General features: G+C 42.2%; 3 protein-coding genes, 1 non-coding gene and 1 pseudogene across 7 annotated transcripts; 3 read left to right on the top strand and 2 right to left on the bottom strand.

Annotated features, from left to right (window-relative positions):
• Positions 1–9,167: 9,167 nt before the first annotated feature.
• Positions 9,168–28,910, top strand: DIO1 (iodothyronine deiodinase 1). 3 transcript variants are annotated; one of them, XM_068963703.1, is made up of 4 exons: positions 9,174–9,362; positions 21,281–21,424; positions 25,460–25,659; positions 27,880–28,910. In XM_068963703.1, the coding sequence occupies exons 1-4, from the start codon at positions 9,218–9,220 to the stop codon at positions 27,946–27,948; spliced, it is 558 nt and encodes a 185-aa protein (XP_068819804.1). In that variant the 5' UTR covers positions 9,174–9,217; the 3' UTR covers positions 27,949–28,910. The 3 variants fall into 3 exon arrangements, with proteins under 3 accessions (XP_068819803.1, XP_068819804.1, XP_068819802.1); XM_068963701.1 differs by having other exon boundaries at positions 9,177–9,554; XM_068963702.1 differs by lacking the exon at positions 21,281–21,424 and having other exon boundaries at positions 9,168–9,554.
• Positions 28,911–44,106: 15,196 nt separating this feature from the next.
• Positions 44,107–80,605, bottom strand: IFT25 (intraflagellar transport 25). 2 transcript variants are annotated; one of them, XM_068966071.1, is made up of 7 exons: positions 80,530–80,605; positions 66,710–66,780; positions 65,899–66,011; positions 51,750–51,856; positions 50,106–50,174; positions 46,625–46,668; positions 44,107–44,233 (listed from the first exon to the last, which is right to left on the bottom strand). In XM_068966071.1, the coding sequence occupies exons 3-7, from the start codon at positions 65,994–65,996 to the stop codon at positions 44,120–44,122; spliced, it is 432 nt and encodes a 143-aa protein (XP_068822172.1). In that variant the 5' UTR covers positions 65,997–66,011; positions 66,710–66,780; positions 80,530–80,605; the 3' UTR covers positions 44,107–44,119. The 2 variants fall into 2 exon arrangements, with proteins under 2 accessions (XP_068822172.1, XP_068822173.1); XM_068966072.1 differs by lacking the exon at positions 80,530–80,605 and adding an exon at positions 80,376–80,433.
• On the bottom strand, positions 73,303–73,881 carry LOC138074539 (large ribosomal subunit protein uL6 pseudogene; annotated as a pseudogene).
• Positions 80,606–81,247: 642 nt separating the features above from the next.
• LRRC42 (leucine rich repeat containing 42) lies at positions 81,248–101,251 on the top strand. Its single transcript, XM_068965900.1, has 8 exons — positions 81,248–81,419; positions 87,066–87,552; positions 93,743–93,874; positions 95,019–95,137; positions 96,672–96,760; positions 96,968–97,081; positions 99,316–99,400; positions 100,851–101,251. The coding sequence occupies exons 2-8, from the start codon at positions 87,080–87,082 to the stop codon at positions 101,120–101,122; spliced, it is 1,284 nt and encodes a 427-aa protein (XP_068822001.1). The 5' UTR covers positions 81,248–81,419; positions 87,066–87,079; the 3' UTR covers positions 101,123–101,251.
• TRNAG-UCC (transfer RNA glycine (anticodon UCC)) lies at positions 84,084–84,155 on the top strand. Its single transcript has one exon. It is a non-coding gene; the product is annotated as a tRNA-Gly (tRNA).
• Positions 101,252–118,256: the final 17,005 nt, after the last annotated feature.

The raw sequence follows: 118,256 nt of genomic DNA, 5'->3' as shown, positions 1-118,256 counted from the left end.
ATTTAAATAGTTTTTATTGATAATTCTAATGTCTGAAATTACTGAAGATCTAAATATTGCTGTTTCTGTTGATTCTCACTCATGGTGGTTTGTTTGTGTGTTGATAATTTTTGTGAGCTCATATTAGTTTCATCCTCGTCTGTGTAAATTCTCAGCATCTAAATATGTTGTCTTTTCTAAAAAGTTCTACTTGACTCTCTTTTAAAATACCTTTTTGGCTGTGCTGCAGGGCATGTGGGATTTTAGCTCACCAACCAGGAATGGAACTATGCCCCCCGCACTGGAAGCATGGAGTCTTAACCACTGGACTGCCGGTGAAGTTCTGGCTCTTTTATCAAAAGTACATGGCCATGTTTGACACCAAGATACAGGGGATACTTCAGAGATGCATTGCTCTTGCACCTTCCAGAAGCAAGAAAATCTTCCAGAGTCACTGCTGATAAGGAATCACTTTGATATCCTTTTAGGAGTCTCCATCTTAATACAGGAATCTCAGAATCAGCTGCCCTATTCTACAGCTGGTTCAGAGCGTAGATTCACCAACACAGAGCTTGCAATGGCGCTTCCCCTCAGGGCTTCTCTAACTTTTGTTAAACTATTTGTCCAGGACTGTTTCACCCAGTTCCCTGTTTTTCTTTTACCCAATGATATTAATTATGTGTATGTATATACATATGTGTAAATGCTTGGGGATTTTCCTTTAACTCTTATGAAAGTGAAGTGAAGTCACTCAGTCGTGTCCAGCTGTTCGTGACCCCATGGACTGTAGCCTATCAGTCTCCTCCGTCCATGGGATTTTCCAGGCAAGAGTGCTGGAGTGGATTGCTATTTCCTTCTCCAGAGGATCTTCCCGACCCAGGAATCGAACCCCGGTCTCCCACATTGCAGGCAGATGCTTTACTGTCTAAGCCACCAGGGAAGCCCCAACTGTTATGAAAGCAGTACATTAAAATAGTTATTTCATGGAATAGCTAACTGTTTAGTGAGCAAAAGTCTGACATGCTGCCAGAAATTAGATTCTCAACTAACTTTTCTATTATTCAAAATTCCAAGTATGCCCACACAAAATAAGAACAATATGATGAAATCCCACACACCATCACCCATATTTACTTACTGCAATTTTTCCATTGATCCCCCTTTTTCTTCTTTCTTTTTGTGATTTTGTGAGGTCACTTTTAAAACTTAAACACATTTGTTTTGAAGAGAAACTTGCGTTGACTCTATGGAATGGAAAACCATGATCTCTTGCCAGTAATAGAATGTAACTATGATAATAAAATGAAAATCAAAGTTATTAAAAATTAAGAAATAATAAGATATAAAATTAATAATGAATTGATTTATGCAAATACATACCTGGAAGTTTTCCAGTGAGGGTAAAGGAACAGCTTGTGATCAATCAGTAATGAAGATATATCAGACTCATTGCTATTCATTAAAAAAAAGGAATAGTTTGTAGAATAATCAAATGATTCTATCTTCTGGTGTTGATGCTATAGCACCAAGAATCCCAATTCCTAACACATATCTGCAATTGGAAAGGAAAGGCAAAACATACTTAACCACTTTGTAGATTTCAATTATACATATTTATGCCTTTAGAAGAAAAGTTATGACCAACCTAGATAGCATATTGAAAAGCAGAGACATTACTTTGCCAACAAAGGTCCATCTAGTCAAGGCTATGGTTTTTCCAGTGGTCATGTATGGATGTGAGAGTTGGATTGTGAAGAAAGCTGAGCGTGGAAGAATTGATGCTTTTGAACTGTGGTGTTGGAGGAGACTCTTGAGAGTCCCTTGGCCTGCAAGGAGATCCAACCAGTCCATCCTAAAGATCAGTCCTGAGTATTCATTGGAAGGGCTGATGTTGAAACTGAAACTCCAATATTTGGGCCACCTGATTGGACTGTGAAGAAAGCTGAGCGTTGAAGAATTGATGCTTTTGAACTGTGGTGTTGGAGAAGACTCTTGGGAGTCCCTTGGACTGCAAGGAGATCCAACCAGTCCATTTTAAAGGAAATCAGTCCTGGGTGTTCTTTGGAAGGAATAATGCTAAAGCTCGGAGAAGGCAATGGCACCTCACTCCAGTACTCTTGCCTGGAAAATCCCATGGATGGGGGAGCCTGGTAGGCTACAGTCCGTGGGGTCACGAAGAGTCGGATACGACCGAGCGCTTCACTTTCACTTTTCACTTTCCTGCATTGGAGAAGGAAATGGCAACCCACTCCAGTGTTCTTGCCTGGAGAATCCCAGGGACGGGGGAGCCTGGTGGGCTGCCGTCTATGGGGTTGCACGACTGAAGCGACTTGGCAGCAGCAGCAGCAGCACCCTTTAGCATAGGATAATCTGCCTCCAGGTGAACTGCTGGCTCTTGTACATCCCTTGTGCTTTCCCTTCTCTGTCTTTGCTGACGCCCTTCCCCTCCATCGCCACCCTTCCTCATCAGCAGGGTCTGCTCTCAGGCCTCCCCTGGGACACCAGCTCAGATCCCTACAGCTCTCCCGCTCTCCCTCCCTTCTCAACTCCTGGATCTCTGCCTGGACCTCTCCTGGGCACTGATCCTTCCTACCCAGCACTTGGCTGCCCAAGCACAAGTGTTATCCTCCTGCCCAGGCAGGGGCACCTTGGGACACGGCTGTGGAAATCCCAGGGCATGAACACAGCAAACAGAGGAGAGAAGGTCCCTGAGGTTACTGACTAATCTAGTGTTTTTCAAAGTGTGTTCTTTGGGAACCAAATCCCATAGATATGCTTTACTAGATAATGTCCCCTGGTCAAAATAGTTTGAGAAATCCTGCATAGTATACTCTCCTCTGGGCTTCCCTGGTAGCTCAGCTGGTAAAGAATCCACCTGCAGTGCGGGAGACCTGGGTTTGATCCTTGAGTTGGGAAGATCCCCTGGAAGAGGGCATGGCATAGAGAACCCCATGGACAGAGCAGCCTGTCAGGCTACATACCATGGGGTCACAAAGAGTTGGACACGACTGAGTAACTAAGCACATACCTACTTTGTAGGTATAAACGATTGTCAGCTTCCAAAGTGTTGGTTGATATACCACTGAAAATAACAGAATTACTAAAGGTTTGAAACTTTTATAGGCCGCTTGTGTAACATGGTGTATTGGCAATCCACCCCAAGGTTCAGCAATTTGTAGGACGTCTCAGAGAACTTATATAGCCATATTCATATAGCTGTGCTATAACAGTGAAAGTATACAAGACAAAATCAGTAAAGGGAAAAGGTATATGAGGTCAAAGTCCAGAGAAAAACAGGAGAAACTTCCCAGAGTCCTCTCCCAGAGGAGTCACACAGACACACTTAACTCTTCCAGCAACAAGTTGTAACAACACATGTGAAATATCGTCTATCAGAGATCAATGCCCAAGGTTTCTAATGGAGGTTGGTCATACCCTGTCTAGCATGTACCTAAATTTCAGATTCCCAGAAGGAAAGCAGGTTTTTCAAAATACCTAAAATGTGGAAGGAAACCAAGTGTCCATTAACAGATGAAGGGATAAACAAAATGTGTTATATACATACAATGGAATATTATTCATCCAAAAACAGAAGGAAATCCCATAGCACACTACAACATGGAAGACACTTGAGGACTATGCTAAGTGAAATAAGACAGTCATAAACAGAAAAGTGCTATGATGGTTACACTTACATGAAGCACTTAGAGAAGTCCAAATCATAAAGACAGAAAATGTAATGGTGGTTGCTGGGAGCTAGCAAGAGAGGGGAATTGAGAGATACTGTTTAATGAGTATTGTTTCAGTTTCACAAGATGAAAAGACTTAAGACAATGACTGGTAGGATAACAACATGAAGGTAAATTAATGCCACTGGATTATACACTTAAAGTGGTTACAATGGTAAATTTTATGTTTTGTGTAATTTACTACAATAAAAAAAGAAAAAAGTAGTAGGGCCAGTGATTGTAGATATAGATCATATAATTCTATTAACTGTTTACATAACAACTCTTTCCAAAAAAAAAGGAATAGGAAAAGGACAGATTATGCTAATATTAATCAAAAGAAAGCTGGAATGGCTCTATTAATTTCAGACAGAGCAAACCTCAGAGTAAGGAAAATTATCAGGAATAAAGGCATTTCATAATGATAAAAGGGTCAATTTCCAAGAAGGCTTTACGTGTATGTGCCTAACAATAGAACATCAACATACATGAGGCAAAAACTGATAGAACTGAAAGGAGAAACAGACAAATCCACTCTAATAGTTGGAGACTATGAGAAATGGATCTAGCAGGCGGAAAACCAGAAGGATGTTGGAGAACTCACTAGCACCATTGGCCAACTGGATGGAATTGACATCTGTAGACCACTTTACCTAATAACAGTGGAATATACATTCTTGTCAAGCTTACATGGAATATTCACCAAGATAGACAACATCTGGGGTCATATAACATACATTAAAAAATATTTTAAAAAGTCATATATGCTTTGAGACCACAGAGGAATCAAACAGAAAAATACTTGGAAAACTCCAGGATACCTGTAGATTAAACAAAACACTTCTAAATAATGCAAGGCTAAATAAGAAACCTCAAGAGAAGGATGGGACGAATTGAGAGAGTAGCACTGAAACATGAACCCTACCATATATAAAACAGATAGTGAGTGGGAATCTGCTACATGACGTAGGGGCCATCTGGATGGTCTCAACACCATAGTACTATCTCAGGCTGCATACTAGGGTAGATTCTAGCATGGGGGAGGCAAGCAGAGCACAGACTTCCAAGGACGGGGAAAAGGTGAGGAGCATCTGATTGCCCAAGTCCAGCTTACAGGTTAACCAGTAGTCATGCCCTCTCAGTGATCTTCTGCAATGTCCCCTCTCACCACTCTTTCAACATCATACCAAAAGTTCTAGCTAATGCAATAAAAGAAAAGGAAATACATGTGCACATATGGGGAAAATAAATAAAGCTGTCTCTGTAGATTACACAGTTGTTTATGTAGAAGATCTGAATGAACTGACCAAAAAACTACTGGAACTAATAAAGGATTATAGCAAGTTTGTAAGATACAAGGTTACTACACAAAAGTCAATTGCTCTCCTATATACCAGCAATTGCCAACATCCGCTGGATCATCGAAAAAGCAAGAGAGTTCCAGAAAAACATCTATTTCTGCTTTATTGACTATGCCAAAGCCTTTGACTGTGTGGATCACAACAAACTGGAAAATTCTGAAAGAGATGGGCATACCAGACCACCTGACCTGCCTCTTGAGACATTTGTATGCAGGTCAGGAAGCAACAGTTAGAACTGGACACGGAACTACAGACTGGTTCCAAATAGAAAAAGGAGTACGTCAAGGCTGTATATTGTCCCCCTGCTTATTTAACTTCTATGCAGAGTACATCATCAGAAACGCTGGGCTGGAAGAAGCACAAGCTGGGATCAAGATTGCCGGGAGAAATATCAATAACCTCAGATATGCAGATGACACCACCCTTATGGCAGAAAGTGAAGAAGAACTAAAGAGCCTCTTGATAAAAGTCTTTCACTTTTATGGAAGAGAGTAAAAAAGTTAGCTTAAAGCTCAACATTCAGAAAACTAAGATCATGGCATCTGGTCCCATTACTTCATGGCAGATAGATGGGGAGACAGTGGAAACAGTGGTTGACTTTATTTGGGGGGAGCTCCAAAATCACTGCAGATGGTGACTGCAGCCATGAAATTAAAAGACACTTACTCATTGGAAGGAAAGTTATCACCAACCTAGATAGCATATTAAAAAGTAGAGATATTACTTTGCTGACAAAGGTCTGTCTAGTCAAGGCTATGGTTTTTCCAGTGGTCATGTATGGATGTGAGAGTTGGACTATAGAGAAAGCTGAGCACTGAAGAATTGATGCTTTTGAACTGTGGTGTTGGAGAAGACTCTTGAGAGTCCCTTGGGCTGCAAGGAGATCCAACCAGTCCATCCTAAAGGAAATCAGTCCTGAATATTCATTGGAAGAATTGATGTTGAAGCTGAAACTCCAATACTTTGGCCACCTGATGTGAAGAGCTGACTCCTTTGAAAAGATCCTGATGCTGGGAAAGATTGAGGGCAGGAGGAGAAGGGGACGACAGAGGATGAGATGGTTGGATGGCATCACTGCTCAATGGGCATGAGTTTAAGTAAACTCTGGGAGTTGGTGATGGACAGGGAGGCCTGGCATGCTGCAGTCCATGGAGTCACAAAGAGTCAGACATGACTGAGCGACTGAACTGAACTGAACTGATACCAGCAATGAACAATTGGAATCTGAAATTAAAATCATAATACTGTTTACATTAGCACATGTGTGGATTCATGTCAATGTATGGCAAAACCAATACAGTATTGTAAAGTAAAATAAAGTAAAAATAAAAATTAAAAAAACCAACATAGGTATAAAAATAATAAAATATGTGGAAGACTTATACAAGGAAACCTATAAAACTCTGATGGAAAGAAAGCAAGGAAGAGCTAAATAGAGAGATATTCCATGTTCATGAATAGGAAAATTCAATGTTGTCAAGATCCCGATACTTCCTAACTTAATCTGTAGATTCAACACAATCTCACCCAAAATCCCAGCCAGTTATTTTGTGGATATTGAAAAACTGATTTCAAAGTTTATACAAAGAGGCAAAAGGCCCAGAATAGCCAGCCCAATATTGAAGGAGAAAAACAAAGTTGAAGGACTGACGCTACTGGACTTCAAGCCTTTATAGAGACATAGCAGTCAAAAGAATATGATATTGACAAAAGAATAGAGAAATAGATCAATATAAAGAAGAGAAAGTCCAGAAACAGATCCACACAAATATAGTCATCTGATTTTTCAAAGGGCCCTGCTATAATTACCTAATCACCTCACAACACCACCACCTCCAAATACCATCATTAGGGATTAGGTTTCATCATATGAACTTTGTGGGGATACAAACATTCAGTTATTTATTCATAACTGCCAAAATTTGGAAGCAACCAAGATGTCCTTCACTAGGTGAACAGATAAATAAACTGTGGTATATATCCAGATGATGGAATATTATCTAATGCTAAAAAGAAATGTGCTATCAAGTCTTGAAAAGACATGAAGGTTTCTTACATGCATATTCCTCAGTGAAAGAAACCAATCTGAAAAGACTACATACTGTATGATTCTAGAACTATATGATGCTCTAGAGAAGGCAAAATTATGGAAATACTCAAAAGATGAATGGTTGCCCATGGAGAGAGAGAAATGAACAGGTGGAGCACAGAAGATTTTAGGGCAACAAAACTATTCTTTATGATACCGTAATGGTGAATACATACATCACATATTTGTCAAAACCCATAGAGTGTACGGCACCAAGAGTGAACTCTAATGTAAGCTATGGACCTTGGGTGATAAGGATTTGTTAATATAGGTTCATCCATGTAACAGATGTACCACTCTGGTGGGATATGGCTATTGCAGAAGGCTGTGAATGTGTGGGAACAGGAGGTATATGGGAACTCACTGTACTTTCTGTTTATTTACTGTGAATCTAATACTGCTCCCAAAATAGCCCATTTAAAACAAACAATGATAAGAAAAAACAACTGACACCAGGGATAAAGATTGCTTTGTACCTGGCAAAATGCTATATACACAGGAGAGTTATCATGGCTTGAAGAGGCAAGTGTTTGCACTTTGTGGGCACAGCATGTGGTATTTGCACTGAGATGCTCAGAAAGAGAACATCTTTTGGAGCCAGTTTTTCTTTCTCTAAATAAAGTTAGTGGGCTGCTGGCCAAGGCTGACACCTTTTTGAAGGCGACAACCACTTTCATGTCGTTCTCCCTGCTGTCCTAACACACAGGTACATAAATGCCTCAGGAGGCGTAAACTTACGCTTTGTGAATCAACTGCTTAGAGATTACTAACAGCAGAATGGACCTGAGGCCACTTCCCTTCTCTGGGTCTCAGTTTCCCTGCTTAAAAAATAAAGTGGTTTCAGAGGTTTTCTAAAGCACTCCACAGTTCTGAGGTCTGTGATTCTTCTCTTCTCTCTCTCTCTCTCATGAGCCATGCACTCTCTGGCTTGAAGTTCTCTGGATACGTGGTTCTTTCCACCAGGACCACTGACCCCACTGGGCTGTTTACTGCTTGCTCTTCTGTATTTTGCAGAAGGCAGTGGCACCCCACTCTGGTACTCTTGCCTGGAAAATCCCATGGACGGAGAAGCCTGGTGGGCTGCAGTCCATGGGATCGCTATGAGTCGGGCAGGACTAAGTGACTTCACTTTCACTTTTCACTTTCCTGCATTGGAGAAGGAAATGGCAATCCACTCCAGTGTTCTTGCCTGGAGAATCCCAGGGATGGGGGAGCCCGGTGGGCTTCCATCTATGGGGTTGCACAGAGTCGGACACGACTGAAGCGAGTTAGCAGCAGCAGCAGCTTCTGTATTTCTGGTTTCAGCATAGACATCGCTTGCTTGGGGAATTCCTCTTGACCTCTCTAAACAGAATTAGCTGCCCCCTCTCCATGCTCCCAGTGCCCCATTTAACCTTCCTCTCTGTCCTTAATACACGGAGGACACTCTTCTGTCCACTTGACCCTTCCCTGCTCTGCACTGCACCCAGCTAAGAGCAACATTGTATTTATTACTCTACCCTCAGTGCTGAGGGAAGGAGCAGGCCCAGGTTTCCTGGGGATGTCAGCTCAGTCTCTACCTGGAGAGCTTCCAGACCCAAATCCTCTGGGCAGAGCTAGGCCTCCAGAAATTCACAACCACTAGCTAGAAGCTGTGAGTGAGAAAACATCCTTCAGCAGTAAAAGCACAATTTACATTATTAAACAAATAATTAACAGTAGAACTTACTGCAACAGAGCCTTTCTAAAGAACCACAGAATCCCTTTAAGTGTGCCGGTTTAAAGCTTTTGTTTTTTGATTTTATCAGAGGGAGAATTTAGGACCTGAAATCTTCCCATCCAGGTATCTCTCAAAGGTTAAGTAAGGCAAAAAGTCTGAAATGGTCATTAGAACAGACCTTTAGCCCTTGGCTTGAAATTTTCCGTTCTATTGACCGGAAGGCAAGCCCCTTCTGTCCTGGCACCTTCCTCCTGTCTGGGTTGGCTGCCGCCGTCCGTCACCTTTGTCCAGCTCCTCCCTGTGTGGCCGGGAGGTTTCCTCTCTGTCCACCGGCCTCAGAGCCAGCTCTGGCTGTGTTGTGATGGGGCTGCCCCCGCCAGGGCTATGGCTGAAGAGGCTCTGGGTCCTCTTTCAGGTGGCCCTGCATGTGGCCATAGGCAAAGTGCTCCTGACGCTGTTTCCCAGGAGGGTCAAGCAGAACATCCTGGCCATGGGCGAGAAGACTGGCATGACCAGGAACCCACACTTCTCCCATGAAAACTGGATCCCTACCTTCTTCAGTGCCCAGTATTTCTGGTTTATCCTGAAGGTCCGTTGGCAGCGACTGGAGGACATGACTGAACAAGGGGGTCTGGCCCCAAACTGCCCTGTAGTCCGCCTGTCAGGAGAGAGGTGCAGCATCTGGGACTTCATGCAAGGTCAGACGGCTGGTCCAAGCTTGAGACGTGCTTGGATGGGGGTGTTTGAGGGGGTGGGCAGGTGGGGTGGAAAGCCTGAATGCCACTGCTCCAGCTGCTCCTTTTCTGGCTTCTTGTCCTCTTCCCACTTCCTGAAAACAAGGACTTCTCCTGGGTTCTGTTCTTCTAAGTGACTACACCACCTTCCCAGGCAATCAGATGGCAAGCCAGTCCCACTAGCCATCAGCTCCTTGAGCGCTGCTCTTACTGCACAGTTGCTCTGCCTGGGATGTCTTCACCATCCCCTCCCTGCCCCTATCTGGTCCACTCTGGTTCATCCTTCAGACTCTTGCTCAGTGACACCCCCTGATCCCGGTCCCCTGATCTCAGTTAATCCCCTCTTCTATGCTTCATATCCTAAACTTCTCTTTACACACCTGTCATGGTTTATAATTATTAATATGTGTGGGTATTTGATTATTGTCTGTCCTCTTCACTGGCCTGCAAGCTCTATGCAAGTGGAGGCTGTGCTCTAACCCGCTGTTGGGGCCCCCTGGCTGCTGCTGGCTCATGGCAGTTGCCCAGTTTGTTGCAGATCTCTCTTTCTCCCTCTCCCAGACAAACCAGCTCTATCTGTTTGGGTTCTTAAAGGTCTCTCTGCTCAGGCTTCTCTTTTGTCCTCACAGCTGCTCTTCCTGCTCTTCCTCCTCCCCATCTTGCCCTCTTCCCACCTAACTTGAGGATGGTCACCAGATGACCCTTCCACAAACATATCCCTGGCTGACTGGTACCCCAGCTCACCAACCTTCAGCAGCCCCATCTGCATCCGGGATGAAGCCCAGGCTCAGCCTTGTTCTCTACGTCCTCTCTGGACTGACTCCAGTTTTCCTTCCCAACTTCACCTGCAGGCTTCCCCTCAGCACACTGCCTCCAGGTGAACTGCTGGCTCTTGTACATCCCTTGTGCTTTCCCTTCTCTGTCTTTGCTGACGCCCTTCCCCGCCATCGCCACCCTTCCTCATCAGCAGGGTCTGCTCTCAGGCCTCCCCTGGGACACCAGCTCAGATCCCTACAGCTCTCCCGCTCTCCCTCCCTTCTCAACTCCTGGATCTCTGCCTGAACCTCTCCTGGGCACTGATCCTTCCTACCCAGCACTTGGCTGCCCAAGCACAAGTGTTATCCTCCTGCCCAGGCAGGGGCACCTTGGGACATGGCTGTGGAAATCCCAGGGCATGAACACAGCAAACAGAGGAGAGAAGGTCCCTGAGGTTACTGACTAATCTAGTGTTTTTCAAAGTGTGTTCTTTGGGAACCAAATCCCATAGATATGCTTTACTAGATAGTGTTCCCTGGTCAAAATAGTTTGGGAAATCCTGCATAGTATACTCTCCTCTGGGCTTCCCTGGTAGCTCAGCTGGTAAAGAATCCGCCTGCACTGCAGGAGACCCCAGTTCAATTCCTGGGTCCAGAAGATCCCCTGGAGAAGGGATAGGCTACCCACTCCAGTATTCTTGGGTTTCCCTGGTGGCTCAGATGGTAAAGAATTCACCTGCAATACGGGAGGCCTGGGTTTGATCCCTGGGTTGGGAAAATCTCCTGGAGAAGGAAATGGCAACCTACTCCAGTATTCTTGCCTGAAGAACCCCCATGGACAGAGGACCCTGGTGGGCTACAGTCCATGTGGTAGCAAAAAGTCAGACATGACTGAGCGACTAAGCACAGTACATCCTCTCCTCCTGGAAATTCATCATGTGCATGAGCATAAGAGTCTCTGAGAGGCCCTGAAGCTTAAAAAAAAAAAAAAAAAAACTTGAAAAACTTTCACACAGCACTGACTAATTTTCCTAACACACACATACAACTTCCCACTCTCCGCTGGAGGGATATCCTATCATCGTCATATTAGTTCCAAAGAACACACTCTGGGAGATGTTGGCCTGATCCAGTGCTCTCATTTTAAAAGGGAAATGGAGGAAACTGAGGGCAAAGGTGGCAGAGCCAGTGCGTGACCAAGTCAGACCCAGGATCCGGGCTTCTTCATCCTGTTTTTCCAGTGTACCTCAGCAGACATTCACGAGCACCTCCCTCGAGCTAGATCCTCAGCTAGACGCCAGGCTGTACTCAGAGCTGGGTCAGAGCTTGCTCTTTTGTTTGAGGAATTTATGGTTTCACGGTACAGACAGAAGTAATAACAAATCCATACAGTTCCATGAGGCTGAGGGGAGACTATAAAGGTATGAACTTCACCTGCAGGGCTTGGAAGGTTTCCTGGAGGAGGTGGTGTTGGAATTGAGCCTTGAAAAATAAGTAAGATTTTGGTAGCTTGAAAAGGGAAGAGTGTTTCAATTAGAGGGAAGGGTAAGAATTTTTTTGCTCATGATCTTAAACTGCAGTGCAGAAATGACCTTGGTTTATTCAGCAAACATTCACTAAGTGACCACTGATGATAAGAACAATGAGAATCAGCTCGTTTCCTGTGAGTCTACTTCGTGCCAACTCCTGTGATAGAACCACGCCAATTTGCTGACTTTTGATGGTCTAGTGATCAGCCTCATGAACGCCAACGTGCCTCATGGCCAATTCACAGCATTTACTTGCTTATTTTAACTGCTTACTTTCCAGTGGGCCAGTGTACATTTTATTTTTTTTAATATTTATTTTTTTGGCTTCACCAGTCTTTGTTGCAGCATGTGAATGCTTAGTTGAGGCACATGCAATCTAGTTTCCTGACTAGGGATCAAACCCAGGTCCCCTGCATTGAGAGTGCAGTCTTAGCCACTGAATCACCGGGGAAGTCCTCAGTGTACTTTTTTAATACTGTTCTATTTGCCTCTGCTCCCTGCTGCTGCACCTGAAATTGATGATGGAGAGAGAAGGAGTCTGAGCAATGAAAAAAAAACTTTTATAAAATAGAATTTCAGCACATTGGTCCAGAGTCCCCTGAAGTAATAGGTACTGATGATACAGAAATCAACACAACTGGAAGATCTCATTGCTCAAGGAAGGAGATGATGGAGGGGTAGAGGGGACCAAGGAGTTCAGGAAGGAGTAGGGTCAGGTGGGAAGACGGTCAGGGGAGGGCTTCCTGGAGAAGAGAATGGTGAGCTGATGGTGTAAGCACTGAAGCCTCGGGATGGGTGAGGAAGAGGAGAGTGGTGAACAGAGCAGGGTGGAGGGGAGGGCCAGAAGAGGTCTGATACACGGAGGGGCATCAGTCAGTCTGGTAGAAGCAGGGTGTGAGAAGCATGAAGGAGTGAAGAAGGAGGCTGGAGATGTCATCAGGGATCAGAGCTTCTGGGGCCTCTGTGTCTTAGCAAAGAGCCTTTACTCTGAATGTATTGGTGAGTTCTTAGAAGGATCTTCGAGTAGAGTTAACATGATCAGTTCTGCTTATTAGAAAGACATTCTGTGTTGATGTTTGGCAGAAACCACACAATTCATAAAGCAATTATCCTTCAATTAAAAAATAAATAAAAATTTTCAAAAGGAAAAAAATAAAAAAGAAAGACAGTCTGTAAGAGGTTTGGAAACCCATCAGTCCACTAAAGAGCTCTGCTGTATGCTTTAGGTATAAATCCAGACTCATTTTGGAGCCTCAGGCTGGAAGGTCTGGAAGACTCTTTCAGTTCGGTTCAGTCGCTCAGTCGTGTCCGACTCTTTGCGACCCCGTGAATTGCAGCACGCCAGGCCTCCCTGTCCATCACCAACTCCCAGAGTTTACCCAAACTCATGTCCATCGAGTTGGTGATACCATCCAGCCATCTCATCCTCTGTCGTCCCCTTCTCCTCCTGCCCCCAATCCCTCCCAGCATCAGAGTCTTTTCCAACAAGTCAACTCTTCACATGAGGTGGCCAAAGTATTGGAGTTTCAGCTTCAGCATCAGTCCTTCCAATGAATACCCAGGACTGATCTCCTTCAGAATGGACTGGTTGGATCTCCTTGCAGTCCAAGGGACTCTCAAGAGGCTTCTCCAACACCACAGTTCAAAAGTATCAATTCTTCACTGCTCAGCTTTCTTCACAGTCCAACGCTAACATCCATACATGACCACTGGAAAAACCATAGCCTTGACTAGACAGACCTTTGTTGGCAAAGTAATATCTCTGCTTTTTAATATGCTATCTAGGTTGATCATAACTTTCCTTCCAAGGAGTAAGCGTCTTTTAATTTCATGGCTGCAATCACCATCTGCAGTGATTTTGGAGCCCAGAAAAATAAAGTCTGACACTGTTTCCACTGTTTCCCCATCCATTTGCCATGAAGTGATGGGACCAGATGCCATGATCTTCGTTTTTTGAATGTTGAACTCTAAGCCAACATTTTCACTCTCCTCTTTCACTTTCATCAAGAGGCTTTTTAGTTCCTCTTCACTTTCTGCCATAAGGATGGTGTCATCTGCATATCTGAGGTTATTGATATTTCTCCCTGCACACTTGATCCCAGCTTGTGCTTCTTCCAGCCCAGCGTTTCTGATGATGTACTCTGCATAGAAGTTAAATAAGCAGGGGGACAATATACAGCCTTGACGTACTCCTTTTCCTATTTGGAACCAGTCTGTTGTTCCATGTCCAGTTCTAACTGTTACTTCCTGACCTGCATATAGGTTTCTCAAGAGGCAGGTCAGGTGGTTTGGTATTCCCATCTCTTTCAGAATTTTCCACAGTTTATTGTGATCCACACAGTCAAAGGCTTTGGCATACTCAATAAAGCAGAAGTAGATGTTTTTCTGGAACTCTCTTGCTTTTTTGATGATCCAGCAATGTTGGCAATTTGATCTCTGCTTCCTCTGCCTTTGCTAAAACCAGCTTGAACATCTGGACGTTCACAGTTCACATATTGCTGAAGCCTGGCTTGGAGAATTTTGAGCATTAATTTACTAGTGTGTGAGATGAGTGCAATTGTGTGGTAGTTTGAGCATCTTTGGCCTTGCCTTTCTTTGGGATTTGGGAAGACTCTTTACAGATCATATAAAGCAACCCTTTCATTTTTTCAGATGCAAAGGCCCAGAGAGGTAAAGGACTTGCTCAGAGTCACACAGAGAGTTCTTGTAGAGTCCGAACAAGAACTTGAGACTCCTGACTCTCAGGTGGTGTGCTTTCTAATGTTGGATAAAAAAACAGAATATCAGAGAAACTGTCAGCCACCTCTTATCCTCTGCAGGTACATGCACCTGCACACACCAGACATACACCCCACACAACACTGATAACTGCCACGTTGGGGTAGAAGGCAAATCTGGATGATCGCTTTTCTTAGAACCTGGCCATTAATCTGAAACTAGATTTATTTCACCCCCCGTTTAAAATCTTCTAAAATCTCTCCAAGTATACTTATAAGGGGTCATCTAGTAACTATAAACAGGCTGGTTTTCCCTGCTAAGAGAGCTTGGTGTGGGGATTAATTTACTGGTTTGGAGGTTGACCAGTAAGTTAACCAATGATGGGTTTGAGTCTAGTGCTACCACAGAGCTGTTTCCCCACTTATACAAACAAGCTGGACTTGACAGTCAGTCCTTGCTTGATGTTCTTGAACTGGTGTCCTCCGCAGTGTGGCCTGTGGACATGGGCAGGGGGCCAGTCCCCAGTCTGGCCACCCCCTCGCCTCTATCCATTTTCCGTCTGCTACCAGAAAAGCAGGGAACTCAGTTGAAACTTTGCCCTCAATACTGATCACTGCACCCAGCCACACTATAAATAATTAAACAAATGACTGTGTTTCTTCACGTCCCAATCAGTGGATGTTGAAATTTTTATCCCATTAAAAACAGATTTACAGACAGCTCATATTTGGCTCTGGTCCTGACCTTAAATCTCCTCAGTTCTTATCTGAAGTGTGACTCCCTGGGGTCATTGGAGGCCAATAGCTAGCCACTTGGCTATGACTGGCCTCTGAGCCTCCCCTGCTGTGACCTGAGCAAACTTGTCATATGGGGTGAGGAGGCAACCCGCTGAGGCCCTCCCAGTGCCTCCTAGGGCCTCCTGTGAGGTCATCTGCGCGGCAAGGATGACAAGAACTTTGTATCTCCAGTGGAACAGGCCTGCTTTCTCCTCAGGTACTGAAAAATGAGGAATATGTAAGCGATCATGTTTCTCCTTTTCCTTGGCCATCTGGAAACTCAGAGTCAATATAGCTCAGTTACAATGAATGCATGGGCTTCCCAGGTGGCCCAGGGGTAAAGAATTCATCTGCCAATGCAGGAGATTCTAGTTCGATCCCTGGGTCAGGAAGATTCCCTGGAGAAGGAAATAGCAACCCACTGCAGTATTCTTGCCTGGGAAATCACATGGACAGAGGAGCCTGGCGGACTACAGTCCATGGGGTCGCAAAGAGTCAGCCACGACTTAGCACAGCAGCAGCAGTACAACAACTGCTTGAGATCTGAGCCTCCTGGAGGGCCATGGCTTTCAAAATTTTTTATTTCATATTTTATTATATGTGTAAGCTCCTTTAAATCCTTCGTGGATCAAGTTAAAGAAATAACTAACCAAAGAAACCACAAGCAAGTCAAAATGTCCTCCACTCCCCATCATTCAACAAGTCCCACCAGTTCTACCTTTGCCCCTTCCTCCTGTACACACACACTAGCCTAGACTCCCATTAGCTCCCTTGTGGATTTCCCCAGCTACCCCTAACTGCTTCTGCCCCTCCTCTGTTCTCACTCTCAATCCTTTCTCCACTGAGCAGCCAGGCCCATTCTACAGGGTCAGCCTATCACCTTTCATTTCATAGCCTACAGTAGCAAGCAGAGTTTTGGCTTGTAAGCAGCAGAAACTCACTCGGGGTTTCTTAGTCACACGCATTTCCACGTGTATAAATGCCTAGTGTGTTAGAAAAATGTTACAGGCTCCCCAGAATCAGTCACAGCAGGAGCGCTGGCCCTGAACAATCTTTTAGTTTCAGCAGTTGGGCCTGGAAGCTGCTGACTCTGTGGTTGCCATGGGAAATCCCTCTCCACTGTAGGGACTTCACCATCCCCTTGGGGCTCTACCACTGGGGCGTGGATGGGTTCTACCATCTCAGTCACTCCAGAATCAAAGAACTACGTGGGAGGGTCCACCCAGCCAGCCTGTGGCCTGGCTGCTGGGAGGGAGAATGGACCTGGCCCGTCTCTCTTCCATAGAGCAAGGCTGGGCACAATCCCCTATTGATAGTACACAAAATAGGGAATTCCAAGCAGGAAGGAAGGCTACAGGCTGGGCAGCCAAAATTGCAACAAATGTCCACCATCCTTGCTTTATCTCCATGATGTCCCCTTGGACCTGGAAGAAAATCCACATTCTATGCCATGGCATAGGAGAGCCTGCCTGCTTTGGCCCTACCTACCTCTCCAGTTACATCTGTCACTGCCCTTGGCCTGGTTCCAGCCACAGTGGCCTTGCAGATCTTTCAATACACCAAGCTCTGTCCCTCCTGGGCCTCTGGACGTGGCGCCCCTTTGCCTGGAATGATCCTCTTCTCCCTTTGCCCATGGTTGGCTCTTTCCTATTTCTCAGGGTAAATGGCATCTCCTCAGAGGCCTCCCCTGACCCACCAATGTCAAGTCACTCCTTTATAGTCTCTTTTCTGACACTTATCACAACTTGAAATGACTTCTTTTATGTATTTTCTTGTTTCCTGCCTGTCTCCCCATTAAACAGATCTTCAGTTGCATAGGGGCTTCCCTGGCGGCTCAGATGGTAAAGGATCTGCCTGCAATGCGGGAGACCCAGGTTCGATCCCTGGGTCGAGAAGATCCCCTGGAGAACGAAATGGCAGCCCACTCCAGTATTCTTGCCTGGAGATTCCATGGTCAGAGCAGCCTTGTGGGCTACAGTCCATAGGGTCGCAAAGCATCTGACACTTCTGAGCAACTAACACTTTCACATTCTAATTGCACACAGGCAGAGACCTGCTGCTTCTGCTCTGTGCTGAACCCCTAGTGTGTGGCGGAGGACTATGCACCTTATTTGCACTGAATGAATGCTTGTATTGCGATGAGGGTATACTCAGTGCTGCGGATGTGAGGAAGAATGAGGAACAGACCCTGCCCTCAGGGGCAGTGAGTAGACTGTGGGATGCAGACACTTAAACTGGCCATGCCACGGTGCAGGACCTGCTGGAGGAGTTACAGAAGGCTCTCACCCAGGGCTGTCTTCCTGGGTATGGGACCAGTGAATCATGAAGGGTGCTTATTCAGAAGGGGCTAAGCGCTCTTTGGAAGGACTGATGCTGAAGCTGAAACTCCAGTACTTTGGCCACCCGATGCAAAGAGCTGACTCATTTGAAAAGACCCTGATGCTGGGAAAGATTGAGGGCAGGAGAAGAAGGGGACAACAGAGGATGAGATGGTTGGATGGCATCACTGACTCGATGGACATGGGTTTCAGTGGACTCCGACAGTTGGTGATGGACAGGGAAGCCTGGCGTTCTGCAGTTCATGGGGTCGCAAAGAGTCAGACACGACTGAGCGACTGAACTGAGCGCTCTGCCAGAACTGTCTTGAAATTCTTGATAGTTTTATCTTTAATTTGTGTTTTGCAAGAGAAGACTTTTTGGACAATTGGACATGCCTCAGGGACTTGGATCCTTGGCTCACACAGGTTCCTGTTTCCTACAGCCTCCCTCCTCCCTCTCCCCGACCCCTAATAGTTCTCCCAGGACCACTCCTGGACTCCCAGGGCCCCAGCCTATCCAACCTCCTCGCTCCCACCCGGTGGCTGCTGCCACCTTCAGGCCCAGAGAGGATCTGGACCCAGGAATAGGAAAGGTTAGGGTCAGGTGTAGCCATCCTGCAGTATCTCACAGGAGAGCATGGAGGTGGCCATCCCCAGCCTGAGCTGACAGTGCCACGAATCCAGTTGTCAAGTGACTGGGGTGACTTAATGGGAGAAGGCTTTTGCCCCCACTCCTTTCCTCAAGGTACCGAACATGTCCCTGCATGAAAGTTGCAATACCCTGTGGGTTTGGGAGATGGCGGGTGGGAGGATGACATGTCTGGCTCAGTTTCTGTGCTCCTGGCCGGGGCATGGTACATTGGTCTGGTAGCTGGAGGGAAAGGAAAGCTGGTAGCCAGCAGCCACAAATACACATACATGAATGCAGAGTTTGGGGCCTCCTGGGTGACTATGAGAGTCTACATTCACCCTATGAATATCTCTGTGCCCAGGGGAACCCAACATTAAATAGCAACTAAAAAGCAGCATGCCAGGGCAAGAGAGATACTGTACCAGAAAACTATATTTTAATATATTTATTGGCACTTTCCCCCACTTTTTCAATGAAAGGCCTTGAATTTTCATTTTGCCCTGGCCCAGCCAATTATGTGACCAATACCCACATTTCACTCTTTCTGGAGCCTTCTCCACTGCTCCCACTTCACAGCTCAGAGAGGAGATGAGAGCTTACACTTATTCAGTTCGGTTCAGTCACTCAGTCGTGTCTGATTCTTTGCGACCCCATGAACCGCAGCACGCCAGGCCTCCCTGTCCATCACCAACTCCCAGAGTTCACCCAAACCCATGTCCATCGAGTCAGTGACGCCATCCAGCCATCTCATCCTCTGTCATCCCTTTCTCCTCCTGCCCTCAATCTTTCCCAGCATCTGGGTCTTTTCAAATGAGTCAGCTCTTCACATCAGGTGGCTAAAGTTTTGGAGTTTCAGCTTCAACATCAGTCCTTCCAGTGAATATTCAGGGCTGATCTCCTTCAGAATGGACTGGTTGGATCTCCTTGCAGTCCGAGGGACTCTCAGGAGTCTTCTCCAACACCACAGTTCAAAGCATCGATTCTTCGGCGCTCAGCTTTCTTCACAGTTCAATTCTCACATCCATATATGACCAGTGGAAAAACCATAGCCTGGACTAGACGGACCTTTGTGGACAAAGTAATGTCTCTGCTTTTGAATATGTGTTTAGGTTGGTGGTAACTTTCCTTCCCTGGTGGCTCAGAGGTTAAAACGTCTGCCTCCAATGCGGGAGACCTGGGTTCAATCCCTGGATCAGGAAGATCCCCTGGAGAAGGAAATGGCAATCCACTCCAGTATTCTTGCCTGGAGAATCCCATGGATGGAAAAGCCTAGTAGGTTACAGTCCACAGGGTCACAAAGAGTCGGACCCGACTGAGCGACTTCACCTTACCCTTACCCTAACTTTCCTTCCAAGGAGTAAGCGTCTTTTAATTTCATGGCTGTAATCACCATCTGCAGTGATTTTGGAGCCCCCCAAAATAAAGTCTGTTTCCCCATCTATTTGCCATGAAGTGATGGGACCAGATGCCATGAGCTTTAAGCCAGCTTTTTCACTCTCCTCTTTCACTTTCATCAAGAGGCTCTTTAGTTCTTCACTTTCTGCCATAAGGCTGGTGTCATCTGCATATCTGAGGTGATTGAGATTTCCCTCGGCAATCTTGATCCCAGCTTGTGCTTTCTCCAGCCCAGTGTTCCTCATGATGTATTCTGCATATAAGTTAAATAAGCAGGGTGACAATATACAGCCTTGACATATACCTTTTCCTATTTGGAACCAGTCTGTTGTTCCATGTCCAGTTCTAACTGTTGCTTCCTGACCTGCATACAGGTTTCTCAAGAGGCAGGTCAGGTGGTCTGGTATTCCCATCTCTTTCAGAATTTTCCACAATTTATTGTGATCCACACAGGCAAAAGCTTTGGCATAGCAGAAATAAATGTTTTTATTTATTTCTTTATTTCAATAAAGCAGAAATACATGTTTTTCTGGAACTCTCTTGCTTTTTTGATGATCCAGCGGATGCTGGCAATTTGATCTCTGGTTCCTCTGCCTTTTCTAAAACCAGTTTGAACATCTGGAAGTTCACAGTTCACATTGCTGAAGCCTGGCTTGGAGAATTTTGCATTACTTTACTAGCGTGTGATATGAGTACAAGTGTGTGGTAGTTTGAGCAATATTACACTTATTGGGTACCTACTATGGGTAGGCAACATTCTAAGCCCTTATCTGCTTTAATTTACCTAATCCTTAGAACAATCCTATCAGGTAAGTATTGTTATTATGTCCATTTGTGGGTGAGGAAACTGAGGTGTTTTGAATAGAAAGAGCACCATATCGAGAATCCGGAAGCCAGAATGTTGGGTTTAATGCCAGCATTGACCTGCTGTGTGACATGGAACAAGCCTATAAGCCAGAGGGTAAAAAATCACCCACCTTGCAGTACACTAATCACATCGATGACAGAACAGATGGGTGCCTGCCTTATCAATGCATGAAAGGGACTCTTTTTGTCATTATTTACTTCCCAGTGAGTGCAGGTGATCCACTGAAACTGCCTGATAGAATCCCTTCATTCTGGAGAGGAGTCAGCTGGCTCTGCTGCTGCTGCTGCTAAGTCGCTTCAGTCGTGTCTGACTCTGTGCGACCCCATAGATGGCAGCCCACCAGGCTCCCCCGTCCCTGGGAATCTCCAGGCGAGAACACTGGAGTGGGTTGCCATTTCCTCCCCCAGTGCGTGAAAGTGAAAAGTGAAAGGGAAGTCGCTCAGTTGTATCCGACTCTTAGCGACCCCGTGGACTGCAGTGCACCAGGCTCCGCCGCCCATGGGATTCTCCAGGCAAGAGGACTGGCTCTAGCCTCTGCTAAATCATGTGTTCTAAGCTTCTGCCCCCCACCGCCGCACTGTGCCCTGTCTCCATCTTAGAGAGGAAATAAAGGTAACAATGAAAGCAGGAGTGAAGACGGTGCTTGCAAAAGAAATGCTATGTGTCAGTTATTGGTTGATGATGGTACCATTTGTTTTAGGCAACAGACCCTTGGTGCTGAATTTTGGAAGTTGCACCTGACCTTCATTTATTTTCAAATTTGACCAATTCAAGAGACTTATTGAAGATTTTGGTTCCGTAGCAGATTTTCTCATCATTTACATCGAAGAAGCACATGCATCAGGTAAAAAAGATGCCCTTCCCTCTCCCCTTCACTCATGGTTGGGGGTGGGAAGAAGAGGAAGAGAGAAGGAAAGAGTCACTATTTGTTGAGGACCTAACTCAGTCGCTGCTACTCGCTAACTCCACAGTCTGCTCTCTGCTAGTCACACAGAGCAGGAACCTGGAGTGCTTCTAGCATTGAGTGGGCAAGTTGGGGAATCAAGGGGAGGAGCTCATCTGAGCACAATCAATCACAAGGAATTTAGACCTTGTGAAATGTCACGAGTGAAACGGCAGCTCTCTCACAATGTGTGAGATCCATCCTAAGGCTCTCCAAGCTCCAAGGGAGCTTCTCCCTGGTTCATCTCCATCCATGGTTCCCAAGCATTGCGAGTGCCAGAAGCACCAGGGCTTGTGAAAGCACACTGCCGGACCCCACCCTGAGTTGGAGTTAAACCTGGGGTGGGGCCTAAAAATTTACATTTCTAGCCATCTCTGAGTGATGCTGAAGCTATGGATTGGGGGACCACACTTTGAGAACCCCTGCTCTGGGCCAGCTTTTAGCTGAGGCTGCAATCCTTGTTTCAGCTCCTAATAGGTGATGGCTTATTTTCATTATTTAATAGGAAATCTTGTTCCTTTGCTGAACAGCTCTGTGAGAAAGTCCTGCCTTACCACGGGCAGACATGTCCTTCCCCGAAACTTCTACAGCTTGGTCGAAGCCTCTTGAACTTTACAGGATAATCAGACACATCCCTGTCTTTCTGATTTTTATGGGAACTGAACCCAAGTGTTTAGCCCAAGCCTCAAAATCTGAGGTTGGAGAAGGCAAGAAGGCTCATGTGGCTGAGTGAAATGAGAATTATTTACTCACCCCATCACCCCACAAGACAAGAAGCTGTTTCAGTCATCTGTCACTCAGCACCTGGTAGAGTCCATGTTATAGAGTCAGAGCTCAGTGAAAGTTGGGTGAATAAGTGAGCATTTAGACCAGTATTAGCCTGCTGGCTTATCCATGTGTTTAGAGATTGTTATTAATTATCAGCAAAGCTGCTCCATCAGCCCTTTCCCCAGAGTGGTCCTAGATCCCTCGTGTCTGAGCCATGTGGGTTGCCTGTTGAAAATGCATCTTCCAGGGCCCACCCTAGGCCCATTGCATCTTAATTTATATGCACCCAGAGGTTGGAGAACTGCTTTCAGCCTAACACTATGCTCATTTAACTGGCAGCTTCTATTTTCATTGAAGACTTTGGGGCAATTAAAAATATTAGCATAGGGTAACAGTTACATGGAGGTTCATTAAACTGTTCTCTCTACTTTTGTGTATATTTGAACATTTCCAAAATAAAATTCAAAATAAACAGCATAGGCAACAGTAGAGCAAAGTCAAGAACCATGTGTTTCTTTGTTAAATACCCTTTGGGAGAGCAGCAGCCATCAGTGAAAGGAAAGAGAACTCAGGCACCTACAGGTGTCAGGGTCTCCATGGCTGAGAGGAGGCGATGCCTTGATGTTTGCACAGTTGATGGTGGAAGCTCTGCCAAAGCTGATTTAACTCTGGGGGCAGTGCTGCTCAGTCTTTAAAGTGCACACGAGTCACCTGGTAAGCTTGTTAAGATGCAGGTTCTGGGTCACAGGGCAGCAGAGGGGGGCCTGAGACTTGGCGCTTTAAGTCATGCCCCCAGGTAGTGTTGAACCTGCTGGTCCAGGGACCCACGCTTGGATAAATAAGGTTGTAGAGAATCCAGCTTTAATCTCTAAAAGAACAAGTTGCAGAGTGCAACAAGAACGGTTGGATCATCACAGAAATTTCCTGATACCTGTCTCCTCCTCTGGAATCCGACTGAGCAGGTTGAACCCTTTCCTGGACCCAGGGCTGTCCATCTCAAGCCACTGAGGGGAAGGCTTCCTATTCCAGCCCTGACCTATACTGGTTTCTGTGCTATGTATCTTCTGTGCTGTGCCACTCCTAGTTCAAGCATTTCTTCTTCCTCCCCAACTCCTTCCCCAGGGTACTCACTCCATCAGTCAGAAGTAGGTAAGGCCTGAATCCCAGAACTAAAATGCACAGAGCCAGTGTCCTCCAATCCTAGGAGGTCTGAGCCAATCAGTTGACTTCCTTTCCCCCCACATACCACGTGTCTGTCCAGGTAAATTACAGGGAGGCATGAGTTGTGGTAGGAAGATTGCGCTAGCTGCATCACGGGCTGGCCACGTGACCTGGACAGCTTACCTTCCATGCCCACTTCTGTGGCACTAAAATAGAATAATAGCACCTATCTCCCAGAACAAGTCTTCCCATGTGGCACTAGTGGTTAAGAACCCGCCTGCCAATGCAGGAGACATAAGAGACACAGGTTCAATCCCTGCGTTGGGAAGATCCCCTGGAGGAGGGCATGGCAACCTACTCCATTATTCTTCCCTGGAGAATCCCAAGGACAGAGGAGCCTGGCAGCCTACGGTCCATACGTTCGCAAAGAGTCAGACACGACTGAGCATGCACACACATGTCTCCCAGAATAACCCACTTAACAGAATTTACTGAGTACCTACTATGTGTCCAGCCCTGTGCTGGGCCAAGGGACACATAGAGATGAGAGGTGCATGTAGCGCCTGTCTCTAAAGAACTCACAGTTAAAGGTGGGGTGGCGGGTCACTGCTGCTCTCTGGGCCTCCGCACTCCCAGCCGCAGGGTGGGGATGAGAAGGACATCCCGGAAGTGCCAGGGAGCTAATGGATGGAACAGACTGCTCGCCTAGACATGACACACGCATAAGTTGGTGTTACTGTCATCAGCAAAGTTTAGCTGTCTTGGGGCAGTTAATAAATACTTTAAACTGAGTCCAGGCTGTTGTAACTGGATGTGAATTTCTTCTGATCCTGGGTTTTCCTAAGGGAAGAGTACTTTGAGAGGACTTTGAAGCACAAGAAGGAGGAGCCAGTTCTGCTGGTCGACTTCAGCAGCTTACATTACCCTGGGAGGCAACTATTATAAATGCAGGCCCCATGGCTTCTGAAAGAACCCATACCACATTATCTGGGTTCCAATCTCCCCAGATATGGGGAGAGTAGAAGGGCAAGGCCAGTACCAGTTTATGGATATTTTTTCAACCTGTGGGCCCATTCACTAATGAGGACCAGCTCCTTTAAGTTGGCAGATGGGCATCTCGGCCAGTGAAGCCAACTGAAAATCCCCTTCCCTTTAAAGCAGGGGTCCCCAACCTCTAGGATCTAATGCCTGATGATCTGAGTTGCAGCTGATATAATAATAATAGAAATAAAGTGCACAATTAATGTTACACACTTGAATCATCCCCAAATCATCCCCCCACCCACCACCCAGTCCATGGAAAAACTGTCTTCCAAAAACCGGATCCTAGTGCCAAAAATGTTGGGGGCCGCTGATTTAAAGTGAAGCAATCTTAAATAGATTTGGTTCGGGGTGAGGATGGGGCATCCAGAGAAAAATAGTAGAACACCTGTATTAGAGAATGAAAACTGAAAAAAAAAAAAAGAATGAAAACTGGCTTCTCTACTTGTCTGCTATTTTGGAGCAGTCAAGCAAGGTAAGTCAATAGCAGCTACAATGAACCAGGTAGAATACTGGGAATTCTACAGAATTATCTCAGGTAAGCCTTACAGCCAACTGAAATGTGGGTTCTTTTAATTCATTTAGCAGATGGGAAAACTGAGAATTTAAAAAGATCTAAAGAGCCTGCCCAATATCACACACCTGAGTAAATCAAGGAAGGCTTCCTGGAGAAGATGGTGTGACAGCAGTGGTTCTCAACCAAGGGTAATTTTTGTCCTGCAGAGGGTATTTGGCAATGTCTGAGACATTTTCGGTTGTCACAAGCTGAAGGCAAGGTGACACCACGGACATCTAGTGTGTAGTGGCCAAAGATGCTGCTTAACACCTTACAACACACCAAACAGCCCCTACAACAAAGAATTATCTAGCCCAAATTGTCAGTAGTGCGAAAGTTGAGAAGTCCTCCATCTGGGACCCTCAGTTAAAAGTGGGGCAGTATCTGACCTGCAGGTCTTTCTGTTACAGATGGCTGGGCTTTTAAGAACAACGTGGACATCAAGAATCACCGGAATCTCCAGGACCGCTTGCGAGCAGCCCACCTGCTGCTGGACAGGAGCCCCCAGTGCCCCGTGGTGGTAGACACAATGAAGAACCGGAGCAGCTCGTGCTACGCAGCACTGCCAGAGCGGCTCTATGTGCTCCAGGAGGGCAGGATCCTGTACAAGGTGGGGACTTGTGGCAGGGGACCCAGGGAGGGGAGGGTAAGGGCAGAGAGAGGACTGTTTCAAATCGCTGCCTGGTCATTTACCAGCCACGTGACCACAGGCACGTCCTTTCCCCTCTTGGAGCTTCAGTTTCTTCTCTAAAATGGAGACATGCACCTCCACCTCACAGGGGATGAAATAATGCACAAGAAAGGCCCTAGCATTTGGACTGGTGTTGTAGCTTCCCGGGTGCCTTCTGAATGCAGAAGACTGGCCCAGCCCTGGTTTGCTTTGAGAGACAATGTTTCCATATCGAGAACAGTGCTCAGAGGAGGAAATGGACTTGCCTAAGGCCAAGTTGCACAAGGCTCCTATTTCAATTCTAAATCCTCTGGGATGGGATGGGAGTGGGAGGTTCTGAAGCTGCTAATCCCTGAAACAGGCCTGAACCTGGAATGGGTGTAGAGGCTGGAAGACCACCTCCTCCGTAGCTTGGAGCGGCAAATGCTGAGGCAGGACCTGAGCCCAGTCTGCTTTCCTGGTGATCATGTACCCCTCCAATGCTTCCAGCTTGGTGAGGGTGGAGGAAGGGAGCACAGCTTCTGATCCTGGGGGCGCTGTGAGCCTCCCCTGTTGTGTGTTGTGCGGTGCACAGTCACTCAGTCTTGTCTGACTCTCTGCAGCCCCACGGACTGTAGCCCGCCAGGCTCCTCAGTCCATGGGATTTTCCAGGCAAGAATACTGGAGTGGGTTGCCATTTTCTTCTCCAGCAGATCTTCCCAACCTAGGGATCGAAACTGTGTCTCCTGTGGTTTCTGCATTGGCAGGCAGATTCTTTACCACTAGTGCCACCTGGGAATCACTAGCCTCCCCTGAGAGGATAGAAATTAGGTTTTACATCTGCTGAAGGGATTCAAACCTGGGGGAGCATATGAAGCCCAGTTCTGGGGTGCCTCTCTGCCCATGGGTCCGGCAGGCCTTACTCATGCCGGTGAAACAAGCAACAACCTGCACACACATTCTCAAAATGCTAAGGGTCACAGCATGAGGGTTTGAGTCCTTCTTCCCTTCCCGTCCCCTGTGACACAGTACTGAGGTGGCCTGATTGAGGCGAGCTGGGTACTGAGTCCCTACCTGGGGTTAGGCCCTGAGCAAGTACTGGAAACACAAGCGCAAGTTTAAAAGGAGCCTCAACTTACTTCAAAGTACTCACAACTGGAGGAGCAGGGAATAAGAAGGCATAAATAGTGTTACAGCTTCCCGGGTGCTGTAAGGCTCCAGGGCAGGGGCTGCAAAGAGCCAGATAGGAAATATGACTGCATGGGGGCCAAATAATCCCCACTGAAATGCTTCAGGTTTGCTATTATAGCACAAAACCAGCATAGACAGTATGTAAAGGAAAGGGGGTGAGACATCAGGATAGATTTGGCTCTCAGACGATAAATTTCCTGAACCCTGAGGAAGGGCAGGCTTTTCAGAGGAGGTGACACCTGCTTAGGATAAGGAGGCTGCCACGTGAACGTGGTGAGTAAAAACCATTGCAAATACAGGAAGGAGAGACAAGCCCTGAGGTGTGTTAGGGCAGGGTGTGGAGGGTTGGGCCATTTCCATTATAAAAGGCTCCTTCTGGACCGAGGAGTTCAGCCTACATCTGAGAGCGAAGAGCCACTGAAGAGTTGTGAGCCACGGAGAAGCACAAATCAGATCTCTACTTTAGAAAGATCGTGGACTACTAGGTGAAGAATGGGCTGGAGGAAACAAACACAACACTCTAAAGCAAATATACTCCAATTAAAAAAAAAAGAATGGACTGAAGGAGCTGGGGTGGTAGTTGCCCAAACAGGAGGTGAAGAGGGCTGAACTGAAGCCATGGGATTAGACAGGCAGAGGTGGTTTGATGCAGAGTGAGCAGAACTTGATGTGAGAGGTGGCTGGTCTGAAGGTCCTGCTGTGGAAGAGAAGCTTATTTGTCTACATCCCTTTCTCCTTTTGAAACTATCCTCTTTACCTGCTCTGGTTTTCCTCCTGCTTCTTTGTCCAGTCTTCCCATTACATGTTGGTGCCATTCCACATGCTTTCCCTGGGCGCTCTCATCTATCTCATGGACATCTGCCCTTGACTGCACCATCCTGATGACTTCCACAAAGATGTCACCAGCTCACATCTCAGCTCAGCTCAGCCCCAGACCTACATATTCCCGCAAGTTGGAAATCTGGAAATGCTGACTCATTTCTCTTGCAGGGTAAACCTGGTCCTTGGAACTACCATCCAGAGGAAGTTCGTGCTGTTCTGGAAAAGCTCCACAGTTAATCTGGACGGATTGCCCAGTTCTAGGTGCCCAACATGAGGGCCCCTTAAGGCTTGGTTTGACCCCCCATCCCAGCTGTCATTTACCTCTTGACCTGTGTTCCCAGTTGAATCACTAGCCTGGATTTTTCTGATCCAAGCAAACAATGGTTGCAATGAGAAAATGAAGCCACAAGTAAGCCGAGTATTAAAGAAGGTAAAATTCCATACCGCTTCCACCATGGAGGCCGTGTTCCTTGCACAGCATTCTAAGAATGAGAGCAGGTATATGCTGCGTTTCCTTCTGAGTATCCAGCCACTCTAATATGGCATTCCTTGAATGAAGTAAATTCATTGTACCAAATTTGCCATCTAAAGAATTGATAATTTAAGACACTAAATTGGCTTTTAGAACTAAGCATGGGGAGAACTCCAGGTTTTCAAAGGAATTCAAAGAGAATGGGAACAGAGAGTACAGATGGTAATCTCTTTCTTGCCAAAACATTTAAAACAAAGGATGGTGACAGTGATGGGTGAGTTTTCACAGTAATATATTTTCAGTTCTACAGTAGAAGAGGAGGGTGCTCGCTTTACCACCTTTGAATATATCTCTCTTGCTCTCCTTACCTGGGAATCTTCTTTTATTTTCAATTATAACAAGCTGCTTGGTGGGAGGACTGGCTTCCTAAAACCACTATGACCTTGACCAAACTAGACAACAAACACCACAGAGCTGTCATTCAGTTATACGGAAACTCATATCTGGAATCCTGTTTCTCCGATTTCTTCACAAGTCTCCTAGAAGGTCATTTGCATTAGATTACCTCAGACTAATGGATAACCATTGGTATTGAGCTGTTTTAACTCTGCCTCTTTTCATATTTGTTCATGACGGCCACAGCCTAAAGTACACACGGCTGTGACTTGATTTGAAAGAAAATGTTTTAAGATGCAGCAAGCCAACATAGAACGATTAAAAACTATCAGGCTCTTCTGGATGGCTTCAGTGTGATCTTTACATTGTCTTTTCTAATTCGTGTCTGCCTGTTCTATTTTTTATTCTAGACCAATCTAATCTGATGAGCAAAAAAATACCATATGCTAGAAGGCCCTCCTTTGGTGGGAAGAACACTCAGCCTCTATGTGTTACCTGTCTAACCTGGTTCTGTCTCATAAACTCCTTGCCAGAGAATGTCCACACTGAAATCAAATTACCTTCACAACATGACATGATAGAAAAGACTTGGGAGGCATTTTTCTAACATGAAAACACGTTTTTCTTGTCTCTGTCTTACCTGCCAAGGAACTTTTAAAAATAGTTGTTAATCATTTATCAGGCACAGGCACTTTCAGATTTGCAGTCTTATTTAATCTCTATATAGGTCAAAGAGGAGATTATTAGACCCATTTTACAGATGAGGAAACCAAGGCTCAGAATTAAGTAATTAATGGAAGGCCTCAGACTCAGTAAGCAATAAGCTGAGATTCAAACCTCATATTTAACTTCAAACCAGAACCCCAGCTCTGCTCCCTGCTGGCTGTGTGATTTTGGTTAAAGCTGCTTTGGTATCTTGAACTACAAAACAGGGTATCAACAGTGGCTACCCTACAGGGACTCATGAGTAAAGCATTCAGAACTGTGCCTGGCTTGGAGAAACTGCCAGGCTACTCGAAATGTTGGCTACTATTGTTACCATCATTACTGCTCTACAATGCCTCCCTGGGCTCCCTTTTTAGGTGCTGGGAGATGGAGAAAAACACAGGATAGTAGAGACACTGAATGAAACTCTTCATCCTGCCAAAGCCACTGACCGATACTGGCGTGAGTTTGTAAGAGGATACAGGGGACAAGTAGCTGTGAAGCAGCGGGTATAAAGCACAGCTGAGCACTGTCCTTGGTAAGCAGGGCTGCTTAGTCTCTCCGCAGTATTTGATTCTGTGTGACCCCAAGGACTGTAGCCCGCCAGCCTCCTCTGTCCATGGGATTTTTTTCCAGGCAAGAATACTGGAGTGGGTTGCCATTCCTCCTCCAGGGAATCTTCCTGACCCAGGGATCAGAGGCTCCTGCATCGCAAGCAGATTCGTTACCGCTGAACCATCAGGGAAGCCCTTCCTAAGCACTAAATTCCACAAAAAGAGGCAGAGTATAAAGCTGTCCTCCTCTGAATCACTTTTCAGGTGGTCCTTCAACTCACACCTATAAACGCCTAGAAATCTCCCAGTTCTAAACAAATAATAGTAGCTGGGACAGAGGAATTTTCAGAAAGCTAAACTAGATCCCAAACAATCCAATTAAATTTTCCTCGATATAATGCTTCAGACACTAATTGAGCCCTGATTTCTTCTCTGGGTGCTGAGAGATGATGCAAAGATGACAAAGGGGGCGGGGGGACAGGGGTGGACATACACTGCAATAACCATAATTCAAGGTCAGATATGACGGGTTAGAGTTGTACTGTGTTGTGCTTAGTCGCTTAGTCGTGTCCGACTCTTTGCAACCCCATGGACTGTAGCCCACCAGGCTCCTCTGCCCATGGGGTTTCTTCAGGCAAGAATACTGGAGCGGGTTTCCATGCTCTCCTCCAGGGGATTTCCCAACCCAGGGGTCAAACCCAGGCCTCCCAAACTGCAGGCAGATTCTTTGCCATCTGAGCTGCCAGGGACCCGAGAATACTAGAGTAGGTTGCCTATCCCTTCTCCAGCAGATCTTCCCGATCCAGGAATTGAACCGGCATCTCCTGCATTGCAGGCAGGTTCTTTATCAGCTACCAGGAAAGCTCAGGTTAGAGCTGAGGGGAAGGCTAAAGCTCAGAGAGCACAGAGGAAAAAGCAGTCTGTCTGAGCTGGGTGCCTCTAGGAAAGCTTTGTGGAGGTGGCAGCCTTTGAGCTTGGTCTTCAAAGATGCCCAGGAAGTCTATAATCTGGGATGTGAGCCCAAAGAACACGAAAAGGGAGGATAGCATTAAAGTGGACGAAACAATGTGGGCAAAGGTGGGGAAAAAACCTGCCCAGTTCAGTTCAGTTCAGTCGCTCAGTCGTGTCCGACTCTTTGCGACCCCATGAATCGCAGCACACCAGGCCTCCCTGTCCATCACCATCTCCCGGAGTTCATTCAGACTCACGTCCATCGAGTCCGTGATGCCATCCAGCCATCTCATCCTCTGTTGTCCCCTTCTCCTCCTGCCCCCAATCCCTCCCAGCATCAGTGTCTTTCCCAATGAGTCAACTCTTCACGTTGAGGTGACCAAAGTACTGGAGCTTCAGCTTTAGCATCATTCCTTCCAAAGAAATCCCAGGGTTAATCTCCTTCAGAATGGACTGGTTGGATCTCCGTGCAGTCCAAGGGTCTCTCAAGAGTCTTCTCCAACACCACAGTTCAAAAGCATCAATTCTTCTGCGCTCAGCCTTCTTCACAGTCCAACTCTCACATCCATACATGACCACAGGAAAAACCATAGCCTTGACTAGACGGACCTTAGTCAGCAAAGTAATGTCTCTGCTTTTGAATACAGACTGCAAAATGTTTGAGCTCAGTTTTAATTTATGATGAAGAAAGGTCTTTTCTCTTAGAAGGTGACCTCTCTGGGTCTGGATACCAAGAATGAACTGACTCTGCTTGACTAGCATTGGAAAGTAACAGTAAAGGAAAAGAAGCTTGTTAGTGTATCTTGTTTCATTCCAAGTACAGGTTGCATTCAGAATATCAACTGATTTGAAGAAGATTTTTCAAAACCACCTATTTGTCTGCTTTCAGGGGAAGATTTACCTTTAGTTCACCTGTTCTCTAAGCCCCCTAGTGGTCCCCAGCCTTTTTGGCACTAGAGACCAGTTTCATGGAAGACAGTTTTTCCACGGACTGGGAGTTGGGGGGATGGTTTCAGGATGATTCAAGAACATTACATTTATTGTGCACTTTGTTTCTATTACATCAGCTTCACCTTAGATCATCAGACATTAGATCCCAGAGGCTGGGGACCCCTGCTCTAAGGGTGATGCCCTCTGTGGTACCTGGCTGTATGTAGGACTCTGAGCCTACCGCCCATTCTGGCTTGCGTTCTAGCTGCTGCAAGGCTGGCCTTATGGGCCTGGCAGGAGGCCCAGGAAACCCAGGCTCTGACTCAGAAATTGGCAGATGCCCTCGGAGAGGCCCAGTGACTTTAATGTTTATTCACCTGTCCAGAGTCAGGCTCTCAATTGCTCCTGGCCACAGACAACTTTATTTCTGGTAAACTCAGCCATTAGTTTCCAAAGGTGTATTGAAATATTTTATCCAGCATGTTTGATTGAGGAAGGAGTCCAGGATACCCAATGCGCCATATAGATTGCCTCATTCAGCCTCAAGTATGCAGCTTTCTGAAGAAGGGCATGTGGGTCCTGCATCCCCTGAAGTCCTACATGCCTCGAATGACCCACTGCTGCTGCTGCTGCTGCTGCTAAGTCACTTCAGTCGTGTCCGACTCTGTGCGACCCCACCAGGCTCCCCCATCCCTGGGATTCTCCAGGCAAGAACACTGGAGTGGGTTGCCATTTCCTTCTCCAGTGCATGAAAGTGAAAAGTGAAAGTGAATCACTGAGTCGTGTCCAACTCTCAGCGATCCCATGGACTGCAGCCCACCAGGCTCCTCCATCCATGGGATTTTCCAGGCAAGAGTACTGGAGTGGGGTGCCATTGCCTTCACCGCTAATGACCCATTGCTGTCCTTTAAACCTGGAGGATACCGGCTGGGCTTCAGAATCTTAGGTTTTAGTTCTTTTACCTCAGAGATTTGTGGACATTGTTTTACAGTTGTCTAGCAGTCATGAGAGGAAAAGTCTGAGATCAGCCTAATTTATTTCCCTTGGCACTTAATTGTCTTCATTCTACCTGGAAATTTGTCAGATTCTTTCTTCCTGTATGAAGTTCAGGAACTTCACCAAGACCATTCCAGTGGTGACTGCTCTATGTCAAACTTTCCTTGGAATACTGCTGTGGTCTGAATGTGTCCCCTCAGAATCTGTATGCCGAACCTTACAGCCCAGTGTGATAGTGTCAGGAGGTGGGGCCTCTGGGAGGTGATTAGGTCGTGAGAGGGGAGTCTTCATGAATGGGATTAGTGCCCTTATAAAAGAGGCTCTTGTGAGCTGGTTTGCCCTCTTCCACCATCTGAGGATACAAGAAGTCTGAAACCCTGGAAAAGGCCCTTATGCAACCTTGCTGACACCCTAATTTCAGAGTTCCAGCCTCCAGAACTGTAGGAAACAAATTTCTGTCCACTATGTGTGTGCTCAGTTGCTCGGTTGCGTTGGACTCTTTGCAGCCCCATAAACTGCAGCCCGCCAGGCTGCTCCGTCCATGCAATTCTCCAGGCAAGGATACCGGAGTGGTTGCCATTCCTACTCCAGGGGGTCTTCCCGAACCAGGGGTTGGATCCACGCCTCCTGCACTGGCAGGCAGATTCTTTACCACCGAGCCAGCAGGCAAGCCTGTCTCTGTTGTCTCTGGGCCACCCCAGGCTATGGTATTTTCGTTACAGTAGCTTGAACAGACTAAGGTAAATACAAAAACTTCTTTTGATCTTAAGATTTCTTCTTTTTAAATTTCAGGGACATCTTTTATTGCTTTGAACATCTTTCCTGTTACATTTTGTCCTATTATCTTAGGGAGTACAATGATGGGTATGTTGGGTCCTTTCTTTCTTCCATAACTATTATCTTTTCCATAACTTTGAAAATCTTTGTTCTTTTCAATTCCATGCTGTGATTTTTCTCAAGCTCTTTCCTCTGATCCCAATTCTCCTTAAGTTGGGTTTATTATTGTTCCAAATATGGCTTGGTTCTGACTCTCTCCACTGTCCTCTGGATTTCAGGAGCTGGAGGCCTGAACTTTGCATTCTGGTCAGGTTCTGCAGATGGGAAGCCCTGATGGAGATTAACGGTGAACAGAAGGGAGAAGTCATTTTCTCCACTTCTTGCTGTAGGAATTGCAGGACGCTGTGCACGGCAGTTGCTTTGGGATCCCCAGCCATGGTGGCAGAGTGGCTTCTACTTTGAGGCAGTAATGCTGCTCCCACTGGTCAACAGTGAGTGTGGCCCACAGGCTCCTATGCTTGGCGACACTTCTATCTTCTGTTTTCCCAGCCATTTCAATACCTTTGTAACAGGTTCCGTGCATTATTTCCCTATTTTCACTCTGCATCTAGACTGACTTCAGTTTTCCCAATTGAACACTGACGGCCACAACTACGTAACATCATCGTCCCTTTGCTTCTTACATGGCTTTCACCTCTGAATCAATTTTCTTTTTCTCTTCCATGTCTTTTCTTAGCTCTGCCAGATCACTTTCCATCTTCTGTGACTTCTTTTTTTCTTGAAATCTTTGTATCTCTTTTGAGTTCTTTTTTTCTTATTTGAGAGGTAACTATGGGTCTCCATTCTTGATGTATTCTTTGCGTAAGTTCTCTTGCAACCAGTGTTCTGTAACTGCCTTATTTTTCTGGCCCCCTCCCCTCTTTTTGTTTCACGGTTTGTAGTCATAGGTCCCTATAGCACAATGGTTCTCAAACTTAGGCGTGCATCAAAATCACCTGGAGGGCTCGTCAAAATACGGATTCACACCATCAGAGTTTCTGATTCCATAGATCTGGAGCTGGGCTAGGGAATCTGCATTTCTAACAAGTTTCAGAAAAGGAGGAGGTTGCTGTTCCAGGGACCACACTTTGAGAACTACTGCTGTAATAAATGTTATTGGTGTTCTGCTGAGATTTCTTTTCCAAATATATATGTCTATATGCCAGCTACTGTGATATTGGCAGCTAATGGCTCAGGTGTTGCTTCTCCTGAGAATTGCCCTAAGTGACAGAAGCTTCTTTACTCAGCAATGCCTGAGAGGTTATGTTCCCCTGCAGGTGGCCCATGACCATTGGCTGAAGGGTTTGAGAGCACAAAGGCCTGGTCCCTTGCCTCAAGGGTGGGAAGCATACCTCTCTGGTGTCCACGCTCTGGAGCTCCTTGTGTGCCGGGAGCCAGCACGGGAGATCCCACTCATGACAAGGTCATGCGGAGAGACCTGACAGGGCAAGGTGAGTCAGGTCTCAAGGGGTCCTCTGCCTGAGCATCTACCCCGAAACCAAAATCTGTCTGTTTACTGTCTGCTATACTATACTCTTCTGACATTACAGGGGGCTATCCCTGATCACCTTTCTCTGGAAAAAGTTAACTTAGAGCTCCAACTGGTCTCCTGCATATAAAAGGAGTGTCTCAGCTCAAACCCCTCTGATGGCTCTCTAACTTGCCTGACAGTTAGAGACTTTTACAACTTGTGATTGTTTACAGCCCCCCAACCGTAAGAGGCACAAAGCTTAAAACATCTTAAAGATATAGAGCCTTTTAGAGCTAAGAATTAGTTTGGTGAAGGGTTTAATTGTTGAGTTAGTGTTTGCCACCAGGCCTCCATATCCTTTATCTTTTAGGCACCTGGGAGGATATTAATCAATGTAATCGGGATGCAGAAATAGGAATATAGTAGTTTTGATGTTAGCAATACTAGACTTTTGAGTTAATGAATTTTCTCTTTGTTATAAATCACTGTGCTCTTCTTTCCTTGTTATAAATTGTTGTGTCCTTGCTATGTAAGAATGTAACCTTAATTAGTGCTTTCTGAGAGTGGCACCAGACTTTAGTAAGAACAACACTTTTAAGGCAAATAAGTTTTCTGGTTGACGGACCCTTATCAGAAAAAGGCCATAAAATGCTAATAGGCCTCCTGGCCGAAAGATGATGTAAATCACCTAAGACTTGTGTATACAGCTAGGTATGCAGAGAGAAAGCCTGGTCTCTCAGGGCTCCTGACGCTACATAACTTTGTATTATCCATTGATCTCTTTGTACAACCAAAAATGTAAAAAGTTTTCTGGACAATAAAGCATGGGCCAGTTCCTGGAAAGACTGGTTCCCCGTGTCTTCTTTTCTTTCTTACTCTATTTTTTGGCTGATTCCCGTCTGGGACATAGAGGCTAGCCGTGTCTACTTATTTGCCCAGGCTTCTAAGACCCACGCGAGAGGGAGCCCAAGGTGGGGCACCCTCCGCTATTCAAGCGGGAGCCTGTGGCCCTACGTAGACGGTTCAAGTCCCTTGTCTCGGGGCTTTATTGGCTTTCTATGTAAACAAAGGAATACAGCCTCTTTCCTCCTCTAAATTTCCTACTACACTATTCTTTCCTAATCTCTTTGTATTTCTAATTAAATAGTCCTTTCCCAGATGCCGACTCCGTGCCTGCTTTGAATTCCCTGGATCCACCGGGGCTGGACCTCGGCACTTGTGGGCTCAGGCTGAGGCCAGACTTCAACTGAAACCGTCTTTGCTTAACTTTCTCCCATGATCTATCCCACTTCCTGAGAGTGCTCTCTCAGGAAACCACTCTCACGGGAATTCCTCTCTAAAGCTCTGTTTCTAGAGACCCAGACCTAAAGCAATCCGCTTCTGGGACTTTTCAGATTACTCTTCTTTAATAGGGCTAGTTGTTGGTTGAAACATAGATTCAGAAGGAGCAGGAGTAGGCTAGGGCAGCCTGCAACTTTGATTCACATTAGTTGTCTTGAATGCTCTCATTAAGTTTATCGTTTCCTTTGCAATGGGACGCCTAGAAATCCCCTTCAGTCACACCCTGCTTTGGCTGCCTTCTCACCGCCTGAACTTAATTGTGCAACCCCCTTCAGGTGTTGAAGCCATAAGTCCCAATGTGACTGTATCTGGAGATAGAAACCATAAGGAACTTCTTGTTCGATCACTAAGTCTTGTCAGACTCTTTGTGACCCCAGGGACTGCAGTACGCAGTACCAGGCTTCCTTGTGCTTCACTATCTCCCTGAGTTTGCTCAAACTCTTGTCATAGGCAGTCTGTGTTCTCATCCTTTATCGCCCCCTTCTCCTCCTGCCCTCAATCTTCCTAGCATCAGGGTCTTCACATCAGGTGGCCAAAGTTTGGGGCTTCAGCATCAGTCCTTCATGAATGTTCAGGATTGATTTCCTTTAGGATTGACTAGTTTGATCTCCTTGCTATCCAACGGACTCTCAAGTCTTCTCCAGCACCACAATTCCAAAGCATCAGTTCTTCGGTGCTCAACCTTCTTTATGGTCCAGCTCTCACATCCATTTTTGACTACTAGAAAAATAATAGCTTTGACTATTTGGATCTTTGTCAGCAAAGTGATGTCTCAGCTCTTTAATAATATGCTGTCTAGCTTCGTCATAGCTTTCCTTCCAAGGAGCAAGTGTCTTTTAATTTCATGGCTGCAGTCACCATCTGCAGTGATTTTGGAGCCCAAGAAAATAAAATCTGCTGCTTTTCCCACTTTTTCACCATCTATTGATCATGAAGTGATGGGACCTGATGCCATGATCTTAGTTTTTTAAGTTGAGTTTTAAGCCAGCATTTTCACTCTCCTCTTTCACCTTCATCAAGAGGCTCTTTAGTTCCTCTTTGCTTTCTGCCAGTACAGTGGCTGTTGTTGCTGTTCAGTTCAGTCATGTCCAGCTCTTTGCAGCCCCATGGACTGCAATCAGGCTTCCGTGTCCTTCATCATCTCCCAGAGATTGCTCAAAGTCATGTCCATTGAGTCGGTGATTCCATCCAACCATCTCGTCCTCTGTCATCCCCTTCTCCTCCTGCCTCCTCTCTTTCCCAGCCTCAGGGTCTTTTCCAATGAGTTGGCTGGTATCATCTGCATATCGGAGGTTGTTGATATTCCTTCCTTACTACCATTAAGACACTTTCTTAAACTGCAAACATTCTTTCTTCACAGCAGCAAAGCAGACATGCTTTATCCCCTTGTGCTAACACACCACAACGTGACTCAATAGCTTTTCAGGTGGTGCTTTTATGGGTCATGATACACATGCACAGTGTTATAAATGGCCTCAGCCGTTACATAACTATGTAAAGTCATACAAAACATGGGGCGAGAGGACATGGGGTGAGAGAGCCTGACCAGCACCATCTTGGCCAATTGCCCCTTCCCTACATTCCACTCCTTCAGGGTCTCTCGCCTTACAATCTACGTGCAGATCACCGTTGGAGATACTCCTATGGTGAGTAACACTGACCAGTGGAACTACATCCCACAACAGCAGTAAAGGCTACAACAAACAGTTACATACCCACATTCTGCAATAGCAGTAGATGCTACAACAGTTACATTCCCCAATACATAGAAAAACCCAACACCAGGTACTGGACAGGTGACTTGCACACAAAGGGGCCAGGCACTCATCACCCAGGGTACAACCTGGAACTCATGTTGCAATCCTTGCCCCCATGGGGCTAGAAAAGCCATCCAATGCATGTGAAGTGCCTTTATCTTCCATGGCTGAGTCAAGTCCACCATCTGTCCTTATGAAATCCCAATTGGAGCTGGCAGCAGGATATTACCTTTGGTTCTGTATCCAGGTTTTAACAAAATGTCTGTTGTTACTTGCAGCTGTTTAGGTGCAGTGACAAGAAGCAGGACAGCTTCCACAGGGGCAACTCCATCCCTGAGGGCTTTCTCACTAAAGACCCGCAAAACCTCCCACAGGCGTTGGGCCTACTCCTTCAAAGAGATTTTTGCAGCGTTCACAGCCCACCCACATGATTCCAAATGCTTTATAAGCTCTGGTGCATACTGTTCTAAATCTGCAAGAGAATCAGAGATTAGTAGCACATCATATGGCACAGACTTTACTGTATACCTCCATACAGGGAGCCATCCAGTTTCCAAAAGTAGGGTCACAGCCTTTACAGTTCTGAAGGAACATCCTTGGGTGGCATGTAATCTTCTAACTGAACTGCTTGTATCTCTTGCTGTGGGTGCTTTCCAAACTTGGCAAACTGCTGTTCTGGTCTCAGTTGCCTCCCATAGCTCTAGGAGCAGAGCATTGGGCTGTTCATCAATTTTTTTTCTGTCATCTCCCGCTGCCAACAAATCAGCCCACATTTTCATCCACGTAACCCGGATGGGGCCTTTACCAGCCAGCCCTCCAAGCAGGGTCTTCACACTTCTAATTCCCTTTGCCTGCCACCGTCCCTCTACTTCTCCCAAGCTTGCCACCATTGAGGTAGCAGTTCGGGGACCAAAAGAGGTGGATGAGACAGTGTTCAAAATGGTGTCTCGCACGCCACCTGTAAAACACTTGTCATCTGGAGGCTCCTCCACCTGCCAGGCCAGTGTAGGAGCTGAGAGGGCAGATGTCCACTAACTCCAAGCACTGGGACCATTTCCCCATCATCATCCACCACTGTGAAGTCCAGGTCCTTGTATTTTCTGCACTTCACTTGCTGTCCTGAGTGGCATTTCTGGCTGTCTGCAGACTTTGTGGACTACTCGGGGCTCTGCAGGGGTGGGTTCAGCAGGCCCTGATCCAGCTCTGAACTCTCCACTGTGGTTTCATTTTCCCTCTTTCCTTTCTTCATTTTCTCCACCAGGGTTGGTCCTTGCTCCTAGCTGGTCTTCCTGGACTTTGTCCTGGCTGCAGAGTCAGTGCCGCTCCTCTTCTCTTTGGCCTCCTTGATGTCCGAGGCCTCCTGGGGCTTCCGTGCCTTGTTGGCCCCATCCTTCTGCTGTACGACAGGCCTTGCTAAAAAGCGGGAACCCACGGGTCTCATAACGTTTCTTAGTCTCATAACTTCATCATTACTATCCCTTATCACCTCACTGTCAGAAACACAGGGTTCTTCAAGGCCACTCACTTCTTGCTTTATGTCAATATACATTGCTCTAGCTCTTCCAAGTGTCTCTGTACATCACGGACCTGCATGGCATCATGGAGGGCACTATTCATATTCACCTTCAGGGCAGTCAGGAATACCCACACTATGGTGCCAGCAGCAGTCCATGCCGCCTTGTGCAGCAAATGGGAATTCACCGCTTGTAATGCCTTTTCAGTGCTATCCAGTGACCTGTCCACCACCTCCCAGTTTTCCACCGGGGCCCATGCCGAGAGGACCCCGGCCCCCAGGTACCATGTGCTATGTGGTGGCCACTGGCTTCCTCCTTCCACTGGAGCCTCAGGCTGCCCTACATGCTGGGAACCCTGCTGACTCTGCCAATTGTCCCAATGATCACTGAACCCAGGCTAGGCAAGGTGCGAGCTAGGAAGCAGATAAGAAGAACCTGGAAGAAGATGCGAGGAGCTATAGGAACTGCAGACATGCTTCATTTGCAGCAAGGCAGACATGCTTTATTCTCTTGTGGCTAACGCACTGCAATGCAACTCAACAGCTTTACAGGTGGTGCTTATATGCATGTGTGCAGTGATATAAATGATCTCAGCTGTTACATAACCATGTAAAGTCATTATTTACAAAAGGTGGGGAGAGAGCAAGAGGACATGGGGTGAGAGAGCCTGAACACTGCCATCTTGGCCAATTGCCCCTTTCCTACAATGGGGTTCAGCAGTGAAAAACAAAAAAGATAAAGCCACATATTGGTCTATCTACTGCTTGAGACTTAAGAGAGTGGTTTTCTCAGTGAAAATGAGTTTTTGAAGCCTAGGAAAATAAAGGTTAAAGGAGGCAGTTTTCAAATACCATGAAGTGTATTACAAGCACTACACTGAGAATTCATTCTCTGCATTCACAGGAGAGAAACAGAAAAAAAGACTGAAAGATCATTTAGTAGGCCTTTGCCAAAGAGATTATTCAGATAACTTCTAGAAATCCCTTCCAGTGATCTGTAAACTTTAACACTGTTCTTTAAATGAAGACTTATTGAGAGTCCAGTTTAGGAAGTTTGGGAAAAAGAAGATCCTCAGTGTTTCATTTTATTGAACAGGAACACAATTGCTCTAGGTCACCTCCCTTTTCAAAACCCTTAAATGGTTCCAGGACTATCGGGAAAATATCTGAAAGCATTAAGGGCTCTCTGTGATCTGGCTGTAATGTACCATTTCAGGTTTCTTTGCCCCAGTCAGATATATATATTCATCACTCCCTAAATACACCTTCATGTCTCTGATGGCACCAACGACACGATTGAAGTACTTTTTCTACCTTCCTCCATTTATCTAAAAGTAACCTTTCCAAGAGTAAATTTATGCAACAAATCTTGGTAAGCAAATGATCAGAAAATATCAAAAGCCTTAAAACTTTTCTTTAAAAGAAGATTTATTCATTCATTTTTTTGCTGTAGTGGTTTTTTTGCTACGCATGAGCTTCCTCTAGTTGTGACAGGCAGGGGCTACTCGTCGTTGCAGTGGGTGGTCTTCTCATTGCAGTGGCTTCTCTTGTTATGGGGCACAGGCTCTAGGCGAAAGGGGCTTCAGTAGTTGTGGGGAGTGGGCTTAGTTGCTCTTCAGCAGGTGGGATCTTCCTGGACCAGGGACTGAACTGGTATCCCTTGCATTGCAAGGTGGCTTCTTCACCACTGAAACACCAGTGCATGCACGCATTCTTAGTTGTTCAGTTCATGTCCGACTCTTTGCAACATTATGGACTGTAGCCCGCAGGCTCTTCTGTCCATGGGATTCTCCAGGCAAGAATACTGGAGTGAGTTACCACTCCCTTCTCCAGGGGATCTTCCTGACCCAGGGATCGAACCCAGGTCTCCTGCATTGCAGGTGGATACTTTACCACTGAGCCACCAGGTAAGCCCCTTAGAACTATTCTTAACTTTGACTAGTTCCCTTCTGGGAATCTCTTCTTAAAAAAAAATCATCTGAAGGGTAGACAAAGATTTTTGCACAAAGATATCCTCCATGGCATTATTTATTTTTGTCTATTATGAAGAATTCCAAGCAAACATTAGAGAGACTAGTACAATGAAGCCCTGTATATCCATAACCCAGATCCACCAATTTACTGCCCTATTTGCTTCAACTCAATTTTCTCCTATAAAAAAAAATGCTCAATTATTTTAAAGCAAAGCCCAGATACCATGTAATAAACCTACATACTTGTATCTGAATCTACTAAATATATCTCTGAAAAATATGGGCCTTCTCTTACATAATCTTAAAGCCAGGATCACACCTAATCCATGCAAAAGCAAATGAATATTACCCAATCCATAAGCATATTTTCCAAATTATCTTTAAAATATCTTTTTCTTTTTTCAATTAGTTTGCGCATGCTGCTGCTGCTACTGCTGCTAAGTTGCTTCAGTCGTGTCCGACTCTGTGCGACCCCATAGACGGCAGCCCACTAGGCTCCTTTGTCTCTGGGATTCTCCAGGCAAGAGTACTGGAGTGGGTTGCCATTTCCTTCTCCAATGCATGACAGTGAAAAGTGAAATTAGCGTCCAAATAAGATTTACACAAGGCATGTATTTTGGGGGCCTCTTATATCTCTTTGAATCTAGAGTGGACCCTCTTCCTTAATTAACATTTTTTGCATCACTGACTTGTTGAAGAAACCAAGCCACTTGTCCTCTAGGATGAACTATATTCTACATTTGTCTGTATGTCAGTCAGGATAGGCCAGGTTATGCTGGGGTAAAAAGTAACTCCAAAATATCACTGATTTGTGAACTCCCTACAGTCCAGTAGGTTAGGATTCTGGCCTTCCAGTGAAGGGTGCCCAGGTTTGGTCCCTGGTCAGGGAACTAAAATTCTGCAAGTGGTGTGACACAGCAACCCCCACCCTACTCCCAAACTAAATGAAGCTTTATCTCTCCTTCTATATGTCTACCTCGGATTGACTGAGAGCTCTATTACCTGTTATCATCAGTCTCACTCCCAGACCCAGAATGAAGTAGTTACTGTGTAGAAAAACATCACTGCTGGTCACTGTGGGACAGAGAAAAGAGCTCTGAAAGGTCTATACCCCCCTGGTACCTGTGAATGCAATCTGACTTGGAAACAGTCACAGCAGATGTAATTAGTTAAGATAATACTGGAGTAAGGGTCTTTAGTTCAACATGATGTTGTCCTTCCAAGAAGAGAAGACACAGAAAAATGCACGCATTGTGGGAAGATGATACAAAGAAACACAGAAAGAATGCCATATGATGATAGAGGCAGAAGCTGGAGCTGTGGTGCCCCAAGTCAAGGAAGGCCAAGGACTGCCAGCAACACCAGAAATTAAGAGAAAGGCAAAGAGTAGAATCTCCCTCAAAAACTCCAATAGAAACAAACCCTGCCAATACCCTTATTTCTGACTTCTAGTCTCCAGAACAGTGAGAAAATAAATTTTTATTGTTTTAAACCACCAAGTTTGTGGTACTTTATTACAGAAGCCATAGGAAACTAATATAGACTGCACAGATAAAATACTATATTCCAATGCCATTTTTTTTCTGTGAGTCAATCAACTGCAATAAATGTAGGTTCGTGCCTTTCTGTTTATTTTCAACATTTTAGAATTGCTTTGTCATTTTAACTTTTGGCTATATTATTTACATTTTTAATTTCAAGTTGTATAAAAAGATATATTCAGAGATGTCTTATATCTTCACAAAATGTCCTATCTTGTTTCTTACCTCCTCAAAATGTAAAAAAAAAAACAAATCAAATAATATCAATAATGGTTGCCTCAGGGAAATAAGATTATGTTTCCTAACTCTACTCTGAAGTCTTCAAATCAAGAGAAAATAAAATTAAAAGAAAAAAATAAAATGATTTGTCCTACAGGGCCCAACTCAAATTCTATGACCTCAAGGAAATGTTCCCATAAATATTTTCTCTTTTTTGAACTTGTATGTTATTTAGTGTCCATATTTTTCATTTGGTGGGCTGCAGTCCATGGGGTCACTGAGAGTTGGACACGACTCAGTGACTTCACTTTCACTTTTCACTTTCATGCATTGGAGAAGGAAATGGCAACCCACTCCAGTGTTCTTGCCTGGAGAATCCCAGGGACAGCAGAGCCTGGTGGGCTGCCGTCTATGGGGTTGCACAGAGTTGGACACGACTGAAGCGACTTAGCAGCAGCAGCAGCCCTTTGCATCAATCAATAAATTTAAAAATTAATGCACTGATATCTGAAGGGTACCATGTTATGTACAGTTGTTTTCATGTATAGTTATGTACTTGGTTAAGCTGTATACTGAAACAAAAGCTTTTTTTTTTTGCAAAAGCTTTCTTATGACTTACATTTGGTCATCACTGCTGTCTGATGAACCAAATTCCTACAAAATGCTGAAGGGAAAAATAAAACTGAAACAGATTGATACAAATTCCTTTAATGACAACTTCATGTTTAAATAAATATACTGTTAAAAAATAGTGCATGGGTATATTATAATTACTAAGAAAGATTTGAGACTGCCATTCCCTCTGCAGAAACGCTATGCACAGATGCAAAATGATCAAAGGCTGATACAATAATGAATCTCAAGTAAGTGACGTGGCCATCACATGCCTGTAAGGGAAAAAATAAATACAGATGATTTAGCAATTCTAGTTAACTGCTAAACAAGCAGTTAGCAGATGAAAGGGCTTGATACAAGAATGATTATAAGTATATAATGATTTATAAGATATAATGTTCAGAGGAGAAGCCAGCTACATATAACAATATGGCTGTTCTGATATGTAACAGCCGAACATCAGCCTTGGTTTGAGGAAGAATGCAGGTGGAGCTAAAAACTGCACTGTACAATCTGATTAATTTTTTAAGAATTTTTCATGATAAAAGATTTCATTTGTTGGATGATGCCTCAGAATATATTACCCTAAAACATTATTATACTTTTACATTTATATATTTTCTCTGAAAAGCAATTTGGCAATATATGTAAGAAGCTATAAATGTGTCTATGGGCTTCCCTCGTGGCTCAGTTGGTAAAGGATCTGCCTGCAGTGCAGGTGACCTGGGTTCAATTCCTGGGTCGGGAAGATCCCCTGGAGAAGGAAATGACAATCCGCTCCAGCATTCTTGCCTGGAGAATGCCATGGACAGAGGAGCCTGGCAGGCTACAGTTCATGGGGTCGTAAGAGTCGGACTCAACTTAGAGACTAAACTACTACCACTACTATAAATATGTCTATACCCATGGACCCAGTATTTCCATTTCTTGAAATTTAATTTTAAAGAAAATAACTGGAAAAGTGAACACCATGATAGCAGGAACAGGCATAAGATGTCCCCAGTAGTTATAATGACAGAGGGAGGAAAACAGGAAATCAGTTAACCTCTATCTGAATACATTTAATTTTTAAATCATAATTATGAAGCATTTGATATAACATTAAATTTTTAAAAAATACAAAGTTTTTCATGTAACTATGCAATACATTTGGTTGACAATTAGAAGAAAATACGTATGGCAAAGGCTACTGTGACAGGGTGCTAAAACTATGGGTGATACACTGCCTTCCATTCTCCCTTCATTGTTGTTGTTTAGTCGCTAAATCATGTCCAACTCTTTTTTTGACCCCCATGGACTACAGCCTGCCAGGCTCCTCTGTCCATGGGATTTCCCAGGCAAGAATACTGCAGTGGGTTGCCATTTCCTCCTCCACGATCTTCCTGACCCAGGGATCGAATCTGCCTTTCCTGCATTGCAGGTGCATTCTTGACCACTGAGCCCCCAGGGAAGGCTCCATTCCCCCTTACTCTTCTCCAAAAGCTCTATGATGCTGCCACCCTCCCTGACACACAATGACTCCTGAAACAAAATCCTTAGCAGAGGCTTACTAACCATAATCAATGAAACAATATGGAGAAAAATAGGAAGGTAAAATTCCATCTAATTAATCATTTTTCTGTTCCCTACTGGCCTCCTCGGGCTTCCCAGCTGGTGCTAGTGGTAGAGAACCCGAGCGCCATGCAAGCAGACCTAAGAGACATGGGTTCGATCCCTGGGTCAGGAAGATCCCCTGGGGGAGGGCATGGCAGCCCACTCCAGTATTCTTGCCTAGATAATCCCCACGGACCGCGGAGCCTGGCAGAGTCTACAGTCCATAGGGCTGCACAGAGCTGGATGCAACAAGCAACTTAACACGCACGCACGGCCTCCCCAGTCACTGGGCACAACTGGCTGGTAGAGAAGATAATTAATAGGATTCAAACACTACAGAATCTTTTGAAACACTGATCTCATAGCAGCTGCCAGTAAATGGTGAAGAATGAAACTTAATGGACAAGGTACCTCTTTAACCCTTATTTAGAGAAATCTTAATAAGCACTACTACCTTAAAAACATTCTCAGTTGTTTCACTGTTTGTGTTTGTCTAAAACCAGGGCCTGACAAGCTGGGGACAGAGGAACCCGTGATGAGGCAGCAGCTTCCCCGTCAGTGGCCATTCATGTCACTTGACAAGCAAAGCCCAGCGGAATGCTGTCAGAAAATGCTGGTTCCCTTTTCACCTCATCTCTCTTTGGCTTATTTGTTGCTGATCCTATGCTCCAGTTCCCTTATCTGAATCTCCCTGTCCCTTCATGCTTAAATTAACTCCAATTTTGGCACCTCGACCTGTTTTGATTCCTATTCCATAAGAACTACAGAATCAAATGAAAGGAAAGTAAATAAATACTTCAAAATAAATGAACAAACAAAATAAAACAATAACAAGTGAATTCTGTTTTATCTTGGCTGTCATCCTATGACAGAAAAGAGCCTAACTTAGGAAAGCGATATTTAGATCATAACATTTCTGAGAATAACTGCCTCTATTGGTTGGTTAGACACAGAACCTACAATATTATGAGGGTATTTAGTAATTTTATGACTATGGAGAGAGGTTTAAAATTTAAATACGTTGTGCTGGCTAAAGATAATGTATATATCTTCAAAGTATATTTACTTACCAAAATTTCTTCATTTTGAAGCTGCCCCTCTGTATGTACTAGATCTAAAACACAAATTTAACAGAATTGAGGCAGGGCTCAAACTGCATCAGGATATATTGAAGTTTATTTTCAGCAAAATGTGATATCTGATAAAATTGTAGTTAGACCAGATATACCAGTGTTTTGGTATGTAAAATCCAATATAAAAATAGAGATATTTGATAAAAAGATATAAAACTATATATGAAACTATATATATGAAACTCATATGTATAAACTATATATGAGCTATAAAATATCCCAGTGAGTATTAAAAAAACTAAATATAAATTATAGCAAAGGAATATCAAGTGAAGAATTAATAAAATATGAAAGTCCTTTTTAACGATCAAGTTACTAACAGTAACTGCAGGCCTGAAAGGCTGTCTCACCATTCTCATGGGTACCGATTAGGGCTCAGTTTCTCACAATGAAGTTTCACTATGATGCTGAGTTATGCCACCCATGAATTGATCTTTTCTGGTACCCAGCTTCAGAAAACCTTTACTAGTACTAGTGTGATTTTAGGACAGATTAACTTATTTGGTCATGAGTTAATCATATCATTCTTTTGGAAAGATGAAATATTTCATTGATATAATAATAGTCACATTATTGTTATGTGGCAGCCTGGATGGGAGGGCACTTTGGGGGAGAAGGGATGCACGTGTATGTATAGCTGAGTCCCTTCCCTGTTCACTTGAAACTAACACAACATTGTTAACCAGCTATACCCCAATAAAAAATAAAAAATACTAAAAAAGAAATTCACAACTTAAAAAAAAAATATTGACATTATTTAGAAATTAATTTTACTTATATCAAAATGTGAAAAGTGAAAGTTGCTCAGTTGTGTCCAACTCTTTGCAACCCCATGGACCATACAGTCCATGGAATTCTCCAGGCCAGAATACTGGAGTGGGTAGCCTTTTCCTTCTCCAGGGGATCTTCCCAACCCAGGGATTGAACCCAGGTCTCCTGCATTGCTGGTACTTCTTTACCAGCTGAGCCACCAGGGAAGCCCAAGAATACTGGAGTGGGTAGCCCATCCCTTCTCCAGAGAATCTTCCTAACCCAGAAATTGAACCAGGGACTCCTGCATTGCAGGTAGATTCTTAACCAGCTGAGCTACCAGGGAAGCTCCAACATCAAAACAGTGTACCTAATTTTAAAAGGCAGACAGTACAAAAAGGGAAGTCTCTGGGAAGTAAGATTATGGATGACTTTCTTTCTGTTTCCTAACCTTTCTCTGAGGTAATACAAAATAGTAATCCCCTGCTTGACCCCTTTTCCTCCAATCCTGCTGCCCAGAGGTAAATGTTTTCAACTATTTCAGTTATTTTTTCTGGAATTATAATATATTTCATGATCCTTATTTGATTTATCCATTTTTTACTGACTTTATATTATAGTAGGTGAAAATTTATGTCTCTTGGACCAGTATTCTCTTCCTCCTCTTCCTACAAATTTTCCTGCCATCCTCTCAATTTTGAAATCAATACTTGATGGCTATACCATTGTCTATATGTTATTTACTACTGAAATAAGTAATAAATTATGACACATTTTCTTATACAACTCCTCCTCCACTAGAAATTAGTAACTTCTTCTTTCATTTGCTTAGTTTTCTTTTTAATTATGAAAAATTAAAAAATCTCAAACATACATAAAAAAGACAGGATATCATTCTTATATACCCATTGTCTTGAATTTACAATTATCAGCATTTCACCATACTTGATTTACCTAATTTTTTTTGCTAAGGTATTGTAAAGAAAGTCTGAGACATCATGATATTTCACCTTTAAATATTTGATTATCCATTTCTAAAGAGGAATATTTCTTGTGTAACTACAATGCCACTATCATATGACAATTTAAAAATGCTTTAATATCATATACCTAGTATATATTCAAAGGTCCCTATGCGTGCCTGCTCAGTCACTCAGTTGTTGCTGATACTTCATAACCCAACGGACTGTAGCCTGCCAGGCTCCTCTGTCCATGGAATTTTCCAAGTAAGAATACTGGAGTGGGTTGCCATTTCCTACCCCATCAAAGGTCCCCATTGTCCTCCTAAATGTCTTTTTATGGTTGGTTTATTCAAATCAGAATTAATCCTCTTTTAATCTTGAACTTCTTTGTCTCCCACACACACATTTCCCCCCCACACCATTGACTTATTGAAGAGACCAAGTCAGTTGTATCATAAAATGTCCCACATTTTCTCATATTGCCTCCTTGTGATTTCATTTGTTTTCTACCCTCTTTTCCTACAGATGGAGTTAGAGCTAACGGCCTGATTATATTTAGGTCTTTACCATATGTCTGGTGATTTGGGACTATCTTTTGTTACTTATGAATAGATCACTGGAAAATAGTACATGGGCCAGACTCACTGACTACCATGATTTCCATAGGGTGACCAGGAATGGACTAACCTTTCTCTGTATCCACAGATCTTTTGGGACCATTCAGTTTCTCCAAAGATGAATCCCCCAATCTCCTGGCTGGGGCTGTATTTCTGGTTGCTGGGCAGACCATAGGAAGGAGGCTACAGTTCCCACTATTCATTATATAGGTTTCCACTTCAATTCCCTGTTTTCCACTCCATGTCTCACTCATTCTCTTTACTATGACTGGTCTCCCTGAGTCCTGAGCCTCAACATTCAAAGTTCCTAGTCACTCTTGGGGGTAGTTTGTGGGAGGAAGATACCTAAAGTCTGTTACACTTTGTAAATAGATGTTCCACCAATCACTTTTCTTGTCCATGCCTTATTCAAACTTTCCATGGTACCTTTGCCTTCAAGTTTCTGGGGTTCTATTGGATAAACTTCCTTGTCAGGTACTTAGGTTATAATCTACTCAATTCTGCTACGGAAGTTACTACTCCTCCAACTGCTTCCTTTCTTCCATAATATATATTGACCTCTCACATCTGTTTTGAATTCCTGGTTCCCTGTTTGTTTTTATTTTTTGCCGCTGTAGGTTTATGTCTCATTTTTCTCCTTTATTATTATTTTCATGGTATTTTGGGAAGGAATAGATAGACACATGAAGGCAACATGCTGTCTTTTATGAGAGGCTACCAATTCTGTCAATAATATTTAAATAATACCATTAATCAGGAAGGAAGGAAAAATTAAAAACTAATATTCATTGCTTGTCTACCATATGCCAGACACTGTGTCACAAAAACTTTAAATGGTGATATCATCTCTATTTTTCAGATAAAGATTCTGAAACTCAAAAATTAAGTAACATGTTAACAATTACATAACCAGGAAGTGAAGAAGCATCTTAGTATTCAAATTTGTGTTTTTCTAGGTTTATCTAAATGTCATAAGAATCATTCAGGCCATCTTTTTTCACCAAAATGAAGTACAATTGGAAATATAGAGTAAAACACAATTCTCTACCCCCTCATGATCAAAATAATGCTGGTAAACCAAGCACATACCTCTTTCAATCCATTGCTCAAAATCAACTGGCTCGTTAGAAGTACTCTTTTCAATCCTCAAGGTCCTCACTGACATCATAAATAAATGAAAATAAAGTGTTAATTATCTACTTAATTCTATGTTGCTGTCCCTTGATTTCTTTTTCCCTCTGTCTAAGACTGGCAGGCATTAGTGGGAATGCACAAAGTACTGCAATCGGGAAAATCACTCACCATTTTTCCATAAATCCTTATGGTAAAGTACAGGCTGGGTAACTGTTACAAGTGTTTGCAAGCATATAACACAAAGCTAACAGAGCCTTTTTGAGTTTGGTACCATCTGGTTTGTTTTTGTTTGTTTGTTTGTTTTGGTACACTGGTAAATAATAATATTAGTGGTCTTGACCAAAAAACTTTATGCAGAAACTACTATAAGTCAGACATATTCATTCATTCTTGACTTCAACCTTAGAAGAAAGGTATTATTAACCTGCTTTACTGGTGAGAAAACAGGCTTAAAGAAATCAGACAACTTACAGAAGTCAAGCAAAATGTTCAATGATACAGAGCTAGTAAGTGCCAGAACTAGAATTCAAAGTTTAGGTCCAACTCCAGAGCCTTCACAATTAACGAGAGAAGAGAGAACGCAGTCATCTTCCTTCCGCATTGGTTTCCTTTTCTCCTTTACCCCTAAAGCAGTTCCCTTGACTCCAAATCCATTCTTCTCTGCTCTGCACCCTGAGGGAGGACCCCTGGGGACTGAACCTCCTGGATTTACTTTCCCACTGCCTACGGGAGGGACTGGGAGGAAACAAGGGCAGCAGGGAACTGAGATCAGGTTGTGTTTTCTCTCTTCCCTTCCTGCTTCAGTGTCCTGTCTTTGGCAGTGGTTACGCTCCTCCCTGGTTACAGCTCCTATTGGGCAGGCCCTTTTGTACACGCTCCAGTTCTCCTTGGGCTCCAGCAAATACTATTTCCTTCCTTTGGCCCAGGGAGGTAATGGCTTACTGCTATAGCCAGTTTCTGGGTGTCTCACCATCCCTAGCTTGTTCCCTTAACCCAGGCCATAATTCTGTAAGTGGTCCCATCAATAATGTTTCTTCATTTGAGCCACCTGGGATGTATCCTGTTTCCTACCATGATTTTGCTTGATATACTCTGTCCTTAAAAAAACATAAGACAGGATTAGGATGATGTTGTAGTGGAAGATATTCTTCCTAAATCCCTCAGAAAATGGTCACATTAATAAAAGAATCAAAGTTACCAAATGCAAATAATCAGGTTTGTCAGATTTTCAGAAAGAATTTGACAGAGAACCCCAAGCCAAAAAAATCTGGAGTAAAGATGTGAAGAAACCTAGCGTTTTGACAAGTTGGCTTCTTAAATTCATCACAGGGTCTTTTGCCAAAGGCTTTCACGTAGTAAATTGCATGGAAATTATTATGTGCTTTGGAAGGGTTTCAAATTCGCAGTTTCAGAGAAGCTAACTGTGCTCGAGACAGTTAACCCATACTCTCCACCCATCAACCCCAGCAATAAAACTTGATTCCATGCTGTAAAAAAAAAAAAATCAGTGCTTTGCCAAAAGTTTACATATGTGCATTCTGCCTATGGAAAAACTGAAAGATGAAAATTAATGAAATGAAATGAAAATATCATGCTTACCAAAGTAACTCTGGATTACAAGCTTTTCAATCCTCACATGTTTGTGAAAACATATAATGAACTCTTGGGGAAACATTCCTGTGGTGGTCCAAAAAGTTTCTGGATTTCTATTGTCAATTTTAAAGAAAAAGAGAAAAGAACAGCTAAATGTTTAGAAATGCTTAATCACAAATCCTAGCGAATACTAAAAAAAATAACCACCATTGGATTCTTACAATCCCTTCCTGTTTATTCTGCCTCTAATCTCTCCCCAACTTTAACAATTCTTTACAACCACCAGATATATTCTTTAAAACATGGAATTGATGTCACTCTTGTCTAAAATCTTACAATGATCCCTTATTGCCTATAAATCTAAACTCCTTAGTATGGCATTTAATGATCCTGTATAATCTGGTCCCATCATTAAGTATACTGTCCCCCATCATGATATCATCTCTCATTACTGTAGTCACATTGGACCGATTAAAATTCTGCAAACACGTCATGCAGACTCATGCCTCTGTGGCAGCCTTTCTTCCCTTGCAAAAGTGTGTTCACTTTTTGGTCACATCTCTCCAAGCCCACCAAATCACAATCACTTTCTCCCTCCTTTGCACTCACCCCACAGGCAGCATCCAGTTTCTATGAGCGCTTTTTTCCTGCATTTTTATTACTCTAGCTATGCCTTCTCTAAGTCCAGTTACTTTCTCTCACCTTTACATCCCCAGCGACTATCTCAATGGCTGACCAACAGTAGACACACAAGAGACGCTTGTTGAGAAAATATTAAAACATGCACTCAAGTGTTAGTAATATAAAAAATTATACACACACACACACTTATAGTATTGACTATATAAATAATCATTTCTTTAATTATATACTGTTTTTTATTTCTTTTTGGAGCTAAAATTTACCTACAGTGAAATTTCTCTTAAATGTACAATTCAATGAGTTTTGATAAATGTATATGCTCATGTAACCAACACATCAAGGTAACTAATAGCCTAACCAAGACAAAGAACACTTCCATTACGCTAGCCGTATCCTTTCTCTTTCTCTCCAGACAATCCCTACCTCCCTTAGGCAACCACTGCTCTGAGTCTTATCACCACAGACTATGCTATAATTTGTTTATGCATTTTTGTTTGATTTTTAAAAATATATTTATTTACTTATTTTCGGCTGCACTGAGTCTCTGTTGCTGTGCAGGGGCTTTCTCTAGCTGCACTGTATGGGTTTCTCACTGCAGTGGCTTTTCTTGTTGCAGATCATGGGCTCTAGGGTGTGGGGGCCTCAGTAGTTGCTGCATGTGGGCTCAGCAGTTGTGGCTTGCAGGCTCCAGAATGCAGGCTCAGTTGTTGTGGTGCATGGGCTTAGTTGCCCCATGGCATATGGGTTCTTCCTGGACCAAAGATTGAACCAGTGTCCCCCGAATTGTAAGGTGGATTCTTAACCACTGGACCACCAGGAAAGTCGCTTGCTTGATATTTCTGTTGAATATATGAATTGTTTTTTTTTTACCATTATGAATAAAACTTTTATAAACATTCTTGTGCAGGTGTTTTTGTGGAAATGTTTTCATTTCTCTTGGATAATTACTAGGAGTGGAATTGCTGAGTCATACTGGACATGGAACAACAGACTGGTTCCAAATAGGAAAAGGAGTACGTCAAGGCTGTATATTGTCCCCCTGCTTATTTAACTTCTACGCAGAGTACATCATGAGAAACGCTGGGCTGGAAGAAGCACAAGCTGGAATCAAGATTGCCAGGAGAAATATCAATAACCTCAGGTATGCAGATGACACCACCCTTATGGCAGAAAGTGAAGAGGAACTAAAAAGCCTCTTGATGAAAGTGAAAGAGGAGAGTGAAAAAGTTGGCTTAAAGCTCAACATTCAAAAAACTAAGATCATGGCATCCAGTCCCATCACTTAATGGGAAATAGATGGGGAAACAGTGTCAGACTTTATTATTTTGGGCTCCAAAATCACTGCAGATGGTGACTGCTGCCATGAAATTAAAAGATGCTTACTCCTTGGAAGGAAAGTTATGACCAACCTAGATACATATTCAAAAGCAGAGACATTACTTTGCCGACTAAGGTCCGTCTAGTCAAGGCTGTGGTTTTTCCAGTGGTTATGTATGGATATGAGAGTTGGACTGTGAAGAAGGCTGAGCACCGAAGAATTGATGCTTTTGAACTGTGGTGTTGGAGAAGACTCTTGAGAGTTCCTTGGACTGCAAGGAGATCCAACCAGTCCATCCTAAAGGAGATCAGTCCTGGTGTTCATTGGAAGGACTGATGCTAAAGCTGAAACTCCAATACTTTGGCCACCTCATGCAAAGAGTTGACTCATTGGAAAAGACCCTGATGCTGGGAGGGATTGAGGGCAGGAGGAGAAGGGGCCGAGAGGATGAGGGCTGGATGGCAACACCAACTCGATGGACATGAGTTTGTGTAAACTCCGGGAGTTGGTGATGGACAGGGAGGCCTGGCATGCTGCGATTCATGGGGTTGCAAAGAGTCGGACACGACTGAGTGACTGAACTGAATTGATATTTAATTTTATAAGAAAACATCAGACTTCCAAAGTGGTTGTGCCATTTTACATTCCTAACAAAAATGTAAGGGAATTCTAGTTGTTCCACATTCTTGCCAACATTCTGTTGTCAGGCTTCTTAGCTATTCTAGTGGATGTGAAATGGTGTCTGACTATGGTATTAATTTGCATTTTCCTGATGACAAATGATGCTAAGCCCGTTTTCATCTGCTTTCTGGTCATTCGTACAGTTTCTTTTGTGAAGTGTCTACTAAGTATTTTCTCATTTTTTAAAAAAGTTCTTTCCACTTCAGAGGGTGGGAAACATGGACAGAGTACAGAGCTAGACAACAGAAAAGGCTGAGCACCAAAGAATTGATGCCTTTGAACTGTGGTGCTGGAGAAGACTTTTTTGAGAGTCTCCTGGACAGCAAGGAGATCAATCCAGTCAATCCTAAAGGAAATCAATCCTGAATATTCATTGGAGGATTGATGCTGAAGCTGAAGCTTCAATACTTTGGTCACCTGATGCCAAGAACTGACTCATTGGAAAAGACCCTGATGCTGGGAAAGACAGAGGGCAGGAGAAGGGGTGACAGATAATGAGATGGTTGGATGGCATCACCTACTCAATGGACATCAGTATGAGCAAACTCCAGGTAACGGTGAAAGACAGGGAAGCCTGGCGTGCTGCAGTCCATGCGGGCGCAGAGTCGGATGTGACTGAGCAACTGAACAAGCAGCAGCAGCATGGAAAGATAAACACTATGATATGTAAAATAGACAGCCAGTGGAAATTTACTGTATGACTCAAGGAGCTCAAACTGGTGACAACCTAGAGGGTTGGGATGGGGTGGGAGGTGGGAGAAAGATTCAGCGAGGAGGGGAAATGTTGTACACCTATGGCTGATTCATGTTGATATACGGCAGAAATCAACACAATATTGTAAAGCAATTATCCTTCAATTAAAAATAAATAAACTTAAATGTTCTTTCCACTTTTACTATGTATTTGTAGGAGTCCTTTGTCAGACATATGTATTGTGAGCATTTTCTCCTAGGCTTCAGTTTGCCTTTTCATTTTCTTATTTGCATTTTTCAATGAGTAGTAGTCTTACTTTTGGTGAAGTACAGTTTCATTACCCTTTTATGCTTATAATTTTTGTGTCTTCATTAAGAAATCTTTGCCTACCTCACTGTCACAAAAGTACTTTCTTATGTTTTCTTTTATAAGTGTAAATATTTTAGCTTTGAATATAGTTCTATGATCCATATAGAATTAATTTTTGTGTTTAGTATGAGGTAGGGGTTGAGGTTTATTTTTATCCACATGTTTATTCAGTTGTTCCAGCACCACTTGTTAAAAGACTCTTTTTCCTATTACATTACCTTAGTGTCTTATTCTAAAATTAAAGGACTAGTTATAGGTGTATGTATTTCTGCCCCTCCATTTTATTCCACTGATCTATTTCTGTATCCTTAGCCTTTTGTTGAAAATTAATTGACTTTACATGCATGGATCTATTCTGGGCCCTCTTGTCTGTTGCTCTGATCTATATAGATCTATCTTTACCAAAATGCCATGCTGTTTCGATTACTGTGTATTCATCTTGAAATCAGATAATTTCAGGGCTGCAACTTTCTTCTTTTACAAGATGTGACAAGATTATTTTTTCAAGATTAGTTTGTATTTCCATATACATTACTACAAGAACAACAGTCATTTTAGGGAGAAACTGCCATTGAAACAATATTGAGTTTTCCAATCATGAATGTAGTACATCTTTTAATTTATTTAGTACTTGAATTTCTCTCAGCAATGTTTTATAGTTTTGAGTGTAAAGGTCTTGAGTGTCTTATTAAATTTATTCCTGACTATTTCATGTCTATTTAACTGCTAATATAAATGGAATTAAAAAAAAATTCACTGTCTAAATGTTTCCTGCTAGTGTATGGTAATACAATTGATTTTTGTGTATTGACTTTGCTAAATCCACTTTTAGCTCTAGCAGATATTTGTAGATTCCTTAGGGTTATATAGAGTCATACAACATGTGAACAAAGACAATTTTTTTTTTCAAGTAGTCAACAGCTCCTGTTTTATAAACACACACACACACACACACACACACACACACACCCCTGGAGAAACTGAAACTCAAATAAATATTATGAATAGTTAAAAAGGCTACTTTGTTACAAGATACATATAAAGAGGGCTCATTCCAAAACGAATTTTCCTTGTTGCCATCAAGAATAGGAACACTCTTTGGGGAAATACTATAAGGGTGCATTTTGATCATTATCCTCATTATAATATACCTACTAATTTTCTTTTAACATTTTAATTTAATTTTAAAGATTACTTTCCATTTACAGTTATTACAAAATATTGGCTATATTACCCATGTTGTATAATATATCCTTGAGCTTATTTTACATTCAATAGTTTGCCCCTCTCTCCTCTCCCTACTGGTAAACACTAGTTTGTTCTCTGTATCTGTGAGTCTGCTTCTCTTTTTGTTATATTCACTAGGCCACTAAGTTTTTAGATTCCACATATAAGTAATATCATACTGTACTGAACAAAAACAATTTTGCTTTCTTTTCAGTCTTTATGATTTCTATGTCTTTTCTTGCCTTATTGCATTGGCCAAGAATTTCAGGACAATATTGAATAGAAATGGTGAGAACCCTTGATTTGTTTCCAGTCTTCAGTTCAGTTCAGTCGCTCAGTCGTGTCCAACTCTTTGTGACCCCATGAATCACAACACGACAGGCCACCCTGTCCATCACCAACTCCCGGAGTTCACTCAGACTCACGTCCATCGAGTCAGTGATGCCATCCAGCCATCTCATCCCCGGTCGGCCCCTTTTCCTCCTGCCCCCAATCCCTCCCAGCATCAGAGTCTTTTCCAATGAGTCAACTCTTCGCATGAGGTGGCCAAAGTACTGGAGTTTCAGCTTTAGCATCATTCCCTCCAAAGAAATCCCAGGGCTGATCTCCTTCAGAATGGACTGGTTGGATCTCCTTGCAGTCCAAGGGACTCTCAAGAGTCTTCTCCAACACCACAGTTCAAAAGCATCAATTCTTCGGCTCTCAGCCTTCTTCACAGTCCAACACTCACATGCATACATGACCACAGGAATAACCACAGCCTTGACTAGACAGATCTTAGTCAGGAGGAACCTTTTTTTGATATTGAATACTGTTGATTTATAGTATTATATTAGTTTCAGGTATATAGCATGGTGATTCAATATTTTTATAGATTATACTCCATGTTAGGTTATTACAAAATAATGGTTATATTTCCCTGTGCTATACAAAATATTCTCGTTGCTTATCTATTTTATATGTAGTAGTTTGTATCTCTTAATCTCATACCCCTATCATGCCCCTCCCTGCTTCCTTCTCTCCACTTAAATCCACTTAGTTTGCTTTCTGTGAGTCTATTTCTGTTTTGTCATATACACTCATTTGTTTTATTAGGAAAGCACTTACTATTTCACCATTAAGTTGAAAATTTTTAGTAGATGCCTTCATCAGACTGAGAAAGTTCCCTCCTCTTTTTAATTTTTTGAGAATTGTTATAATGTTTGGTGCTGAATTCTAATGATTTTCTGGAATGACCATATGATTTTTCTCTCTCTCGCTCTGGCAATACGGTAAATTACACTCAATCTGTACTCCTGTGATAGTATGGTGAACAGGCCAATCTTGCATTCTTATGATAAACTCCATTTGCTGAATTCAATTTATAATGGTTTTATATCTATGTTTATAAAGGATATTGTTTAATTGTACTTTCTTGTAATGTCTTTGTAAGGTTTTGGGATCAGGGTTATAATTGTTCTCATAAAACAATTTTGAAAATGTTTCCCTCCTCTGTTTTTGAAAGAATTTATGGAATATTGGTACTATTTTCTCTCTAAATATTTTATATATTTTAATTTATATAATTGATATAAGCTATTCAGATTTCTAAATTTCATCTTATGTCATTTTTATAGCTGGAGTTTTTCAAAGAATCTGTCCATTTCATCCAAGTTGTCAAGTTTATTAGCCTAAATTTGTTCTTGATATTGGCTTACTACTCTTTTAGAATCTCTAATGATTGTTTCAATTCTGATACTGGTAATTTGCATTTTTTCTTTATATTTTAGTAAGTCTTGCTAGCGGTTTATACCTTTTATTAATTTTTTCACACAATGAACTTCTGGCTTTGATAATTTTTTCTAGTTGTCTATTTTCTATTTCATTGATTTCTGCTCTTATCTTTGTTATTTTTGTCTTCTACTTTCTTTTGGTATAATTTTCTCTTTGTTACCTAGCTTCCTAAGGTAGAAGTTATTGGTTTTTAAAATATTCTCCATTTTAAGTATTTATGCTATTACCTTCCTTTAATGCATTGATTTAACTATATCCCACAAATGTGGCTATATATACATTTTTCATTATCATTCAGTTATAAATATTTTCTAGTATCCCTTGTGATTTCTTCTTTGACCCACTGGTTATTTTGAAGTGCCATGTTTAATTTCTAAGTTTTGGGTGTATCCAGATGCCTTTCTGCTATTTATTTCTAATTTAATTACATAATGGTCAGAGAACATATTCTTTTCCTTCCCAGCTTAACTGAGATATAATTGACATGTAACATTATGTAAAAACACTGTGTGTGAAAGTCGCTCAGTCATGTCCGACTCTTTGCAACCCCATGGACTGCACAGTCCATGGAATTCTCCAGGCCAGAATACTGGAATGGGTAGCCTATCCCTTCCAGGGGATCTTCCCAGACCTGGGATTGAACCCAAGTTTCCTGCATTGCAGGCGGATTCTTTACCAGCTGAACCACAAGGGGAGCCCGAACAAACACTATGATTTAATATAACACATATACTGCAAAATGATTACCCAATAAAGTTAGTTAACACATACATCACCTCACATAACTACCATTTTGTGGGAGAATATATTCTTTAAGATTTCAGTCTTTTGAAATTTATTGAGATTTATTTAATGGCTCGGTTCATTTCAGTGAATGTTCAATATACAAGTATCATTGCTGATTATATAAATGCATAAGTCAAGGTAACCAATAATGTTATGTTAATTTTTACTAATTTTTTTGTTTAGCTGCTCTTTCATTCCTGAAAGGTGTTAAAAATCTCCAACACCTTGACTGTGAATCCAAAGAACATATATGTATTATTCCACTGACATGAAATGTCTGTATAAGCAAGTCTACAGAGACAAAAGTAGACTAGTGGTTGCCTAGAGCTGGTGGGGACAGGGGGTGGTTGGGAAGGGGTATGAGGTTTTCTTTTGGGATGCTGAAATGTTCTAAAATGGATTGTGTAGACGGCTGCATAATTCTGAATATGGTGGAAACCACTGAATTGTATATCCTAAATGGGTGAATTTTATGGTATGAGAATAATATGTCAATAAAGCTATTACAAAAAAGAGAAGAATAGAATCGGGGTCTCCTAACTCACAGTTCTTTATTTTTTTATACTATGTTTAATATTTTACAATTTATTTTTATTTACATTTAAATGGTTTGAAATTTTATTCATTTAAGTAAATCATTTTTACTTGCCCTATGCTTTCTCTTCAGTGCTTTTAATGAACATGATCAATATAATAATACCAAAGATATACAGAGATGGACTTGGATTTTAAAATAACATATAACTGAATCACCATAATTAAGTATAATGATGTCTTTAAAATAGTAGTATCCTTTAAAATAAGGCCTTATGGCTATTGACTATTCAACATCTATTATCTCTATGTGATAGTAAGAAAAAAGTCATGGAATTTTTTTCACAATTCTGAGTCAGGGAGTGTTATTAGCCCCATTTTTCACACCAGGAAACTGAGGCTTAAAGAACAACATATATTCTTAGTCCAAAGTAACACACACAGTTCACTTACTTACTCAGGAATTTTAACTGCAAATCTACCATTCTTCTACATTATGCCAAAGGAACCAATTCTCTCTCCTACTTTTTCTTAACTCATTTGTTTCTTGTGTAGAATTTTTCTCCTTTTCATTGACATGTTAAATACCAAGGGCCAAAAAAAGAGTCAAGAAGAAGTAGAAATATAATCACTTTTAAAAACTATTTCTGGGAAATTAAGAATTGGGGACATTGTCCATTAGGGGCAAATTTACAGTATTGTTTTCTCCAAATAACCCTATGGTTACTTCCATTTGGATAAATCAACTTATGAGCAGATAATAAATTTTAGTATCTACCATATAGAGTCTATCTGTATTTGTTAGAAATGGATATGAATTAAGTCTCTGATATGCTCTGTTCAGATATCAGGTCAGTAACTACTTTATTCCATATAGTTTTCTATTAGTTTAGTTGAGTTGCTCAGTCATGTCCGACTCTTTGTGACCCCATGGACTGCAGCACGCCAGGCTTCCATGTCCATCACCAAGTCCTACAGCTTGCTCAAACTCATCTCCCCATCGGGTCAGTGATGCCATCCAACCAACTCATCCTCTGTCGTCCCCTTCTCCTCCTGTGCTCAGTCTTTCTCAGCATCAGGGTCTTTTCAAATGAGTCAGCTTTTCACATCAGGTGGCCAAAGTACTGGAGTTTCAGCCTCAAAATCAGTCCTTCCAATGAATATTCAGGGTTGATTTCCTTTACGAAGGACTGGTTGGATCTCCTTGCAGCCCAAGGGTCTCTCAAGAGTCTTCTCCAATGCCACAGTTCAAAAGCATCAATTCCGCGCCCAGCTTTCTTTATGGTCCAACTCTCACATCCATACATAATTACTGGAAAAACCATAGCTTTGACTAGACAGACCTTTGTCTGGAAAGTAATGTCTCTGCTTTTGAATATGCTGTCTAGGTTTGTCATAGTTTTTCTTCCAAGGAGCAAGTGTCTTTTAATTTCATGGCTGCAGTCACCATCTGAAGCGATTCTGGGGCCCAGGAAAATAAAGTCTGTCACTGTTACCATTGTTTCCCCATTTATCTGCCATGAAGTAATGGGACTGGATGCCATGATCTTAGTTTTCTGAATGTTGAGTTTTAAGCCAACTTTTTCACTCACTTCTTTCACTTTCATCATGAGGCTCTTTAGTTCTTCTTCACTTTCTGTCATAAGGATGGTGTCATCTGCATATCTATGGTTATTGATACCTCTCCTGGCAATCTTGTTTCTGTCTTGTGCTTCTTGCAGCCTGGCATTTCATATGATGTACTCTGCATATAAGTTAAATAAGCAGGGTGACAATATATAGCCTTGATGTGCTCCTTTCCTAATTTGGAACCAGTCTGTTGTTCCATGTCCAGTTCTAACTGTTGCTTCTTGATCTGCATACAGACTTTTCAGGAGGGTGGTAAGGTGGTCTGGTATTCCCATCTCTTGAAGAATTTTCCACAGTTTGTTGTGATTTACTCAGTCAAAGGCCTTGGTGTAGTCAATAAAGCAGAAATAGATGTTTTTCTGGAACTCTCTTGCTTTTTTAATGATCCAGCAGATGTTAGCAATTTGATCTCTGGTTCCTCTGCCTTTTCAAAATGCAGTTTGAACATCTGGAAGTTCTCGGTTCACCTACTGTTGAAGCCTGGCTTGGGGAATTTTGAGCACTACTTTGCTAGTGTGTCAGATAAGTGCAATTGTGCGGTAGTTGAACATTCTTTGGCATTGCCTTTCTTTGGGATTGGAGTGAAAACTGACCTGTTCCATCCCTGTGCCACTGCTGAGTTTTTCAAATTTGCTGGCATACTAAGTGCCAGCACTTTAACAGCATCATCTTTTAGGATTTGAAATAGCTCAATTGGAATTCCATCACCTCCACTAGCTTTGTTATAGTGATGCTTCCTAAGGCCCACTTGACTTCAGACTCCAGGATGTCTGGCTCTAGGTAAGTGATCACGACATCATGGTTATCTGGGTTGTGAAAATATTTTTTGTATAGTTCTGTGTATTCTTGCCACCTCTTCTTAATATCTTCTGCTTCTGTTAGGTCCATACCATTTCTGTCCTTCACTGTACCCATCTTTGCATGAAATGTTCCTTTGGTATCTCTAATTTTCTTGAAGATTCTCTAGTCTTTCCCATTCTGTTGTTTTCCTCTATTTCTTTGCATTGATCACTGAGGAAGGATTTTTTATCTCTTTGCTGTTCTTTGGCACTCTGCATTCAGATGGATATATCTTTCCTTTAGCTTCTCTTCTTTTCTCAGTTATTTGTAAGTTCTCCTCAGACAACCATTTTGCCTTTTTGCATTTCTTTTTCTTGGGGATGGTCTTGATCACTGCCTCCTGTACAATGTCATGCACCTCTGTCTACAGTTCTTCAGGCACTCTATCATATCTAATCCCTTGAATCTGTTTGTCACTTCCACTGTATAATTGCAAGGGATTTGATTTAGGTTATACCTGAATGGTCTAGTGGTTTTCCCTACTTTCTTCAATTTACGTCTGAATTTGGCAATAAGGAGTTCATGATCTGAACCACAGTCAGCTCCCGGTCTTGTTTTTGCTGACTATATAGAGCTTCTCCATCTTCAGCTGCAAAGAATATAATCAATCTGATTTCAGTATTGACCATCTGATGGTCTCCATATGTAGAATCAACTCTTGTGTTGTTGGAAAAGCATGTTTGCTATGACCAGTGAGTTCTCTCGGGAAAACTCTGCTATAACTCCTTAGTTCTGTCTAATCTAAAAAGTATTACATACTTATTCATTAGCATGGGCTGATAAAGCTATAGTATATATCATCCATTATGTGTAACAGCCAATCTAAATGATCTACAGACATACTCCCAAGAAAGGTAGGTCACAAAAAAGTGTAAGGTAAATTAGTATTAACTTGGAAATGTGATTTATCTCCAGTCAAAGACAAGAAGTATTTTTAGGAAGATCGTCATTTCTGGCAAACAACTTAAGGTAAATTTCTATAGGTCTGTGACCCTCATAGCAGTTTCCACATTTATATCTTTTTTCTAAGGCAGATTAAGGATTAAAAGGCAAGTATATTAAGTTTTTTATTCAAACCTTAAGTCTGAGAAACTGGGAGTTAGAAGACATGAGTGTTAGTTTTGATTCTGCCACTTGCTTATCTGTGCGATTTTGAGAAAATCATTTTACTTCTAGTCATCTTTTTGTTGTCTTTATAATGAGGTTGAAAAAAAGATTTTTGGGGGGCCTCTTATTTCCCAAGCTTACTGTGAGGGTCAAATAGCATAACATCCATGAAACTATAAAGCTCTATGCAAATGTACATGAACAGATGCATATATGTAAGTATGTGTGACTGTATGTATGACTAATCTTTGATGATCTAATTCACAAGCTGCTGCTGCTGCTAAGTCACTTCAGTCGTGTCCGACTCTGTGCAACCCCATAGATGGCAGCCCACCAGGCTCCCCCGTCCCTGGGATTCTCCAGGCAAGAACACTGGAGTGGGTTGCCATTTCCTTCTCCAATGCATGAAAGTGAAAAGTGAAAGTGAAGTCACTCAGTCATGTTCTACTCTTAGCGACCCCATGGACTACAGCCCACCAGGCTCCTCCATCCATCGGATTTTCCAGACAAGAGTACTGGAGTGGGGTGCCATTGCCTTCTCCAGATTCACAAGCTACTCAACAAATATTTTAAGACACTGTGGAGTCAAAGATGAAGAAGTCATAGTATCATGATTTCTAGAAACTTCCAGTTGTGAGAGGAGTGGTACATTAAAAATAAATAATTATACAACAAAAGAATAAATAAGGTAATAGAGGCAAATATCAAATGCTATTGGAGCCAAACAAAAAGGTAAAGCAACCTGCCTGAAGGAAGGGACAGATGTCAGAGAGGAGATAACAACTGGGCTTAAAAAACAGGCCCATTTACTAGAATTTTATCCAGATACATGGACTTCACAATAGAACACAAACAGCCACAAGATCTATGTTACAACTGGCTCTGCTTTCAATAGTTAGAACGAGTACCTCTCTTACCACAAGTCTAAATGAAAGGTTTAGATAAGATGAATGCGTAATTTCTTCCAGCTCTAAAATTATATGATTCTACAAGTCAAACTCAGATCACTGTATAAATACCAAGAAAGAAAACTCAAGAGGGTAATAACGTAGCCAGAACTATTAAAAAAGGATTTCTTTCTGGATGGATGTGGAGGTTCTTTGCTTAGTGAAATAAGTCAGAGAAAGACAAATATTGTGAACCTCTTACATGTGGAATCTAAAAAATAAACTAGTGAATACAACAAAAAAGAAAGAGATGTACAGATAAAGAGAACAAATTGGTGGGGAGAGGGAAATGGGGAGGGGTAAGATAGGGTAGGGACTAAGAGGTACAAACTACTATGAATAAAATAAATAAGCTCCAAAGAAAGCTGAGAGCCAACTGTGGTGTTGGAGAAGACTCTTGAGAGTCCCTTGGACTGCAACCAGTCCATTCTGAAGGAGATCAGTCCTGGGTGTTCTTTGGAAGGACTGATGTTGAAGCTGAAACTCCAGTACTTTGGACACCTGATGCGAAGAGTTGACTCACTGGAAAAGACCCTGATGCTGAGAAAGTTTGAGGGCAGGAGAAGAAGGGGACAACAGAGGTTGAGATGGTTGGATGGCAACATCGACTTGATGGACATGGCCTTGGGTGGACTCCAGGAGTTGGTGATGGACAGGGAGGCCTGGCGTGCTGTGGTTCATGGGGTCGCAAAGAGTCGGACACGACTGAGCAACTGAACTGAACTGAACTGAAGGATATATTGTGTAACACGGCAATTATAGCCAGTATTTTATAATAACTATACATGAATATAACCTTTAAAATTGTGAATCACTACACTGTACACCTGAACTTACATGATACTGTAAATCAATTATACCTCAATTAAAATTAAAAAAATTTGTTTTTTGCTGCACCAAGTGACATGTGGGGTCTTAGTTCCCCAACTAGGGATCAAACTCTCGGCCCCTATAGGGAAGTGAGGAGTAATAACTCTTGGACCATGAGGGAAGTTCTATATACCTCAGTTTTTTTTTTTTAAAGGAGTTCTTCCATTAACCATTTACTTTTTTCTTAGAACTTAAAAGTCTGAGAATGATATGTGTCTCTATCTAGAATAAGCTCTAGCACAGTAAAGAGTGATAACTGGAATGATATCAAGAAGCTAAGAACTGAAAAATGCAGGTGGATAGCAAGAAGTGAAGCATTCAGTTCAGCAAAAATTGCTTAGACTAGAAAGAAAACAGGCAGTAGATAGGAAGTTGTAATGTTTACATTCCTATTTACCAATAAAAATTCAGAATAAAACCAGATATTAAAATGTATACTTCCAAAAAATGAGGTAGTTATTGTTTGAAATTTTGCCTTGACAGACCACATTTTAAATAACTATTATCAGAAAAAGTTCAGTTTAGGAATTATAAAGAAAATAATAAAAAACTTAAATATACGCAACTGAATTAGCTCCAGGATTGTACTAAAGTGGGTAATCAAGTAATTCAGTTCACCAAACATTTATTAAACTATGCTTAACAGTGCTAGTTGTTGTAAAATATGTAATCTCAGTACTCATAGCGTTCACTGACCTAATGTTAAGACTTTAATGAAGAAAAAAGAGTAACTCTTACCCATCAATCATATTTTCAGGTGGGTGTTTTTCATCACTTGATGTAGCTAAAATAACTTCAGTCCCTTCAGAGCTCAAACAAAGATCAACTTTTCTCATCTTAAAGTGTTTAATCTGCAAGGAAAACAGTAACAAAACGATAACAACAAAAATAACTTTACTCTCTGAACTTCATCTGAGAAAAGGAAGAGACAGAAAGTCTGTTGCCTAGCACACAGCTTAACAACCAAGTTATTCAACCAGTGGGAGGGACTCTAGCATGTTTATTTACGTAAGTAAACTTCTGACTTCTCCCAGGGATAATCTGTAAGATATGAGTATTTCCAATACTCTACTTCACAAAACAAGTCCCTGACACTGACATAATTTTTCTGCTTCTAAAATTAAAAATCCCCAATAAATATCTGGAAACAGTTAATAAGCTAGAATAACATGACTTGGTAAGTTATGTTTTTAAAAAGTATTTGTATTATTATATTTCTGAAATTTAAAAAATGCAGAGTATAAAAATAGACTTTGTACCTATTTATACATACAAGTATCAACTGAAGCAGTAAGCAACATTATTTAAATATTTAAAAATACCTATCGTCATTTTTTTAGCAGAAATGTGAAATAAGAGAGAAGGCAACTTTTCACTTATTATAAATTCTAAATCAGTCACTTGGTTGATGAACTTCAAGACATTTCTGTTGGAGAGTAATATTTGAAGTTTGATAAAAAACCATATTGAAAAGATATTGTTGAGCTCTTCCATGAACCCTGGAGGGTTAGACAGAAGGAAGACCAGAGGAGATTACATCAAAACTTACCTTCCTACTTCATCTGCTGGTGAGAGGACACAAAGCAATATATCGATGCAAAATGACAATGAAAGCTGTATCTGTAAAGAATTAAAAAGATGAATAGTGTTTGGAAAAGAGAGAAAGGCTTCCAATACACTTCACATGTTGGCCCAAGTGTCTAACTTAAAAAAAAAAAAACTATTTCAAATAAACAAGAGGGTACAGTGAATATTACATATATTAAATAACTATATACCAACTTCCCAGATTTAATAAATGTTAATGTTTGCCATATGTACTTTTTTTTGTCCTTATTCCTTTCCCTGCCCAGTGGTAATAGCTATTCTGAAATTGGGGGAATATTCTCCCTGACTATATTTTTATTTATTTATTGGCCATGCTGTGTGGCACGCAGTATCTTAATTTCCCATGAAGTGTGGAATCTTAACCACTGGATCGCCAAGGAAGTCCCTGACTATTATTTTTATACTCTTACCATATATGGTCAAGAAGATCCCCTACAGGAGGAAATGGCAACCCACTCCAGTATTGTTGCTTGGAAAATTCCATGGACAGAGAAGCCTGGTGGACTACAGTACTGGGGTCAAAAGAGTGAGACATGGCTGAGCAACTGAGCATACATAGTATGGACTATTTCAAAATTTAGATGCTTTCATGGTGTATACTTGCTACTTGCTTTGTTCATTCAATATTATGTCTTCAAGATTTTATTATGTTGATGTAATCTACTTTATTCATTTTAACTGCTATAAGATATTTCTCCATTTCTCTAATGATGGTTATTTAGGTCTGTTTCCAATTCTTTGCTATTATAAACAGATTTATAACTCACATCTTTGTGCATGTATCCATAGGCACATCTGGGAGAAAATCTTTATAATAAATCGTATTTTTCTTTGTAGAAGTAAAATTGTTGAATTTAGAATTAGTATATCTCCAAGTCAAAAACTGATGATTTGATCTCTAAATCTAATACAGTATCATTTGCAGTATATGAAAGTTTCTGCTCCCTCATATTCTCACCAACTTGGTATTGTTAGACAGTTTTGGTCAATCTCATTGGTGTGAAATGGTATCTCAATACGGTTTTAACTTGTATTTCCATGATTACTAATGAGGTTGAATACCTTTTCATTTTCATGGGCCACTCACGCCTCTTCTTATTTGCTTTTTCTTATCTTTGCTCATTTTCTATTGGATTTCTATTTTTCCTTCTGCCCATTTCCTTTTGATTTGTAGAAAAAAAATATCCTGGGTACAAATACTTTGTATAGCATTACAAATATCTTCTATACTATAGCTTGGTTTTTCTTTTTAACATTTTTGTGTGTGGGTCTGCAAGAGCTCCTCCATCATACACACCTTCTTTGTTTTTGAACTACAACATACATACAGCTCAGTTCAGTTCAGTCACTCAGTCGTGTCTGACTCTTTGAGACCCCATGAATTGCAGCACGCCAGGCCTTCCTGTCCATCACCAACTTCCGGAGTTCACTCAGACTCACATCCATCGAGTCAGTGATGCCATCCAGCCATCTCATCCTCTGTCGTCCCCTTCTCCTCCTGCCCCCAATCCCTCTCAGCATCAGAGTCTTTTCCAATGAGTCAACACTTTGCATGAGGGTGGCCAAAGTATGGAGTTTCAGCCTTAGCATCATTCCTTCCAAAGAAATCCCAGGGCTGATCTCCTTGCAGTCCAAGGGACTCTCAAGAGTCTTCTCCAACACCACACTTCAAAAGCATCAATTCTTCGGTGCTCAGCTTTCTTCACAGTCCATCTCTCACATCCATACATGACCATAGCCTTGACTAGACGGACCTTTGTTGGCAAAGTAATGTTTCTGCTTTTCAATATGCTATCTAGGTTGGTTATAACTTTTCTTCCAAGGAGTAAGCATCTTTTAACTTCATGGCTGCAGTCACCATCTGCAGTGATTCTGGAGCCCCCCAAAAATAGCCTGACACTGTTTCCACTGTTTCCCCATCTATTTCCCATGAAGTGATGGGACCAGATGCCATGATCTTCATTTTCTGAATGTTGATCTTTAGGCCAACTTTTTCACTCTCCTCTTTCACTTTCATCAAGAGGCTTTTTAGTTCCTCTTCACTTTCTGCCATAAGGCTGGTGTCATCTGCACATCTGAGGTTATTGATATTTCTCCCGGCAATCTTGATTCCAGCTCATGCTTCTTCCAGTCCAGGGTTTCTCATGATGTACTCTGCACATAAGTTAAATAAGCAGGAGGACAATATACAGCTTTGACATACTCCTTTTCCTATTTGGAACCAGTCTGTTGGTCCATGTCCAGTTCTAACTGTTGCTTCTTGATCTGCATATAGGTTTCTCAAGAGGCAGGTCAGGTGGTCTGATATTCCCATCTCTTTCAGAATTTTCCACAGTTTATTGTGATCCACACAGTCAAAGGCTTTGGCATAAATAAAGTCAATAAAGCAGAAATAGATGTTTTTCTGGAACTCTCTTGCTTTTCCATGATCCAGCGGATGTTGGCAATTTGATCTCTGGTTCCTCTGCCTTTTCTAAAACCAGCTTGAACATCAGGAAGTTCACGGTTCACGTATTGCTGAAGCCTGGCTTGGAGAATTTTGAGCACTACTTTACTAATGTGTGAGATGAGTGCAATTGTGTGGTAGTTTGAGCATTCTTTGGCATTGCCTTTCTTTGGGATTGGAATGAAAACTGACCTTTTCCAGTCCTGTGGCCACTGCTGAGTTTTCCAAATGTGCTGGCATATTGAGTGCAGCACTTTCACAGCATCATCTTTCGGGATTTGAAATAGCTCAACTGGAATGCCATCACCTCCACTAGTTTTGTTCATGTGATGCTTTCTAAGGTCCACTTGACTTCACATTCCAGGATGTCTGGCTCTAGGTGAGTGATCACACCATCCTGATTATCTTGGTCATGAAGATCTTTTTTGTACAGTTCTTCTGTGTATTCTTGCCACCTCTTCTTAATATTCTGCTTCTGTTAGGCCCATACCATTTCTGTCCTTTATCGAGCCCATCTTTGCATGAAATGGTATCTCTAATTCTCTTGAAGAGATCTCTAGTCTTTCCCATTCTGTTGTTTTCCTCTACTTCTTTGCATTGATCACTGAGGAAGGCTTTCTCATCTCTTCTTGCTATTCTTTGGAACTCTGCATTCAGATGCTTATATCTTTCCTTTTCTCCTTTGCTTTTCACTTCTCTTACCTCTTCAGACAGCCATTTTGCTTTTTTGCATTTCTTTTCCATGGGGATGGTCTTGATCTCTGTCTCCTGTACAATGTCACGAACTTCCGTCCATAGTTCATCAGGCACTCTATCTATCAGATCGAGTCCCTTAAATCTATTTCTCACTTCCACTGTATAATTATAAGGGATTTGATTTAGGTCATACCTGAATGGTCTAGTGGTTTTCCCTATTTTCTTCAATTTATGTCTGAATTTGGCAATAAGGAGTTCATGATCTGAGCCACAGTCAGCTCCTGGTCTTGTTTTTGTTGACTGTATAGAGCTTCTCCATCTTTGGCTGCAAAGAATATAATCAATCTGATTTCACTATTGACCATCTGGTGATGTCCATGTGTAAAGTCTTCTCTTGTGTTGTTGGAAGAGGGTGTTTGCTATGACCAGTGCATTTTCTTGGCAAAACTCTATTAGTCTTTGCCCTGCTTCATTCTGTATTCCAAAGCCAAATTTGCCTGTTACCTCAGGTGTTTCTTGACTTCCTACTTTTGCTTTCCAGTCCCCTATAATGAAAGGAAATCTTTTTTGGGTGTTAGTTCTAAAAGGTCTTGTAGGCCTTCATAGAACCGTTCGGCTTCTTCAGCGTTACTGGTTGGAGCATAGACTTGGATTACCGTGATATTGAATGGTTTGCCTTGAAAACGAACAGAGATCATTCTGCATCCAAGTACTGCATTTCGGACTCTTCTGTTGACCATGATGGCTACTCCATTTCTTCTGAGGGATTCCTGCCTGCAGTAGTAGATATAATGGTCATCTGAGTTAAATTCACCCATTCCAGTCCATTTTAGTTCGCTGATTCCTAGAATGTCGACGTTCACTCTTGCCATCTCCTGTTCGACCACTTCCAATTTGCCTTGATTCATGGACCTGACATTCCAGGTTCCTGTGCAATATTGCTCTTTACAGCATTGGACCTTTCTTCTATTGCCAGTCATATCCACAGCTCGGTATTGTTTTTGCTTTGGCTTCATCCTTTCATTCTTTCTGGAGTTATTTCTCCACTGATCTCCAGTAGCATACTGGGCACCTACTGACCTGGGGCGTTCCTCTTTCAGTATCCTATCTTTTTGCCTTTTCATACTGTTCATGGGGTTCTCAAGACAAGAATACTGAAGTGGTTTGCCATTCCCTACTCCAGTGGACCACATTCTGTGAGACCTCTCCACCATGACCTGCTCGTCTTGGGTGGCCCCACACGACATGGCTTAGTTTCATTGAGGTAGACAAGGCTGTGGTCCTAGTGTGGTTAGACTGACTAGTTTTCTGTGATTATGGTTTTTACATACATACAGAAAAGATTACAAATCTTAAGTATATGGTCCAATAGATTTTCACAGGAACAGAGTGTCACCAGCACTTGAGACAGGCCCTTCTGATGCCCCCTCCTAGTCATTACCCCTTTCTCCTTCCCAAAGATAGCATGGTCGTTATTTCTCACACAATAAATTTTGCCTTAACATCATGTAAATGGAACCATACAGTTGGTACTCGCTTATATCTGGCTTCTTTCACTCATCATAATGTGTCTGAGATTTACCCACGTTGTTATGTGTAGCAGAGTTGAAGTGCAACTGAGTATCCCAGTCCCCACCCAGCTCAACTCAAAATAAGATCAAGGAAATCAACCCCTCAGTGGAGTTTCACAGGAAACTGGGCGTGAGCTAAAAAGCAAAAAAAGGTTTCTATGGTCTTGGGTACTTAGATTAAGCTCTGATGAAGGAAGGAACTGATCTCACTCTCAAATATGTGAAATTAGAGGTAAAGCTGAAACTATTAAAATAAACCTACAACTTTACCCTTAGTTGGACTGAAGTGATCTCTTATCCTAGCTATTAGACAAAGAAAATGTTGTGTTCTTTCTGGGAAAAAACCCACCTACTTCAGTATCTGTTGTTCTTTTTTTTTAACGTCCGCCGGCCCTGCCAGCCACGCCACCCCGCCCCCGCCCGTTCAGTATCTGTTGTTCTTAAGCACAGTGTCAAACACACAAAGTCACTTGAATAGCACAGGGAATTATAGCCATTATTTTTTAATAACTTTTAATGGAGTTATGTTATAACTTATAATCTATAAAAATACTGAACCACTATGCTATCTACCTGAGATTAAAATAATTCTGTAAATCAAGTATACTTCAATAAAAATTAAAAAATAAAACCTCTTCTAAAAAACAAAAACTTGGCAAAAAAAAGTCATTTGAAGCAGATCTACAGATGACCCAAGTGCTGGAATTATAAACTGACTAGCAAATTCAGTGATAAGATGGACAAAATGGGTGAAAGGAAAGGGAATTAACAGAGAAATGTAAACTATTAAAAGAAACACAGTGAAAATTCCAGAACTGAAAAAATACCATATCTGAAATAAAGAATTCACCTGATGGGTTTAACATCATATTAGACACAACACAAGAAAAGGTCAGTGAACTTTAAAAGACAGGTCAATAGAAATAATCCAATATGAAACAGAGTAGGGGGAAGCTGAAAACAAAACAGAGCGTCATGCACCTGTGAAACAACAGCAAACTAGTCTGAAATATCAATACATGTAATTAAAATCCCAGAAGAGGAAGACAAAGAGGATAATATAGATGAATAATTTAAGGTGATATGGCTGAAAAATATCTAAAATCTATGAAAGACATAAACCCACAGATCCAGGAAGTTCAGTGAACCATAAGTTGGATAAATACAAAGAAGATCCCACCAAGGCACACCTTAGTTGACTGCTGAAAATTAAAGAAAGAGAAAAAAATTAAAAGCAGTCAAGCAAGAAACATCTTATATGCAGCAAAACAACAAGAAGAATCAAAATTGACTTCTCATCATTACCAGTGGAAGCCAAAAGACAATGGAATGACATCTTTGATGTGCCGAATGAAAAAATAAATAATTTTATTTTCAATAAAAATATCCTCTAAACGTGACAGCAAAATAAAGACAAAAACTGAAAATATTTGTTATCAATGCAAAGAGTTGGACACAACTCAAGTGACTTAGCACACACACAGACCCATAGTACAAAAAATATTAAATGAAGTACTTGATAATTCCTAGTTGAATTCTGGATCTGTGGGAAGGAATGAAGAGCACTAAAGATGGTAAATATATTTATTTCTAACATAAAGAATATTATTAAAATTTCTAAAGGACTACTGACTAGGGGACTTCCACGGTGGTCCAGCGGTTAAGACTCCACGTCTCCACTGTAGGGGGTGCAGTGTTTTTTTCAAACATTCTTTTTCCTTTTTTTTTCAAATCAAGAGTTTTTATTGTCTCTTTAAAGGATCACAACTGAGTCCACAGAACCATCTGCTATCTTGTTTCTGCAGCAGGATCACTGAGATCTTATTCATCAGCCTGCTGAACTGTTCCTTTTTCAGATACATAGATACCATCCAAAAATTTTCTGATATCCTTGTTTTTAACTGTGGTGGCTTGCTGAATCAAAGCAGCTGAATTTGACACAAGTTCAATGTCATTTCCTTCAAGAATCAACTCATCTTTCTGGGCTAGAGATACTGAACAGGCCACCCCTGGCCTCATTCGAACCCTGTGTATGTATTTTTCACCCAAAAAATTTCGGATTTCCACAAGAGAACCATTCTCCTGAATAACAACGTTGATGGGGAAGTGGGCATACACCGACCTCATCTTGTAACGGAAGTCCAGTGTAACACCCTTGATCATGTTCTGTATGTGACTACAGATTGTGCGAACAGTGGCCAGTTCCTTTCTGTTTCCCCACCATTTGTCAACACGGAGCCTCTTCTTTTTCTTTCCAAGGAGACTGAGTTCTACATTGATGTGATTTAAGTCCCTCCGCAGGGTGCCTCTGGGGCCCTTCACAATAACTGTCCGTCCCTTCAAGTTAATGTCAACATTTTCTGGGATGTCGACAGTCTGATTGCTGAGAATGGTCTTCATTCTCGCAGTAGATGCGGCGAAGAGTCTTTTTCCTTTTTTAAAAAAATCTCTTGGCTGTACTACACAGAATGTGGGATCTCAGCTCATTGACCAGGAATCAAAGCCATGTCCTGCATTGAAAGCACACAGTCTTAACCACTGGACTGCCAGGGAAGTCCCAAGGGGGCACAGGTTTGATCCCTGTGTCAGGTTATTAAGATCCTGCACTGCTGTGTGGTGGGGCCAAAAAATAAGACTACTGACTGAAGTAAAAATAATATCAAGGACTGGTAGAAATTTAACAGATGAAAGTAATAGACACAATAATAATAACACAAAAGAGAAAGACAAATGAGGCTGTACTTTTTGTAAAGTACTTTGGTAAAGTTCTAATGTTGAACATGAACTGATAGGCTATTAATTCAAAGTAGAGTAATATAGTGAGGATACATGTTATAATCCTAGAATTACGATAATACAACCACTAAAAAAACATAAAGAGTTATAGGAAGGAGGTCAACAGAGAAGAAAAATTGGAATACCATAAAATATATGATAAATCTGAAAGGCAGAAAAGAAAAAAAAAGATAGGACAAATTGAAAACAAATTACCAGAAGACATTTAAGTACAAATATACAGATTATTCCATTAAATATTAGTAAATCAAACACTGTATTATCAGACTGAAGGGGAAAAGAACAACCAAGTACTCTTTTCAAGAGACACACTCTAAATAAGAAAGTAAAAGGACAGTATAAGATAGAATAAAATCTTAGTATCTCATCAGGTAAATTCCCCTATTTAAATTTTCCCTTATTTAAAACCAAATTTTTTTGGTTCTATCCTCTATACATTATTACAAAGTTTTATTAAATTATATTAAAATATTTTTTGAGATGTGGATTATATCCATTATAGACTGAATTCAATCTACTGTGGATTCAATTCCATTATAGGCTAATTTGGAGAGAAGAGACATGTTTATGATAATGAGTTTTCAAATACATGGATCTGGAATATCTTTTCATTAAGACTTCTTTTAAGTCCTTAAACTATATAGTTTCCTACAAACATATCTTCAGCTTTATTATAAGATTCACTCTTAGACACCTTATGGTTTCCATTATTACATAAATGGGATCTTAAAAAAAAAATTTTTTTTAAGTCTTATTCTTTACCATACAAGGAATATTTCTAACATTTCACCACTACATGTGATGTTCACTGAAGATTTCTGTCAGACACTGTTCACTGGGTTATAGAAATTCCTTTAGTTTCGTTTTTTTTTCTTTTAAACACAGATGAACACTGAATTTTATCAAATGCTCTTCTAACATTTACTAAAGTGATCATATAGATGTTTGTATATGTTGCTAATGTGATAAATCAAGATTTTCTAATGTTATAGAAGCCCCAGTTTGTAGCATAAAATCTATCTACATGGCCAAGGTATAATATTAGTATTTTCATCCATAGCTGGATTTAGTTTGCTAGTATTTTTAGAAATTTTGCAAATATATTTCTAAGTTTAACTTGCCTATAATTGTTTTTGTTGTTATTTAGTCCATGTTTGGATTTGGAATTTAGACTATACCCCTAACATAAAGAAGTCAGAAAGTTTCCCTTATTTTTCTGTTTGCTAGGTTATTGGATCCTATAAGTCTAGTAATGTGTGTGTGTAGATTTTTTCTTATTCCAACAGTTCTTTTATTATTTCAACAGGCTTTCCATACCTTCTTGAGTCAATTTTGAAATTTATATTCTGACAAAATTATCTATTTCTTCCTAGTTTTTTTTATTGGCACCAAGTTCATTTTCTATTGTAATTCTATTGATAAAATCTAGTATTGATATTGTTAAAAAACTGTGGTAAGATTGGTCAAGAAAAAAAGCATATATGCTAATGTTTTTATTTTTCCTTTTTTCTTCCCAATTTTATAACAGCTTTTAATACTATTGATACCAAGGAACTGGTGTTTTTTTTTTTTTTTTAATTTTTATTTTTACTTTATTTTGCTTTACAATACTATATTGGTTTTGCCATACATTGACATGAATCTGCCACGGGTGTACATGAGTTCCCAATCCCGAACCCCCCTCCCACCTCCCACCCCATATTATCTCTCTGGATCATCCCCATGCACCAGTCCCAAGCATCCTGTATCCTGTATCGAACATAGACTGGCGATTCGTTTCTTACATGATAGTATAAATGTTTCAATGCCATTCTCTCAAATCATCCCACCCTCTCCCTCTCCTACAGAGTCCAAAAGTCTGTTCTATACATCTGTGTCTCTTTTGCTGTCTTGCATACAGGGTTATCATTACCATCTTTCTAAATTCCATATATATGTGTTAGTATACTGTATTGGTGTTTTTCTTCCTGGCTTACTTCACTCTGTATAATAGGCTCCAGTTTCATCCACCTCATTAGAATTGATTCAAATGTATTCTTTTTAATGGCTGAGTAATACTCCATTGTGTATATGTACCACAGCTTTCCTATCCATTCATCTGCTGATGCACATCTAGGTTGTTTCCATGTCCTGGCTATTATAAACAGTGCTGTGATGAACATTGGGATACAAGGGAACTGGTTTGCATGAACACTGTTAACCCTTAGTTTGAGGACAAGAAATCTGGTAAATTCCTAGAAATAAAGATTGAGGTACTTGGATGTTAATTTTCAACAAAATTCTGAAATTACTATATTTTATTGTTATTAAAAGCATGGCTTTGAAAATCTAAACAAGAAAGTAGCAAAACTAAAAGCAACAGTAACATTAATTCAAAAAGTTATATCAAACTTAAATATTTCTTTTTGTTTGATAGAGTTACTACCTATCAGAGATATTTCTGAATATTTCAACAAACTTCAGACCAGGTATCTCAAGATACCCTGTGGACTAGCTGAATAAACAAGGATGGGTGATAGGCAGTACTTTAGGTAGATATTTATTTCTCAGAATAGTTATACTCAAATAATGATTAATGGAACAGAATGAACTGTGAAGACCTCTATCCTTATCACATTCAACATTTTTCTTAATTAAGGATGAAAAAAATATTTATTAATGTTGCAGAGGACACAAAGCTGGGATGTCAGCTAATATGCTAGATGACACAATTAGCACACAAAAAGATCTGAGCAAGCTAAAAAGATAGACTGCCATGAGTAAGATATTTAATAAGAAGTGTAAAGGCCTATGTGAGTGTAGTCACTCAGTCGTGTCCGACTCTGTGACCCCATGGACGGTAGCCTACCAGGCTCCTCTGTCCATAGGATTTTCTAGGCAAGAGTACTGGAGTGGGTTGCCATTTCCTTCTCCAGGAGATCTTCCCAACCCAGGGATCGAACCCAGGTCTCCCACATTGTAGGCAGACGCTTTACCATCTGAGCCACCAGGGAAGAGCCCTGTAAAGGCCTATACTCAGACTTTAAAAAGTCAATCACATCAGGAATGGTCTTGATCACGGATTGGCAGACTACTGCCTGAGAGCCAAGTCTACCCTGACATCTATTTTTGTGTGGTCCATGAACTAAGAATGCTTTTTACATTTTAAAATATTTTTCAAAATCAAAATATTTTGTGCCACATGAAAATTATATGAAATATGAAATGCATACAGTTCACTGTCCATGGATAGTTTTATTGGAATGGCCACACACATTCATTTATATAGACTGTCTATGGCTACTTTTGTGCTATAGTGACAGAACAGAATAGCTGCGACAAACTGTAAGACTCATAAAACCTAAAATATTTATTATCTGGCCCCTTAGAGAAAAAGTTTGCCAACCTTTCACCTATACGTATAAAAGGTAGAGGATCAGTTGATTGCAAACTCACTATAAGACAAGAGTATACTGTATCTGCCCCCAAAGGCAAAGGAATGTTACTTCAAATTGTATTAATAGAGTCATGAAGGAACCATATTCTATCAAAATCTTTGAAAACCAACTAAGGGCCAGGCACTGTGCTAGTAATGCAAAGATACTATGTAGTTAATCTTTGACTATGAAAACCTAAGACAAAGATGGTGACTAAGACTTGGTTTTTGCCTTTAAGCTGAGTCAAAAAAGATGGCCAAGCATGAAACTAATAATTTGTTACGTGCAAATAGTGTGATACACATCTAGAATACTGTGTTCAGTTCTAGATAGTACAGTTTAAGTAGGACATTGTCAGGCTCGATATTGTTCAGAGAACGAAAAGTTCATGGTGATCTGTAAACTATGTTAATATGGAAAAAGCGGAAAGAATATCGTTTCAAGAAGAGGTAATTTAGTGAGACAAATGTGACTACAAGTTTTAATACCACAAATACTCACAAATAGAAAAAGGATTAGAATGCAATTCTAGTATGAATTTTAAGAAGGAAAACATAATAGATATAAGAACTTTCCTACAAAGCAGATTTTTAACCTTTTCCACCCTTTAAAGTGTCCAAGAAGAAGACTAATTGATTATCTTTGGAAGAAACTTGCACTGGAGTTCTTTTAGACTGAATCAAATTCTAGGAAATGTAGATAATGAAACTTGAATGCCAGGTAAAGATGGTAGGCTTTATTTAGCCTGTGTTCCAGTGGTTCTCAATTGGACTGGGGATGATTTAGCCCCCCATTTGTCCATTTCTGGGGACAATCTGGCCATCACACTGGGGTCTGTGTGTTAGTCGCTCAGTTGTGTCCAACTATTTGCAACTCCATGGACTATACTCTGCCAGGCTCCTCTGTCCATGGTATTCTCCAGGCAAGAATACTGGAGTCGGTAGCTATTCCCTTTTCCCAGAGATCTTCCCTACCCAGAAATCGAACCCTGGTCTCTTGCATTGCAAACAGATTCTTTACATGTGAGCCACCAGGGAAGCCCATAGTGGGGGGAGGAGGGGATGCTACTGTCATCTAGAAGCATTTGGGCATTTCATGATACTACTGCTGCTGCTGCTGCTGCTAATACGCTTCAGTCATGTCCGACTCTGTGCGACCCCATAGATGGCAGTCCATTAGGCTCCCCTGTCCCTGGGATTCTCCAGGCAAGAACACTGGAGTGGGTTGCCATTTCCTTCTCCAATGCATGAAAGTGAAAAGTCAAAGTGAAGTCGCTCAGTCGTGTCACACTCTGTGCGACCCCGTGGACTGCAGCCCACCAGGCTTCTCCACTCATGGGATTTTCCAGGCAAGAGTACTGGAGTGGGTTGCGATTGCCTTCTCCATCATGATATTACTAAATACCCAAAAATGCATAGGACACTCCCCCAAAACAAATAATTATCTGACTGAAAATGTGAATAGTGTAGAAGTGGGAAAACCCTGAGGTAATCTATTTGAGGGTGGAAACATGGGGGTTGGTAAGTGACTTGTAAAGCAAGGAGAGAGAGAACCTGCTTTACAAAAGCGTTATTTTAGGGAAATATATCTAGCATTGATGTGTACGTAGTAGACGAATAAGGAAGGGAGTGTAATCTCCAAATGTTCAGTTTTGTTTTAACCTCACATTCTTACAACCTAAGTTGTCTGAAGGAAGCAAACTTTAATACTAAACTAATTTCATACCTCCTATAGCCACCAATGGAGAAGGCAATGGCAACCCACTCCAGTACTCTTGCCTGGAGAATCCCACGGACGGAGGAGCCTGGTAGGCTACAGTCCATGGGGTCGCTGAGAGTCGGACACGACTGAGCGACTTCACTTTCACGCATTGGAGAAGGAAACGGCAACACACTCCAGTACTCTTGCCTGGAGAATCCCAGGACTGCAGCCTACCAGGCTTCTCCGCTCATGGGATTCCGTCTGTTGGCTGCTGTCTATGGGGTCGCACAGAGTGGGTCACAACTGACGCGACTTAGCAGCAGCAGCAGCAGCAGGAGCAGAGCCACCAATATCCTTTCTTTTTCCTCTGTTGGGTGGAATTATTCAAATAACAAGTGGCAGAATTTGGGTTCACTTTAAAGCTTTTTGTTGTGGTTAACGAGAAAGTGGCAAACCAATCCCAAAGAACCCCAAAATACAGCTCAGCAGATATGCTGCTTAGCAACTCCAAAATGCAGGTTCAGGGTGTAGTCTAACTCCCCATCCTGGGAGGCCTTACTTAATTCATTTGTGTCCACTCAGGGCCTCAGTTCATTAAAGGCGGTGAACTCTGGGATGCCATCCTTTGCATTTTTAACATTCCCTGACACTGGACTTCCCTGATGCCTGTTCTCTAAACCCAGTGCCACTTAGCCACCCTTTCACCTCCAGTTCAAAGCCATTTCAAGACCTCCAAGAGCCCCAAACACACACTTTTGGACGCCCGGCCCCAATTACATAAAATACACGAGCCCATATCCTATTAATACAGCAAATATAACCCTTAAGTATACAGGTTACGTTTCAGTTGATAGGTTACATCTTGATACACTTATTAATTTCGATTCGGAATTGATTTCCCCTTTTGGGGGGTTAAAACATTATTTCTGCCTTCCAAAAAGTTCGTGGGCCGCCACTGTCTCCAGGACTCAGAAAACAGACCTGCGTCAGGCTTCCACCATCCGGGTCCCCTCAGCACCCGCCCGCCGTCCTCCGCCTCCTCTCCGCGAGTCTCCTCACAATAACCCAACACGCTCGGTCGCTCCCTCCCCCACCAGCATCCCCCTCCTACGACCTCGTCCAGCCAGGATCCCACCTCCCCCAGGGCTGGCCGCACCGCCCCGCTCGCCTCAGTTTCCGGTTAGCTCCAAGCTCGCAGAACGCGGGGAGTCGGGATCTCCCTACAGCCCCGCCTTCAGCCCCGCCCCCTCTGCCCCCTCTCCCCTCTCCGCAGGCCTCCAAGGAGTTCGCTGGCGAGCAAGTCCTATTCTCGGCTCTTCGCCCCACCCCGCCCACAGGCTCCGCCCGCCCCCGCCCCACCCTGGGCTGCGTGCCGGCCCCCAGCCCCGCCCCAGCTCCGCCCCCTCTCGCCTAGCCGTCGAAATTTGGTCGCGTACAGCTGTACTCCCGCCTCCTACGCCCCACCTCCCCTGGAGGCCCCGCCCCCAGGCCCCGCTGCCGTCCTCTTCACCGCGCGGGGTGAGCTCCGTAGCCCCGCCCAAGGGCCTTCACTAGGCAAGGGCCTTTCCCGAGGCATGGGCCTTTCCCGAGGCAAGGGTCGGAGCACGCGTAACCTTCCCTCCCCGAGCAAAGCTAGGTCCCTGGGGCCTGTGAGACCCACGGGACCCGCCCTCGCGCAAGCACGCACGCGCACTCCTCAAATCTCCAGCTAGGAGCCTTCGGTCCTCAGGTCGCCGGCCTTGGGCCCGGCCCCGCCTCCAAGCCCGACCCCGCCCCTCATGCCGGGTCTCGCGCAGGCGCACCTCCCCTGCCCAGTCTTCCCGCCCCCCCCCCCGCCCCCACCGGCCCCGCGGTCTCACGGCGCCAGGTCGCCCCCAGCCGCCGCCTTACTCCCTCCCACTCAGCGTCCCACCCTCCCTAGCTTTGTGCCGGGGGCGCGGAACCGCTTCCCCGCCTCAGCCGCGCGGCAGGAGGAGGGAGCCGCCACAGAGGAGCTGCCGCTGGCTGCCCCAGAGAGGGGCACAGGTAGGTGGCGGCCGCGGGCTGGGCCGCTCACGGATCCCGGGGCTGCGAGTGGGGGCGGGTGTGGGGTTTGAGGGAGGGGTGGGAGAGGGGAGGGGAGGACCGAGAGGGTCGGGGCTGGGGTGTGGTTGGGTGAATGGTGTGAGGGTGAGGATCTAGGGGTGTCGGAGATGGGTTTAAGGGTGGAGTTGATGCTGGGCTAGGGTATGGGTCGTGTGAGAATTGAGGTTCTTTCGGGGCCTGGGTGGGAAGAGGGAGCAGGATTAGCTTGGGTGCACTTGGGGAGGGTCACGCCTGGGAATTTAGAGAGAAATGGAGAATTGTAGTACTGGGGAGGGGGAGAGGGAAGGGGATTTGAGGAGTGCTAGGAGTAAAGGATCTAGGATTGGAATAAGAGAGGGTGGGGTTTGGGGTCAGGGGAGAAAAGTTGGGGCTGTGGACTGTGAAGTTGGACATTGAGTCGTGAAGGAAGGAGATTTTGAAGGTTGAGGGCAGAAGAGGAGGGAAAAGATGGAGAGTTTGGAGTCCCAGGAGAGGGAATCTCAGAGAGTGGGAGGAAGGGAAGGCTACATGATAAAGGACAGAGAAAGTGCAGGGGGTTAGGGAGGGTGGGGGTGGAATGGTGCGGTGGAAGGAGGGAGAGCCAGGTGGAGGTGTGATTGGATCTGGGCCACCGGGAGCCACATTCAGAAGGATCCTGGAAAGATTGGAAGGGCGTGAGGTTTGAGAGTTGAGGGCAGGGGAGTTGGGAGTGGGTGAAAGGAGAGGATTAGGATTTTTGGTGCAGAGATTGGATTTTGTGTGAGAAGCTCTACAGTTGGCAGGTAGAAAAACTGTCAGATATCAGGATGTAGGAGAGATTGGCCTCTCCTAAGAGGCAAATAAGGAGCTAGGTATGGGAGAGAAGGCAGGTGGGCAAGTGCAAGTTATAAAACAAAAGAAATGAATTGAGAATTGAATAATAGTGGTGATCCAGAACAATAAACCTAAGATTGTTACTTGGTCATTGGTGGTTTGGAACTAGTTTCCGTTCATGTTTTTATGTTTGCTTAAAAATGCTGCCTTTTCAAATAAACCGAGAGTGTTTGCAGCCTTGGGATGCAGGCCATGGGGTGGCAGATGCTTTCCTGGTGTGTGGACATGGGTAATTTCTGCCCTGGGAGAGGAGAGAGGGGAAGCCTCTGTGCAGCTACTGTCCTGGCTCAGTTCCCACCAAGTCTTTGCTCAGATGGCCACTGTTTTTTTATCTCTGCCCTCTCTCAGCCACCCCCCTCCCCAGCTTGAGTCAGTGAATACCAGAGGGCTCAAACAGGTGGGTGAGATTAATTTTTAACATTTTTTTTTATCCTTAAAGCTGATATCATATTTTTATTCTTGAGAGACAGCATCATGCAGTGGAAAGAGCTTGAGCTTTGTCGTGATACAGCTTTGAGATTGAATTCTGGCCCTGCCACTTACTAGTTCTGTTTCTTAAGTAAGTTACTTTTAGTCTCTGAGCCCCTTTGTTAAATGGCGAACCTTACCTCATAGGATTGTTGAGAATTGCATTTAATATAGTACCTAACCGTGCTTGGCAACTCAGTGGGAGCTATCACACCCACTATTATTATCATCATAGTCTTGCTATGGCTTATTATTTCTGAGAGATTGCTGTCTTACTTTACCAACTAAAGTTAGGTGTTTTCTTCTTTTTCTTTTCAAATTGCATAACTGTAGGCTCAGCTCACAATTTTAATTGTCTCCTGTAGTCTGCTTCCCTGACTCCATCTTTCCAGTCCCCTCTACTGGATAGTCATGGTTCTTGCTTGGTGAACTGGCTTCAAGTTCTAAAAAGTCATGTTTAGTTATCACTTATTTTATCTTGCCTCTTATTGAAAGAGGCAGTAGAGAACTGAGTTTTTAATGTAGTAAGGCTACATTTTATTCATTTGATGAAATGACATGTTCATGGTAACTTTGGCTCATTTGTGGTGACCAAATACTAGAACATGTGCTACTGTAATAGTTTTCTGTGAGATTGTATGGGTTACAAAACCACCTCTCCAGAGGCAGGCTGGAAACTATCAGAGGCTACTTTGTTATTCTGTTGCTCTAATATGAAATATAGCTAATACAGACTTTCACTGAACATTGTTATTCTTTCACATACTAATTACGTGAATTTTCCAGTTCGTGTAGGATTTTTGCCATGATATAGAACAGACTCTGTCTCCTGAGGGGCTCCCTTATAATAGACCATTCTGTATAATAGCCAGGAACAAGCAGAGCCAAGTTACAGAAACTTTGGAATTTTCTTGCCTTTTCAGTTCTTAACTTTGAAAGGCTTAAACATTAATATAATTCTTAGATCATTTTATGGTACTTATGGTACCTCACAAGCTCTTAGGAAGCTTGCTCCTTGTTGGGAGCAAGATGCACAACTTTAGTAGTAAAAATCAAAGGTCCCTGGAATTTCCTGATCATGTTCTGTTTCTTAGGTACCATAGTTGAAGAACAGAGAGCCCTTGGCATCTCTGGACAAATGATGTAGGTTTTACTCTTCAGGAATTATTTGATTTTTTCATCATTTAGAAAGAGAACTAGCGTTTCATGAGTAATTTAAGTAAAAAAGTAAAGGTAAAATGTAGCCAGAGCTATGTCTGTTTTGAAAATGATTCCTGTGAGACTTCCCTGGCAGTCCAGTGGTTAAGACTCTGCACTTCCAATGCAGGGGCGCAGGTTCAAACCCTGATCAGGGAACTAACATCCAAAAAAGAAAATCCGTGGAAGCAGAAGCTGCTGGGATTTTTGGCATCCTGGGTTCGCATCTTCACTTTGGTCCCCGACTTCTTGTGCCCTCTGCTGGATGGAATCAGTTGTCTGATTTTCGCCGGAAGTGGTCCTCCATTCATCCATTTGTTTTACCCTAGACTCTATGGGCGGCACTATTAGGAGTGATGGCTAGGGGTGCTACATATGAGCAGACCCTGTTTCATTGCCAGGGGTTTTATAGTGTGCTGATCCTTGTGTCAACTTCCATAGAATTTGTCTTTCCACTTTTAAAATCAGGTCACTCTTAGGTGGGGCTGTGCCTGGTATCTACTTCCAGGTCTACAGGTAGAGAAAGACTATGAATGTTCACGTCCAGAGGAGAAGACCAGAGGCGATCTTCTTTGTCTCCTCATTAGGATTAAACTCTGTGAGATTGAAGGAACCACATGCTTACTCCTGGAAGAAGAGCTTAGAATAAGTAAAATTATCACCTTAGCAGAGGCACTGAATACTGGCAAGAATATGGGTTATGAGAGTTGGCACCGTGACAGGATTTTTTTTCCTTCTGTTTTTTAGATTCTTTTTCCCCCCATCCCTGGTAGTACCAGTAACAGTATACTCCCATCATCCTCTTTGCTTCTACCACCTGCAAAAGGGTCTGGCAAGTTGGGGGAGGAGCCTGCAGCTGTTGCCTGGAAGAGGAGCTGGCTCCTAGCAACAGTATCAGCAGGCCCTGCAGCTCAGAGCCCTAAGTCTGTTCTTGTGAGGTCTCACTCTTCCTCTCGTTTGGTTCAGCAAATATCTCCTGAGGGCTTACTCAAGCTAGGCATTGTATTGGCCTGAAAAAAGAGAGACGAATCAAACAAGTGCCTTGCCCTCAAAGAGCTCACAACTTTGGAAATATTAACAAGTGAACAGACAGTACACAGTGCTAAGTGCTATATAGAAAGAGACATTGGTGCTCTGGAAAAACCAGACAGACATGTGCACTAGTGCAGGGGTTAGGAAGTTTTCCCAGAAGAGGGATGTGGTTGAGCCAGCTGTTAGTGAGAACTAGGAATCAGCTAGGTCAGGGAAGCTAAGAAGGATGTTCCAGCCAAAGGGAGCAGGATGTGCAAAGGCCAGTGGGACGAGAGAACACAGCCAACTTAACCTGGGTAGTATGGCTTGGCCAGAGAGTAAAGCATAAGATGAGCAGGAAAGAAGGAGGCTCTTGGGCGTGGCACAGCAGGGCCCTCTTTTCTGGTGTACTTTTACACGCATAATTATCCTCTGGAGAAACGTGGATCATACTGATGCCTGCAACAGGATCACTGTTTGATCTTCCCAGCGTCAGCATTTTTGATCACTGACTTGATTGATTGACACTTTTAAGTGGGTGAATTCAGAGCTACATTCTAGCCCTGCATTAATGCAGACAAAGCTAGGTTGGTTCACTCTAAAAGTCAATCCATCTTTTAGAGATAATAGCTATTTGACCTGTATTAGATTAAATTTTAACTAAAAATTGTAACAGTGATAATCATACTTCATTTTATTTAGTGTGGCAATTTCTCAAATATTTTGAAATCTCACCGTTCCTCAGGAAAGCAAATATTTATTCCAATTAGTACTTGGGCATAAAATGTCATCCACATGATTGCATAAATATCCTGTTGTTTTTTATATTTTGCCTTATCTCAGCAGTGCCAGTTAACTGAAGAAATTAAGGAATGAGAGCTAACTATTCTAGCCCTTGGATCTAGCATCTCAGCTTAATAGCTTTTAGTTAGCTCTTGTGATGGAGGTCTTTGTTTGTGGATCCAAAAAAAAAAATGTGTTCCTTGTGTTCTATGTAAAGTTTTGTAAAAGAGTAAACTTTAGTTCCATGACTGTCTACTCAGGGACCATTACATGCCAAAGCACTATGTTAGGGTGAATGAATTAAACATGATCTCTGCTCTCAAGGAGCTCAAATCAGCAGGACATGCCTAGAAATAAATCAGTAGCAGAAATGTGAGCCAAGTGTAATAAAGAAATGTGTGGAAGGTGCCAGGGTAGCAAGGAAGGGAGTTATTAGTTTTTAGCCTTTGTTCTGTGTGAAAACATTTAAAAATACAAATAGTAAATTCTACATGTTACTATTAATCTTTGTAACTTGCAAGTCAGTAAAAATGTTATCATTTTGATGGGTGCATAACATTGCATGGTGTGGATGTAACGTTTATGTAATAACACCCTTGTTGGACACTGGGATCCTTTGCAGTTTCGCTACTGTCAGGTGTGCTACTGTGACTTTCCTTGCCAGTGACTGTCGTCCACTTCTATGATCACTCTCTTAGAGTGAACTTTATTTATTTATTATTTATTTTTGGCTGTGCTGGGTCTTCGTTGCTCAGTGGACTTTTCTCCAGTTGTGGCGAGCCGGGGCTGCTCTCTCATTGTGGTGCCCAGGCTTCTCACCGTGGTGGCCTCTCCCTTGAGAAGCATGGACTGAGTAGGATATGTGGGCTCAGTAGTTGCAGTGCATGGGTTAGCTGCCCTGAGGCATGTGGAATCTTCCTAGAACAGGGATTGAAACCATGCCCCCTGCCTCGCCAGGCGGTTTCTTAACCACTGAACCACCAGGGAAACCCTAGAATGAATTTTAGAAATGAGATTTGAGCTGGTTTTTGAAAGATGAATAGCAGTTCACCAGACAGACGAGAAAAGGGGAAGAGTAGGAACGGGCATTCCAGGTCAAGGAAACAGGCAACCTCCAGTGCCAGAGTTCACAGGCAACTGGTAAGCTTTGATTCCCCAAAGCAGCCAGAGGGTCTGCCTGGTAGGTTTATAAAGCTCTGGGAATAGCATGGCAAAGTTACATTTTACAGATGGTATTTTAATTGGGTTTTCTTCCCTTGTACCTTGCTTTTACAGTCACAACCAAGGCAATGTCTTACTACCTCAACTCAGAAAACCATCTGGACTCAGGGCCCATCTACGTGCGAGAAAATGGGCAACTGCACATGGTCAATCTGGCCTTGGATGACGTTAGGAGTAGCCTGCAGAAGCCAAGGCCTTTCAGACTGTTTCCCAAAGGCTTTTCTGTGGAGCTCTGCATGAACAGGGAAGATGACACTGCGCAGAAAGAGAAGACTGATCATTTCATTTTCACATACACCCGGGAGGGAAATCTTCGGTACTCTGCCAAATCCCTCTTCAGCCTTGTCCTGGGCTTCATCTCTGACAATGTTGACCACATTGATTCCCTTATTGGCTTTCCTGAGCAGATTGCTGAAAAGCTGTTCTCTGCTGCCGAAGCCAGACAGAAATTCACGGAGCCCGGTGCGGGGCTCAGGGCTTTACAGAAATTCACTGAGGCCTATGGAAGTCTGGTGCTTTGCTCCTTGTGTTTGCGAAACAGGTGGGTGTTCTGATTATGATAATGAGTATTTTATTGGGTGTGTCAATTCTGTCAGGTTCTGGGACTTAGTGGGCTTGGGGGCTTCCCCAAAGCCCCCTTCTAAAAACAGCACTTGAGTTTAGAATTTTCAAACATGAAGTGGTAGGCCATTTTGAGAAAAATCATTGTCTTTCTCCCTTCCCTCACCCTCCCAGATAGCACTTAGCTTTATTTTGTTTTTTGTTTTTGTTAGTGTTTTTGTTTTTTAATTTATTTATTTTGAAAACACTTTATAAGAATTAGTTGATTGCCACAGCTCTTTCATTAGATAGAAAATACTCATCTACCAACTTTTCTAATAGGAGAAAATAGGAAAGACAAGATGTGATCTGCCAGATATCTCTTGGTATACTCTCAGGGAGGTGAAGATTAGTACCCAGAGTTCTCATCTCCGTTCCAGTTTTCAGACCACAAGATATTGAACATTAGATAAAAAGCAGCTTTCAAAGAAGAGGTGATTAAAATTTCAAGTGTCTTAAAGTTTGGAAATTTTCAGTAAGGTCCTAACGCGAGAACCACCGTCTGTTTTCTAACAGAGCATATGTTTTCTCTTATGATTGCCTTTGCTCATATACTTTTATTGACTTATTTAAATTTTTTATACCACTATCATGTAAAATAACTTTTAAGGCATCTACCAATTAAAAAGAAAAACTTGAAAAAAATTACATAGAAAAGGACTTAAACACAAACACAAAAGGGTATAAAGTGAAACATAAGCCTTGCTCCCATCTCTCTCCTTTGCTCTTTCCCAGAGGCAACTACTGTTAGCAGTTTTCTTTACATAATTCCAGAAGTACTCTGTGCATACCCATGCATTAATAGCTCTCCTCTTCATTATACAAATGCAGTACAGTGCTCACACCGTTAAGCACTTTGCTCTTTCACATATTTTCACAATTATTTGCCAAAAATATGTGTAGATTTTTAAATAGCGTATAGTATACCGTTATATGAAATTTTGTCATTCAAAAGGTAAAAGGTGGCTTACTATTAAGATGCACAATCAATATGACCATTAAAACAAGGCTAACCAAAAGCAATCAAATGCAAAGAGATAGAGGAAACAATAGAATGGGAAAGACTAGAGATCTCTTCAAGAGAATTAGAGATAGCAAGGGAACATTTCATGCAACGATGGGCTCAATAAAGAACAGAAATGGTATGGACCTAACAGAAGCAGAAGATATTAAGAAGAGGTGGCAAGAATACACAGAAGAACTGTACAAAAAAGATCTTCACGACGCAGATAATCAACGATGGAGTGATCACTCACGTAGAGCCAGACATCCTGGAATGTGAAGTCAAGTGGGCCTTAGGAAGCATCACTATGAACAAAGCTAATGGAGGTGATGGCATTCCAGTTGAGCTGTTTCAAATCCTTCAAAATGATGCTGTGAAAGTGCTGCACTCAGTATGCCAGCAAATTTGGAAAACTCAGCAGAGGCCACAGGACTGGAAAAGGTCAGTTTTCATTCCAGTCCGGAAGAAAGGCAATGCCAAAGAATGCTACAACTGCCACATAATTGCACTCATCTCACACACTAGTAATGCTCAAAATTCTCCAAGCCAGGCTTCAGCAATGCATGAACCATGAACTTCCAGATGTTCAAGCTGGTTTTAAAAAAGGCAGAGGAACCAGAGATCAAATTGCCAACATCACTGGATCATCAAAAAGGCAAGAGAGTTCCAGAAAAACATCTATTTCTGCTTTATTAACTATGCCAAAGCCTTTGACTGTGTGGATCACAATAAACTGGAAAATTCTGAAAGAGATGGGAATACCAAACCACCTGACCTGCCTCTTGAGAAACCTATATGCAGGTCAGGAAGCAACAGTTAGAACTGGACATGGAACAACAGACTGGTTCCAAATAGGAAAAGGAGTATGTCAAGGCTGTATACTGTCCCCCTGCTTATTTAACTTCTATGCAGAGTACATCATCAGAAACGCTGGGCTGGAAGAAGCACAAGTTGGGATCAAGATTGCCAGGAGAAATCTCAATCACCTCAGATATGCAGATGACACCACCCTTAATGGCAGAAAGTGAAGAACTAAAGAGCCTCTTGATGAAAGTGAAAAATGAGAGTGAAAAAGTTGGCTTAAAGCTCAACATTCAGAAAACTAAGATTATGGTATCTGGTCCCATCATTTCATGGCAAATAGATGGGAAAACAGTGTCAGACTATTTTTTGGGGTTCCAAAATCACTGCAAATGGTGATTGTAGCCATGAAATTAAAAGATACTTGATCCTTGGAAGGAAAGTTAAGACCAACCTAGAAAGCATATTAAAAAGCAGAGACATTACTTTGTCCACAAAGGTCCATCTAGTCAAGGCTGTGGTTTTTCCAGTGTATGGATGTGAGAGTTGGGTTATAAAGAAAGCTGAGCACCAAAGAATTGATGCTTTTGAACTGTGGTGTTGGAGAAGACTCTTGAGAGTCCCTTGGACTGCAAGGAGATCCAACCAGTCCATCCTAAAGGAGATGAGTCCTGGGTGTTCATTGGAAGGACTGATGGTAAAGCTGAAACTCCAGTACTTTGGCCACCTGATGCTGGGAAAGATTGAGGGCAGCAGGAGAAGGGGATGACAGGGGATGAGATGATTGGATGGCATCACCAACTCAAGGGACATGAGTTTGGGTGAACTCCGGGAGTTGGTGATGGACAGGGAGGCCTGGTGTGCTGAGGTTCATGGGGTTGCAAAGAGTCAGATACGACTGAACTGAACCAAGAGGCATATGATAAAAAGAAGGGAAATGTACATTTTACTCCTTCATTTTTTATTCCAAGTTATTTATGTTCATTGTGGAAACATTAGAACAATGAAAAATAGTTATGATATAAACATTGTTTTAAAATTATTTTATAAAGGCAAATACGTACTATTTGAGAAACATATAATTGTTTAGTAAAATTTATAGTTCCATCACTCATGGTGGTGGTGGTTTAGTTGCTAAGTCATGTCAGACTGTTTGCAATTCCATGGGACCCTAGCTTGCCAGGCTCCTCTCTCCGTGGAATTTCTCAGGCAAGAATACTGGAGATCATTCATGGTAGTCATTTTCAAATAATGTATCTTTGTACATTTGTGAATATACTCTATAACTTGTATTCTGCTTTTTCCTTCCATTTACCATTATAGCTTAGGTAATCCTCACAATGGGGAAAATGCTTTTTATCCCATGTGATGTCTGCATACTGTTCCACTGGTCAAATTGGATGAGAATAGCACTTTCATTCACATTTAATGAGCACATTATGTAGCATTTCTGGAAAGCAGCTTGGCAGTATGTAGCAAAAGCCTTAAAAATATCTGTATCATTTGTTTGACTCAGTAATTCCATTTATTAAGAGTCTGTTCTAATTTCTAATGTGATAATCAAATATGAGAAGAAATACTTTACATAAGGGTGTTCAATGTAGTATTGTAACAATTAAAACCTGGAAGCTGAATATCCAGTAATAGGAAATTAAGTAATCGTGTAACTGTTAAGATAATATCCAAAGATCATTTAAAATGATGTGGTAAAATGTTCATTATATAACAAATGAAAAAGAATAATTAAAATTCCATATATGATCCCAATTTTGTTTGTGAAAAAATAGAAAATTTCATATGCATTGCATGTATAGGGGGGGAAAGAGGGAACCCCACTGAAATGTAATTTAGATAATGGAATTGAAATTGGTTTTAGTTTTCCTTATAATTTTCTAGATTTTAGTTTTTTTCCAAGGAATGTTTTCCTTATAATCAGAAAAATATAAGAAACATTTTTAACAATCTCTTGACTCATTTTTTTGCAACAATTCCGAATAAGGAATCAGACAATGCTGTCTTATCCAAATATAAGGGTAGGATTTTCAATTGTGATTGAAAACTTCCCTTCTCCTTTTGAATCCTTTAAGGGAAATAGGAAGAGGGCAGGAGATTTGGGTTTGCATTTGCAATTTCCAGCTGAAGCTGCAGCAACAAAGGTTTTACCAGCATTGAAAAATAAGGTAATTGGTTAAGTGCAGGCGCTTGCTGTTTGGGGTTGGGTCACAAAGCTGCCTGCCAAAAGGAGAAAACTGTCTATGTGTTTCAACCTGTAAAAGCTCTCTTCCCTCTGATTTTTGATCCCACTGATGGTCACAGGAGGCAAGTATGTTTTCCTTAAAATGTCACCTGTTGTAACTGAAGTAATTATAATAGCTACCATTTAATGGGGCCTCCCAGGTGCCTCAGTGGTAAGGAATATGCCTGCCAATGCAGGAGACGCAGTAGACGGACTCAACCCAGGTAGGGAAGACCCCCTAGAGGTGGAAATGGCAGCCCATTCCAGTGTTAATTGCCTGGGAAATCCCCTGGACAGAGAGGCCTGGCAGGCCTCATAGAGTCGTACATGACTGAGTACAAGCACACACACCATTTAATGAGGGCCTGTAAGATGGTGTTTACTTTTGAAACTTTTTTTTTCTAATTTTCTTAATAATCCTTAAAGAAAATAATCATCAGCTCCATTTTTTAGCTAGAGAAATTGAGACTTGGCAGAGGTTAAGTAATTTTCTTACAATCATATAAGTAATTAGCCTCGCTAAAATTTAAACTCAAGTCTGACACTAAACTGTGTTCTTTCTGTTGCTTCTCCATTACATTCTTCTGAACTTTTTAAAGGGAAAGTTGGAAGATTAATTTTCAGCAAGACCCTAGAGCTTCATTTATGTCCTAGATAAGCATCTAGTAGTGTTTGTGGCTTTGCATGTTTCGTTTCTTAATCTTGATTTTTGTAGTGTTTGTGAATCATGTTATACATCGTTGTGTCCTTCCCAGATAACCCATGTCTCACAATTACTAAATATCTTTTAGTTAATTGATCAAAGGATGTGTGTTTTCCTTTCTCTAATTGCCATTAATCCCCCAAATCCCCATTGACCCACTTCAACTCTATGATTGGAAGATGGAAAACAGAAGCTATATTTACAGTGTAATTAAAATATGTCTGAGTAAATAAGGCTCATTTGTGTACCCAGCTGAGCTCTGTCATCAGGCAGCTTAGAGGGGGTATCAATGCCCCAGGCCATCTGTACTCAGCAGTCAGACCAGGGATCAGCTTCAATGTATCTTATTCTGATCGAAAGTAGCTTCAATGTATCTTATTCTGTTTGGAAGTAGGCAGAAAATAGATCTGAGGCCCTTCTTGTCCTTGGATTATTCAGCTGCTCTTTTTGATAATTATGATCCTGGTGACAGAAGAGAAATGTGAACACTTAAATATAAGCCCACTGATTGTAGTGAACCATCTCACTATGAAAACTAGACATCTATGAGGAAAATGGATGAGAAAGGCATGCTCTTGCCACAGGCGTTTCCCTTTCCCTGTTTTTTTTTTTTTAGGCTCCTCTCCTGTTTCCTGTCACTTCTAATCCCTTTTTCATTTTTTCTTGCTGACCTCATATGAAATAGATGGACAACTAGAAAGCAGGGCGGAGACCACAGCAGTGTCTTTTTAATCTTCTCTTCCTCTCCAGAGGCCTTCTGAGACTCCATGATAGCAGTATGGCCTGGTGCCCAGTGTAATTAAAGTGTTCATGCTCACAGGTTTGTCTTAATAACCATCTAGTTTGAAATGAGTTCTTGTTGTAGTCATGCTGCACATAACTTTGGAGTAAAGTTAGCAGGCTAACCGTGGCACCGGGGAGTGGGCAGCTACTCAGACAAGTAGAAAAGGTAAAACCTGATGTGACGAATCTTCAATGTGGGATGTTGTTGGACGTGTACAGGTTAGAATCCAGAATTCTTGGCCTGTTCCAGTTTTCAAAGCACTAGATATTTGGCGTTAAGTAAAAAGCAACCTTAAAAGAGTGAGTGATTAAAATTGTGAGTATCCTAAAGTTTGGAAATTCTCTGAAAAAGTCCCAACACTGACCCCAAGTGTTGACTCTGACTTCTAACAAAGGAGATATTTTCTCTTGTGTCTTATCTTTGCTTTATGTTTTTATGTATTTATTTAAAGTTTTTATAACCTATACCTATACAGTAATCACTAAAGTCTTTTTGTTACGTAGTATCTTGTCCTGATGGAATGTTGATGTATTACAAAGCCACATATGGTGATGTTTTAAAAGAAGGAAAAGAAAAGCTGTTGATTGCTGTCCATGCCCCACAGATACCTGGTGATTTCAGAAAAACTCGAGGAGATTAAGTCTTTCCGGGAGCTGACCTGTCTGGATCTTTCCTGTTGCAAGCTTGGAGATGAGCATGAGCTTCTAGAACATCTCACCAATGAAGCCCTGTCTAGGTATTGACCTACCACCATTTGTAAATGAATTGTTTTGTTTTTTAAAGGATGATCCAGTGGGAAGGATGTTAATTACTTCCCAGTCCTGTGTTTATTTGCTAACTTTTTTTTCTAAAACATTTTCAATCTCCATTTACTTGATACAAGCAGTGTTGATTGGACAACTCAGGAAAGTAAGTCAGTAGGTTAGGTTATCTAAATAAAATTTATTTTGACATACAGTACTTGACACTACCTGGGTTGAAAAATGATTTTGCCTTGATTTATTCTAGCAAGAGATGAGAAGTTGTATAATTTTTGCAGTCATTATCATTTTCTATTTTAATTGTCATTGAGCTGTAAATCATTTAAAAAGTGAACTAGTAAAAGACAGCCATAGAAATTATTTTCAAGAACCATACTTTAAAGAAATCACCCAGTTCACACCCTTCATAAATAGTCCAACTGATCTCAGTCTGGCTTGCAAAGAGAAGGCCAGATGGATTCCTTTATGGTTTCATAAATACCCAGAAGGACAAAAGCACTACAAACCTGAGTCTAATCTTTTCCCTCAGGCCTGCCTAGAAAGTGACACCGACATACTGCCCTGTAGAAAGGAGGTTTTATGTGAGGTTGATAAAAAGTTTGGATTTCTTGCATGTGGGACAGTGGAGCACATTAACTCACCAGTTACAGGTTAGCTGAATGGATTGGCTTGTGCCTATGCCTTATAAATCCATTCTGAAAATTGGATTTATAAAATATTAGAATGAAAGAATTGTGCTTTATATGGAGGATGCTCATAGGAGTTCTTTAGCAGACTGTCCCAGCATTTAGAATTTGACACAACATTTGTCAAGAATGCAGTTTTTGTGTGAAACAAGTGTATTTAATCTTAATGAAGTTCCTGCTTACCTCATTCCACCATGTACCTTTAGTGCCCTCTACCATCTGAGGCTAGTACTACATGCTGCTTTGGTCTCAAGTTAACCCTCACATAGTAACTGAAATAGCATCAAAGGATCTTTAATTCTGTTAAATGCATTAAGTGTGAAATAGCAAGGGTTAGAAGATACATTTTTAAATAAAGTTTATGAAAACATTCTCATAACTTGATTTTCTCAAATGCTCTTTAAGTAATTTACTCATGGACTTTGTTTCCTAGTGTAACTCAACTCCGCCTGAAGGATAATTGTTTATCTGATGCCGGGGTGCGGAAAATGACGGCGCCAGTTCGAGTGATGAAAAGAGGCCTTGAAAATCTGTCGTTATTAGATTTATCTTGTAAGTTCTGTTAGAAGTTATAGATGATTAATACTGGAAGAATGGACTTAGAAATCATCTAGTTCTTCCCCTTTATCTGAGAGCTGATAAAATTCAGGGGTGACTCTTGGGTGCCCCAACAAGTTAGTGGCAAAGCAGGACTAAAGCCGGAGACTGTTTTCTCCTGGCCAGACACCTTTCCTGCCGTGGTTCCACTCTGTAGGGCACTAAAAGCCCGTATGGATTCACTCATGCCGCTTATTCTCTGCAGAGAGGTCATATTCACTGTATATTCGCAGCATAGAGGACACGTGGCTCATCTTTACTTACCTTTGAGTTGCTGATTGATAGTGTCTGTCAGCTAGGTCATTTTTATCAATAATTGCTTGGTGAAGATCTAGATAAATTCACAATTTTGATGCTTACTCAAGATGAACCAGATACTGATTCCAGTAGTAGAAAGATTATAAGATCAGTTATGATTTAACTGAGCATGTATTGAATATGTGGCAGGATGGTCGGTGTCAAAAGAGTAGCGAGAGCAGGCGTTTGAGGTCAGAGGACACTCCTTGCTCTGCTGCTGTGTGCCCCTGGGCAAGTTATTTAAACTCTCTGAGCCTTGGTTTTGGCTTCTGTAAGATGAAAATAATGACGCCCTCCCTTCCTCCCCGGGAAGGATATTCATTTAGCAGATATTTTTTTGAGTGTCTGCAGTGTGCCAGCACTGTGTTCATCCTCTTGAGGACCCAGTGCTAAATACAGTTCTCTCTGATATGAGAAGATTCCATGTAAGAAAGGATTGGTTTTAAAAAATGCAGGGCTTCGCTGGTGGCTCAGTGGTAAAGAATCCACCTGCCAGTGCAGGAGATACGGGTTTGTGAGATCTCACATACCGCCGAGCGTCTGAGCCCATGTGCCACAGGTGCTGAGCCTGTGCTCCGGAGCCCGGTGGCCACAGCTCCTGAGCCCGTGTACCACAGCTGCTGAAGCCTGCATGCCCTGGAACCTGTGCTCCAGAGAAGAGAGGCCACCGCACTGAGCAGCCCGCACACTTGTGACCAGAGCAGCCTCACCTTGCCACAACTGGGGAAAAACCCGTGCCGCAGCAAAGACCCAGCACAGCCAAACATAGATAATTCTTTTAATGCTAATTAAGACAGTGACAGTCTTCGTGTCTCAGGATCCTTGAAAATCTTATTAAAATCTTTTACTTTGGAGGTGAAATGGCTATGAACAAAGTCTAATATACCTGTTTATATACGTGTTTAATATACATGTTTTAAATATGCTGTTTTTATGTGGTTCCAAATTAAACCCTTTGGAGTAGCTATCTGGTTCATTAATTTCTCTGCTAAACCCCAACTCCTAGGAAGTTTAGAGCTATAAAAGGTCTTAAGGATCATCTCATGTGGCTCTTCATAGGAAAGATAGATTCCCATATTTAATTTACTCTGAAAAGTTTGTTTTCTCAATATTTTATCGTTTGGCCTTTTTTCTTGAGCTTATTGTTGGCATATAACTGTAACAGAATACCACCTATGTTTTTGACATCTAGGTAACCCTGAGATAACAGATGCAGGAATTGGATACCTCTTTTCTTTTAGAAAACTCAACTGCTTAGATATCTCTGGGACGGGACTCAAGGTAGGACTTCTGTTGCCTTCTCTTACTTTCACAAACATACAGTTGGATATCTTGCTTCTGCTAATTGACATTCAGAAAAGGACTGGTATCTGTGATAGTGTTTATTTCCTACTGAGAAGAAGTTAAGTGTTGACCATGTGTGTGCTGACCATTGTGTTGACTGTGCTGAATGTGTTGACCATCCGTATTCTGTTTTTCCCTTACTAGGACGTCAAAGCTGTCAAACACAAGCTTCAGACCCACATCGGCCTCGTTCACTCCAAAGTCCCTTTGAAGGAATTTGATCACAGTAACTGCAAGACAGAGGGCTGGGCTGATCAGGTAAGGCAGATTTTTCTCTCCTACAGTTAGTATGGCATCATAAATTCCAAGTGTCTTATTCAACACTCGAATAGATGCTAACCCTCTTGGTATTCTTTGGCTGAACTGTCATCTTCAGTCAAACTCGAGATACTGATGACTTGTAACTAACCCAGTCACTTGAGAAAAGTTGTTAGATGCTAGTCCTTACATCTCATGCTCTGGTCGCTAGACTGCTTCATCCTTATTGGACCTAGAAGAAAATTCCTTCTTATAAGTGACTCAGAAAATAAACGAATTCTTGCTTGCTATGCAAAAACACAGTATGATCCAACTTCAGAAGGGGAGATTCTCTTAGCTGTGTGTGTACCAGAAAAAGAGAACAAGTTACACTGATTAAAATTCAAGTCTAACTCTTTCCCATGTAGGGGGCAAATTTCTTAACTCTCCATAGTAAGGAAATGTCTTTTTTTTTTTTACTCCTTAGCGCTCCCATTCTCTTTCTTTCTTTCTTAAGTTTAAAAATTGTATTTTGTGTATAGAGAGCTAGCCTTGTTTCTGGGAAGGTAGAGGTCTTGGATGACCCATTCAGAGAAGGTCACTTAGTCCAACTTATTGAAGCCGATCCCCTTGGTGTACTGGTGGAAACATTGGTGGCACATGTTGAGGCCGTATTTTCAGATCAGACCATGCTAGTTTGAGCAGACTGAGCCCTCCCATTTTCAGCTTCTTCGCTGAACTTCCCTTTGATGCTGTCTTACCTTCTTGATGGTCTTCCTCAAGTTGGTAGGGTTCAGACTAAAGTAGGCACTCAGAAGGTAACCAAGTACTCAAGCACCAGTAGATGCCAGCTTGCCTGTGGTTGGTGCCTGTTTCCTTCAGATACTTTAAACCAGTGTTGATTGGAGGAGGCCTGGAGGACCCACTGAGCTTTTTGTTCTGGATCCTTCCTTGGCTGCACTCTGTAATGCATGGTGGTGGAACTATCCAGCCACCTCATGATAGCATCACTTCCTTATAGGTAAGCAAGAAGGAGTGCGGGTGAGTCAGTGTTTCAGAAGTACTTTGAATTTTGTCCAGAAAATGCATGCTGAAATCATTATATACGTCCATTGTCAGACTAAGTTTGTAGCGCTAAAAGCGTCCTGGATACATCCAGTGGACTTGGGGCAGGTATGGGATGGTCATATAAGGGCTTGGAGTGGTTTGGTTATGGTAGCAGGTGACGTGGTGGAAAGAGCATAGGCTGGAGAGTCAGAGGCCTGAATTTGGGGTCCTGGCTCGGCAACCCAATAGGTATACAACTTAAGGCAGCTTTGGGTCTCTGTTTATTCATCTCTAAAATGGAGAAACCAGGACCTCTCTTGCAAAGCGAAGGGTGAAGTAAAATAGCTAGCAGCTTGGACTGAAAGTAAGTTGAGGCTCCACACAGCCTTGCCCCATGCAGCCCCAGCTAGGCCCCGAGGACGTGGCAGCGGTGCTTTATCTATCTTCTGTTGCTCTCTTATTGAAACTGTTACAGGCTGACTCCATTCTCCTGCCTCATTCTCAGCAGGTGACACAGAAAAATGAGGCCATCTAACAGGAGTCCGTTTACTTCCCCATGTCTGTCTCAAAATTTCTGCATTAAGTCACTTGCCAAGGGTCCCCTGGCTAGTAAATGGTAGAGCTAACTCTGGAACTGATTTCTTAAACTATGTGTTGTGCTGCTTCTGTGTCTTGCAAATGTTTGTCTGTCTTTATGATTATTTCATTACATACCATAATGAGAAGTGTGGAATTTAAAGTTCTTGTTACTTATGGTATATGTGAAATATTAATTAATTGTTGACTTTTCTTTATTTATGTGTATTTTTTACTAAGCCAAATTTTCAAAAGAATTTGTAGTAACTTAATAAAAATATTAATACATTTGTAGCAGTTTTAAAAAATGGAAACTGATCCTAAAGTATCCTGAGAGTGTGGAAATGTGGTTATTTTATACACATACAGGAGTTTGAATTACAGTTGGTATAGTCTAAGGTGTGAAAATGGGCCTAGGGATGTGTGAAAAGTATTATGACTAAGGTTTCAAATTTTGGTAAAGTACATGCAATTTATTTGTAGATTGGAATAGAGACTCATCGTAGTCTGAAGTAAGATTACTACAGGGGGGTTGTGTTTATGGAAGGAGAGGAGTTGGGAACAAGGAAAGCTTGAGATTAAAAACTCGAGATTTTGTTTGGATTCACATCTTTCCAAATACATTTTATTAGATTGTTCTGCAATGGGAACGTGTGACTTTGGAAGCTATGAAGCCGCAAGAAACCTTGGAGTCTCGAAGAGCAGCTCAGCACTTCTGTGAGAAATTCCCTTTCCTTTGGAGTGTTTTGCCCTTAGATTATTTGGGCACTTAGTTCATCTTCACTCAGTGGGAAGATTAATTATGATCACATTGACTTAATTAGATCACCAAGATTAATACTCTGTCAACATGGCTTATAGTGTAAGTTCACACTTAGCTTTGAGCACCAGCACCAGGAACATAACTTATTAAGTGTATGTATATATGTACATATGTGTTTATATATATCCCGTGGTGTTCCAGAAGATTTGCAGTGATACAAAAATAGAATTCAGAACATTAAAAAGGAGTTAAAGTGTAGCCAAAAGCAGAAGCAACGCAAGTGTCCATCACAGATGAATGGATAAACAAAATGTAGTATTTACATACAATGGAATATCATTCAGCCTTAAGGAGGAAGGAAATTGTAACACTTGGTATAACATGGGTGAAATTTATAGAGATATCCTGCTAAGTAAAATACACCAGTCAAAGAAGACAAATGTTGGGGCTTCCCTGGTGGTCCAGTGGTTCAAAATCTGCGCTTCCAGTGCAGCCAGCACAGTTCGATCCCTGGTCAGGGAACTAAGATCCCACATGCTTCGTGCTGTGGCCAGAAAAAAAAAGGACAGATGTATGAGTCTTACGAAGTTCCTAGAATAGTCAAAGTTCATAGTGACAGAAAGTGGAATGATGGTGGTTGGGACTGAGGTGAGGGGTGGTTGGGAGTTACTGTACCAAGTTTCAGTTTTGCTAGGCTGAAAAAGTTCTGCAGATGGATGGTGGTGATGTTTACACAGCAATGTGAATGTACTTGATGCCACAGAACTATGCACTCAAAGATGATTAACATACTAAATTTATGTTATGTGTATTTTACCATAATTTTTTCTGAAAGAAGTTAAAAGATAAAATTGAAGTGAAGGGAAAATAAAAGTAGAAAAATAAGGAAAATTTATTCTATACCAAAAGATAGAGAATAAAGTTGTATCATTTGCTAGAGTTGTGCTACAAACTTGGCTGTCTTAGAAGAACAGAGTCAAGTCCAGATTCTGAGTAGTGATAGCTGACATTTTTTGAGCTTTCACTGTTGTGCCAAGCATTGTCCTAAGCACCATATATTGCTTCTTATATCTTCACATCACCCTTATGAAGTGGGTTTTATATCCCTATCCGAGAAAACTGAGTCTTAGACAAGTCGCTTGCCCAAGGTCATTTATCCAAGAAGTGGCAGATCTGAGATTTGACTGTGAATCTGTGATACCCTCTGTGCATACATACCTTCAACCTGTGCTGGTGCATATGCTGTAAATTACTTTATAAGGCACACAAAAGGGGGAAAAATGAATCCAGACTCACCTTGTTTGGGCCTCTTGACACTTCTGTTGGATCATTTTTCTGGGCTTGGGCAGGCATTAGCAACTGGCATAGTAAGCTTATCACCCTTCCCTCTGTCATCACTTACAGATGGGAAGCGGGCTCGAACAGAAGCCCCAGGGAAGTATCCCCCGACAGAGGCCCACACGAACTCTTCTGAGAAGCTCCAGTTCTATAAAGAGAAGGCCGCAGACTGCCATGGGCCACTGTTGAAACACGAAGCCCTGTCAAGCCAGGAGTCAAAGAGCAAGAAGAGAGCTTTCGAGGAGCCAGAGAAGGAACAGAGCAGCTCTTCACAGTCTTCGAAGCAGAAATATGTGTGTCTTGCTGTTGAAGACTGGGACTTGCTAAATTCGTATTGATTGGCGAATACAAGTTGACCTTCTCCCCTTCCATTGCTAACATATGAGGAAGAGGGGTTGATAATGTTTTCCTTTTTGTTTGAATTTACCTATGGCATTAGCATAGCAAGCGATTATTTCTACTTTTGTGGTGGGGGAGGGGAATGCTATGGAAGTCTGTAATAATTTCTAATGTATATTTTCAATACATAGTAATTTTTTCAAATAAACGTTTTTGCTGTCCTTAGGGTCTCCTTGTGAAATATACACTGGAGCCAGAAGAAGTAACACTTTGCTTTGGGATGGAAGGCCGTGTGAACTAAGGCAGCTAGTGTCATTTGTTACTACTCTAGTTTGGCCCAGCCAGTAGGATATACATATAAATATGTATATGAATGGCAGCCACTATTGAATGCCTCCCATGAGCCATGCCCCAACCTGACAACAACAGTAAGTTGTTGAAGGTAGGTATTAACCCTAATTTAAATAGTTACAAAAACTCAGCCTCAAGTCAAATGAGTTGCGGAAGGTCCAGAGCTTTAAAGAACCCGAATTTATATTCCATCCTGTCCAACGCTAAGGTCCTTTCTATTACATTGCCTTCTTTAATAAGAGTTACCATTCATTAAAATCTCAACTATTAAAAGTCTATTAAGTAAACCAAGAATCTTGACAGTAGTCCTAGCAAGTAAGGATTATCACCTCCATTTGACAGGTGAAGAACCTGAGACCCATGACTCCTTAAACCAGTATTTCTCAAGCTTTATTGTACATGCAAATTGCCTGGGGATCTTTTTAAACTATAGATTCTGATTCAGTAGATCTGGAGTTAGACTTGACAGTCAGCATTTCTAGCAGATTTCCAGATGATGCTAAGGCTTCTAATTGGTGGGCTACACGTGGAGTAGCAAGGCTCTAGACCTTCACTGTCCAATACAGTGGTCTCTACTCACATGTCACCCTTGACCACTTGAATTGCAGCTAGGCCAAATTGAAGTGTGCTGTAAAATGCATTCTGAATATCAGAATCAACGCCTAAAAGTATGAATGAAAAATAATCTCCATTTTTCAGTGTTGATTATATGTTAAAATGATGTTTTCTAATGTGGCTACTAGAAAATGTACATGACTTGCCTTCATGATTTGCATTGTATTTCTGTTCGACAGTGCTGCTCTAGACCGTGTTCCATCCGTAAAAGGTGAGCTTAAAGCAAGACTTGCTGGCTAGTAAAAGGAAGGGAGAGAGTACCTTAGGAATTAGGAACTGGGTGTCACAGATTTGACATCTGGAAATGCTCTGGAGTTTAACCAGGATTTTAATATAATTAGATCTTGGATCTGATGTGTTCTATTTGCTGTTCAGAGCAAGGCAAGGTGCTTCCTTTGTAAATGTGGCTGCCTATTGCCTAGGGTCGTATCAAAAGCTCTGATATCTGAAATTTATCCAGTGAAAAGGCAGATTCGGTGCAGTTTTCTGTTGCTGTGGAGGTAGAGTTGAGCTTTAATGTATCACTTGGGTGAATGGTAGCACACCTTGCCAGATTCCTAGTACAAACAACTAGCCTTACTTGTCAGACTGAGCGTGTGTTGTTAGTCAAACATGAATCTAATTTGGTCACCGCCCACCATCACCAGGCTCCTGTTGCTGTGATATAATGTTGTGGCACAAAGTGGCACCTGATTACTCATCAAACATCCCACCTATGCTGATCATTTTGGAGGGCAAATCTTTCAAAGCAACATCTGATTACTTTTCTTTTATAAACACAGTGTACTTTTGAAACTAAGATCTCACTTTCTTTAGCTTTTTTTTTCCTTTCAAGTTTCTCATTTTCCCTTGCTGGTGAGTCGTTTAAACATACATATTTTGTTTGATCCAAACAGTTCGTTGTAGTCATTCAGGTAGAGTTATGGAAGCCTAGTCTTTGTTTTAATGACTGAAACAAATGATGAAGGTTAAGAAATTATGACCAGCATAAAATAGATGAGGTAATCTCTGTGTGTATTTTAACTTGTAAGATTTGCATTTTTAAAATTAGACTTTCTTGTTTCTAGAATTCACTTGCTGACTACGAACTTTGAGCAAATGATTCATTTCTGCTAATACTTAGCTTACTCTTTAAAACTAAGCCACCTTACCTACATAAAGTTTGCAAGAGTGAATAAATCAATGGTCTGTAGCCCGCCAGGCTCCTCTGTCCGTGAAATTCTCCAGTCAAGAATACTGAAATGGGTAGCCATTCCCTTCTTCAGGGGATCTTCCCAACCCAGGGATTGAACCCTGGTCTCCTGCATTGCAGGCGGATTCTTTACTGTCTGAGCCACCGGGGAAGCCAGTGTTACCCAAAAACTATGGCGAGTAGATTCCCTGCCCCAGAGTCTCCTAAGGATTTGTTAAAAATTCCTGTACCCCACCCATATTTACTGAATCAGAATTGTTTAGTTTACTAGGATTACATAATAATCTGACATTAGGCCAAATTTTCTTTTCATACATTTACTCCAAAAAATGCTGAGCTATTCATTTATTCATTTGAAGAAGTATCCATTGAACTTTTAACCTGTGCCTAGTGCAGGAGATTCAGCACTGATCAAGACAAAAGACAGTATTTGCTTTAAAGGAGCTTCCACTCAAGGGAAGTGAGACAGACCTGTAAGTTAACAGGACGTAGGTCAGCAGGCTAAGTTCACATAGTGATGAAGTAGAGCTGGTCATGAGATACTAGGAGAGGGAGACGGGGAGAGTTAAGCTTTAAATTAATTTAGGGATTGCAGAAGTCCTCTCTGAGGAAGAGACATTTGAGCTGAGAAGTACAAGAAGGAGTTAGTCATACAAACATCTAGGAAATAGGTTCTGAGGAAAGGAAAGAACAAGTGCAGAGCCTGAGACGGCAAATGCTTGGCACATTCTAGGGACAGAAAGAAGAAAAAGAGTGAGGTCAGGTGGCTTGTGTACAGTGAACAAGTGGTAAAAGATGAGACAAGTGGCAGATCACCTAGGCCTTGTGGTCAAGGAATTTGGCTTTTACTTCAGTGTAACTGGAAGCCTCTGATTAGATGTAAATCATGTCATCTGATCTATAATTTGCAGAGTGAATCCTTGCTGCTTGATGGATCCCGTGTGTGGGTCATGGGTCATGGGTGGGGGCGGGCAGGCAAGAGTAGAGTAGGGAGATGTAATCAGAACCATCAAAGGAGCCCAGTGAGAGATGCTGGCAGCTTGGACCAGATGATAGCAATAGCAGTGACGATGATGATGAAAGGTTAGAAGGCTGTTTTGGAGGTAGAGCTGATGGGTTGTGTTGACGCATTTAATGTCAGAGTGAAGGAGCAGAGGGAGTAAAATCAAAGATGACTTCTTCCTAAGGTTTTACCTGAGCATCTGAATGGATGGGAAAATGCAGGAGAGGAATAGATAACAGGGTGGGTGGGGAAATCAAGAGTTCTGTTTTAGATAAGTTTGAGAGATGTAATGAGATGCTCAAGTAGGCAGGCAGAGTCTGGAGCTCACATATGAGTCTGGAGCTCAGAGAAGTCATCAGGACTGAAGGTATAAATAAAGTTGGGGTTCTATAGTATAGGGTTGACATTTGGAGCCCATGAGAGTATAGAATCACCTAGGGGAAGTGTAGATAGAAAAGAGACACAGCCTAGGGCCTTCCCACACTTAAGGTCATGCAAAGGAGGCGGGATGGATGTTGAAGACAGGTGAAACCAGGAGAGTATGAGCCTAGAAGTGAAAGTGCTGTGATGGGAATAGTGAATTGAGTACTTCAGTTTGAATGAGGATGAATTATTTGACAAATTGGAGGTTGTCCATGGCTTTGATTGGGTTGAGGGGAGAGGTGAATGTTAAAAAACCAACTGGAGTAGATTAAAGAGAATGGGAGATAAGGTGGTAATAAGAACTACAGAAGAAATTCCCAAGCCATGTCTTTTCCATCTCTTCTACATACAGGAGTATAAATTCCAAACTCTTAGTAATTGGGGTCTTATGGTCAAAGGAGTATTTTCTTTCCATTTTTTCATTCAAACATTTAAAAGAATAGAACAAAGCCTCATGTACTCATTACTTATTGCGATAGGCTAAACAATGACCTCCTCAAAGATGTCCAGATCATAACCTCTGGAAATGTTACTTTACATGGTAACAGGGACTTTGTAGATGTGCTCAAATTAAAAATATTGAGATAGGGAGATTATCCTGTCATCACAAGGGTCATTCTAGGAGGGAGGCAGGAAGATCAGAGTCAAAAGAGAGATGTGATGACAGAGCCAAGGGGTCGGAGTGTTACAGCGAAGGGACCGCAAACCAAGGAAGGTGGCCGGCCTCTAGACGCTGACGAAGGCAGGGAAATAGATTCTCCCCCTGAAGCCTCCAGACGGAAAACACGTGAGAATAAGAAAGCATGGGGAGTGTTTAAAAAATGCTGTCCAATCATAGAAATGCTTGGGACAGTTTAACATCTTGACAAGTTTCACAGTTAGCTTGTAGCTCTTTTCTCTGATCTTGAGATTCTCCCCACTGCCTTTTTATTGTTAAACACAGCTTTGATCATCTGGAGTCTTATATTAATAAATACAAAACTGTTTTCAGAGGGAGGGCTTTCCTGGGACAGGGAACATAATTTTTCTGGATCCAGAACTAACTAAGAGATTTGATTCAGTAGCACAGCTATGGGAAGGAGTAGCAAGGTCCTCTGAAATGTGTATACAGAAGCTGGGTGATTTTTTGGCAAGACTGGTACATAAACAATGCAAACATCAGGTGGGGGTTGGATTAGATGACTTTCAAAGTCCTTTCCAGGCTTGGAAATCTCAAGCACTTAGGTTTGCCTGGTCATCTCAAAGAATTCTGTGAAATGATCAAAAAGACTATTTTGATTTATGTATATATATATATATATATATATATTTTTAAATCAAGCCACATAATGCTCATGAGGTTAGGAACAAAAAGGGATAACAAGATAACACATCCAGCAAGTGTCGTATATCTTGGGAGGAAAACTGCTGACTTAAGAGTTTGGATCAGTGGTTCCCTGAAGTTCCCAGAGATCATTCAAGTGAAGTTGCTCAGTCGTGTCTGACTCTTTGCAACCCCATGGGGTCTAGCCTACCAGGCTCCTCTGTCCATGGAATTTTGCAGGCAAGAGTACTGGAGTGGGTTGCCATTACTCAAGGAACCTGTTAAAAATAAAAAATCAGGGCTCTCCCTGGTAGTCCAGTGGTTGAGAGTTTACCTTCCAATGCAGAGGGTACAGGTTACATCCCTGGTCGAGGAGTTAAGATCCCACGTGCCTTGTGGCCAAAAACCCAGAACATAAAACAGAAGCAATATTGTAACAAATTCAATAAAAACTTAATGATCTACATTAAAAAAAAAATCTTAAAAAAAGTGCAGTTAACCTCCACCCCTCCATTCTGATTCTGGAAAGTGAATTGGCCCCAGGAACATGGATTTTAATTAATCAGCACATTCCCATCCCTCCCAAAACTCTGATGTGGCAGATCCCAGGACTCCTTTTTGAGACACTGAATGAAGATGATGGATGAAGGTAATAATAATCTAAGTAAAGTGCTCTGTAATTTCAGTGTGCTTAGAAGATGGGAGAATCCCAGGGACGGGGGAGCCTGGTGGGCTGCCGTCTACGGGGTCGCACAGAGTCAGACACGACTGAAGTGACTTAGCAGCAGCAGCAGTAGAAGATGGGAAACTAGTCTCAGAGATATGAGGGGGGTGGGTCCTTTTTGGGAAAGTCAAGATGTAATCTCACATTGATTCTCAGGTTCAGTATTTCCCCACAGCAGAGTGCAGCCCAAAAGGGAGAATTTTGTAGGCCTTAATCTCATTCATTCCCACATTCCCATCCGAAAAGAATAGGAGGTTTGAGTCATTGCCTAAGTCTCCCAACCTATAAAATGAAATAATGATGGTTGGACCTTGTCTTATCAGTAAATGAGGTAGGACAAATCTGGAGGTATAGACCTCTGGCCTGGTGGGGTTGAAAAACTCTGGGAAAGTATCTCCCTCTGATTTACTCAAAGGGTTCAAAAGGCAGTCACAATGCAATAATGGGCCCAGCTTTTCTTTCCTGCCTGAAACAACCAAAAAAGCAGGCAGAATATATGAAGCAACAGTTTAGAAACACTGGCAATAAAGGACAGTGACTCCCAAGAGACAGGATACAACATGACCCCTATGATTGCTCCAGCTTACTGCCTAGAAAGATTTCCCAGACTGCAGCAAAGGGACAAGGAATCCAGGCAGAGCCTAGCATAATCCATGAATTGAGTTAGAGCTTAGAATTCAGGAAAAAACAAGGCAGCTAGAGTTCACAGGACAGAGCAGCAGACAGGAGAAAGCTACAGACACAGAGAACTCTGGAGATATGCAGAGAGTGCCCCTTGAGAATTCCGGAGAGTACTGATCGGCACTTGCATGTAAGGAAACTACTTCAGGCCAGAGAAAGAACCACCCAGAAGGATTAGAGGAAGCAGCACTTGATGGCCACACAGGACTAGGAAGAAAAACCTCATTATCCAGGGTAGTGAATTCAGGAAATTCTTACCTCCATAGTGGAGAATAATTAGTCCCAGATAGTAATTAGCCAAGACTAAACATGGCTCTGGGCTTCCTTGGTGGCTCTGACGGTAAAGAATCTGCCTGCAGTGCAGGAGACCTGAGTTCACTCCCTGAGTTGGGAAGATCCCCTGGTGGAGGAAATGGCAACCCTTTTGAGTATTCTTACCTGGAGAATCCCATGGACAGAGGAGCCTGGTGGGTTACAGTCCATAGAGTCACAAAGAGTAGAATATGACAAGCGACTTAGCATGCACTCATGCAAACATGGCTGTAGTCCTGCTCAGTAAGTCTTAAAAGCAAGACCTTAAAGAATCAAGTGTTATAAGTTACTTAACAACATTTCAGAGCCATATCAAGAATACAGGAAATGGAAAAATGTAACACTCTGAACAAACTAAAATTCACAATGTCTAGCATCCAATAAAAATTTAGAAGGTAGAGTCTAGAAATAAACCCTCAATTTACAGTTAATTGATTTTTGACAAGGGTGCCAAAATAATTCAATGGGGAAAGGATAGTATTTTCTACAAATGGTGCCAGATATCTTGATAGCCACAAGCAAAGAATAAAATTAGACCCTTTCCTCATACCAAACACAAAATTTATCTAAAAATGGATCATAGACCTAAGTGTAGGGCTACAACTATAAAACTCTTGGAAGAAAGTTCAGTTAGTTCAGTTCAGTCGCTCAGTCGTGTCCGACTCTTTGCGACCCCATGAATCACAGCACGCCAGGCCTCCCTGTCCATCACCAGCTCCCAGAGTTCACTCAAACTCATGTCCATCGAGTTGGTGATGCCATCCAGCCATCTCATCCTTTGTTGTCCCCTTCTCCTCCTGCCCCTAATCCCTCCCAACATCAGGGTCTTTTCCAACAAGTCAACTCTTCTCATAAGGTGGCCGAAGTATTGGAATTTCAGCTTCAGCATCAGTCCTTCCAATGAACACCCAGGACTGATCTCCTTTAGGATGGACTGGTTGGATCTCCTTGCAGTCCAAGAGAAAGTATAGGCATAAATGTTCATGACCTTGGGTTAGGCAAAGTCTCTTCAGATATGACACCAAAAGCACAATTGACCAAAAATGAAAATTAAAGACGAAAAGTTAGACTACATCCAAGCTAAAAGCTTCTATGCTTCCGTGGACAGCAGTGAAAAGACAGCCTACAGAATGGCAGAAAATATTTGCAAAGCATGTATTTGATAAGGTCTTTAGTATCCAGAATATATAAAGAATTTTTACAACTCAACAATAAAATAAATTACTAAAAAAGTGGCAAAGTAGCTGAGTAGACATTTCTCCAAATAAGATATGCAGGTGGCCAATAAACACATTAAAATATGCTCGACATAATCAGTTACCAGGGAAATGCAAATCAAAATCACAATCCACATGAGATGCTACCTCACACCCACTAGGATGGTTATAACAAGAAAGAGACAATAACAAGTATTGGTGAGGAGGTGGAGAAATTGGAACCCTTGTGCATACACTACTGGTGGGAATGTAATATGGTACAACCACTGTAGAAAACAGTCTGGCACTTCAGAAGGTTAAACATATTTATGACCCAGCATAAATATGTTTAAAGGTTAAACGTGTGAGCCAGCAGTCCCACTCCTAGAGGAATTAAAATGTTCATACAAAATCGTACATAAATGTTCACAGTAGCTCAAGACTAGAAACAACCCAAATGTCCATCAGCCAAGGAACTGATAAATGAAATGTGATATATAGATAGATAGATAGATAGTCACATAGTGGAATATTACTTAGTAATGAAAAGGAATAAAGTACTGATACATACGATGAAATGGATGAACTTCAAAAGTGTGTAAGTGAAAGAAATTAGCCACCAAAAAACCCCCACATTTAGTATGATTTCATTTATACGGAATGCCCCAAATAGGCAAATCTATAGAGACAGGGTAGTGGTTGCTTAGGGAGGAGAGGCTGGGTGGAAAAGACAACTATGGGTATGAGGGTTCTTTTTTGGGTGATGAAAATGTTTTAAAAATGACTATAGTGATGGTTACACAACTATGAATATACTAAAGATTATTGCACATTTTAAAGCAGTGAGTTGAGTGATATGTAAATTATACCACAATATAGCTGTTATGCTAAGTCGCTTCAGTCGTGTCTGACTTTGTGCAACCCCACAGTCAGCAGCCCACCAGGCTCCTCTGTCCCTGGGATTCTCCAGGCAAGAACCCTGGAGTGGGTTGCCATTTCCTTCTCCAATGCATGAAAGTGAAAAATGAACGTGAAGTCGCTCAGTCGTGTCTGACCCTGAGCAGCCCCATGGACTGCAGCCTACCAGGCTCCTCCGTCCATGGGATTTTCCAGGCAAGAGTACTGGAGTGGGGTGCCATTGCCTTCTCCAATAGCTGTTATAGTATATGAAAAATAAAATTACCAGGCATGAAAAGAAAGAAAATATAATGGGGTCATAAAGACTTGGACATGACTGACTAAGCACAGCATAGTGAGGAAAAAAATCTAACTAAATTCACCCAGAACTGACAGATACTAGAATCATCAGAGAAGGACATTAAAAGTAATTGTGTTCTATGTGTTGAAAGTAGAGGCGTGGAGGATACAGGAAAGACCCAAATCAAGCTCCTCGGAATGAAAACAACATTGTATAAAATGAAAATGCATTATTGACATTAATGGCAGGTTAAAATGGCCGGAAATGAGAAGAAATAAAAGGCATCCAGATTAAAAAAGAAAGAAAACTGTCTATTCACAGATGATATGATTTCAAGCATTACTGTAAAGCAACCAGAATCAAGACAATGTGGTATGGGTATCAAGACTGACAAATAAGTCAATGGAACAAATAGACCACAAGTATATGAATCACCATATTTTAACAGAGATGCAAGGATAAATGAAGGGTTTTCCTGGCGGTTTAGTCAGTAAAGAATCCACCTGCAATGCAGAAGATTGCCTATAATGCAGGAGACTGCCTGCAGTTCAGGAGACCTGGGTTCAATCCTTGGGTTGAGAAGATCCCCTGGAGAAGGGAATGGCAATCCCCTCCGGTATTTTTGCCTGGGAAATCCCATGAACAGAGGAGCCTGGCGGGCTACAGTCCGCGGGGTCACCTGAGTCGGACACAACTTAGCGGCTAAACCACCACCAAGGACAATCTAATAGAGAAAGGACTGTCTTTCCAACAAATGGTGCTGGAACAATCGGATTCCATGTGTGAATACAAAATAAAAATAATTTTGATCCATTATTTGCACCATATACAAAATTTAACTCAAAGTTAACCATAAACCTAATTATAAAACTAAAACACTGAGGTTGCCTCAGAACTGGAGAAGACGTCAGGACAGGCGTTCAGCTCTGTGAAAGAACTCTGAAAGCACTCATGGAGTTCCCAGGAGATTCTTCTTTGAGATGTGGGATGTATTGGATGTATTGGATAGCTATTCCAAATAGGAAATACTGATACTAGAAGTAGGTTGTCTAAGTTATACTTACAGCCCTGTCTAGGTCACAGCAGAATTCCCTTACTGTAAGTACATGCTGAATATTTGATTCCAAAACTGAGAGTAATTCAACATGGAGGATGAGTCGTTGGAAACTCCTGGATTCTTTTTCTAGGCTTTAAAAATGGCTTTACTGAACAAGTCTAATTGATCAGTTTATTTGCCAGAATCTCACTAGTGGTTAAGAGAATTCACTATTATTCAATCCAAAGTGATATTGGTGAAGTTTAACCAATGAATGTCTAATTTATAAATCCTTGCAAAGAATTGTTTTACTTCAGACCTTCAGGATGAAACCAAATTGAACTTGAATCTTTTGGTGTCAATGGCTTTTCAAAGAAAGAGTATCTTTTTCTCCCTGTGGAGAAATCAGCTTAGACACTACTGAAATTTATCTAAACAAAAGAATGGAGCTTTTTTATCATTCCATTATAAAATGGAGTTTTTCTTGGAAAGGAAAAACCCTAAAATTATAAACACTCTAGAAGAACATATAGTAGAAAATCTTTGTGGCCTGCATTAGGTAATTATTCCTTAAACACAACAACTGGAAGCATGATCCAGAAAAGGAAAAATTTGACAAATTGGACTTTCTCAAAATAAAACAATTTGCTCTTTGAAAGACACTGTTAAGGGAATGAAAAGACAAGCCATAGACTGGAAGAGGTATTTGCAAATGACAATCTAATAGAGAGTGTCTGCTCCAAGTATATAAAGATCTTTCAAAACCCAGTAATGGGGTTTCCCTGTTGGCTCAGTGGTAAAGAGTCCACCAATGCAGGAAACACAGGTTTGATCCCGGTCTGGGAAGATCCCATGCTGCAGAGGGGCTAGGCCCATGCACCACAACTACTGAGCCTGTGCTCTAGAGCCCAGAAACTGTAGTTACTGAGCCCATGTGCCGGAGCTACTGAAGTCTGAACGCCTTGGAGCCTGTGCCCCACAACGGGAGAAACCACGGCAATGAGAAGCCCTAGCACCTCAACAAAAAGTGGCCCCTACTCATTGCAAGTAGAGAGAAAGCCCGTGCAGCAATGAATACCCAGAACAATCAAAACAAATTTAAAAAAATTAAAAACCCAATAATGAAAAAGCAAGCAATGAGAAACTGTTTGAACAAACTTTTCACCAATGGAGATATATGGATGGCAAATAAGCACATGAAAAGATACTCAACATTAGAGAAATGCAAAGTAAAATCACCCTGAAATGCTGTTAGGACTTCCCTGGTGGACCAGTGGTTAAGAATCCACGCTTGTACTACAGGAGGCACGGGTTTATCCCTGGTCAGGGACTAAGATCTTGCAGGTCCAGTAGCACAGCCAAAACCCCCACAAACCAAACAAATAACAGCAAAACAATGAGATGTTACCACCTACCCACCAGAACAGCTAAAATTAAATAAAGACCCATCTTACCAAGTGTAGATAAGAATATGATACAACCTCTTTGGAAAACAAACTGTTTCATAAATAGTTAAACATATACCTACCACATCCAGCCATTCTATTTTCCAAGATAAATGAAAGTATATGTCCATACGAAGATTTATACAAAAATGTTCAGAGCAGCTTCATTTGTAATAGCCCAAACTGAGACTAGCCTAAAACCTATTAGCAAATGAATGGATAAATGGAGAGTATATCTCTTAAGCCTGGAATTCACAAATGATGGTATATCCATACAGTGGAGTACTACTCAGCAATAAAAACCAGTGACTATGGGCAGGCTACAACATGGATGAATCTCATAAGAACTATTGAGTGAAAGAAGCCAGAGAGACCAAAAGAAAAGTATATGCAGTATGATTTCCCTTACATAACATTCTAGAAAAGTGCAAACTAACCTATACTGATGGAAAATCAGTTCAGTTCAGTTCAGTCTCTCAGTTGTGTCCAACTCTTTGTGACCCCATGAACTGCAGCACACCAGGCTTCCCTGTCCATCACCAACTCCCAGAGTTTACCCAAACTCATGTCCATTGAGTTGGTGATGCCATCCAACCATCTCATCCTCTGTTGTCCCCTTCTCCTCCTGCCCTCAATCTTTCCCAGCATCAGGATCTTTTCAGATGAGTCAGGTCTTTGCCTCAGGTGGCCAAAGTATTGGAGTTTCAGCTTCAATATCAGTCTTTCCAATGAACACCCAGGACTGATTTCCTTTAGGATGGACTGGTTGGATCTCTTTGCAGTCCAAGGGACTCTCAAGAGTCTTCTCCAACACCACAGTTCAAAAGCATCAATTCTTCAGTGCTCAGCTTTCTTCACAGTCCAACTCACATCCATACATGACCACTGGAAAAACCACAGCCTTGACTAGATGGACCTTTGTTAACAAAGTAATGTCTCTGCTTTTTAATATGCTATCTAGGTTGGTCATAACTTTCCTTCCAAGTAAGTGTCTTTTAATTTCATGTCTGCAATCACCATCTGCAGTGATTTTGGAGCCCCAAAAAATAAAGTCAGCCACTGTGTCCACTGTTTCCCCATCTATTTGCCATGAAGTGATGGGACTGGATGCCATGATCTTGGTTTCCTGAATGCTGAGCTTTAAGCCAACTTTTTCACTTTCCTCTTTCACTTTCATCAAGAGGCTTTATAGTTCTTCTTCACTTTCTGCCATAAGGGTGGTATCATCTGAATATCTTATTGATATTTCTCCCAGCAATCTTGATTCCAGGTTTTGCTTCTTCCAGTCCAGTGTTTCTCATGATGTACTCTGCAGTGTTTGTCTAAATATGGAAGTGAGGATCAGGGTGGGGTGAGAGTGAAGGATTACTAAGGGGCACAAGGACTCTTGAGGATGATGGACATGTTCACGATGGACATGAAATTATGTGATGGTTTCATGGGTATATATGTGTGCCAAAACTTATGAAAGTGTACATTTTAAATATGTATGGCTTACTGTTTGTCAATCATACTTCAATAAACCTGTTTGTTTTTTTTTAAAGAACTCACTGAGGGACTCCCCATGATGGTCCAGTTGTTAAGAATCCACCTTGCAATGGAGGGGACACAGGTTTGTTCCCTGGTCAGGGAACTAAGTTCCCACAAGCCACGAAGCAACTAAACCTCTGCACCGCAACTACTGAGACTCGCTCCACAATCAGAGAGTCCATGAGCCACAGTGGAAGATCCTCCATGCCACAACTGACCCAACGAAGCCAAATTAAAAAAAAAACCTCACTGAACCATACACTTAAGATCTGCGTATTTCACTAAATGTAAATATAACTATAAAGGTGTGTTTTTTAAATAACTTTTTTAAAAAAGAGGAATCGCTTTTTTTAGAAGAGAAATCGCTCTTTTTAGACGAGAAATCGCTTCTGCCTGGCCTGGAGTTGCTGGGTGGCCCTCAGAATCCCAGAGATGGCTACCAGGGAGTGCCAGTTTGGGCTGGTCCCCTCCCTCTCTACTTCTCCAGGAAGCAGTGTCTTCCTATCAGAAATCTGGCTGGACTCTGAGCTTCTTACCAGCTCTGATGTATGTGGTTCGGTGAATTTAAGGATGAATGGAGAGCCCCAGGCAAACAGTGATAGCAGAAGGTTAAACCGGGCCAGATTTCCAGTCCAGACCCTGCGGCGAAGCCTGAGCCATTTTAAATTCCATTCATCTATCCCTGTGTATTTGCACAGAGAAGAACCTGTTGTACTTAACGTACTGATCTTGGAGCTGAGGCCAGGGAGGCTGGGACATGGCAAATATTGACGCTGGCTGCCTGAGCTCTCTGCAGGCTGTGGCATTAAATCCCCTGCTCTGCTGATATGAACCAAGGGAGGGGCCTAGCTGATCACCCTGGGCTCTGCGTTTTCCTGGACTAGTTTATGGAATGCTGTTTGGGAGGTTGCTACAGCACCTGCTTCTTTCTGAAAAGAAGAACCAATAAACCGGAAAAGAACAAACACCATTCTTCTGCAGCACCAGCCACCACCTGTTGACAGGCTGCCTCCCCCAGCGTAGGCTCCAGCCTTCTGTTCTCAGGAGTCCTGGCTAACAAACAGTGAGCCATCAAGGAGTGGGGGTAGTGGGCTCTGGGCTTGGGCCTTTCAAGGTTTGATCCTGGCACCACCCTTTAAAAGCTGTGTGGTCTTAGCCCAGCAACTTCATCTGTCTTAGCCCCTGTGAAGTATGAATATCAAGCCAGGTTCCTTTATGAGGATAAGATAAAATGAGGTACAAGAGCTAAGACATAGAAGTTTACAATAGTGCTTGGCATGTACTAAATGCTCAGCAAATATTGCTAATATTTGTAGACAGGTACTGCTGCCTGCCATTCCAGTAAACAAAGAATGGTGCCCACTATACGTACCACTTCTGTAAAGATCAAACCATTAGCCACTGCAGCCTCCCACCGATGGTGCACCGTGAGGGGAATCCAGAATGGAGAAAACCAGGAAATACTCTGCTTTGGATACTGGCCCGAGACAGTTACGATGCATATGTAAAGAATGATTTCAGTGAACCCAGAGTCTTGTATCTTCCCATGCATAGAAAAGTGCCAAAATCATTCATTTGAGATGTCTTTTCTTTGTGATTAGCAGTAATCTTTTGGTGTTCAACTACATGCGTTTGTTTGTCTTCCCAGCAAGGAAAAGAAAAAAAAAGCTGTATAACCGGGCTCCTCCCTTATCTCTTCAGAGTGGTTCCTCAGACCCATCTGAGAGGCTGTCTCCTGGACTATAGTTTTCAGTAAGGTCCCTGAGTAAAACAACTTGCAACTTTTAGTTGTATATTTTCCTTCTATCGACATACTCATTAAAGGCCCCGCCCTTTCTTCTGCTGGAAGCTTTACTGTTTCCCAGGGGAATTCACCTTTTGGCTCTTCCTCTCCCCCTCCTGCCTGCAAAGTAGTCTGGTCGTGACATCCATGTATGGAGGAAAGCCTTCTGAGGAGAGCCTCTGCAGCCTCTCTTCCAGAAAAGGGAAGCAGACGTGTTTTTTTCTGCTGAAAACCTCTGCCAGCACCCTGCATGTCCAGGGTCAGGTTCACCCCTCCTGCTCAGAATCCAAGACTCTTCTTAATACTCCAGCCGCAGGGCTGCTTCTCATGCCCTTAGGCTCCCTCCTTGCACTGGCACCCTGCAGCTCCTCAGCCTGGTCTGCCGCGTCTCTGGCTCCTCCATGGCCCTGCTCAGGGGTCGCTGCCACTGGGAGCTTCCCAGACCTCCTGAAACTTAGCATGAAACAGCCAACTGCCATAGCTAAGTGTCCAGACTCCTGGGGTTGTCAAACCCAGGTCCACGTGCCCGAGGCACAGTAAGGCCAGATGAATGGAAGTGTCAGAGTTTAGAGCAAAGAAAGGTTTATTGCATGGCCAAGCAAGAACAGGCAGCTCAGGCTCAAAAGACCCGAACTCCCCAATGGCTTTCAGGGGAGCATTTTGTTTTTACAGGGGAGCATTTTTAAAGGCAACATTTGGGGAGGAAGGCTCCAGGATTCCTGACTTTCTTCTCCTTGGTAGGTTGTGAGGTAACAGTGTGGTGTTCCAGGAATCTTCACCATCCACCCTCTGGTTCTGGACAGTCTGGGGCCTAGTGCTTGTGCTAAGTCTGTGGCCACCAGCCTCCACCTGAGTGTGGGGGTCTTAGCTGCTACAGAACAACTCCAAGATAGGCATCAGATTGTTATGCTTATGCCTTGAGGAGGAAGTAGGACTCTGTTTTATCCCTTTCTTGACTTTTCTTGTTTTCTCGTTATTTTTCTTGCTTAACTGCTGTTCCTTTGTTTCTATATTCTTCACATCCCTAGTTATTAATAGTAACTGGTTGAGCCTCCTCTTTGTAACTCGGGAAAGACCTAGGAGACCAAGTGAGAAATGAGGGGGTGAGGCACGGAAAGGCCTTTGTTCTGGGCGACCCCACAGGATTCTGTTTCCCTGCCTCTGCGCTCACCAGTCGTGCACCCTTCAACCCTTTAGAGGCTTTAGAGGCTTTAGAGGCTGCCTGGCCTCTCTAAACCTCGCATAAACACTGTACCCCCCTCGGAGCCTTTGTTGGAGGATGAGAGGTAAAGTTCTTCTTGCACGGTGCCTGCTTAGTAGTGAGCACTCAGCAAGTGTCAACTGTGTGCACCCAGAAAGCTGGGTTTTGGTTTTCCCCTGCTACTGCCATGCTGAATGGACTCAGGCAAGTTGGTCTCAGCTTTGGTTTCTTCATCCTATAAACTGAAACATCTTAACCCCACGGCCCTGTTAGGGAATGGTTGACGGAAACCATCCACCTTGGCCAGACACAACGATAACTTGCTCATGAGTTGTCTCACAACAGGAGGTCCCATCAGTAAGGACCCTGAGTCAGACCAAATATGGGCCAAACACAATGACTGCCCAGAGACAGCCCAGAAGTTAGCCCCATTACCACAGTGCAACTGGGGCCACGTGGCAGAGCAGTCCTCCTGGGCTCCCTATTGCTGTCCATCCTGGGGCCCATTCACAATCAAGTTTTTTGCTTTGTCAGTTTGTGGGCCTTCTCGGACAACTCATTTCTGAGTGTTAGGATGGAGCCCACTTTCAGGCCCTGGGAAGGGGCCCCTCTTCCTGTAAAGGCCCATGGATGGGCTTGATTGGGAGTGGAGGATAGAATTATGTGCAACTGAGTGCCTCTGAGCATTTTTCTGAGAAAGCTGAAGCCCACTCAAGAGCTCAGGACTGAATGACCACTGAGGTCTCTCCATCTCTCTCCCACAGGGGCCAACCTTTGCACCACCAGGCCCTGGCGAGAACTGGGCCTCTCCTGCAATTGAAACACCAAGGCTGACTGGTATTGAAACACCGTCAGGGCACAACCTTTAAAAGAATGGCATAGCCCTTGAGGATACAACACAGACCTATTGGAACTGTTAGGTCCAATTTGGCAGAAGATTTGACTTCCAGTGGGCCTCACTGTATACTCACATTAGTGTGTGCTAAATGACACACCCACAGGTGCCATGACAGTTCCAAGGTTAACTATAAAAGGTCAAAAAGTGGGTGGTGGGCCAATTCCTGGAAAGCTCCCCTTTCCCAAAATGGTTGGAAGAATCCTCCTATTCGTTAGCCTATGAAATCACCCATCCCATAAAAA

The sequence above is a fragment of the Capricornis sumatraensis genome, chromosome 2, assembly GCF_032405125.1.
Source record: "Capricornis sumatraensis isolate serow.1 chromosome 2, serow.2, whole genome shotgun sequence".
Taxonomy (NCBI): Eukaryota; Metazoa; Chordata; class Mammalia; order Artiodactyla; family Bovidae; genus Capricornis; species Capricornis sumatraensis.
This window is presented reverse-complemented; position numbering and strand designations above follow the sequence as displayed.

Excerpts from the sequence above, each read along its gene's own strand:
- IFT25 (XM_068966071.1), bottom strand. The coding sequence starts at position 65,996 with ATGAGAAAAGTTGATCTTTGTTTGAGCTCTGAAGGGACTGAAGTTATT. Across the intron at positions 50,175-51,749 it reads TGTAATCCAGAGTTACTTTG|TGAGGACCTTGAGGATTGAA; the intron begins GTAAGCATGATA and ends TTATGATGTCAG. Across the intron at positions 44,234-46,624 it reads TTCAAAATGAAGAAATTTTG|GCATGTGATGGCCACGTCAC; the intron begins GTAAGTAAATAT and ends TTTCCCTTACAG.
- DIO1 (XM_068963702.1), top strand. The coding sequence starts at position 9,218 with ATGGGGCTGCCCCCGCCAGGGCTATGGCTGAAGAGGCTCTGGGTCCTC. Across the intron at positions 9,555-25,459 it reads CATCTGGGACTTCATGCAAG|ATGGCTGGGCTTTTAAGAAC; the intron begins GTCAGACGGCTG and ends TTTCTGTTACAG. Across the intron at positions 25,660-27,879 it reads AGGGCAGGATCCTGTACAAG|GGTAAACCTGGTCCTTGGAA; the intron begins GTGGGGACTTGT and ends TTTCTCTTGCAG.
- LRRC42 (XM_068965900.1), top strand. The coding sequence starts at position 87,080 with ATGTCTTACTACCTCAACTCAGAAAACCATCTGGACTCAGGGCCCATC. Across the intron at positions 87,553-93,742 it reads TCCTTGTGTTTGCGAAACAG|ATACCTGGTGATTTCAGAAA; the intron begins GTGGGTGTTCTG and ends CATGCCCCACAG. Across the intron at positions 95,138-96,671 it reads GTCGTTATTAGATTTATCTT|GTAACCCTGAGATAACAGAT; the intron begins GTAAGTTCTGTT and ends TTTGACATCTAG.